Source organism: Arachis hypogaea, chromosome 4 (assembly GCF_003086295.3).
Source record: "Arachis hypogaea cultivar Tifrunner chromosome 4, arahy.Tifrunner.gnm2.J5K5, whole genome shotgun sequence".
Classification (NCBI taxonomy): Eukaryota; Viridiplantae; Streptophyta; class Magnoliopsida; order Fabales; family Fabaceae; genus Arachis; species Arachis hypogaea.
This window is the reverse complement of record NC_092039.1, coordinates 109490316-109612291: the sequence shown is the minus strand read 5'-3', so window position 1 is coordinate 109612291 and position 121976 is coordinate 109490316. Positions and strand designations below refer to the sequence as shown.

The 121976-nt window shown below is 34.2% G+C and overlaps 7 protein-coding genes, 3 long non-coding RNA genes and 1 other non-coding gene across 17 annotated transcripts; 6 read left to right on the top strand and 5 right to left on the bottom strand.

The window, feature by feature from the left end:
* Positions 1–10460: 10460 nt before the first annotated feature.
* LOC112795159 (sugar transport protein 10-like) lies at positions 10461–13532 on the top strand. The gene is made up of 3 exons (XM_025837109.3): positions 10461–10925; positions 11161–11784; positions 12984–13532. Exons 1-3 carry the CDS (start codon positions 10461–10463, stop codon positions 13434–13436), a joined length of 1542 nt encoding a protein of 513 aa, XP_025692894.2. The 3' UTR covers positions 13437–13532.
* Positions 13533–15394: 1862 nt separating this feature from the next.
* LOC112797218 (uncharacterized) lies at positions 15395–19886 on the top strand. Of its 2 annotated transcripts, none has more exons than XM_072235945.1 (4): positions 15395–17739; positions 17831–17949; positions 18067–18204; positions 19692–19886. In XM_072235945.1, exon 1 carries the CDS (start codon positions 17157–17159, stop codon positions 17721–17723), a length of 567 nt encoding a protein of 188 aa, XP_072092046.1. In that variant the 5' UTR covers positions 15395–17156; the 3' UTR covers positions 17724–17739; positions 17831–17949; positions 18067–18204; positions 19692–19886. The 2 variants fall into 2 exon arrangements, with proteins under 2 accessions (XP_072092046.1, XP_072092045.1); XM_072235944.1 differs by having other exon boundaries at positions 16501–17739; positions 17822–17949.
* Positions 19887–22848: 2962 nt separating this feature from the next.
* Positions 22849–35629, top strand: LOC114927579 (uncharacterized). Its single transcript, XR_011881373.1, has 2 exons — positions 22849–23514; positions 34605–35629. It is a non-coding gene; the product is annotated as an uncharacterized lncRNA (long non-coding RNA).
* A 3069-nt stretch (positions 35630–38698) lies between these two features.
* Positions 38699–38772, bottom strand: TRNAV-AAC (transfer RNA valine (anticodon AAC)). Its single transcript has one exon. It is a non-coding gene; the product is annotated as a tRNA-Val (tRNA).
* Positions 38773–46186: 7414 nt separating this feature from the next.
* Positions 46187–53718, top strand: LOC112797215 (uncharacterized). 5 transcript variants are annotated; one of them, XM_025840036.3, is made up of 6 exons: positions 46256–47077; positions 48450–48938; positions 51327–51440; positions 51962–52063; positions 52191–52458; positions 53288–53718. In XM_025840036.3, the coding sequence occupies exons 4-6, from the start codon at positions 51980–51982 to the stop codon at positions 53425–53427; spliced, it is 492 nt and encodes a 163-aa protein (XP_025695821.1). In that variant the 5' UTR covers positions 46256–47077; positions 48450–48938; positions 51327–51440; positions 51962–51979; the 3' UTR covers positions 53428–53718. The 5 variants fall into 5 exon arrangements, with proteins under 5 accessions (XP_025695820.1, XP_072092044.1, XP_025695823.1 ...); XM_025840035.2 differs by lacking the exon at positions 48450–48938 and having other exon boundaries at positions 46187–47077; XM_072235943.1 differs by lacking the exon at positions 48450–48938 and having other exon boundaries at positions 46192–46298.
* Positions 53719–54705: 987 nt separating this feature from the next.
* LOC112797217 (uncharacterized) lies at positions 54706–59472 on the top strand. Its single transcript, XM_029297937.2, has 13 exons — positions 54706–54924; positions 55013–55687; positions 55982–56066; positions 56154–56198; positions 56543–56616; positions 56820–56904; positions 57018–57072; positions 57422–57551; positions 58070–58151; positions 58237–58284; positions 58479–58551; positions 58662–58765; positions 59207–59472. The coding sequence occupies exons 2-13, from the start codon at positions 55566–55568 to the stop codon at positions 59315–59317; spliced, it is 1014 nt and encodes a 337-aa protein (XP_029153770.1). The 5' UTR covers positions 54706–54924; positions 55013–55565; the 3' UTR covers positions 59318–59472.
* A 2388-nt stretch (positions 59473–61860) lies between these two features.
* LOC112794390 (tetraketide alpha-pyrone reductase 1) lies at positions 61861–63418 on the bottom strand. The gene is given in 3 exon segments (XM_029298109.2): positions 61861–62017; positions 62095–62639; positions 63131–63418. Coding segments are annotated over 3 exon segments (990 nt in total).
* Positions 63419–67009: 3591 nt separating this feature from the next.
* Positions 67010–69274, top strand: LOC112797214 (uncharacterized). Its single transcript, XR_003199683.3, has 2 exons — positions 67010–67551; positions 68828–69274. It is a non-coding gene; the product is annotated as an uncharacterized lncRNA (long non-coding RNA).
* A 443-nt stretch (positions 69275–69717) lies between these two features.
* Positions 69718–71107, bottom strand: LOC112797213 (uncharacterized). 2 transcript variants are annotated; one of them, XR_003199679.3, is made up of 2 exons: positions 70707–71107; positions 69718–70300 (listed from the first exon to the last, which is right to left on the bottom strand). It is a non-coding gene; the product is annotated as an uncharacterized lncRNA (long non-coding RNA). The 2 variants fall into 2 exon arrangements; XR_003199680.3 differs by having other exon boundaries at positions 69718–70288.
* Positions 71108–72805: 1698 nt separating this feature from the next.
* Positions 72806–75964, bottom strand: LOC112797212 (pectinesterase/pectinesterase inhibitor PPE8B-like). The gene is made up of 3 exons (XM_025840033.3): positions 75593–75964; positions 74673–75203; positions 72806–73503 (listed from the first exon to the last, which is right to left on the bottom strand). The coding sequence occupies exons 1-3, from the start codon at positions 75924–75926 to the stop codon at positions 72806–72808; spliced, it is 1563 nt and encodes a 520-aa protein (XP_025695818.1). The 5' UTR covers positions 75927–75964.
* A 16343-nt stretch (positions 75965–92307) lies between these two features.
* LOC112794389 (uncharacterized) lies at positions 92308–97393 on the bottom strand. The gene is made up of 3 exons (XM_025836427.3): positions 97206–97393; positions 94038–94690; positions 92308–92771 (listed from the first exon to the last, which is right to left on the bottom strand). Exons 1-3 carry the CDS (start codon positions 97324–97326, stop codon positions 92490–92492), a joined length of 1056 nt encoding a protein of 351 aa, XP_025692212.1. The 5' UTR covers positions 97327–97393; the 3' UTR covers positions 92308–92489.
* Between the last annotated feature and the right edge of the window lie 24583 nt (positions 97394–121976).

The following is a 121976-nucleotide window of genomic DNA, read 5'->3' as shown; positions in this document are numbered from 1 at the left end:
CATAATTCAATTTTACATTCTTCTCTTGCCTTTCTCTAATGTCTTATGAAAAAGAATCATAAGATTCTTAAATTAACTGTGTCCTCTAAAATTTTTAAGATTTTTTTTATTTGCTCTTCTCTGACTTAAATATTCTTAATAAAAAGATAACAATAATATAAATAAGATAATTTAAATGGTAAATAAATAATATTATATCTTTTCTTAAAAAACTTAGTTTCGTAAAGCTTTTATTCTTAAACTCTTATTATCTACGTTTTAAACTTCAAACTTTAAATATTTCATTTTTAACCCAACATTCTTATAAAATTATATTTGAAACCTCACTTATCTCAGTATTTATAAAAGTAACCCTGAACTTTTATAAAATATCCAATTCTATCCCGTACATTATTTATTACCCAAAATACTCCAAAACGTATATAATTACAAAACTAACTTCAATATTTTATTAAATTACTATTTCAATCTCAAATATAAATTTTGTTTTCATGATTATAGCTTTACCAAAGGAATGAACCCCATTTCCCAAATTATTCAAGTTTTCTGCTTGATTTTTAAGTCTGTTTTTTTAGCTTTACAATTACCGTTTTCTCACAGTTTTTCATTCAATCTTCCAATCACCAAATCTCATCAATTTTTCTCAAAATACCACATCAAAACAATCTCAAAATCATTTAAATAACCACATCTTTCTCTTTTATTTTCTTAATTCCTTTCTTTCTCTCTTTTATTCTTCAATCTTTTAATTCTTTATCATAATTCAATTTTACATTCTTCTCTTGCCTTTCTCTAATGTCTTATGAAAAAGAATCATAAGATTCTTAAATTAACTGTGTCCTCTAAAACTTTTAAGAGTTTTTCTATTTGCTCTTCTCTGACTTAAATACTCTTAATAAAAAGATAATAATAATATAAATAAGATAATTTAAATGGTAAATAAATAATATTATATCGGTTTAATTACTCTACAGGTCCCTATAGTTTCACCGAATTTTCAATTAGGTCCCTATACTTTTTTTCTTTTCAATTGGGTTCCTGTATCTTATTTTTTTTCAATTAAGTCCCTGCCGTCAGTGTACCGTTTGAGATAACAGAATATTCTTCATAAAAAAGAAATATTCTTGGCAATTAGCTGTAGAGGCTTGGTGAAGTAATCTAAATTTTTCCCTAATGCCCAAATAACCCATCATATTTCATTCCTAAGAAAAAAAGAAACCCTAAGTTTCTCTTGTCTTCTTCGTCTCCTGCCTCCGTCGACGGCGTGTGTGTCTGCCATCGACTGCAACAGACGGTTGTTGGTGTCCCCTCCGTCGCCTTCTCTCTGTGCTGGGCCCTTGTGCGTTGTTGTTGTCAGAGGTCTTCTCCACGGTTTGTCCGGCCAAGGCGTCTTCGTTCTGTCGCGGTGAAGGCCCTCGCCTGGAGTCACAGTGCCGCACGTTGCCAAGCCTCTGACCATGCCTCTGCTCCACCTCCCTGCAGTCGAAGTTTCTGCAAGTAAGTGACAAAGAAAAAACCCTAATTTTTTCAGTATTAAAAATTGATATTTATGTTACTTTTTTCAAAAAAATATGGCATTGTTTGACTGCTGTTGCTGTGATGGTGGTGCTTTAAATGGATTCTACTTCTATTTTTATTAAATGGATTTTGCTTTCAATGGGAGATTTGTGAAAGTGCAATGTATGCTGATGGTTTCAACTTATGAAAGTCTGAACCTTTTTTTCAAATTATGTGATTGAATGGAGATACTATGGCAATGGATGATGAATTTTATTTATTCTTGAATGTTGATTGTTGTGGCTGTGCTGATGTTGCTTTAAATGGATTATGTTTCTGTTTTTAATACATGTAGGGATGGGGGACTCGGATTTTACCATAGACATACACCATGGTGGCAAGTTTCATGATTTAGGGAACGGGCTAGAATATTTGGGGGGAAAGGTGTTGGAAGATATGCATTATGAACTCGATGAATGGAATTTGCAAGAAATAGTTAGTGAGTTGCAAAAGTTAGGGTACAAAAGGAATACCAGGATCTGGTACTGTGAACCAGGCTATCAATTGAGCTCGAGTCTCAGAGAGTTGATGAGTGATGGAGATGCCATGAGAATGGGTAGGTTATTAGTGTCGCAAACTGTTAAGCATTGCTCGGTGTATGTTGTTGATGGCTGTAGGAAAGGTAACGGTGTTGAGATATGCTCGAATGATAAAGACTATGTGCCAACTGAAGCTAAGTACAATGAGAGTGGTTTCGTAGAAGTAGAGGTTGAATGTGAATCAGAAGCGTCTAGTGAGGAGGATAGATTTGATGACAGTGCAGACGATGGAGACCACGAGGATCATTTTGGGTTTGACGTTGAAGATGGAAATGATGGTGGAGTTGGAAATGCTTTTGGGGGATTTGATGGCCCTTTAAATGAACATGACAATGCTCAAACTGGTGGTGTTGATGCTGCTGTGAATGACGCCGCCGTTAGGGATGATGTTGAGGTTGGAGAGATTTTCGAGGGTTATGAAACTGAAGATATTGATATCTTTGAGGGGGATTCGGATGATATGATTAAGAAGAGAAGATATTCTAAATACAATGAGGCTGAGATGAGTAGGGAATATGTGTTTAAGGTGGGATTGGAGTTCAAGTCACTTGGTCAGTTTAAGGATGCTATCAAGGAGCATGCTCTATTGAATGGAAGGGATATTAGGTATATCAAGAATGATAAGGTTAGATGTAGAGTGGGCTGTAGAGGAAAGAAAGGGAAGTGTAGGTAGATGGCATTTGCATCCAAAGTTGGTAGTTCTGATTGCTTTTGGTTGAAGACCCTTAACGAAAAGCACACTTGTGGACGAGATTACAGCGGTAGGCTTGCATCAAGTAGTTGGGTGTCTCAGAAGATTGTTACCAATATTAGTAGGGGGAGGAGATGAAGATTGCAACAGTAATTCAAACCATTCAAGATAAATACATGGCTAATATTTCAGTCACAAAGGCTTATTAGGCGAGGAGAAAGGTGAGGGAAGAAGTACATGGCTGGGCTATTCTACAATATGGCAAGCTCAGAGATTACTGTGCAGAGATTATGAGGACAAATCTCAGGTCTACTACTCAAATTTTGGTTGACAGGGCTTCAATTACACACCAGCCAAGGTTTATAAAGATGTACATGTGTCTAAATTCTGTCAAGCAAGGCTTTTTGAATGGTTGCAGGCCTATAATAGGAGTAGATGGCTGCCACTTGAAGGGTGATCATGGTCAACAACTGTTGGTGGCTGTTGGAAGAGATCCAAACGATAACTATTTTCCAATTACTATTGCTGCTGTAGAGGCTGAGACTAGAGACAGTTGGGGTTGGTTTATAAACCTGTTATTGGATGATATTGGAGATGTCAGTAGAAGGAAGTGGGTATTCATGTCTGATCAACAAAAGGTTAGCATTTGCTATTTAAATCTGTATGAACCTGCTGCGTAAATGGTTAAGCAATCCATTAGAACTTAAGAAGCTCATAAACCAAGTAATTTAGTGAATATGTAGCACTTATATTGTAAAATTGAACTTTTACTATGGCAATCTCTCTTGTAAAATTGTCTCTTGTTTTATCATCTTAGTGAAAATTGTCTCTTGTTTTAGCTCATAAACCAAGTAAATTGAAGTTTGCTCTTAATTTTTTTTTCTCATTACACACTTTTGCATTTCTCATAATGGTTTTATGTTCTTAAAATCTGTTAATGTTGATCATATCTTGAATCTTTTATCTTATTTGCCTCCTCTCCATGGTTTATATTTTAGCATTGTTGTTCCACTAACTGATTGTGATGAACTAAGAAAGAGTTCTCATTACTTCTTTGTTATGTTCAATCAAATGAGAATTAGTGTTTTAATTGAATCAAATAATTTACTGTCATGAAAACTAAACTATGCAGAATGCTATAGTATATTGCTAGAGAATTGATTTCTTTTCCTATTATTATTTTTAATTACGTGATATATAAGACCTTTTGTCCACATATACTTTCCACAAGTTTAAGGAATTACTAGTCTTATTCTTGTAGGCATTAGGTGTGTGTTCCCGTGCACATTATTTGTTATAGAATGAATGCTAACAAAATTGAATCCTTGCCTCTGCCCTCTGTAACTAGGAAGTATATTGAACCACAAATGAATTGCAGAAGCGAGCTATAACTCAACTTCATTTTACAACTTTGTTAGATATTTTGTTCTGTTTTAAGTATGAATTATATATGATATGTTGCAGCTGCTGAAAAATGAAATATTTATCATATGTTGCAGCCTCTTATAAGTGAATTATATATGATATGATGCAGCTATATGAATCTGAATTATATATGCTGTGCTGCAGGGTTTGATGCAAGTTTTTCAAGACATGATGCCGGCGTTAGAGCATCGACTATACTTGAGACATCTGTATGCCAATTACAAGAAAGCATATGGAGGTGGGACTATTTTGCGGGACCTAATTCTATCAATAGCTAAAGCTACATATGTGGAGGAATGGGAGAGGAGGATGACTCAGCTAATGAACATCAACCGTCAATGCTATGAAAAGTTAGCATTATTGGATCCAAAGCTCTGGTGCAAGAGGCACTTCACATTTCTTGCTAAGAGCGACATGTTGATGAATAACATATCTGAAGCTTTCAATGGTAAGATCTTGGAGGTAAGAGACAAGCCCATACTTACTATGTTCGAGTGGATTCGGTGTTATTGGATGTCTCGGTTTGCTGAAAAAAAGAAGAAGGCCGAAAAATATGAGGGTACAATCATGCCTAAACATAAAAAGAGGCTTGATGTCATTGCTACATGAGCTATGGAGTGGCAAGCAAGATGGGCTGGAGGACTGAAATACGAAGTTTCTCATAAGAGCTGGATGATTGTTGAGAGGTTTGTGGTTGACTTGTTGGCTGAAACGTGTAGCTGCAGATTTTGGGGGTTATGTGGAATGCCCTACCCGCATGCTTGTTATACTATATTCGAGAAAGGGGACAATCCAGAAGATTATTGCAGCAACTTCTATAGCCCAGCAGCCTATGTTGCAACTTATGGTAACTTAGTTTCTCCAATTAATGAAGAAAATATGTGGCCGAAGGTTGAGTGTGACACTATCATACCTCCCATCTTTAGGGTGAAACCAGGAAGACCACGGATGGTGAGGATCAGAGAACCTGATGAGAACCGCTCTCAGACAAAGCTTAGGAGGACGGGTTCATCTGTTACATGTAGCAAGTGCGGCCAATATGAACATAATAGAAGGCATTGTCCCAATCCAATAGTGTCAGGTATCATGCAAATCTGAACCTACAAACTGTTGTTTTACTATTTTAAATTCGAAATTATAGGGTATTTGAGGTGTCTAGTGGATTAGGTTGTGATTAGTATAACGTATGGTGTATGAAAATTTATTATGCTGTGTTGTAAATTGTTGTGAATTGATTTGGATTACAAACAAATTATGCTGCCTTATAAATAGACTATAAGATGATTATCAATTGATTATGCTGTGTTATAAATCTCTCTTGTAAATGGATTATAAATTCATTGAAAAAAGAGCTGAATATTCATGTTGCAATCTGCTGTTTACCTGATTTCAGAACCTGGTCTTGCTGCTGCCGCCAACGGAGAAGATCCGAATGCTGCTGACACTGTGCCTACTGCTGCGCCTGCTCCTGCTGCTGCTGCTGATCCTGCAGCTGCTGTTGACACTGATCCTGCTGCCGACAACAGATCCGGTGTGAATATCCGCATATCTGAGTGAATAAGGCAAACAGGGGTAGGCAGGGGAAGAGGAAGGGGCAGGGGAAGGGGTAGAGGAAAGGGTACAGCTGCATCTTCACAACCACTCCCCACCACACCTGCATCTTCCCAACAGCTACCCACCACACCTGCTGTTGCTGCCTCCACTCAACCATCTCCCATACTTGCAACTTCAACTTCTCAGGCTCCAACCACATCCACCAGTGCAGTGGCTCCAACCATAGCCACCTCACAACAAGCCTTACCTCTTGAAGGGCCAGCCTCCCAGCCTCTCCTAGCTGTGACAAGTGCAAAATCTCACCAAGCACCTAGAGCATCTTCTCAACCTTTACCAAAGACAAAGGTGTTTGGTGTGAGGAGAAGTGGGCGGTTGAAGTTATAGGAGTGATGAAGCAAAAAAGGGCACCTAGTCTACATATAGACCTAAGTGATGACTGAAGTATCTTTATATTTATAGTTAGGGTTGTTGGGGTTGCTGTTAAATAATATATTTTGTGATGAATTATGTCTATGTGGCCACTGTTTATTATGTGGATAGGACCACTATTTTGATATTTTGTAATCAGGTTGGACCACTTTTAATTGTTGCACTTCTTGAATCTTTATTTTGGATTAGCTATATGTGGCATATTATATGACCACTTATGTTATGATATTTTGTGTAAGTATAGTTTACAGGAACACTTAATGAAAATATATGTAGCATATTTTCTGGCCACTTCTTGTTGCAAGTTGTTGTCACTTGTAAAAATTTAAATATTCACATTAATAAAGTTGCTTCCTAACTATCATTTGTTATACACAAAAAATACATCAAAGTGCAAAATTGATTCAAACTAAATATAATTAACTTTAATTGGATTGAAGCCATACAATCTCTTATAATACAACTTCATAGCACAGATAACTCTAAACTCTTGCAAACCACATTCCAATTATTAAGACTAGCAAAAACATAAATAGCATATATTGCATTTTACATTGAATTTTCATATTGTCATCCAACCTCCCAACTTGTTCTTGGAGAATATTCAACTCATCACATAATCTACCCACACAAGCATCTATTTCTTTGGCTTCAACCATTAATCTCTCCATCTCCATGTTTAGCCTCTCTATCTTTCTTTCTTGTGCATCCAATTTCAATATTTCAGCTTCCAACTTAGCAGAATTTTGTGTTCCAACAACTCCAACAGCAGCAGCAGTAGACACGTTACTTCTTGCACCAAATTTATCAACCCACTCAAAAAATTTGAATCTTCTGTTAGGGTAAGAAATAAATCTTCTATTAGGATTCTTTGTTGTTCCTGAAATTTGAAGACTCAGAGTGTCACCACAAAAACAGTGAACCCGCCTTTCCTTTTTCTTTGGCCACCCATTCTTTGCACCGTCATCAACCTCAATCCAATCAAAATCATCAATCCACTCAAAAAAGTTGTATTTTGGTATCTTCCCACAAGTAACATACCTCCTACCATGGTCAGAAATGGCTGAGGAACGGTGGACGGTTACTGCCTCTCCACAGAAACACAGGTGTCTTCTTTCCTTTGAGTACGAGCTCCTAGAAACACAGCTTTTCGAAGAGAGAATGAATGAGGTTCCTTGACTATGAGCCATAAATTTGGAGAATATGAAAACTGAAAATGGAAAAGGGAGAAGAAGAGAAACCTCAAAACTGCAACGAGAGTGTTTATAGGGAGAAGACAAGGGTAAATAAGTCATTCCACAGCTCACTAACATTTTTTTTAACGTCAAACGTTAACAGGGACTTAATTGAAAAAAAATAAGGTACAAGAACCCAATTGAAAAGAAAAAAAGTATAGGGACCTAATTGAAAATTCGGTGAAACTATAGGGACCTGCAAAGTAATTAAACCTTTCTTAAAAAACTTAGTTTCGTAAAGCTTTTATTCTTAAACTCTACGTTTTAAACTTCAAACTTTTAAATATTTCATTTTTAACCCAACATTCTTATAAAATTATATTTGAAACCTCACTTATCTCAGTATTTATAAAAGTAACCCTGAAGTTTTATAAAATACCCAATTTTATCCCATACTTTATTTATTACCCAAAATACTCCAAAACGTATATAATTACAAAACTAACTTCAATATTTTATTAAATTACTATTTCAATCTCAAATATAAATTTTGTTTCCATGATTATAGCTTTACCAAAGGAACGAACCCCATTTTCCAAATTATTCAAGTTTTCTGCTTGATTTTTAAGTCTATTTTTTTAGCTTTACAATTACCGTTTTTTCACAGTTTTTCATTCAATCTTCCAATCACCAATCTCATCAATTTTCTCAAAATACCACATCAAAACAATCTCAAAATCATTAAAATAACCACAGCTGAGCTGTTCCTCATAGCCAAACCAACAAATCACAAACAACAACAGTAATTCAACATAAACTCATTCAAACTCAAACAATAATCAACCAAATCAACATTCACTTATCAAATTTATAAAATTACCAAATCCTACCTCCGTACGAAATTAAAGTACTCGAAACTCCGAAGAAGCTTTCTGACTGAGCAGCCGAAGAAGAAAACGTCAGAAATCGTCTGTCTCTCCTAGAACTCTAATTGACTGAACTCAAGGGAAAGGAGAGCTACATCACCATCAACTTCTACCGAATAAAAGTGCCGCCAACGTGTAGAGAGGGAAGATACAAATACTTTTATCGGATTAGATTTTTTTATTAGAATTACGGAGCTCAAGAAATCGAAGTCGAAAGCTTTCGGGTGCCATGGAAGCTTTCATGTTCTCTCTGTTTCTCGTCTCCAATTCAATTCGGGGATGATGATGATTAATATCCCAGGAAGTGAATTGATGTCATGGCTGTATATATATATATATATATATATATATATATATAAATTCAAGCCACGTTTGGTTTTTCCTTGATTTTTTGTTTCTTTATGGCTTCGGCCATTAATAATAATAATAATAATAATAATAATAATAATAATAATAATAATAATAATAATAATAATAATAATAATGATAATGATGATAATTCTTTTATTTTTTAAAAATATTTTATTATAATAAAAATTATTTAAAAATTTTAATGAATTTAAACTTAAAATATTATAACATTTAATTTAATTAATTTTTAAAAAATAATTTTTTTAAAATAAAATTATGAACAAATATAATAAATCATGAATAAATTATTATTTAATTTTCAAAAATTCGAGTTATTATATCACCTATACTAAACAATTCAGGTTTAGCTTGGATAAGGATGATGCAACTAAAAAACTCTTCTGACAAGCCTTCACAAATAACTTCAATGTAATTATCACATGAGGAGTCAGATTAATTAGCAAGTTAGTTACACACTTTGTAATTTGGAAAAGTTTGTTATACAGCTGTTAATAGTGGTGAACGATTAGTTAGCAGATTTAGCTAAGAAAATATATATAGTAAATAGAGTAATTAGAATTTTGAGTTTTGCTCTTGTAAGTCTCATTTTTTTGTTTAGTCAGAAGTAATTTGTTTTTGACCTAGACCTTTCCTCTGTTCTTGAACCTTCACTCTCTCTGAACTAACATTTCCACAATAATCTCTATTGCTAAGCTAAAAACTAATTGCTATTAATAAATCTGTAATTTTTTTTTTTGACAAATACTCAATTATCGCAAAGTTCTTTTTTTTTTGTCATCTTCAATTGATTCCTCGATTGCTTGGTCTTTACTTTAATTGATTCTGTAGAATAGTTATGAAGTTTTTGCCAAATTTTTCCAAGCTTAAAAAAAATATAATGGATAATTCGATTCTTTTGAAAGAAGAATCTACAGATACTAAAAGTTAAGAATATAGATTATAGTCTTATTGTATTCATTCTGAATATGTTGAAGAAATTTTATTAGTAGCCTTTGTTTCTTTAAATTTAAATTTAGCAGGCATTTTTTTTTCAACTATATATGATCTTTTAGATTCTATTCCTTAATAATTGTAAAGATCAAGTAACAAAATTTGTTTTTTCATGCTTATCCAAGATAGCTAGAAACAAAAAAAAATTTTGAATTCACAAATAAAGCTATGGATCAAACCAGTGCTTTAAATACCATGTGGAGATAGATTACGAAAGATGAAAGAATTAAAAATAATTGGAAGAATGAGAGAGCAGAAAATAATTTTTAAGATGAATAATATTGATCTGAAAATGTTATTGAACTAGTATGTTTGTATATACTAAAATTCTATCGTTATAGTGATAGCATGTACTATATGACTTTATTGGTGTCTATATTCTCTATATTTATGGAATCTAAATCTTATTCCAATTTAATTAGTTTACAAACCTAAATAATAAATATTAAAGGTAACCCTCTATTATTATTATTATTATTATTATTATTATTATTATTATTATTATTATTATTATTATTATTTGTGACTTAGCTTTATCTTTAATTTTATGATTCTAAGATTAGTATATGCATATATTAAAAAGAAAAATAATTTTTTATATATATTTTTTTACTATACTTTTTTTTATGTTTTTTTAATATAAAAAATAAATATTTTATTATTTTATATTATGTGATTTCTTATCAACCACTCTTAATACTAAAAATAAAACAAATCCTAGGCAAAAGTGGTTCACATAAGTTTCCTCCTTGGGAAAGGGACGTTATGCATGGAATGTAAAAAAAGACACAGAGTTCAAAATATGGCAGGAGGTGTTGTCGCAACAGGAGGGGGTGGAACCCACCACGAAGGAAAGATCACATTATTCGTCATAGTCACATGCATTGTTGCCGCCATGGGAGGCTTACTCTTTGACTATGATCTTGGCATTATAGGAGGCATGACTTCCATGGACCAATTTTTACTCAAATTCTTTCCCAATGTTTACATCCAAATGAAAGACCAATCCGGTGTTCATCATCACAGTCAATACTACAAATTCGACAATCCATTGCTCACATTGTTCACCTCTTCTTTATATCTCGCCGCATTGGTTGCTTCTTTCTTTGCTTCCTCCATAACAAGAATCATGGGCCGCAAGATTTCTATGTTTATCGGCGGAATCTTCTTTCTTGTCGGCTCCTTGTTAGACGCTTTCGCCATCAACGTTGCCATGCTTATCATCGGTCGTTTGTTGCTTGGTTTTGGTGTCGGATTTTGCAATCAGGTAAAATCATAGTTACATGAATTCACTAATCAGGTAGCGTATGTATCGCATGCAAATTCGCTTATATTGCATACTAATTCATTTGTGAAATATCATATGTATATTTTTCACATATGATATACTGCATACCTATTTTCGTATCGAAACGTATTACGTTCTATATAACTATGAATAAAATTATTATCATTTATCATCTAATTAATGAATAAAGTTTTTTTTTTGAACAAACAAACAGTCTGTTCCATTGTATTTATCTGAAATGGCGCCTCCGAAGATTCGAGGCGCGCTTAACATTGGATTTCAATTGATGATCACAATCGAAATCTTGATCGCGAATCTCATCAACTACAAGCTTGCCAAGATTAAGAATGGATGGAGATTTTCCTTGGGAATAGGGGCAGTTCCGGCAATTATTTTGTGTTTGGGAGCAATTTTCTTAGATGACACGCCAAACTCCATGATCGAAAGAGGTAAACAAGAGAAAGCTAGAAAAATGTTGCAACGAATTCGCGGCATTGATGATGTGGATGAGGAGTTTCAAAAACTTGTGAATGCAAGTGAGGAAGCGAAAAAAGTGGATAATGCATGGAAGAATATTATAGAAGCAAAATATAGGCCTCAACTTGTTTTTTGTTCGTTGATTCCATTCTTTCAACAATTCACTGGGATCAATGTGATTATGTTCTATGCGCCCGTTCTTTTCCAAACTTTAGGGTTTGGGAGTAATGCTTCTCTTATGTCTGCTGTTATTACCGGTGGAGTCAATGTTGTTGCCACCATTATTTCTATATTTTCTGTTGATAAATTTGGAAGAAGGATTTTGTTTCTTGAAGGTGGCATTCAAATGTTACTTTGCCAGGTAAAAGTTAGTTACAACATGCATGCTTCAATTTATCATCAATTTATCAATTATCATATATAAACTTGCATTTAATTTGTATTGGTGAAAGTTCAGAATATATGTCATCCAATCTATCCAAGAATAAATAGAATTAACTAACTTTAATTTGCACTTATGAACATTCAGTAAATTATTATGTTTACTTATAAAAGTTCTTAATACTGAGAAATCTTTCATTAATAAATTTAGTTGTAGAAAACTATCATTTTTATCACATTATTATCTTTTATAAATATAAAATTAATTCTTTTATTTATGAATAAATTTGATACTATTCTGATTTTTTATGAGTATAAATAAAAGTTTACTCTTTCATTATTACTATATTCTTTCCATGGATAAATTTGGAAGAAGATTTTTGTTTCTTGAAGGTGGAATCCAAATTTTGTTTGTCAGGTAAAAATTAAGAATGGATTCTGTTAATTGTTTCTTTACTTGATCTTATAAAGTGTGGTGTATCATATACAAGACAGACTTTCTCATGTATGTTTTCTTTTGTCACTTAAATCTTGTATCAATTTTGCTATTTGTATATCAAATATTAATCGCTAAATTAGTTATATATATATATATATATATATATATATATATATATATATATATATATATATATATATATATATATATATTTGCATGGGTTGAAATATGAAATATATATTAAAAATGTAGATAATAATATATATATTTATACACAAATATATAATGATTAATTTAGTGGTTAATTTTTAGTTTATACATAATATCTTTTTATCTTGTATAGTATATGTAATTAAATTTTACAAAGTTAATTGAAATAAAAATTGAGATGATTTATTTAAAAAAGCTAGTTATATCATACGAGTTAAGTTTTAAAGTCGATTTTTAAATTAATCACACACATTAAAATAGTCTTGACAGAAATTTTAATTGTACCAATTACTTTTTAAAATTGACAAAAATGTATTACATAAACTTTTAACAATGTGATGAGGCACTTATGAAAGGAAAGGACTAATGTAATGTATTTTTTTCGATGTCAAAAATGTAATTGATATAATTGAGATTTGATGAACTATTATTTTAGGGCAATCTGAGAAATCATTTGGGGATTGAATAACTGAATACATTACTACATAATTAATTTAGAAAATAAGTGAGAATGATTGTTTAATTTGCAGATTGCGGTTGGAGCTATGATCGCTAAGGAGTTTGGGGTGAGTGGTGTAGGTTCATTTAACAAAGGAGAAGTGAACCTTCTTTTGTTCTTTATATGTGCATACGTGGCATCATTTGCATGGTCATGGGGCCCACTTGGATGGTTGGTTCCCAGTGAAATATGCTCTCTTGAAATAAGATCCGCAGGACAAGCCATCAATGTTTCGGTTAACATGCTCTTCACTTTTATCATAGGCCAAGTTTTTCTCATGATGCTTTGTCACTTGAAATTCGGTCTTTTCTTCTTTTTTGGCGGTTTTGTAGTTATCATGACTATTTTTATTGCATTCTTCCTTCCTGAGACAAAGAATGTCCCAATTGAAGAAATGAATAGTGTGTGGCGATCACATTGGTTTTGGGCCAGATTCATTCCTCAAGACATGGTTAATAGCCATGCTCATCTTCAGGATCTTTAGTTTAATTTCTTTCATTTAATTAGATTAGTTTTTATGTATTATCTTATGTTGCTACAAATAATATATATCATTTAGTACAATTCACAATATTTAGTACATGTTTTTGCTACTTCTCTTCTAATCTTAATTATAGTATATAATAGTTTAATAAGACCAAAATTATTTATTGAAAATTACTAATTAATTATAAATGATGTATTAAACTTTAAATATTTATTTTATATCATGTTAATTTATTGAATAATAAAACAAATGGATCTTTGAAAAATTTTGCAATAAACATATAAGTTTATTTGTAAGGATGAAAAGATTACCAAATAAATAAATAAATAAATATATCAGAAATTTAATTTTGCGATAAAGTTCTATATATGTTCACTAAAAAAAGAAGAAAATATCAAATAAATTCAAAAAGAATTTTAACATTGAACCTTTGTCCTTCTCCCACATGGATCTAAAAAATATTAGAATTTTATAATTTTTTCAAAGAATGAAATGAAATTAAAGACCAAAAGAAAGATCAAATAATGTGTTTGCTATTGCGATTTTTTAGAAAGCTTCGCATTATAATTTTTCAAGAATTTATTTGATTTTCTTTTTATTATTTTAGAAACTTATAATAAGTCCATTATACAAAATTTTTAGAAACCTATTTGTTATATTGTTCTCATTTATTATTTTGATTAATGTCTATAAAAATAGTTTTATAATTTTATTTCTAAATTTTTTAATTTTATTAATTTATTGTTTAAGTGTTAGCAAAAAATAATTAATTTTGTTGGTCATCTAATATTGGTCATATCAAAATATTTGGTAATTCCAAATTTAATGTAAGTTATCTCAAAAAAATTTTACAAGAAAGTACTTGTATGGTGTTTTTTTTAAAGAATTTTATTAATGATAATGGTTAATAATTTTGAATTTCCTATGAACTTAGTATTGAGTGTGTTTTTTAATGGAAATATATAGTTTGATCAATCATGATGTAAGGAAATGTGATGTGATGAGGAAAATGGTACAAACTATTTCATTATTATTAATTTTTAATCTTATGTAGCAGATTTCGGTGATTCCAAAGTTTCACAATTTTTTAAAACGTGGTTTAGTTTGCAGCGGTTTTAAACTGTGACAACTTTAATTTTTATATGAAACATTGCCACAATTAATTTTGTCATTTGCAATGGTTACTCCAACGATGAAAATCGCTGCTAATCGTTTGGCCACAAAACATGGGACAGTGGTTGCTACGTGTTATCCAACCATTTTGTAACGGTTAAAATCGTCACTCAACTTTGAAAAAATGGCCACAAATCTCCCGTGCATGTTTATTTAGTGATATATACTAGTGCGATCCGATATCACTTCCAACATTAAGAAATGGCATCATTTTTTTTTTTTATTTAAAAGAAACATAAACCAACCAAGAAGAGACTTTCTTTAGCTCCATAAATATATATCCCTCATGCAATGGATATGTCACCAATATGAATTGTACTCCATTATCTTGGAATCAAAATGAGTCTAATAATTGTGATGTCATATGCATGCCTTATATAAGTAAAAAATAATTACTTTTGTTAACATAATATTTTACTAGATGTTGTATGTACATATTAATAATATATTAAAATTAAATTTATAATAATTCATTAGACCATAGTCTCTATTTTTCTTTTTTCTTTTTTTTTAGCTTATCTTGTTTTTAATCTTTAAATGGGGTTATATATATATATATATATATATATATATATATATATATATATATATATATATATAATATATATATATATATATATATAAGGATAATAATATCCGGATAATAATATCCGGATGATAAGAGTGATAATAACTAGATCACTCAATTCACTTTTTTTACATGGTATCTAGAGCTCAGTAATGATCCATGACAAAGATTATACGACTACCCACAAATACTTCTTCACAGAAAAAAAATTTCTATACCAGTTTTTGATGATGATGAAATCAACAAAAGCAACTTTTGTAGTTGGCAAAAATTAACATTACACACAATTGGAGCAAATAGTTTGAAAGATCATCTCATTCAAACAAAAATTCCTCCACAATTCAGCATTGAGCCAGAAAGAACTGTTGGCACAGAATTAGAAAAGTATAAGGAATGAAAGTCTCAGACTATTAGCTTATAGTTTGGTTACTTACATCCATGGATGAGCCTCTCAAGAATCAGATGCTTAATTGTAATTTTGCCTATCAAGTGTGGGAGAAGATTCAAGATTTTTTTTTTCGAAATCTTCAAAGGCTTAAATCAAACATCTCAAATCTTAGTTCAAGATGATCAAGAAAGAAGGTCTTTCAACAGCAGCAGATTATCTTAGTAAAATTCATACACTAAAAGAAAAAAGGTATGTCGCCATCCACACTTTTTTCTTGCCATGCTTAAAAGCATGGCCAAAAGGGGTCAATAGTTACGCTTTTATGAAGGTGGCGATTGATTAAAGATTTTGCCACACTTTTTCTTGCCACACTTCAAAAGTGTACCCGAAAGGGTCAACAGTCATACTTTTATGAGAGTGACGAATGATTAGTGATTTGAAGCTAGCCATATCAAACAACAAGCACGATTTTAAAGTGTGGCAAAATATTTTTGTTATCGTCACGTTTTTTAAGTGTGCCCGTTTTCCTTAACTCTTTTGGCACCGCAAAAAGCGTGGCCACAATGTTCCAAAAAAAATATAGGTTTTCCACCCCTTTTTTCCTCGAAACACTGAGTTACACAACAATTTCTAACACTCTTTCTTTTCTTTGAAACACACAATGTTCATCAAAAATCTTCGAACACTCTTCTATCGCACAGAGCTCATCGCTGGCGCTCGCACTCTCTCATTTGTCGCAATGCCTCCGTCAACGCTGCCTGTAAACCCCGAGTAATTAGTGAATAATTAGTTAATAAATAATTAGTAATCAAATAAATCATAAAATGGAATTTTATGATTTAGAGAGGTAGAACTAATTAAAATAAGAATTTTGACACTAATTTTAAAGAATTTAGCCCAATATTAGGCTGAACGAACCGAATCGAACGAACCGAGCCCAACTTTACCATTTAATAAAGATGGCTTCAGCCATCTTCTCTCTCCTCATGCATGCTGAAACGCCGGGAAAAAAGGAGAGGGGAAGAACATAAGCTTCCAACCCTTGTTCTTGTTTCTAATTCCAATAACTTTTGATCCGAAGCTCCGATTGCCGTACCATTTGCGGCCACGTGTAAGACCCAGAATTTTCAAATAAATCTTATTATAAATTATTTTGTATCATTTAAATTATAAAGTTGGTAGTTATGAGATAATAAGAATTTTATATAATTCAATTTTAGATGCTTTATATTTATATCATTTAATACTTTAAGTTAAAGATAAAGAAAATTAATTATATTATTATATATTTTCAATTAGAGTAATTTATTGAGAATTAATTAGTATTTTTATACTATAAATACCATTTTAAAGTAATTTTAGAGATTTAATTAGTTTTTCAAATATTAATACTTCATACTCTAATTTTATTAAAATTATTTTACTCATATTAAACCCAAAATTCCCAATTTCATAAGCAAATCCTAATCCTAAATAAACCATTTTTCCTTTACCCAGATGAAACCCAGCTGCCGCCTTACTTCCTTCAGCCACCAAGATTCCTTTTTTCCCAAACCTTCCCAAACCCACGCAGCAAAACAGCAAACTCATGGAAGAAAGAAAAAAAGAGAAAGAGGGAAGGAGAGATGGGGGACTGAAGGAAGAGAAGAAAGAAAGGGAGAATGGAGAAGAGAGGGAGACGACGCCGGTGGGCCTCACTGCCACCATCGCCGTCGTTGTGCCGTCGGGAGGGAGATCCGAGAGAGAGGAAGAGAGCACCGATGAGGGAGAGCGTCGGGGAGGAAGTAGCTTGCTGCCGCCTTGGCGTCCTGCTGCTCGCGTCATCACCGCCAGCTTCGTCGGATCCTTACCGCCGAACCCGTTCTTGCCGCCGCCGTTGGAATCACGAACAGGGGAAGGAGAAGACGCGGGCCAGTGCCGCGAGGAGGAGTGCGACCCGCTACACAACGCTGCGCCGCCGTGTGTTGTTGCCGTCGCCGAGCTCCCATGGTTGCCGCTGGCAAGATTCAAAGGGAGAGAAGCTCGAGGAGAGAGAAAGATCGGCGGAGGAGGTTTTTGTTCGAGCGGCCGTGCCTCCACCGCCTTTCACCGTTGCAGATCCGCCACCGTCCACCGCGCCGCACCACGCCACGTCGCCGCCGGAAACTGCTACTGAGGCCTAAGTCTGTTTGGTAAGCTCTAATCTTGCCTCAGATCTTCTTTTCTGTTAAGTTGGTTCTACTGTGAGTTGTTTACTGAGGTTGTTTGCGTCAGGTTATACAGTCACCACTGTTGCTTGTGTGGCTACGCCGTGGTGATTATAGCTGCCGCCACAGTCACCGCCTGAATGCCCTGGAATTTCTATTGTCTTGCCCAAATTCAAGTCTAGTGTCACTACCCTGGTTTAACCTTTTTCCCTGGTTCTATTTCACTTTTACACGCTAACCTGCCTTGGTTTCATTTATTGTTTGTTCTGGTTTTAATTCCATTTTAATTTTGGTGTTGCCTTGAACTTTCAGTGTTGTTCCTGCATTTAATTTCATCAAATTCGAATCCTGCTGCAACCATTGTCATTACCGTAGGAAAATTAACGCTGCTGCGAATTAGGAAGGAAAGGGGATTGTCGCGTTTAAATTACACGATCTTGGCTAATCAAGGTAGGGGTTTTTCTTAAAATCTAATTCATATTACAGAGTTGTGATAAATAGATATTAATGTGAGAGAACATATGCCTGTGATTATAATTGCCTTCTAAATGTGATTTTTGCTGGACTGAATGACTGATTGCTTGACTGCTTGAGTAGTTTGTGGTTGCTGAAAAGAAATAAGTTTGGAAGGTTATTTAGTTGATTATTATGAAAAATGGCTTTTCTTGGTTTTGAAGCTATTTTTGATGATGTAAAGGAATTGGCTTTGGAAATGGTTTAATTTTGAGTTAGTGACTTTATAAATGATTTAGTATTTGAGCTGGTCTGATTTTAAAAAGAGGTTTACTATGGGCACTGATTCGCTTTGAAAATTATTTGATATTGGAACTAGCCGAATCTTAGAAAATGATTGAGGTTTTGGAAAGGTTTGAGAAATGTTTGGATGGGACCCGATCAGGGTGGCAGAATCCGAGTTTTAGAGGAGATGCTGCCGAAATTTTATAAAACTGAAAGTTTTGTTTGAAGTAATTGTTTAAAAAGATTTAGTTCTTAAACGTTATTTGTTTCGGATTGATTTATTTAAAAAAGAAAGAGTTATGTTTTGAATTGAGATTGTTGATTAACGGAAAGAAGGATAATGAGGATTGATATGAAATATGATTTTAGAATGAATTTGGAAATGGGATATGAATTGATGAATGATGGTGATATTGAAAATGGCTTAGATATTGATGAATGATGAATGAATTGTTTATATGGCTTACGAATTTGAAATATCTGAGATACGAGGTTCCCTGGATTAAGTGCCGTGGCTTGCCACCACGTGTACCAGGTTGAAAACTCGATACTCTGTTGACCCTACGATGTAAGTGTGTGACCGGGCACTATATAAATTCCCGGGAATGTTACCCCCATTGAGTAATATTGATTATTTGAGAAAAAGCTATGCATAGACTCTTGGGGATGCACGTCGGGGGACTGTCTAAGTACAATTCAGACTTGTCGGGTTGGCTGGATAACCGACAGATGAGCCTCATCAGCCATAGGACAGGCATGCATCATATGCATCTGTATGCTTTGCTTGGGTTTGAACTTGTTTTGGTTTGCCTAATTGCTAAACTGTCCTTAACTGCTACTTGAACTATTTGCTGTAACTGCTTCCTACTTGTGTTTTCCTTGTCTGTCTTGCCTGTGTTTGTCCTGGCGTGTTACATTTGAGAATAGATTTAGGTGCTGAATTAATGATTGTGTTGTTTGATTGCGTGGTTAGTTTCTGATTGAGATTTGCTTATGAGAAAAGGAAGACTTTGGATTTCTGAAAATATTAAACATTGTTTCTGTGAAAATGTTTTAAACGATTAGCTGTTGGATTTTAAAAGGATTCATAAGGCAACGATAGTCACTGAATTTGAAACATTTTCTTATTAAATATCTTCTTATGACAACTTTGAAACTCCGTGGTGAGACCATGTGGTTAGGTTCTCACCCCCCTACAGCTTTACCTTTTCAGGAACCTGATGAAGAAGCATTAAGAAGAATTGTACTGCGTTTGGTTTATATGTTGTTATATTAATTAGTTTATTTTCTTCCCTCGTCTTTGTTATTACAAATTTGTAAGAGGGATAGGAATTGTATGTTTTATTTGTATATACTATTATGAGTTAGTATATAAAGAGTCTTGTATATGAATCTATGCTTGTTTGTATTTTTTTTAAGATTAGGTATTAATTTCCGGTTTTCAAAGAAATCAGCGATACAACGTCGAGTCACAGGCTCCTATTTTAGTATTTAGTATGTAAAGTAGTTGTAATACTTCTTGCTATCAGAGTAGCGCAGCCGGAAGCGTGATTTTGATAGTGAGGGTGTTATACCACGCGTTTACCATGTCGAGTTCTACAAAGCCTAGTAGTTAATTTGGTAAGGAATCCACTTTTCAGTTTCGATTTTCTCTTCCCCTAATTTTGAAATTCAATACGTAATTATGTTGAATTTTGTGTAATTTCGGTGTTTAGGATCGAATTAGCTTCGTGGACTTGCTGGGTCTTGTCCCAATTTCGCGTTGGTAAGGTGAGAAACGCTTAATCCTTTTCAAGTTATCTAATTAGTAAACCCTATGGTAGTTTTAGTGTTATTTGGTGAAATTAGTTTGGATTGTGTACTTTGGAAACAAATTGATGGAGTTGGAGACTTGGTATTGGACTCTGGGGGGTCGGAGACCCATTTGGGGAGACTTTGAAAATTTGGATATCGTGGAACGGTAACAAATTCTGACGTTCCGGGTTTTATAGAAAATCGGTCAAGGTATGGTTTAGGTTTCTCGTATTTAATATATAATGTTCTGTGAAAACATAGGCTAGATGACCATAGAATAGGTTGGAACGTATGAGTATGTTTAATGATTAGCACCCTTGATATTGATTGCTATTTATGATGATAGAATGTTAAGTGATAAGTTGATGATTTTGGCGTATAGTACGTTGAGTTTGAGTTAGGTTTTAAAGAAAATTGAGGTTTTGAGGTTTTTTGTAAAGTTAATTTTTGGCCGAATTTTGGTGAGTCATAACTCGGCTTTTAGACCTCCGAATATTTTCAAACTTGTTTTATATGAAAATTGGGTCCGTGAAGTTTACGCTGTTCGAAGTATCAATGAAAAATATTTTAAAACGAAAGAGTTATACACTTCGGAAGTTTAATGCAAAAGTGAACTTCTGCAACTTAAATATTTTTGCTGGTCCTGCATAACTCGCGTACGCAACCACCACACGCGACGTGGCCATTCCATTCGGGTTAGGCGTCTCACGTACACGGGATGGTGCGTGTGTACGCGAGCAAGTAATTTTAAGGGGTTGGGTATGTGACCACTTGCACGCGATGCGACCGACCCATTCGGGTTGGGTATCTCGCATACACAAGCAAGAGGATGCGTACGCGAGTGAGGTTAAAATGAGCCCCTGCGTACGTGACGCCCCTATTTTCAGCAAATGAGATTTTTGTGATTTTAACATGCTTTTGAACCTCTAAACCTCTATTTTACACCCTATGACCCTAGAACTGAGTTGTAAGGATAGTTAAGAGGATTTGAGCTAGGAAGGTGAGGTAACTTAAAAGTGAAGAATGGTCTAGAATAACTGAATTGAGATGTTAATGATGAGATTGGGGATGACTGTGTGTGACCGGAATGGTCGAGATGTGTGTGTGGCCGGAATGGTCGAGCGGGCAAGGTTTGAGTGCGATCCCGCTTGCTTGTTAACTTGAAAATGTATTCGGATGGTAAGTTGAGGAGGGAAGTTCCCTCTCTTGTCATGATGGGAATGTGGGGAAGGTGAAAAGGCATCCTCCTTCGTATTGTTTCCCCCACATTCTTCTCTAGTTGCAAGGTGGAAAGGTACTCTTCTTCGTATATCCTCCAGGAGAAGGTTGAAAGACACACTTCTTCGATGTGGAAAGGCATTCTCCTTCGTTTATGATCCTCCTGGAGATGTGCAACCTAGAGACAAATGTCTGGATTAACTACCAGATATCTCAGGTTCTGGCGATTTAACTGACACATGAACTCACGGCCACTGTTGTCCATTGATGATCATATTGAAGCCATTTCACAAGGAATCAGCGAAGATTATGCTTTGTTTCTTAGTTCGGTTATATCTAAATATGATTCAATAAGCATTCTTAGTCATGAAGACATGTTGGACAAATTTAGAAAAGTGGACACAGGGATATCCAATCTAATTTCACCCAAACATATAATTCTTATGCTAGAGAAAATAGTAGAAGCTTTTCTAGAAGAAGAGGTAGAAGAGCAGAAAAAGGTGGAGATAGATTTTTCAGATTTCAAAGATCATCTCCATCAAGAATTCAATGTCAAGTTTGTAGCAAATTTAGACATAACTATTTCATGTTTTCACATATTTGACCATCAATTCTAATCAAATCAGCCTAGCATAGATTCTCAAAATTCAATTTGAGCTCTTCCACCACCACCATCCTCATACAACAATCCTAGAGCATATACGGTAACTCCCTCCATCTTTTCTGAAATATCTTGGTTGCATCACATAACTCCAGATCAATCAAATTTACTCACTGCTTCTAAATTCATATGTTCTGACCACATCCTTTTAGATAATGGATCCGGTACTAGAATTGCTAATTTGATTTTTTTGGATACTAGTCAAAAGTTTTTGCTTCGAAATCTTATACATGCACCTGAAATGTGTGAAAATCTAATTAGTGTTCAAAAATTCGAAAAGGATAATGATTGTTATTTTCAATTTCATGATGATCGTTGCTTTATAATTTCACAGGCCAATCATCAAATTCTCCTAAGAGGAGTACCTAGAAATGGAGTCTATACTTTTGAACATATTGCTATTTCTTGTCCACATAAAACTGATTGTGCCTATATTCGTTTTTCTACTCTTTCTTGTAATAAAGCACATAGTAGTGATAATATTGTTAAATAAGATCAAGATGCATATATAGTACAAAGTATTCTCAATATCTACAGTGGCATGATCATTTAGGAGATGCTTCATCTAAAGTACTGAATCAGATTCTTTCAAGTTGTAATATACAAGTTTCTTATTCAACAAGTAATGATACTTTGTGGCTAAAATGCATACTCTCCCATTGATAATAATTGAACTGCAAATCTCAAATGGCAATGTTCTTACTAAAAAGGATACAAGTGTCTTACACAACCTGGAAAGATCATTATCACACACCATATTTTATTATTCTAATTTATTTCCATTAAATACTGCATCACCTATTCCTAAAAAATTTACTCATATATACTTCTTTGCCTTTGCTATTTTGTAGCCAATTAATTCTCATCATCCATCCTCTTATCAGAGTCTCAATAATTCCAATGATTCTCTTTTGGTCTCATCACCTTAGCATAACACTTCAGTCCCTTATTCTTATTCTAATCATCCATCCTCAACTACTATATCTCAACCACTTCCACTAATTCTTCAACAAATACTCATCACATAATCACACGGTCAAAATTTGAAAACTCAAAACCAAAAGCATTACTTAGTACAACAACAATATCTACAGAATGTTCCTAAGACAATAAAGACTTTCCTCACTCTTGCTCATTGAAAATCAGCTGAAGACAAATACTTGGGTCTAGTTACTCCACCTCTTAATAGCATCATTATTGGCTCAAAATGGGTGTTTTCCATCAAAAGGCACCCTAATGGCACTATTCTTCAAAACAAAGCAAGGTTGGCAGCTTTGGAAAATCATCACATTGAAGGAGTTGATTTTGATGAGGTGTTTACTCTTGTCATCAAACCACCATCTATTCAAGTAATTCTAACTCTATTTCTTCTAATTGGCAAAAATACTAATCTGATTTTAATAATGCATTTTTGAATGAAAAATTAAATGAAGTTGTTTATCTAAAGCAACCTCTAGGTTTTACAAATGATAAACCTAAACAAGTGTGTAAACTTCATAAAGCCAAGCTTCTCGAGCTTGGTATATTACTTTGTCTACAACTCTTGCCAATTTTGGTTTCAAAAGCACCCGTTCTGACCCATCTTTATTTGTATTCTTGTGTATGTTGATAACAATTTAGTCACAAAATAGATTTCACAGCTTATGCACAATTTGAATAACATATTTTCTTTAAAGAGTCTTGGCACTTTTAACTGTTTTTTAGGCATTGAAGTAGAAAAACTACCTTTAGAAGCTTATCATCTTTGCCAATGTCAAGGGCAGCAATGAGTGATGCTAAACCTGTCCTAACTACCATGATTTTACATCTAAAAAGCTATCACATCATGGATCAAAAGCATATGAAAATCCTACACACTATCGATCTATTGTTGGTGCATTGCAATATTGTACACTAACAAGACCTGAAATTATTTTTTTAGTAACTCAACATAAGTTGAACATTGTTCATATATATGGGCTTGACCAAGTTAGTGACATCTACAGTAAACCATTCTCTTTTTCGATATTCAATAAGTTGAAATCCAAGCTCAAGATCACTTAAAAAGTGTCTTTAAACTTGAAGAGGGCTGATAGGAGTGATAACAAATTAAAACAGAATTAGATGTCAAAACTGATTTTGTTAAGAGTAATGTAAACTAGCAAAAAAAACTTGGTTAATAACTTTCTTTGGTTTAGATTTTGTTATAACAACCTTCTATAAAAAGTATTTATTAGTTGTATGATAGACAAGTGAAATGAATAGTACAATACTCTTTTATAGATCAAAAGAAAAAACTATGTTTTTATTTATTTACAAATAACTTCAATAATAATTCATGGAGTAAATTTTAGTAGGTGTAGTGATGATAGAGAAAGCTTCCAAAAAGTGATGAACCAACTGTGAGCAGTAATTTCATTAGCTCCTTGGAAACAGCAGCAGCAGCGAAGAAAGTCACATTCCATGAATAATTCACACCCTAAACCAAACAAAACAAAAACAGAAATACCCCATATATAATTCCACTTATGAACCACTCTAAAATAATAATGCATAGTATATATATAAAAATGTTTTGAATTGGATTAAAACAGCCACCTCACATACATCATCATGGTTGTAAATAGTAGAAGCAGCATCATGCTTGTCCCCCAGTTTGTTATAGAAATGACTGGTTTCCCCATAAAAGAGTGAGATATGCATGGGTTTGTCCTTTCTTGGGCTTGATCCAGAAACATTTTCCTCGTACAGAGGTGTTTTCTGAAAAATTAAAAAAGTAATAATAAATGAAGATCAGTGGTAAGAAAAGAAGAAATAGAAAAAATAGAAAGGTACTTACACAAAGTAATATATGTAAAACCAATCATGCTAGGTACATGTCAAAATCAATAATCACTAACTATTAAAACAATACACACTAACTATATAATCTATGAATTAATCTATTAATGAGCTTCCTTAATTATTCATGATTTTTTACATACCAGAAGATTAACATGCATGCATGAAAATTAATAATCAACAAACTATAAGTAGAAAAGTAAAGCGTAGAAAATCGCATGACCTAAGCTGTTCAAGCTGATATTGATGATTTGATGAACTAGAAGGGATTAAAAGAGGAAGAAAAATAAGTTCTTCTCATTGTTGAAAAGAATGAAAAAGCCCATTTTTAAAATATTTGTTGAGTTATTACACCTTATATACTATGTCCTCTTTATGTATTCTCATTAAAAAATAATTACAATGGTAAGTCTATTATTGATAAAGAAATAATTTAGGTAACACCCTCCCGTAAGCTAAAATTGTGTAAATCTAACAATTCTAGCTTGGAAACATTAGCAAGAAAAGGACCCGGTGGCAGAGATTTGGTAAGAAAATCAGTAAGTTAATATTTGGAACGAACTGGCATAAGATGAATGAGACCAAACAAATATTTTTCACGAACAATGTGACAGTACACTTCAATGTGTTTCATTCTTACATGAAAGATGAGATTGTTAGCAATGTGAATAGCTGACTGGTTGTCACAGAATAGAGTGATAGACTTTTGAAGTGACAAACCAATGAAATTCATTAAAAAAGATAACCAACTAGCTTCACAAGTGGCAACAACAAGAGACTTATATTCAGCTTCTGCAGAGGACTTGGCAACAGTGGTTTACTTTTTACTCTTCCAGCTAATGAGAGAGTTCCCAAGCATGAAGCAATAACCGGAAATAGAGCGACGAGTATCGGCACAGGTAGCCCAGTCAGCATCGGCAAATCCAGTGAGATACAGATTAGAAGTAGAGAAAAAGAAGAGACCAGTTGCAGGTCGGCCTTTTAAATATCAGAGTACACGAAAAGCAGCCTGTAGATGAGAAGTGGTTGCACAGTCCAAAAATTGGCTCAAATATGCCACAGTATAAGAGATATCGGGTCTAGTGTTTGTGAGGTAAAGGAGTGGGCCGATGAGCTGTTTGTAAATAGTGTTGTCTGTTAAAATAGTACTTGATTCTTTTGAGAGTTTCTGACTATAATCAAATGTAATAAAGAGAGGCTTGCAATCTACATAACCAAAATTCCTGAGAAGGTCCATGGTATACTTCCGCTGATAAATGTGAATTCCAGAGTTAAAGCGTGCTACTTTCATTCCCAAGAAGTATTTGAGATCACCAAGATTCTTTATTTTTCTTGATGGAATTGATTTCGCCAATGTCATTTCCAGTTAAAACCAAGTCATCAACATATACTAGAATGATAGTGAAGCTTTTAGATTATTTCTTGATAAAGAGTGAATGATCATCAAAAAACTACTTATAACCAGCATTCACAAGAGTCTGAGTGAGTTTAATGTTCCATTGCCTGCTTGCTTGCTTAAACCCATATAGAGACTTTTGCAATTTACAAACCAAACCTGGTTGTGACACAGCCAAACACGGAGGTATCTTCATATAAACTTTCTTATTCAAATCTCCATGAAAGAAGGCAGTGTTGATGTCTAGCTATTTCAAATACCATTTTTTTACCGCTGCTAATGCTAACATTACTTGTAAGGTAGTCATTTTGACAACTGGACTAAAAGTATCACCATAATCTACTCCTTGCACTTGAGTGAATCCTTTTGCAACTAGCCTCGCTTTATGCCTCTCTATGGTGCCATCGAAATTGAATTTTATCCGAAAAACCCATTTGCAACCCACAGCCTTCTTGTCTTTTGGAAGTTCAGTGAGACACCAAGTTCTGTTCTGATCTAAAGCTGTCAATTCATCTTGTATTGCCTTTCTCCAACATTCATGTGCAGTCACTTCCTCATAAGTGCTAGGTTCTTGATTTGAGATGATGGCTAGAGAAAGTGACTTATATTTTGGGGTTAGTTTATCACATGACAAGTGTTGCGAGATATGGTATAAAGAGTTAGAGTTGGCAAAGTTGCTAGAGTGAGATGTCTGGGTTGTCATACAATGATAGTCCTTCAAATAAGCAGGCGGTTTCTTGACTTTTTCAGATTTTCTAGTAATGCAGTCATGTGTGATGTCAGAGTGTTATGATGCAGGTGCGTTGTTAGTGTGTGGTGTGGTAATGGGTGCAATGGTGTGAGAGACAATTGGTGAGTGCATTGAACTTGAGAAATGTTCATTTGAATCTGTAAGTGTGGTATGTGTGGGTGATTGCAAATGATGTGTGGATGGTGTATCATATTAAAAAAGATCAATGCATTGTGGAGTTCGAGTAGGTACCACAGAAATGTCAGTGCTAGTGGAATGTAAAAATGGAAAACGAGTTTCATAAAAATTTATATTTCTGGATATGAAAATTTTCTTTGATTTTAAATCAATAAGTCAAAAACCCTCTGTTCCTAATTTAAAACCGAGAAAAACTATTTTTTTGGCTCTTGGGTCTAATTTTGTTCTTGAATTTGTTAATGTGGATGCATATGCAAGAGAACCAAATACTCTTAAAAAATGAAAGGTCAGGTAAGTTACCATACTAAAGCTTGTAAGGACTAGCATTATCTATATTAGTGCTGGACAGCCTATTAATTAGGTGAATGGCGTGAGCAACTGCGTATTGCCAAAAATAATGTGGAATTCCTGATTGAAATAGCAGTGCTCTAGCAACACCTAAAATATGCTGGTGTTTTCTCTCTACAATACCGTTTTGCTTTGGTGTTTCTACACAAGAAGTTTGGTGTAAAATTCCAGTTGATGCAAAAAAGAATTTTAGAGTGAACTCTGACCCATTGTCAGTCCTTATACACTTGACTTGTTTTTCAAATTATACTCTAACAAAATTCACAAAATTAATAACTAATTGTGATGCTTTAGATTTGGTTTTCATAAAAAAATCCAAGTGAATCTGCTCTTGCCATCCACCACAGTAAAAAATACATATGTCCTTCATTTGAAGGGATAGAAATAGGACCCCAGATATCCATATGAACTAAGTCAAAACAATCTTTTATTTCAGTCGTACTAAGATTAAAAGATAATTTCTTTTGTTTTGCAAAATGACATGAATCACAAGGAAGTTTTGAAGCAATACAATCTATAAAAGATAATACTTCTTCAGAAAAATCAATTTATGCATGGGTATGTGTCATAATCTAAGATGCCAAATGTTGTTGTGCTCACTGTGTGAAAGTGTGGTGGGATGAGTAGTAGTCGTAGTTGCCGCCAATGAAGCTTGCTTTGTTGGAAGAGGGGGAAAGTGAGGGAATTCTGGTTCTCTACTCATTGTATATAACCCTTCTATACACTCAGCAATGCCAATCATCTTTGATGTGGATCGATCTTGTATCTCACAACACTTATCATTGATTAACAGTTGACAATGTAAGTTTGAGGTTAACTTTGACACAGAGATCAGTTTAAAATCAAAAGAATGAATGTATAAAATATTTCTGAGAAAAAAATTTTAGAGAATGTGATTGTGCCAATGATGGTGCTAATAGTTTTTGTCCCATTTGACAATATTACATTGATTGGAGCAATATTTTGAAAACTTACAAAATCTTTTAAGTTAAAAGTCACTTTATCTGTTGCACCGGAATCAATGACCCATAGTGAAGATTTTGGAGTGATAATACTCGTAATTCTCGCATTATAATGCAATGGTTTTACCTGGAGTGGAAGTCTGAATCGAATTAGTCAAAATTTGAGTTGCATTATGAAGTTGTTGTTGCACACTTTTGTCTTTGATAAACCCTAACAAGGCAAATCTCTGCTCTGGAGTGAACGATCTTGATATTCCAGTGTTCTCTTGGAGACAATTAAGTTGGGATTGTTTGTCACTGAATATATCATCATGCCCCTCAGTGATCACGTGATTGACGGTGGTGTTATGTTGCTGCCGTTGATAAAAATGGGAGGAATACTCATGCTTCTTATAGCATACATCTTTTGTGTCGCCTTGCTTGTTACAATGAGAACAAGTCAATGTAGCTCCACGACCTCTACAATAACAGGATCTGTTTACCATGTTCGTCATTTTGAGAAATCAATGAATTATAGAGTAATAAGGATTCAGATCTTCTTCCTTCCAACTCGTTGATCGGAACAGCTATGTTCATCAAGAAAGAATCTTACGAAATAGCCTCTCATCAAACTCTATTGGATGAGTTTGAAGAAAGAGGTAAGAATGGGAGAAAGAAAATGTCGAAAGAAAAATTAGGGATAGAAAGAAAATTGTGAAATTGGATTAGATCTCAATTCACAACTTTTTTTTAATTTGATTCACAGTTTGGTTGCTTTCCACGCTCACCGCACCATGAAGAAAATCTCATATCCTAAGCTGTTCAAGGTGTGATGTTGATGGTTTGATGAACCAAAAGGGATTAAGAGAGGGAGAAAAATAAGTTATTCTCATTGTTGAAGAGAATGAAAAATCTCCGTTTTAAAATATTTATTGAGTTATTACATTTTATATACTATGTACTCTTTATGTACTCTCATTCAAAAATAATTACAATAGTAAGTCTATTATTAATAAAGAAATAATTTAGGTAACATAAAGCACAAGGTATATTATTATAAGTGATAAGACGAATGAGTAATAAACATATATCTATATATAATTATATACCTCACATGAAAGAGTTGTTGCTAATGCTACTGGAACTGTTGTACCATACCTCTCAGTAAAGATACAAGGGAAAGTAGCCATAACTGTAAGCAGAAGTAGAAATGGAAGCAAACTAGTAGCCATAGCTCTGAGGCTTTAATTTTGACTAATGGATTATAGATAAATAAACTAGCTAGTAAATTATATGTTGGAGGCTATACATATGAAAGTACAAATTTAATCAAATCCCCCGTAATTGGGTCTTTTTGAAAGCTGAGAATAATGCTACATAATACTAATAATGCTATACTAGTTACTTTTCAACTTTATTATAGTCATTTCCCAATAAATAAATTAATTCTTTTAAGTTGAAATTGTCTAGCTAATTTCTAGAAATAAATTGTTATTTTCATCCTTTACGTACCCTTCAATCTTTTACACCCTTTTTTTGTGTTGAATAGACGGAAAAATTTTTGTTTTGCACTTAGAACGTTTGTACGTCAAATAATAATATGATGCTTTTGAAACAATCTTTATTATGTGTATTTATTTAATTTATTTATAAATTTATTTATCATTATACTATTTTAAAGATATATTTTTTTGGATTTCTCTAAACTAATTTCATTGATATTTTCAAAGTATGAAAATAAATAATTTAAGAATTAATTCATCCTCGATTTGAGTTTTATTTTAGAATTTATTATTGACTAATAAATTTTTACATATATTATTATTTATATTATTCCTTTATCAATAATAGACTTATTATTATAATTACTTTTTAATGAGAGAATAAAAAATTCTTTTTTAAAATATTTATTGAGTTATTACACTTTATATATTATGTATTTTTTATGTACTTTTATTAAAAAATAATTACAATAATAAATTTATTATTAATAAAAAAATAATTTAAGTAACATATATATATAACAAAATTCAAGTCTTATAATTGAGAAAAATAGTTTCATTTCATTTTAATCCTTTGCTGGGTTTATTATTCAACACTTGTCATAAAGGAGAGCATAAAGTTGAGTTTACTTGTCACAAGTATCTAAATGAGCCTGAGCCTGTACTATATTAAAATTTTGATGAAAAGAAATACAGACACTTTAATAATTATATAATAATTAATAAATATTAAATAAGATAAATTTTAATTAATTTTTTTTATTATCAAATATTTTCATTTTGGTATTGTGTTCTTATTTTAGTCCTTCAATGCTTCAGTCTATTATAAATTATTGTTAAGGTTTTCATGCATTTTTTCTTCTCTTTCCTCGTTTCCTAATATAAATAAAATGTAGCTATCAACAATACGGAGATAAACATTACCCTCAAAAATAAAATTCTAAAATATTTGGATTACAATAAAAATCAGCCTGCTCGATCTTAAAAGGATAGAATTATAATAATGGATAAATATAAAAATTATAGCTTCAAAAAGAATTAACGTTACTACTATATATATAGATAATAAATAGTAAATAAGGCTATAATCTCCTGCAGGAAGTTACAATTTGATCATTTGTGTACCAATTTTGTTTCCTTTCAATAATTTCAGGATCATATATATATATATATAGATAGATAGATAGATAACGCGTTTTCATGGTTTTTATTTTTAAATGTTATATTTTTATATATAAAGTAACAGAACCATGGGTAATGTCCTGTCATTTTAAAAAGCTACATAAATTTGCATTTTGATAATGTTATGCAAGGATTTTATTAATTTGGAAGGGAATATTATTATATTGTGCAATTATAAATATTTTTCTATCATTTTATGTGATGGCCTAAGTTATAAATTATTTTCGAGACGGTATCTCCGCGATTACATGGAATAAAACCGATTAATCATCAATTACCTGATTTTCATTATATACAAGTGTAATTATTCGTGTCATGCACGTGATAAAATCGAATAAAATATTAAAATAATAATTAAATAAAAATAGAAAGATAGTATTATAAAATTCATAAAAAATAATAATAAATAAAGCAAACCTCTAATAAAATTTTTATTAAAAATTTAAATTGTAAACAAATTAAAAAATTAGTATTAGAGTCAAATTAATAATTTTAATATAATTCATTTAATCTATGTCACGTGTCAAAAATATAATATATTATAATTTATTTAACGAATGAGATCAAACTCTACGTTTTAAACGTTTTTGTCTGAGTATTTGTCTCTGACAAAAATACCAAAACAAAAAATATTGTGACATTGGACGATTTTAATACAAAAAAAACGTTAACGAAGATTCTAAATAAAAAATTACGTTGGGAACGGTTTTGATTTTGACCCTCAACGTTAGGACTAAAACAATACTTATCCCTATAATTATCATATTATTATTATTATTATTATTATTATTATTATTATTATTATTATTATTATTATTAAAAATATTTTCGATTGATAATTGATAAGTAGTTTAATAATACATTAAATATTGATTTTATATAACTATAATAAAGATATTTTTTTAAATTAGTATAATTATGCATTATTACTTAAATACTAATTATAGTATAAGTATAATAAAGATATTTTTATAAAATAAATTTAAAAGAGAAAATAATGCATTTATTTTGACGGAAAAATGGATTCAAGAGGAATCGACACCTCATTTTTATTAGTGGTGAGAAAACCAGTTTTAGTGTAAATACAAATTACTTTGATATAGTCTACATCTAACCTACTAATCGTATAATAAAGGTGTTATTTAACTTATTATCATCTTATCATACGTAAATTAACTTGGAAATGAACTAGTTCTATTCCACGTTATAGGTGTTAACATCAAAGCAAAATAGCCGAAAATTTCTTAAGCAATGAAGCAGAACCATCGTCTTGGTTGTCATAATTTCCATGAAAAGCATGCTTTAATTTGAAATTGAAGGTTCCAATGGAAACAGGCAATAGCCAATAGTTGAATGACACGTTTACTTGTGATAGTGAAGGATAATATAATATACATACCACAATTTCTTAGACAATAGTGCATAGCCTAAAATAGTCGTGACAGATTTGAATAACATGAAATCCATCCAAAGTCGAAGCAAACTACGTCGTGTGTCAAATCATGGGTTTTATTAGCTGCGTATTTCATTTTGAATTTGATTAATTAGTCTTAAATCGTTTTACTTTGTTTCCATATCGTTGTAAAAATTAGTCCTCTACTCCCCTTATTTAATCGAGTGATAATGATGTGCGGAACGGATTATTATAAATAATATGAAAAAATATTAAAATACAGCACATAATCAACTAATATGTATTTTGAAGTTGTAATTTTTAAATTTTCAGATATATATTTTTTTGCTGATCATTGACTAGGTTTTTGTTGTCTCTTTGATAGCACAGCGTGATTCAATTAAAAAGGAAAATTAGAACATAAAAACTTTACTAAGTAGCAAAGAAAAAGGTAAAACATAATTTTTAAACAATTGTGCAATTCAATTTATGAGTTTAAATAATCTTTTAAGTAATGAATTTCAAAATTAATTAATTAATGATAATATACAATTGAATATTTGTATAAAATTATTTTACAACGTTAATACATGAAAATTAAATTTTTTATTTCTTTTATTTCAACTTTGAAGAGCCAATTTCAACTACTACAATATTAAAGCTATAAATTAAAATGTGATTAGATTATTGTTATTATCTGTATTTTAATTAATTTGTTTGGAAAGTGTATGTCATTGCACTTTGGTATATTATTATTATTTATGGATAAAATTAAACTAATTAACATCATAGTCAATTATCTAGAAATTTTTATGATATAATACTAGTTATATCTACTATACATATCCACATATGGGAAATTTTCATGGAAAATGTACATGAAAAGGATCCTTCAAAAGGAAAGTGTATGTTAATATATATATAAGCTATACTTCTGAGCAATGAGTAGAAATATATTATATTGGATAATATATATATATATATATATATATATATATATATATATATATATATATATATATATATATATATATATATATATATATGTATGGAATGCAACCATTAATTTCCCTGAAATGTACTCATCAAAAGGATCCAGATGTGAAAATAACAACTAGCTTAGTTGAATAATGACACGTTTGTTGTGTGTTGTGAAAAGAGATATATAACTATAAAAACCGACTTTCTAAGAAATTCGGAAAAACATAGCTTAGTTCATTGGCTAATGCCTTAATTTCCAAGTAACTAACAAGCTTTGGTAATTAACATATTAACTATAAATACTGCTAGTTCCTGTTTCCAATTAGAAAATCATCTCAAAAGAACCTACCTTACTCAATTATTCATCTTTTTTAGGTACGTACGTCTTTCAATTTCTTTAGAATAGTAGAATATAATCTTATATCTTGTACATACATGATTTTAATTTCTTCTTATTCCTATTATTATTGTTATCATTTTCTTTCCTTCGCATCATTAAATATGTATCTATTACTTGATATAACATCTTATGCCTATTAATAATATGATTATATAGATTAACCTCTTAATTTATATTTTGATTTATTCTACTCATAGAAAATGCCTTTGTATAAAAATGATAATAGATAACAGTTACATAATTTGATATATTTAAATAAAAAAATATTTTTTATATACTAAAATTAATCACTAATATATTTGTGTATAAATATACATGTGATTTAATTTATTTTCAATATATATTTATATTTTAACATGTATTTTATAGTAAAGACTGACGTTGATATATACCTAGCTAGCATAATCCTTAGATAAATTACTTAATATAATACGTGTATGTTTTAGTTATTATTTTTATATAAAGACATACATCTTCATGTGAATAATTACTTATCATTAGTTACATTATTTTCTTGATGTCTCTATATTCGTTGTTAATTTCAACAGAATTTAATTATGGATCATCCTAATCATTCACACCCTTTACACTTGAACCCTCCTGGAGCTCCATACAAGTGCAATGGTTGTAAAGAACTAGGATTTGGACCAAGTTATGGTTGTGAAATTTGCAACTACATCCTTCACGAAGAGTGCGCGAACGTCGATCGCCTCGCCTTCCATCGATTTTTCCCGAAAAGCCACTTCGAGTTCTTCGAGAAGGCACCCGGATACCGAACTAGGTATTGTGATGCTTGTGGAAAAGATGTGCTAGGGTTTGTGTACCATTGTTCCCAAACAGGATTTGATTTGCACCCATGTTGTTTGAAGCTGAAAGATAGTGTTTGCGACAAAGATGGATGTGTGACATTGAAATTGTCTCAAAAGGTTCCTAGGAAGTGCCTAAAATATAAGAGTAGGAATGTTGTAAACAAAGTTAAGGGTTGGTCTTATGTGTCTTGTAATGAGGATAATAATTCTTGTTACCATGTTTCTTGTGTTAAGGAATTGATTCTTGAGAATTGGAAGAGAGGCTAATTTTCAACTCAGGAACAAAACAATTATTCAGTAATTCATCATGAGATGATTGAATATGAATCTCGTCAACTTGCTTTAACAAGATCATCAAGGAGATTGGGGACAATCAAGAAGTATACAAAGATAGCAGTTGTGATCTTCAAGCTAATATTTTCAGCCATTTTTGGAAACCCTATTTCAGCCATTACTACTCTTGTTGAAGCCCTAGTTCAAGATTATTGATGAAGATTTTTAGCTTTTTTTCCCCCTTAATTTTTTGTTTATGCTTTTGGTTAGTTTTTGGGATGAATAATAAAGCTTTTCCAAGTGTGATGAGTTTGGTGGTAGGTGGAATGCATACGTATTATGTGATATATATAATTATTAATTAAGAAATGTATGTGTATATAAATATATGTAAATAAAGTGTGAGAATATATATTATATTATAAGCAAAGAATAGTAAAAAAAATGTAAGTTCTAGAAATTTAGAGTTTATAATATTTGAATTCTTGATTGATTGGCTTTGTTCATTGTTTGATGATTATAATTGATACCCTCATTCTTGTTTATTCTTAGTTGATTAACTATTTTTGAAAGTGAAATTATGGAAATGATTATAGAAATTTTGTGTTTTTGTTGAAATTTTTGATAAAAAAATGACTTTACTATATTGTTGTTTTTGAATTTCTAGCTCTATTATTTTTAAATTTTTGTTGATGATTTATTGATTTTATGATTTTTGTTGATTATTTATTGTTTTTTTTTAATTTTTATTGATGATTTATTTGATTTTTGGTTTTATTGTACTATTGTGTTAATGAGAGCTGTTGTTTTTACTGTGACGTTGATTTATTGATTTTAGTTATGAACAAATAATAATTCTTTGATTTTTGGCTCTATTGTAGTGCAGCTGTTTTAATTTAATGATAAAATATTTTGTATTATATATACTTTTCGCTCCAGTTTCAGTTGTCATACCTATTTGACAATGAAAAAGTCCAGCTTTATCATCCCTAATTATATCAATGTATTCAGTACACTTGTAACTCGAGTTCTTTAATAAAAGATTTATAGACAAATCAGAAATAAAATAAAAAAATAGTGCCATAATAAAAAGAAACAAAGATGATAAAAAAATTGCATAAATGTTCATGTTTGTATGCATATATTAGAGGATATGAAACTGTATTTATGATTTTTTTTCTTAGCCTCTGATATCATTTTTTAGAATTAAAGTCAACGATCTTCTGGAATACACTTGTGTAAAATTTGATAACAAATTTGGAAATTATTAATTTAAAAGATAATATTTTATGTAGTGTTTTAAACTAGAAAAATATTTTAAGATTTATATTAGACTATAATTATATTTTAGGATATTTATTTATAATTTATTTATTATTTTATTTTAAAATAATTTATCCAATTAAACTACAGTTAGACTGATTGGACCAATAAACTAATAACTAAAGCAGTTTGATGATCAAGTTCAATTCTCATACCTTAATTCATAGTGAAAAGAATAGAACTTTACAAAAATTTTGTCATTACATGAGATTAACCTAAATGCAAAATCTTGATTACTCAAAAAAATAAATAAATAAAAAGCTTGTGAATTTTATAGGCCTTGAAAAATAAAAAATTTAAATTAAGACACTTTTAATTTTGAAACATATTTTTGAGTACATAGAATTTTTTTCGTTTTGTCTTTTACAATAGCACAAGCTTAAAGATAAAAACAAAAGAAAGGTGAGAAAATAACATGGCCATGTATTTTGATTGGATTATTCCATTATGCTATATGTATATCAAAATCAGCTATCAAAATTAATTATTAGTATAAAATATAGAGCAATGCTAGGGGGTCAGCAATTTTTGTGATTGTTAGCCATCAACTAGCCATCAATGATGATTTGATGGTGTGAAATTGGTGTGAGATTTCATCCAATGGTTCACATTTTTCTGCTGGTTACATGCTGGCCAAAATTCAATAAAAATGCTGGCTCCCTAGACTTTTCCTAAAATATATGTTGGAATATAAATACATTATAAAAATAAATTAAATCACACATATATTTATATACAAATATATTGATAGCTGATTTTAATGACTAATTTTAATATACAAATAGTATTTCTCATTTTAATTTAACCTCAAAATGTAACGAAGTTTACAATTATGACAAAATTTTACTACACAATTGAGTGTTACACCAATTTTAAAAAATACTACACAATTCAATAATTGAGTGTTACACCAAAAATTTTTTAATATTAAAAAAAATAGCCTAACTTATGCTCTTAGGGCACATATAATAGATAAACCTTTAAAGATAAAATTTTTTAAACTCATCAAAATTTATTACGAATTGAGATTTATTTATTATACATCCAATTGTTACCATCTCAATCACTTTTATACATGAATTATATTATTATCAAGGAAATTTTAAGTGACTAATTGATAAAAAAAACTAATGATAAATAAAAGAAAATGATTGAAATAAAAAAAATAAAAAAGATATGTTAAAATTGAATAAAAAAAAGAATTACTATATACTTTTTAATTTTTTTTGATACAACAAGAAAAAAATTTATTCAACTTAATTTATTTTATCTAATTTATTACCCAATTTTCTGATGCAATAAAAAAAATTCATTCAATCTTTTTTGTCCTCATGATTTTATCACAAAATCAAAAAGAGATTTTTTGCACTTCTAATTATTCAACAACAGTTACAATAGGAGGTATTTATTATAATCTTTTATTAAATTAAAATAAAAAATTATAAACCCACTAATACAAAAATTAATTTAGTAACTAAATAAATAAAATTAAATTGACCATTTTAATACTTAAAAATATAAATTAATAACTATTAAATAATATTTGAACTCTTTGTATCATTACTATTTAAATCCTGTATCATTTAAAAAAAATCATCTTCAAATTTTATAGTTAAAAAATAATATATAAAAAGAATAAATATAAGAGTAAATGGTCAATTAGTCTTTGAAAGATCAATTGTTCTTCAAATTGATTCTCAAAAGATTTTTTTAATCAAATTCGTCTATTAAAAATTATAAATTAGTCATGTTAGTCATTTCGTTACTTTCTCTATTGATCAATGGTGTCAAAATTTTGTTAATGTGGCATGTTAAATCATAAATGACACCACAACATATATTTAGGCAGTGACAGACCCAGAAAATTTATGTTAGAAGGACAAAAATAATATACATTACTATCAAAAAATATATTAATTTAAATTTAAAAAAATAAAAGTGCACATTAATTATTTAAATATATTAATTAAATTTAATTTACTGAATTTTATTTATGAGAAGTCACATGATTTAATGAATGATTCAATTATTATTGGTTCTTTCATTGTTTTAGTCTTTTAGATTCTTCCAAGATAATAAAATATTATGTATATAGAGTGTTGTCTTTCTAATTGAAGAAGTATTTATACCGTAAGAAAAGAATGTTACGTAAAAGGAGGCGGGTGATCCATGGCTTCACTTGAGATATCTTAAAACTTAAAAGGTAATGATTGCTTAAAGAAAAAAGAAAAATAAGTTGGCGTTGCCCGGATTCGAACCGAAGACCTTCAGTGTGTTAGACTGACGTGATAACCAACTACATCACAACACCATTTGATGATCTTCATAAATACTTATATAATACAAAAAAGTATTATAATGCATCCATGAATATTGAATATACCAATGTGTCTCTGGCCTTTGGAACCCCGAAAAGTGAAAACGGAAAACCCTAAAATCTTAAAACTGTTGTAAAATAAATATAAAATAAAAAAAAAGAAGTAATATAAAATAAGAAATATAATTAAATAAATCTAGTAATAATATTCACTGCGATTTTAATATAAGAATGATTAATATATTATTAATATTATATGCTATATTATATATATATATATATATATATATATAAAAATAAGAAAGAGAGAAGTATTCGTAAAGAAAGAGAGAGTATTGATTTATTTATTGTTTTTAATTATATATATTACTTCATATCAAGATCTTATATTATTTAATATAAAACCTGAGACTTGTGGAAAATGGGCATCCACCTCAGGCAATCTTATCACAACACTCTCCTTTGGATGACCATTTAGGATTATGCCTCGTTAAAACCTTACTAAAAAAAACTCAATAGAAAAAACTTTAGTGAAAAAAAAAGTATAAAATCCTTTGTGATGGAGACTGCCTCATTAAAAACCTTGTTAAGAAAAACCCAAAGGAAAAAAAACCCTGACCAAGAAAAAAAGAGTACAGTCTCCCCCTCTTGTCGACATCATTTTATGTCTCGAAATCGGAACATCACAATCTCATGTACCAATCTTTCAAAGGAGGATTTTGGGAGTGACTTTGTAAATAAATCTGCCAGATTGTCACTTGAGCAGATCTGTTGGATATCAATTGTCCCTTGATTTTGAAGATCATGAGTAAAGAAGAATTTGGGAGAAATATACTTTGTTCTATCACCTTTGATGTACCCGCCTTTAAGTTGAGCAATGCATACTATATTATCTTCAAACAGGACAGTTGGAGCTATCTTATGATCAATCAGTCCACATGATGACAGAATATATTGGATCAAATTCCGGAGCCAAAAACACTCGCGACTTGCTTCATGAATCGCTAGTATTTCGGCATGATTAGAGGATGTTGCAGCAATCGTCTGTTTCGTGGACCTCCATGATATAGCTGTACCACCATATGTAAACAGGTATCATGTTTGAGATCTCCCTTTATGTGGATCAGACAAGTAGCCAGCATCTGCATAGCCAACTAGTTGTGACTTGGATCCATAGGGGTAAAACAATCACATATCAACCGTTCCATGAAGATATCGAAAGATTTGCTTGATTCCACTCCAATGGCTTCTGGTTGGAGAAGAACTATACCTTGCTAGTAAATTCACCGCAAATGATATGTCAAGTCGCGTATTATTAGCAAGATACATTAGCGCTCCAATGACACTAATATATGGTACTTCTGGACCAAGGATATCTTCATTTTCTTCTTTAGGACAGAATTGATCCTTCTCCACATCCAAAGATCTTACGATCATTGGGGTACTCAAGGATTGTGATTTATCCATATAAAATCTCTTCAATATCTTTTCTGTGTATGTTGTTTGATGAATAAAGATCCCATTTTTTGTATGCTCGATCTGCAGGCCGAGACAAAATTTAGTCTTTCCAAGATCTTTCATCTCAAATTCTTCTTTTAGAGTTTTTGTAATTGTTGGAATCTCTTCAGGAGTTCCAATGATATTTAAATCATCAACGTATACAGCAATTATAATGAACCCAGATACAGATTTTCTTATGAAAACACATGGGCAGATATCATCATTCTTAAATCCGTTTTTGGCCAGATGCTCAGTAAGACGATTATACTACATTCGTCCAGATTGCTTTAGACCATATAAAGATCTTTGCAATTTGACTAAGTATAACCCTGGCGAATATTCATTGGATGGTTTAGATATCTTTAGTCCTTCAGGGACTTTCATATAGATATCCCGATCTAATGAGCCGTATAAATAGGCTGTTACCACATCCATTAAATGCATATGTAGTTTATGATATGCAGATAAACTGACCAAATAACGCAATGTTATCGCATCCACTACAGGGGAATATGTTTCTTCATAATCTATACCGGGCCTTTGTGAAAAATCTTGTGCCATAAGTCGGGCTTTGTAGCGCACAACTTCATTTTTCTCATTTCGTTTTCTCACAAATACCCACCGGTATCCAACAGGTTTTACATCTTCTGGTGTACGGACTACAGGTCCAAAGATTTTACGTTTTGCAAGTGAGTCTAACTCAGCCTTCATGGCTTTTTTCCATTTTGGCCAATCATTCCTTTGTCGACATTCTTCGACTGATCTTGGCTCAAGATCCTTACTTTCATGCATGATATTCAATGCCACATTATATGCAAATATTTCATTGACAATTGTCTTATTTCGGTCCCATTTCTCTCCTGAAAAGACATAATTTATCGAGAACTCATCATTTTCACAATTTTCAGGTACCTGAACGTCTTCTGGCATTAAAACTTTATCAGAATTTTGGACAACTGCAGGTGTCTTTACTATGTCTTTTTCAACAGAAATAGTATTTACCTCTTTTCTCTTTCGAGAATTTTTGTCTTTGGAACCAACAGGCCTGCCACGCTTCTGTCGTGAATTTGCTTCAGTGGCTACTTGTCCTACTGGGACATCAATTCGAATTGGGGCATTTTTTGCTGGTATATAAGATTTAGTTATCCTCTTTGTATCAGAAAATGCATCAGGGAATTCATTTGCTATTCTTTGCAAATGTATAATCTTTTGAACTTCTAGTTCACATTGCCCTAATCGAGGATCTAAATGCATCAACGATGATGCATTCCAATTAAGTTCCTTTTCAGGAACTTCTTCTCTCCCCCTAATGTTGGAAATTTTGATTCATCAAAATGACAATCCACAAACCGGGCTTTAAATACATCTCCAGTTTGTATCTCAAGATACCTCACTATAGAGGGAGAATCATATCCAACATATATCCCCAATTTTCTTCGGGGTCCCATTTTGGTGCGATTAGGTGGTGCAATAGGAACATATATCGCACACCCGAATATTCTTAAATGGGAAACATTTGGCTGCTGGCCAAATGCTAATTGAATAGGAGAGAATTGATGGTAACTTGTTGGCCTCAAACGAATAAGTGCTGCGGCATGTAAAATAGCATGCCCCCAAACCGAGGTTGGGAGATTTGTTCTCATAAGTAAGGGTCTAGCAATTAATTGGAGGCGTTTAATAAGTGATTCTGCTAACCCATTTTGTGTGTGAACATAAGCTACTGGATGTTCAACACTTATTCCATTAGTCATACAATAAGCATCAAAAGCTTGGGAAGTAAATTCAGCAGCATTATCAAGACGAATTACTTTGATTGGATTTTCTGGAAATTGTGCTTTTAATCAAATAATTTGAGCCAGTAATCTCGCAAACGCCAGGTTGCGAGAAGATAATAAGCACACATGTGACCATAAAATATCCAAAAGATCCACATGGTGGATGAATAGGTCCACATATATCACCTTGAATCCTTTCTAGCAATTCAGGGACTCAAATCCAATCTTTACTGGTGATAGCCTTAAAATTAACTTTCCCTGAGAACATGTAGCACAACAAAATTCACTAGTTTTAAGAATCTTCTGGTTCTTTAGTGAATGTCCATGGGAGTTTTCAATAATTCTCCTCATCATGGTTGTTTCCGGATGACCCAATCGGTCGTGCCAAGTTATGAATTCATTTGGGCTAGTAAACTTCTGGTTTACAGTGGCATGTGATTCAATTGCACTAATCTTGGTATAATACAACCCAGATGAAAGTGAGGTAATTTTTCTAATATAACTTTCTTATTTGAATCATGAGTTGTGATACATAAGTACTCATGATTTCCCTCATTTATAGTCTCAATATGATATCCATTTTGGCGAATATCGTTAAAGCTCAACAAGTTTCTTCGAGACTTGGTAGACAATAGTGCATTATTTATTATGAATTTTGTTCCTCCAGGAAACAAAATTATAGCTCTTCCGGAGCCTTCTATCACATTGCCTGAGCCAATAATAGTATTAACACATTCTTCTTTTGGCACCAAATGGGTAAAATATATATCACTTTTAAGAATAGTGTGCGAACTTGTACTATCCGCAAGGCATACATCTTTATTATATATCCTTGCCATTCTCTTCAAAGATAAATAATAATAATAAAATGAGTAGTATGCACAGTTAAATTGAGTACTTGATTGGAATTATTTTTCTAAGAAATACTGCACATAAAAATAATGTGTTGAGTTAAGAAATTAACTAAATTAATTAGTGATGACAAACATTATTTTTGGCAAAATAAATAATTAGAGTTGTTAAACTAATAAGTACACATTGCTAATTATTTATGTTATGTTGCAGGCCATAATTCAATTTTGGCAGCCCAAGTTGAATGAATAACAAAACAAAGCTGGTGGGCTAAATGAGAAATGAAAATAAACCAAGCCCAAGTCATCCATCTCAGGTAAAATTCTTCAAGAAGCAAAGGAAAGGAACCAACGGGCCAAAAATTGAAAAAATCCAACCCAAGCCCGGTTTGATAATTCAGCAAGCAAATTCCCTCCATGTTGCTCCAACCAAAGCAACGTTCCCCTCCTCTCAGATCAAGTCAAATCGGCTTCAGAAAAAGTAAGAAAGAGACAGAGAGAAAGAGCTTCTTCACCAAGCAAAACACCAAAGAAGCAAGAGAGAGAAAAGTTAAGCTTGATATACAGAAGCAAAAGCAGAAAATCTAATACAAATCAAGCTTAAGAAAAGTAATCCATCTCATCTTGCATGCATCAGATCTTCATCCTTTCTTCCCTACTCTCTGTTCTATCCGAAAATGGTATTCAAAGAAAAAGTTGATCTCTGTTCTTCACTGCTACAAATCCACGGTCACAAGAGATTCTTGGGGACCAAGTTGCATCTCTATGGTTCAGATTTGGTTGACCATTGGAAAACAATTTCGGTTACTCTTTCATGGCTTTCGGTCAAGTTGGAAAAGTCAGAAGGAAAGGTTCCACTTTGATGATTGAGAAGAAAAAGTGAGCTTGTGGGTTGGTGAAGCTCAAGGCTCAAGATGTTGACCTTGGAAAAAGAACCAAGGAACATGCAAGGAGATAAAAAGAAGCTTGTTGTTCATTCTGAAGCAAGGAGAGAAAACCAGAGTTTGAGAAGTTGAGTTCTGTGAAGTATTCCCTGTGAAGTTCCTCTACTTTGACAATGCTCTCTATCAAAGAAGCATTCTGCCAACACTGAAGAACAAATTCAGAGGTTTGCAAAGCTGGTTTTTCACATAGCTTAGAGGCTGTTGATGAAGTCAATCTCCTTCATGTTTTACTGATTGTAATGTACTTTTCTAAACTTATCTTTCTGTAATTTCTTGAGAAAAAAGGCAAAGTGAGAAAGCTTAAGAAAAAGCCATGAGTGGAAAAAGGCAGAGAGATACACTTGAGAGAAAAGCCTAGAGTTATTTTCATATTTCTTTAGGTTAGCTAAGTGTCTTGTATCTTGTACCTATTTGGTATCCCTTTCTTAGTTGGGTGAGCACTAAGGGTGAATAGTTAGGAGTTAGCATAGCCAATGTCAAGTTAGAATAGAACTTGAGAGTGAAATTGGTGTATGTAATTCTGTTAACTATAGTGAAATTCTTCCATAATTGTGGAGGAGACTGGATGTAGGTTGCATAACACAAGGCAACCGAACCAGGATATATGCTGGTGTTCTCTTTTCTCTTCTCTGCTAAGTTCTGTTTTCTGATATTCATGAGACAAAAATAAATTGTCTCATAAATTTCCGCTGCTGAGTTCAAACAGAATCAGAATTGTAATTTTGTTTAAAACGGTTCATAATAACAACTTAAAAGGAAGGCATAGATTCAACCCCCTCTTCTCTAAGCCTACCACAACCTTCATAATGTCATATACTAATTTTTTTTAAAACATGATACATTTAATGATTTCAAAATTTATAAACATTAATATTTCATCATATTTGAAACTCAAATACATAGAAAATAAAACTTAACAATAAGTTCTTTACATTATTTATTTATATGGATACTTAATAATCTCACACATTAAACTATTCCATCATTGATCAAATGACCAATATTTCCTTCAGGATCCTCAAAGAAATTAGATACATCATAATGAGTGGTGGAATTTTTAGCATCATTTGAAACAAAATTCGACTCTTTTCCCTTGTCGTCCTTTTTCAAAGATACTTGGTAAAGATCGACTAGGTGCCTTGGGGTACGGCAGGTACGTGACCAATGGTCCTTTCCACCACAACGGAAACACTTATCCTCTGTTGATTTATTTTGTCCGATATTTCTTTCTTTATCCCACTTCTGATGAGATCCCCTCTTTTGAACATAATTCTTTTTCCTTCCATAATTTTTCTTGTTATTAAAAACTTGCCTTTTATCTCTTCTGGGGTAATTTGCCACATTTACTTCAGGAAATGGGGCGGCACCAGCTGGGCGCACTTCATGATTTTTCAAGAGCAACTCATTGTTGCATTCAGCAACAAGAAGGTAAGAAATTAACTCAGAATATTTTTTAAACCCTATTTCTCGATACTGCTGCTGTAGGAGCACATTCGAGGCATGGAAGGTTGAGAAAGTTTTCTCCAACATATCATGATCAGTTATCTTTTTCCCACATAATTTCATTCGTGAGGTGATTCGAAACATTGTAGAATTATATTCATTTATAGATTTAAAATCCTGTAGACGCAAGTGCGTCCATTCATATCGAGCTTGAGGAAGTATCACCATTTTTTGATGATTATACCTTTCTTCAAGGTCTTTCCAAAGATCTGCAGGATCTTTTAATGTGAGATATTCATTTTTCAATCTTTCGTCAAGATGAAGACAAAGAAAAATCATGGCTTTGGCTTTATCCTTCTGGGATGCACTATTTTTAGCCTTAATGGTATCTCCAAGATCCATTGAATCAAGATAAATTTCAGCATCTAGTATCCATGATAAATAATTGTTTCCAGATATATCAAGAGCATCGAATTCAAGATGAGAGAACTTCGACATAATAAAAATTTGTTACCTGAGTCTTCCTAAAAATTTGATCAGAGTCTCGTACTGATAACGTGTTGTAAAATAAATATAAAATAAAAAAGGAAGAAGTAATATAAAATAAAAAATATAATTAAATAAATCTAGTAATAATATTCACCATAATTTTAATATAAGAATGATTAATATATTACTAATATTATATATATATATATATATATATATATATATATATATATTAAAAGAAAGAGAGAAGTATTCGTAAAGAAAGAGAGAGAGTATTGATTTGTTTATTGCTTTTAACTGTATGTATTACTTCATATCAAGATATCAAGATTTTATTTATAGGTATACACATGGACATCATTTTCAAACATTATTTAATATAATTTTCCTTAAAAATCTAAGACTTGTGAAAAATAGACATCTACCTCATGCAATCTTATCACAACAAAAACATCTCGTTCTGCCGTCGCACATCGCAGTTGCGCCAACACCCCACGCCACTGCCTCACACAATTAAGGTCTCTCTCTCTCTCGTTGGGCTTTAGTGTATCTGTAATTTTTGAAGCCATGATTTCTAAGCATATTTTATAGAGTATTTACTGGGATTGACTGTTTAGAAATCATGCTTTTGTAATTTGCTCATTCCTCATTACGAACATGTTTATATTGTCATCATAATAAACATATTGACCTTCTTCAATAATTTTAATGTATGAAAGAGAAATAAGCAGACAAAAAATAGAATAGAAATTACCAGGGTTCTGAAACCGGACCGAACCCGTCCAACCGGGAACCTGAAGGCTTTGCGGTTCGGTCCAGCAAGAGAAGCCGCTAGTTTAAAATTAAAAATTGCTTAAAATCGTTGAATCGGTCGGTCGGATCGAACCGGTACCGGCCGGTTTTATGAAACGGCATCGTTTTTGCATTTTGTTTCAAAAAGGAAAGAGCCAGGTTCTCGTCCTCAGTCACCTGAAGGCTGAAACCCTTGCCTCCCTCTCGAGCCCCATTCCTGATTCCTCATTCTCGTACATAATCTCATTATTTCTGTCCAACACAACCCTAGTCTCATTGCGCCGCCGTTGGTCTCACCGTCGCCGCCTGGTTCGTCGTGGTCGTTCGCCAATCCTCCTGTTTCGTCGTGCTCGAAGGCCCTTCCATTCCCCCAACCCCAGCGTCTCCAGGTCCTGCTCCGCCGTCGTCCCTCTGTCGTGTTCGTCGCTAGCTCCCCGTCGTCCGTCGCCAGGTTCCCGTCGTCTGTGGCTCTCCCTCAAATCTCTGGTCACTGCCCTCGCTGAAGGTAATGCCTCGGATGCTCCGTCAGTGCTCGGTGCTTTTCCTTTGTTGATTGGCCTTGCTCACTGCCTGATAATAAATTTTAACTCTGTTTCTGGCTTGTTCTTGTTTGTTATGGGTTGATTAACTGTTACTGGCTTGTTCTTGTTTGTTCTGGATTGATTTACTGGCTTGTTCTTGTTTGTTCTGGATTGATTATTACTGATTGATGATAAATTGATACCGATAAATTGTTACTGGTTTGTTCGTGCTTTTATTTTTTTCTGTTAAATTTTATTAAAGTTTCTTGATGATACATTTTGTGCACATTGCCTAAAGGAATACTTGTAATTTAAGTTGGTGCTTAATACTCTTATTGTATCACATAGCTCACTACTAGTGCATGCTGTTCGTGTTTGTTTTTTAGTTTAGAAATTATCAAATTATATTGATTATTGAATGGCTCTGCTCACTATTGCTATGCTGTGTTGTACTCTGGTTTGTGTTTTCTTCGCTCCTGTGCTGTGTTTCTTTTGGCTCCCTGCTGTTCACTGCTGAGCTTTTTTGTGTTTAATTAAGTCAATTAAAATTATGCTTTGGGCTTAATTGTGCTTAGATTGTTAAGTTAGTTAATTCAGCATACGTTCTGCTGTGCTGTTGTTGTGCTGATGTTTTTTGTTTTGTGATTTCTCTGCGTAGTGATGTGCTGCTGAAAACTGAATTGCTGCTGTTTTGTGTGTGTGTTTGTGTTTGTTTTACTGTTTTGTGATTTAATTATGCTTAGATGGTGACTGTCTTTATGATTAGTTATTTCAGTTATGTAGGATTTTGTGATTTCTTTGCATAGTTATGTGCTGCTGGAGACTGAATTGCTGCTGTTTTGTGTTTGTGTTTTACTGTTTTGCGACTTAATTATGCCTAGATGGTGGCTGTCTTCATGATTTATTGATTTCAGTTATGTAGAATTTTGTGTTTTTTTGCATAGTGATGTGCTGCTGGAGACTGAATTGCTGCTGTTTTGTTTTTGTGTTTGTGTTTTACTGTTTTTGTGACTTAGTTATGCATACATGGTGATTGTCTTCATGATTTATTGATTTAGTTATATAGTGTTTCGTGATTTCTTTGCATAGTGATGTGCTGCTGGAGATTGAATTGCAGCTGTTTTGTTTTTGTGTTTCAATTTTGAGTTTGTACTTAAATAAGTTCATAAGACTTTGGTTGATGACATTTGTGTAGTGTTTAGAAGACATCTTAAGATTTATATACTGTATATATATATATATATATATATATATATATATATATATATATATATGGATAACAATATTATAAAGTAAAATCCATGTATGATGCCTCCTAATGCGATGAATTCTTCTATGGCCATAACGGAGAGGCAGGAATAGAAAGTTGAGTGATTCAAAATCAAGTCCAAATATAATCATGATTGGAACTGAATGAGTTGATTTGGAGGAAAAAACAATCATGATCAGATCACGATATCAATTAAATAGAGAATCTCGAAAAAATAAAAAACAATGAAACCGCCACACCAAGTAGAATCTTTTTTCTTGGTGCTTCAAGCACCAGAAAATACTTTTCCCACCTAACACCCCCCCTTTTGTGAATCACTATCCCTCTGAACTTTCAAAATCACCCGACCAAAGCCCTAGGTTCTCCCTGCAACGGTTCTGCCGCAGTGCCGCCGCCGTCCGTGCTGTCGGCGTCTCCACGTCTTCTCTTGTAGCCCAGGCCCTCTCTTGTAGCTCGGCGTCCTCCTTCCCCCTGTCCCCGTCCTCCCTGGCTTCTCTGTTCGAGGCTTGGAGCAGGTCGCCGCCGTTCGCCGGTCGCCGTCGTCTCGCTGGTCGCCGTCCGTGTCTCCGTCGAAGGTTAGCACTGCTTTCACTTCTCGGTTCTTCTCTTCCTTTTATGCTCTGTTTGCTGATTTTTGAATGTGAAATTGTGAATGGATTAATGGAAATCAAATAATTGATTTTGTGCTGCTGCTCTTTTTTTAATTCCTGAAATTTTTGTTGAAATTTTCTTGCTGCTGCTAAAAATGGATTAGGGATTACTTGTTGCTGTTTTGTAATTAGGGATTATGCTCTATTAGCTTTATTGATTTCAGGTTTAGTGTGATTAGGGATTACTTGCTGCTGTTTTGTAATATTTGTTGCTGAATGCTAAAATGGAAATCAAATCAAATGCTGTTTGTTGCTGGATGATAATTTTTGTTGCTGAATGCTGAATGCTGTTGGTAGTATTAATTTTGTGCTGCTATTAATATTCTGGCTGTGCTGCTGCTGTTTTAATTTTGTGAATGATATATTAATTTCAGTTATGAATGATAGTATTAATCAAGAAGCAATTATCTGATTATCTGATTAATTATTTGAATGTTTTTATTGATTGATTATCTGATTAATGATTATTGATTAGCTTTGGCTGTTCTCTTTGTTGTTTTGTGTTTTGTGATCTTTCTGGGTAGTGATGTGCTGGTTTGTGTTTTACTGTTTTGTGACTTAATCATGCATGGATTGTGGCTATCTTAATAATTAATTGAACTCCAATATTTAGTTCAAAACATTCCCAACCTTGCGGTCCTTGAATGCTGGAAATAGACTGCTTCTTCCTGGGTTGCGGAAATTGGAGCTTTTATTCTAGCACAATAGCATTAATAAATCTGGCCTTTGAATTATTAGGAATCAGCTTATACTAGTGCTAGGAAATATGAATTATGTTCTATAAGCACCCTTTTTATTTGGGTCTTAAGACTGACTTGTGTGTGACATTAAGCTTCACAAATTATGCTGCATTATGACTGGCTTAATTCTCAGATTAATTTATTTGTCTTAGTTTAAGGTGGATATATGAGTTTTTAAATATGGTGATATGGTGAAAAAGTTTTATTTTTGATTTACTATCATATTTTCCCACATACAAGTCCTGAACTATACTTTTGTTGTACACTGCATCCTGCATAGGTTTTTGTTGCATTGAATGGTGCATTTCAATATTTCATACACTTTTGGAGTACTTCGCAAACATGTATAATACAGCAGTTGTTGGTCAATTAGATTTGGACTTGAAACTCAGTATATTTTGTATACTAGCTGGGCTATTTAATCTTAGTCTTAATTAAAATATAAGGTTAAGGATTTTACAACTTTTGTATTTCTAATTTTACATGTTAAAAACTGATTGTATTCAGAAGCTAGTTAAAAGCATATTTTTTAAAGCTTTGGACTAAAACTGTACGCAAATACATGAAAAGTGGTTTATTTTACTGAAATTGTAGAGAGTTTGAAGAGAAAACAATTCATTTCTTGAATGATTGCTGCTTTTGTTATTTCAAACTTCAAAGATATAACTACAAAATGTTTTTTCCAGTTGAACCAGTAAATCAGTGAACCAATGATGAAAGCGATTGACCGGTCTGGTTCTCAAAACCTTGTTGAGCAGTCAATCGATTTTACGGAATTTTTCACGTAAAATTTCAATTTTTTCTGCCTTGTCCTTGAGTGAGTGCTCTCCGTTCGTGTTTTCCTTGGCGTGCACATGTTATGCTTGTCACAAGCCTTGTAAAGGCTTTTATCTTCCCCTTTAGATTCGATGTGAAGTATTGAAGCATTATGAAACTAAATGAAGGAATAACTTTGTGATGTTAAATTGCAAAATATGAAAACGATGGGTTATACCCTCTTAGCTTTGCTACTAGACCATGCTATTTCTTGGAATTTACTATGTTAATTAATGTATATATTTACATAACATATTCAAGTAAATTATTTTTTATTTATTTAATTTAATTTTAATTTTATACTCACTCTTCTTTAGATTAACTATATTTTTAATTATACACTTGTTAAAATAAATACTAAATTTTATTAAATATTTAAAAATAAAAAAATAAAAAAAATTTATTAATCATAACATGTTTTTTATTGAAATAGAAATAATAGTTAATTAACAAAAAGATAAAAAACATATTATAAAAAAAATAAAATAAAATTTTATATAATTATTTAATTAAATTAGATCTATAGATTCAATCAGTGATTCAACAATTGAATTAATAACCCAATGATCTAATATTTTGAGCGGATCAATCATGGATTTGGATATTAATATACATTACTGGAATTCGCCTCCTCTCTTTTTTTAGTCAAACCCGCCTCTCTCTTAAGCAGTTAGTTTTTGATGATGTAATTGGGGCTTATTGGCCTCGCAGTGGTTTTTTTTTTTGCTAAACTATATGTAATTTGCCAAACTCATAGTAAATTACAAAGTCTAGCTTGCTCTCTGAGTCTCAATATCTCACATCGGCTTCACTCTCCACCGTCGCTGCTGCCTCCGTGCTCGTCACTGTCGTCGTATCCGCATTCCTGCAGGTAAACCATGGATCCGAAGTTCGGTTTTGTTAATTTATGTCCTCAATTCGTTGCCAGTCCCTATTTTAGTGCTTTTTGATTAGTATAGGTGACCTTGCTCTCCAATTTGCTCTCACTTCTTGCCAAAGTACCCAATATCGAACACTTATTTTTTCGCTTCTTGTATCGATTTATGTTTTGTTTACTCGCAATTTGTTTTGGATGCAATTGTTGTAATTGGCAACTGTTTTAATGCTGAAATTGCTGCAATAGTTTGTTCATGAATGTTCCATTTTTAACTGCAATTTATTTGTTTTTCAGAAATTCTATTATTTGTGTTTTTTATATGAATGAGTTAATAAAATTCTGATTTCCATAAAAATTGTGTTTATATATCAGCTATCAGTTTTTTTTTTTTTAAGATTATCAAAAATTGTTAGTGTAACTTCTTGATTTTCAACCGAATCTCATAACTCTTCTGAAATTGGTGTCCATCATTATTTCATTAGCTTGAAAATATGTTTTTTATTTGCAACTCGCAGGAGTTTCTTTCTTGGAATATGGATCCTACCATGAAACAATTCCAACAAAAATTAACAGAAGTGGAACTGGAAGCCGAGCTTCTTCTTTTGGCCCGGCATCAGGTAACAACTTCATTGAGGAATCTCAATCATCAATTCATTACCATACCCTCATCAGACCCTTTAAATGGCTTTTCTGTGGAATTAAGTCGGTACTTAACTGTCTGTCCTATTTGGGTAAAAAATGCAGATGGTTGAGAATGATAAATTGAGAAATGGGAATAGAGAAGCACTGACTGCATTAAGGAAGAGGGCTCGGACAACCAAGACTAGTGTTCCGACTCCTTTTGAATCGATGATGAAGGGAGTCGAAGGGTCGAGGTCAAGACCCTTGGTGCAAGAAGTGTGTAACACCTGTGGTAACCATGATTCATTCGAGAAGACGTGGATGATGTTTCCAGGAACTGATATGTTTGCCAGCATCCCATTCCATGCTGCCCACACTATCTTGGAAACAGGTTAATTGGTCATTCCATCCCACCCTACCCTCTAAAGAAGTAAAATATAGGGACAATGAATCAAAATACCATAAATGCATGCCTCTGTTAGTAGTGCCACAAAATAAAAAACCTTTCCATTTTTCTTTTCTCCCAATGTGCTTGTGCAAAAGTCTTGCTTAGTTATCATTTGTATGTCGTGGTTATTTGACAGTAAAGTTCGGTAACAAATCTTAGATTGAGTGCATTTTAGGAAAATAAATATTTATGACAGATGATTGATTTCCTTGTTATATGCTTTAATATATTAATGCTGGATGGAAATACAAGCCATATTTCATGCATTTGTTTGGAGTCTAGACTGAATTATCAATTTGATATTTGAATTATCAAGCATGTGTCTTTGTTGTATTTATCTGTTTGTTTTAGTTGCATGCGAAAATTCATCTTTATTGAAATTACCTATGTTACAGTCTAATGGTTTGAATTCATTATGGCAACAATTTTTTCATGTTATTGCAAATCCTGCAATGCTGAAGACAAATGTAACTGTACCCTTTTTACCTGAAACTAGTTTGGAATTTTTGACATACGTTCCTTGTTTTTTCATTTTGGCACGCATAATCCTACACATGATTAGAACATATTAAAGATTTATGGCCTTTACGCATCAACTTGTAATTCTGAATTTCTGATGAGACTGATTATATCTATTCCTGTTCATTAATGATCACTGTTATTCCTGAGTTCAGAATTTAAATCGTATCTATGACTCAGTTCCCTCAAGCATAGAACTGATACATATTAACTGTAAATTGGTGTATCCCTCATATTGAGCTTGTAATTACAGATCAACCTCGACTTGACTTTGAGGCAAAGAAGCTACAGAGCATAGTGAAGGAAAAATCATTACTTATTTCAGAGACAGGTGCCCTTGCTGATAAGATAGGACCAGGCGTGGTTAGATCTCTTGTAACCTTAAACGACTAGTCAAAGTAAAGATGCCTGAGCTTACGACTGTGTGGCGACCAAGTTTTTCTTATATCAATTAGTTACAAAATGGCTATGTGTTCTAGAAGAAATCTTCTTAGGGTATCTGGGTAGCTTATCTAATCTTATCTCTTGTAATTATAAACCAAATGCTTATTTTAAATCCTCAAGTTTACCTCTTGGTTACTTCATTCAATGTAATGGAGATTTTGCCACAGATTTCTGGTATTTAAAACCTGGGTTGTCAAAGGTTCCCGTAATTAAATGGATATTAGTGAAGTTCTAGTCAAAGATTCAATGGATTAATATTGATTTTTGGTTGAAATTGAATGGCAGTGTAATTAAAGGTTTTGCAATTTAATTAGTTTTTCTTTCTGGGATTCTTCTAAGGGTATTCTTTTTGAAGGCGCAGTGTACTTATGTCATTACTCAGTGAATGGATAAGCCTTAGTTTGATAGATAAACTCTGTATGATTGTTGATTAATAACTACAAATCTGTAGTTACTAAATTCCCTATAATTGTCAGTGATACGACAGAGAATAATATAAGCTATTAATTATTTATATATCACCATAGTCCATAATTGTCAGGAATTATTATTATTATTATTATAACTATATATTGCGTTAATTAATTATAATATGTATGTTGTTAACCTGGCCGGATAATTGCTATTTCTTGGTGTCTACTTCTGAATGAGAACGAGATGAAAGTAAAAGAATAACATTTTGTTGAGAATCATCAAATTTTAGAATAAGGTTAAAGTGAGTTCCCAAATGTGAAAATAAGGGGTTACATATTATGCTTAAGATGTATCCCAAATATATATTTTATAGGCCATGCACTTCATTTTCTTTAGGAATATTTTGAACTTTTTTTATCAATTACAGATAAATTTATAAACGTGATTACTTTCATATGACATGATCATGTCCTTATAACATAACCTTAATCGCCAGCATTGTTTGTTTCTCAAAGCAAAGAGGTATCTTGGAAAACCTTCAACATTTTCATGAAAAACCTTAAGCAAAAACAAATTACTTATGTATTAGGAACCATACAACAAAATTATAAACATGAATTTGAATATGATGCCTCCTAATGCGATGAATTCTTCTATGGCCATAACGGAGAGGCAGGAATAGAAAGTTGAGTGATTCAAAATCAAGTCCAAATATAATCATGATTGGAACTGAATGAGTTGATTTGGAGGAAAAAACAATCATGATCAGATCACGATATCAATTAAATAGAGAATCTCGAAAAAATAAAAAACAATGAAACCGCCACACCAACAGCTTGCAGAGCGGTTACTAAAATATCTAAAACCCACTCCTTTGAAACTGAAACTGAAACTGAACTCAACTCAACTCAAAAACCCCCTGAAGAAGAAACAAGAAGATCATGGAGTTGGACCCCAAAACCATGCGAACCACCAAACCCGGCCTCAAGCCTGTCATCCTCACCCTCATTGTCCCCTTCTCATTCATCCTAGGTAACCGAATATGCAGTTGGTCAACTACTTTGACCCAATCCAGTGTTGGTCAACTATTTGACTTTCTTTCTGTCCCGTTTATTTGCAGGTTTCCCGCTGCTATGGAAATCCGTCGAAATCTACCGTTCTCCGCTCCCCTTCCGTGGAATAGAAGCATTCTCTTCGCAATTGGACTCCGAACCCGTACACTTCCGTTGCCAATTCCAAGCCATGTTCCTTGGTTTCAACTTCACCGCCTCAAACGACGTCGCAGAAGCAATTATCAACAAGATGTCCCTACTGAACCCTAACTCCTCGCAATGCGGTAATTGCGGTGCCTATGAGGTCTCTGTGGTGATTGATTCGGGCTCAAGTTGCATGCGGACGGAGAATTCGAAAGCTCAGTGTCCGTTTAAGTGTGGTGAAGAAGTTGCTTTTTTGGCGGGAAGTTGAGTGATGAAGATGTTGATGAGTTGCTGAGGGGTTGTTTGGGGAATGTGGATGGTGGAGGGAACGTGTATAGTGTGGTGGTGGTGAATGGGGGCGACAAGGAGGCAGAGGTGAGGGCTGTGGTGGGGAAGTATCGGCACGCGTGGATACTCGGCCGTGTTTTGGAGGAGGAGGCGCTTTCGAGGGTGGCTGAAATCTTTGCCAAGGTGTTCATGAATGGTAGGAGTGAAGGGGATTCGATTCGCGCCGAGTTCATGCCGGTTGGTGCTGATGGCAGGATTGTTCTTTCCTTCAGTTTGCTCAATGCAGAGCCGCGGGATTGGATATATGATTGGTATGGATTGTGAAAACTGTAATTCCGATGGAGTGTTCTTGTTGTGTTTTATAGATAACATGCTTTTGTTTTGCTATACTGGGAATTTTTCTAGATATGCTATAAAAAGTTTGGCATAGAGAGAACTTGCTTTGAAATGAAATGTGGAGTTCACAGAGATTAATGGCAATGAGGCTTTAAATGTTACATTGTAGATTGTTGTTGAAATTTATTTATTTGATGTCCTGTCATTAAAAGTATTTCCTTAGTCTTCTTTGTAATCATTTTGAAGTTTCTGTTGTGATCTTAATGTAGGAATTTTCGTGAAATTGATGAGATTCTGTTGCAACCTGTAATCCAATCTTTGCAACCTATAGCAAACATAACAGTTGAAAGCCAGGTAAATTCTTGTTTTCATGTAATGTAACAATTAAAAAACATTGTATGGTTTAGATTTGATTGATTTTATAATTATTCATATTGTCAGGTTTTATATCATACGCAAAAGTCTCCATTTTCTTACTGGGATGAGGTGCTTGGAAGCCACATTTCTAGTACCAAGGATCTTCCTTTCTTTGTGCACATTATCTGTGCCTCTGACTTATGATTTAGAATTTAAGTGTACTTACTATTTAGTTCTAATGCAGCCTATCAGATAAATCCCAAATTGATGCTTTGATTATTTAGAAGTTTATTCATCTTTTGAATTATGCAAGTCTTGTTTAAATCTGGTCGTATCAAGTGAATTCATTATCATTGCTAATGCATTAAAACATATCTGCTGAGTGTTCATATTTGTCCTTTTTCATATTTCATTTAATGTCTACCTGAGAGATGATAGTAATATAGTTGTGGTCAATTGACTGTGTTGAACAGGTTAATTCTAATGAGTGGCACTTGGATACTTCAGTTGCAGCCGGTGGGAGATCTAAAATGTTGCAACTTGTGGTGTATATGTTTTAGCTCAACCCTAGATTTATTTACTTACACTTTCCAGAACCTAGTAATTTCTTTTCTTAGTTGACTTTTGAATTACTTCTTTTTCTCATTCTCTCTACCAGTATACATATTCTCTAGTGTGATTTCAATGTAGTAGTTGTGTTCTGCATATAGACAGAGCTTACATTGCAAGTTTTCTTGTTCATAATTCCAGGTATATACCATCAGCAAAGGAATGTCCTCTCCGGTTGGAGCTTCCAAATGGAGACCTGTCTAATACTAATGGATTTATATCCCCAGTTATTTATCTCATCTTCAAAATCTCATTATTTAATGTTTCTGTATTGTTACATGTATTATAAAATTGTCAAATTTATTGTTGTTATGAAGAGGCTATTTTGGAATATTGTAGATGTGGGGAGGTGTTGTTGTCTGGAATCCCCAAAGCTGTAAAAAAGATTTGGAAAGTAAGGATTCAGTCAAACATATGATTTCAACCCAGGTTTTCCTTTCACTCATGAATTGCCGCTGTTTAGTAGTTTGTTAACACTCATATAGGAAAAACTTCTCACTATATACAATGAAAGTAAAGCAATATTTGGAGTATTTTATTTTATGTGTAATATGTTTATAACTTTTAAACAAATACTTGATAGATTCTTGTTCCAAACCATTTAATTTCAGTAAGTTTTATTTTATTTTGGTGTAGATAATGAATATTATGCAACTGATTTATGCTGGTATTCATGTATCCCACTGTTGTTAATTTTCATAAATTCATTTGCTGAACATGGAATCATGCAAGTCATGAAACAGGATACCAGAAGTTTTCTGGAATTCTAATGGGGCAGTTGCGGCAACTCCTTGGTCTTAAGTCTGATAACCTCTATGTTGGTCAATCAGGCACATACGTTCTCCAAGGGAGTGAAAAAGGATTCACACAATGGTAAGAGTGATATGTTAAAATATTAATTGCATGGTTTACAAAGTAATTTTCTTTGTTATGTTAAAATAATTTTGAAAGCTTGTTAGCTTGATCATGACTACATGTTTCAACATGATTTTGGGAGGGCTGAATGACAGAACGAGCATTATATTTCACATCAATTTCCTTTTACAAGTTCCTGTGTACATCTTCATGGGGGAAATAATTTTTTTATTAAAAAGTTTTATAATCCATTCTGTATGCTTTTGGTCTTCTACAAATGGTTCCTAAATGAAATAACAAGACAAATATTCCTGCTTTAGAATAGACTTGGGTAATAATCATATTTCACAACGCTTGAGGGGGATGCTACAACTCTCCGAGGCATAACAAATTGCAGTGCCTTTGTTTCACTTAAATATTTATCTCTGTAAAGTAATATTTGTTATTTTAATATTTTTTCCATTTTTTCAAAGAAAATAGTCCTTAATAGATAAAATGTTGTCAAATTAGTTCTCATTGATGTTGATTATATGTAGGGAGTTGGATGTTTTGTCACGGAATCATGTTTGCTTTAATCTCTATTCTTGTGCGGCAACACTTGGATCTCTTTCCAGATTGGTACGAATACTCTTATCTACTGAGTCTGTTAACTTCAAGCTGGCTAGTATCTAGCGTAAGCTTCTTAAACTTCAATTCCATGCAGGTTCAATCATTGCCAAGGATGATTATCACTGATGAAATTGGAAAAAAGGTGATTGTAAATGCTTATTGGATGATATTTTGGTTGGAAACTGTAGTTTATCTTCCAGTGTATTAAGAATGATAAAGGTTGCTTGTGTTAATTCACCTTTGACTGATTAACTGATAATGAAAATTTCATACTCTTGTTAACTTTAAATCCCTCCCCTCCTTAACATTATGTGTTGCCTACTTGGCTTTGACCAGGTGATGATTTCTTTGGAAGCTGCAAAATTTGCTCAAAGTAATGCATCTGCTGGAATTTATGATGCATCTGCTTGTATGCTTTCTTTAAGCCTATGTTTGATTTCAAAATCTTGTTAGCGACTTTGATGAAGATTTATATACTGTTGCCTAATGCTAAACATGATCAATCTCTTTTCTTGTCAGCATCATCAAGGCAAGCAAGATCTCTGGCAGAGGATTCCTTTTTTCATCCTTCAATTATGTCTATCAGTTATTATTCATATTGGCATTCTTTTATCATCTATACGGTTGGTTCTTTAACTCTTCATCTTTGTCCTAAATACTATAAGTTAACAGGCATATGAGGGTTGAGACACTCGATAATTGAATGATTCGACCATATTAGGGCTCATTTTTTTTCCTATTGGCTTCATAATTAGGATGCACATTACGAGTCAACATAAGATGTAAACATAACTCTGGTTTAGTTTGATGACATTTTATCATGAAGTGTGCACATAAAAGTTGTAAGAGATATGTATAGCTCATTGTCATTTCCTTTTTGTTCATGTAACTCTCAATTCTTCTGCTTCTGTCACTGGATTATGAAAATGAGCACGATTATAATTTCGAAAGCTTGATCAAGCACGACAAGCATTTCACAAAAAAGAACTCAGATGCACTCATAATTTTATATTACAAGTTGAAATATACTGATTTTTTATTTCTACTTTTCTTCTAAATTGCAGCCATATTTTCTGCTTGTTATGAAGCCAGTCATCTTCCCTGTTTTGAGTGAATGGAAAAGATACAAGCAAGAGAATATGAAGTTTGTCGCATGGAAGGCCAAAGCAAAGTAACATAAAGCAGGTTTCCATGTACTTTAAGCCTAATGAATTACTAAGTACTTCAACACAAGTAAACCCCTCTGTCCCCCAAAAATATATAATCAGTACATCGTAATGTTATGAACCCTCAAATCCTTAATATAAAACACTGTCCACGGGTTTATATATATATTTTTTCAAAATGTGTAGGTTCGTAATAAATATAAAACAATTCAATATAGGTTAGCTAATTAAACTAATATCTACACAAACACTAAAACAATTCAATATATTTTTTTTTGTCATTGGAGAGAATAAAGTGTAATCTCCCATCTTTAATTCTACAAGTGGGACCAGAAATAAATGAGAGAGAATGCAATGAAGGGTGAGATCTTCCACCGGATACTATCCAATTTTTTTTCCATTGGAGAGGATCTACTCCCATATTAACCTTGGTAGTTTTTTTAAGTAGACCATGATTTCTTTTAATTTTTTTATTGGTTTATTTTTAATATTTAATATTTGTATATTTATTCTTCATAAATTAGTTTGATTATAGTTAAATATATGTCAAATTATTGGGGTCATAATTTATAGTTTTAATTTAATATATTATATTTTGTAAATTATATATAATAAGTGTATTTAGGGATAACAGTTTTATCCGAACCCATAGGTACTCGACCCACCCCTCCTCAGTCCAGCCAGATTCCGATTTAGTTTTAAGGTGAAGATTGTTGTATGTATTTGTATACTAACTTTTGAATCACGATGAACCATCTCATTATGCTTGAATCTTACTTCTATTACTTTTGACAGAAATTGCTCATAGCCAGAATCCAAACTTGATGCTCCAATCAATCTGAAAAACCGTTCTAGCATGGGAAAAAAGATTCCACCATTCTAAAAAAAAACACTCTACCATTTTAAATTAAGACATTTAAAATTTGAAATTTGCTTCTTATTTTACTTTTTGATTTTTTATATTTTATTTTTTTGAATTTGATTTTGAGAAGCCCTATTTCCCCTTTCCTACTTCACGTCCCACCCTCTTCCTCTATAGAGCTGCCTACATATATTCTAGTGTCATGCACTAAGAAGCTCATTATATATGAGAAATTTGATAATTGAGTATGAGTGAAATTATAGCTAGTGAAGAGTTGCTTTGGTCGATACCGGTGAAAAATTGATACGGAAATAGGAAAAACAAAAAGCTGAAATAAAAATGGTGATGTTCATATAAATTTCGCACCCTCGTTCTGTTCTTTTGGACTCATTTTCCAATTACCCTCTCTCGGTTTATTGGAAAAAATCCAGATTCAAATAAGAACTTCTCTAACAGCAAAAGTACTAAAATTATTTTCTTACAACTTGTGTAGTTAAATAGACAAATTCCAAAAATATTTTAATTAGTAAATATAATGATAAAAATTAAATAATTAAATACTAAAATTTTTATCGTAACAAAATCTCTAAATAACTCTTTTTTAGACAAAAATAATTTACGAAACTTAGTTCAATAAAAATTTTTATTATTAAAATAATAGACACACAATCAGTTTTTTTAGAAATATTAGCAATAATTAATAAAATACATCATCAAAATAGATAAAAACAACATAAATTCTCTACAAAATCAATATTTTAAATTAGACAAAAAAAGACAATACAACTAGCAAATTATATTTTAATGTTCATCTTTTCACTAAAATAACATACTAGGTGAAGGAACCAGGAGAAGAGGATTCCGACGGTGGAGCTTGACACTGGCTGAGGAGAAGAGTTTGTCGAAGATGGTGGCGCTAGCCACTGGCTGGGAGAGAGAGGCTGCTAGAATTCCGTCTGTGGAGCTCAGAGAGAGAGGCTGGGTAGTGTGTGAGAGAGAGAAGGGAAGGGTTTATGTATTTTTTTATCTTATTTTTAATTGAAAATCGAAAAAAAAAATTGTCTTGTTCAAACGGTTTTCTGGTTAATTGCTGGTTTGAACAATTTGTTACTATTTTTGGTCAGATAATTTTTATTTCAATTAAATCGATTAAAAGATTGATTTTTATTTAATTTGGTTGAACCAATCAATTCGGTTCGATTTTTAAAATTTTGGTTATAAATAAAATAATTTTTATTTCAATTGAATCGATTAAAAGATTGATTTTCATTTAATTTGGTTGAACCAATCAATTCGGTTCGATTTTTAAAATTTTGGTTATAAATAAAAAATATAAGATGGGTACTCCAAAAAAATTTTATATTTGTCTTCATGTGAAAATTCTTTTTTTTTGACCCTTGAATAGTGAATTATAGGATTAGATTTTGATATGTTATAAAATTGTTGTTTTTATTTAAGGTGTGACCAAATAAGCAAATTATACTTTTATACAAGATATTTTTGACATCTTCATTTGAGTAGCTCCCAAAAAATAATTCATATGCAATTACACTGAAGATTGATGTTATATAATCCATCCATGAAAATCAGTCCCATGAACTTGACAACTTTATTAAGTGATGGATAACTTGGTGTTAGATTACAACAATAATCATTCTGAAGCAACAATGTATAGATCCAAGGTTGATGATTAAATTGGAGCTGCAGGTTGAAGTGTGAGATGGCCTTGCTGAACAAACGATGCAATGCAGTCATCAAACATTTCTTCAATTGACTTAAACTTGAATCCCAGACTCCTCAGCCTTGATGTGTTCAGATCGTAATGCGGCCTATCTAGTTTCTGGAACCTGAAAATCCAACTAATGCTGTTTAATAATTCACTTTAAACCCAAATTAAACTTAATAAACATAATTAGCTACGAACCATTTAGGAATAGGGAGAGTAGGATAACGAGTTGCAAGCAAAGCAACCAAATCATCATTATCCATGACAACAGAGCTGCAAAGGTATCTGCCATGGGAGGCTTCATTCTCATACACAAGGATATGGCAGAGCGCCACGTCATCAATGTGAACGTATCCCATCCTTCCATGCCATTGAAATCTCTCGGTTTCACCTTTGAGCAACCCTAGCACATCAGATGCCGTAGAACACAGATCTGGCGGCAAGCTTGGTCCAATGACGAACGAGGGTAGAATGGTCACTAAGTCGATCCCATTCTCTCTGCAGTACTCCCATGCCGCTCTCTCCGCCATTGTCTTGGACATCACGTACCATGCCTGCAGTTTCTCGCAGAGCTCCAAGGAGCTCCATGAAGACTCGTCTAGAGGTACTTTTGGATCAAGATCGTCTCGGACCCTAAGAGTTGAAGAAGATGAGGTTAATACCACTCGACGCAGCGTCGGATTCTTCTTACACGAACGCAGCACGTTTAGAGTACCTTGGAGAGCCGGCTCCAACATCTCCGCCTGTTACAATATAACTTTAAAATGTTTTAGCTTTTGTTTTAATTTAAAATTTCTACTCACATGAGTTTTAGTGTCTATCAGACTTTGTTTGTTTTTGAAAATAGAATAAAACAAAACATTGAGAACAAGATACAATACACAAATTTTTTAAAATAAGATACAAAAGATAGAGACACAAATTTGTGTTTTTATATTTTGTTTAGTGTAAATTAAAACAAATTATAAAAATTTAATTTATTCTTATTTTTTTATTAAAAATTTTTAAAACAATATAATAATAAAAAATATAATGATAAAAAAATAAAAAATAAATTATGTTTTTTATTAGTATTTCTATATTTTTTTTGTTAAAATGAATACAAAATATATTAATTCAATATATCTGAACACAATATTTTTATTCATATTTCATCTATCAAACACTATTTTGTGTTTCTATATTTCTATCTCAGCCGTGCAAACAAAGGCAGCCGCCTGAATGAATGATGTACCTTGACATTTGATGAGGGCTTGAGGACAGGAGAGGCTATGTGGAAGACACCTTTGCATCCGAAGATGTCATTGTCGAAGCTTCCTTCTTCCATTAGATCAGCTTGGACAAGGTGTAGTCTCTCTCTTGCACCTTCTAGACTCTATAAGTGTTCAAATTTCTTCCGCTTACGTAAATCTCTCACAGTTCCAGTGACATGATAACCACACAAAAGAAGTCGCTTGATAAGCCAAGAAGCTAGAAAGCCTGAAGCTCCAGTCACACACACTCTCTCTTTCTCTTTTTCCATCTTCATATCTCTCTCATTCTTATAACATACATATATATACTGCAACTCGTTACACAAGGATAGAATGACAAAGCTAATTGGCAATTTATTATGTTCAACTCCTTGCACCAACAATGCATGACCTTTCTACCTTCGCTCTAACCATGCTACTAACCTCCAAAGTAATTTTTACTGCAGAAATACTAGGGAAACAAAAAAATAGTCAGAATTTGTCTTATTTAGCATTCATTAATTGTTCAATAATTAATTAATGTTAAATAAGACAAGTTATAGCTGTTTTTGACTAATTTTATTTAGTTACCAAAATTTTAACGGAATCACCACGTTTTTTCTTGTAATTACCAATGCCTCTTTAAATAATGCGCTATCAGTATAAGATCACTCCAAACATTGTGTTTGTTTGATTGACATTAAAAAGTGAATGCAGATTTTCAAACTACAAAAAGATTCACAGTTGCCATCCACAGCTAATGGCTTTAATTTCAATAAAACACGTGCAAATATTTTTGTTTTCTAGCTATATGACAAATGCTTTTCCAAGATGATGGTTGATATGTGACATAACAATGTATACATGTTCTGAGTATCAAATGTTTGTTACAACATTCACTAGGCTTGCCTAAATTTTTCTTCACATACAAACTCTATTAATTTAGTTATTTCTCCCTTCTAGATTTTCCTTTTTTGGTCTGCACGTATATCCATCTTGAATATTAATTAACTCAATCATATACTTAATTAGTTAACTACTGTCCTATTAAAACAGAGTTTGGAGAACATGAAAACGGAATAAAGAGCAATAAAATTAAATATTGTAGGCAAAACAAAGTAGTAGTACAATGACTTGACAATGATTATGTTGACAGTTGAGTTTACGAAACAATAACTTAATTTTTAGTAATGACAACCATATATGTATTTTGTTGGATTAAAAGTTTTTTTTTTTTGGTCGGTGGGTTAAAAGTTTAAAAATTGATTTGATGTGCATTTTATTTTTGTAGGTCCATATGAGAGTTGAAATCCACAAAAATGGGCTAAGCTATATTGGGCTTATCTTTGGAGAGGAAATTGGAATATGAAACTGCAAACTTGATCCAACAAAGTCACTAGCGCCAATGAGCCTTAACTCATATGGCATATCTCTTCCTTCCTAACTCAAAGGTGTAGAGTTCAAACCCTAAAGATTGTAATTGAGAAAAAAATGTGATAGAAGTGTGAGAAGTGTGTGAGTGCATTATTTACTTAAGATTGGAGGTTGTCCAATCTACTGACAAAAATAAAAAAAAAACAAAGTCACTAACAAAGAATCACAGATGCTGCACTTTGCCTAAAGTGATTTCTGCAAACAAATCTCAACATCTAAGTCCAATACATTGGTTTAGCATATGGGCAAAGCTTTGAAAAGCTTTTTGGTGATGCTGCTAAAACTTTACCCAAAAATAGTAAAGTTAAAATCAAAGAGAGAGTGGTAAAAATGGTAAAGTTAAAATCAAAGAGAGTGGTTTACTTTTCAATTAGCATAAAGTACGAAAAAGTTAAATATTAGAAATAAAATCAAATCAAAATCTGAAGTGACTTAAAAATAAAGACCAACAGCTATGTTATCATTTTTGTTCAAGTAGAATGGCTTGTTGAAGCTATAATATCCTAATCATTATCATTCAGAAAAAAAAAATGAAGTTTACTTTTTTCTACTGCAAATTAAGGATTAGAAATTAAATTTGGAGCCAAAGCTTAATATTAAGGCTGTTGATTTCGCAAAAACACTTCTATGATTTTGACCCTACCATTGCTGCCCTTTTCTTCAGCACCATTGCGCCGCTCTATTCTGATTTTTTGCTTCAATTTCTTAGAAGAAGAAGAACTCAGCTATCCCAATGCTCAAGAGTTGATTTAGAGCATAAGGGTGTAATCAACCAAAAATTAAGGTAAGAGAAAGAGAATGAAAATTTTGGAGCATTATTTCATACTTGTTGCAGAATTATTATTATTATTATTATTATTATTATTATTATTATTATTATTTTGAGTTTCATTTAAAATTTTATTGTTATGATTTTTCTAATGAATACCTTTTTGTAAATAAAAAAAAAAGACAAATTATGATGAGATGAAAAAGAAAAAAGTCATGAGTGAAAAAGACAAAAAAAAATTCAAAAAATTAAATTAATTTTTTGTATATTTAGTTTGATTGAATTAGGATTAGTTCTCTTTGTCAATACAAATTGGGATATGATTTGGTAGTTGTTGAATCAGATTGGGTTTCTCATTGTTAAGTATGGATAATACTTGATAATTACTAGGTTTCGGTTTAAAATTTAGTTGTTGATACTAGATAAATTAGATAAAAACTGATAAAAACTGAATGTAAATTTAGTTATAATTAAAAACCCATCATAATTATGATAAAAACTGAATGTAAATTTCATTGCACATAAAATTCGTACCAAAATATATACTTATATAATTCTCTCTTTTATTTTGTTTTATTCTAATTTTAGAGACAAAACACAAATAATTTTTTATAACTTCAATTTCTACAAAAAACTACTTAAAGAACTTAATTTTTAAAACTAACTTAATTCAACTCCCTTCTTAAATTCTAACATTATCATCATATTATAAGAACCCACCGCTGACAAAACCACCATTACTTTCAAGATCACAATTCCTGTAGAATATTTCCTTTATTTGCACTATGCAATTTTCATGCAATTGAAGTGAAGTGACTTCTAACTCCAATTCATTCATATTCAGACACGGCCAATGGTATAATACTATACTAAATTAGCCATAGCTAGCGTGATATTTCTACTGCAAAAATATAATCATAATCAGAAGGGTATATTAATTAGTTACTATGATCCAAATTTTTGTTTTCGTGAGGCATCCAACTTCCCTTACCTTGCTTATTAATTACTATTTATGCTTTGACAACTGTATTCAAATTTTCTTAACTATGTATTAGTATTTAGTAATTGAGATTGAAATGTGTATGCATGTGAATTATCTATGGACAAAACATAACAGGAACAAAGATGCGGGTCAAATATATAAAGAATGAAACAAAATTATGACTTATATATATGACGGTTCATTAGAGCAAAATAGACGCGCGAGTGTATGCATATAATCATTAGCTAGTAAAATCCATAATTTGTTTCACGTTTTTCTTGGAAGAAGGACATGAATCCAAGTTGGCAAGTCACGTTGCGTTGAAATATTTGGCACTTATTTCAGTGTAGCAAGCGTTAAGGGACACACATCTTGTCCCACCAAATTAACTTAATTATATTATATTGTTGTTTAGCTTAGCTTGGCCATTGTTTTACCTTCGGCTTTTATTTTCAAGAAGATAGTAGAGTTTTATCCATACAGGCTACAGCTTTCAATTTAAATCTCACGGCTTTCACTTATTCGGGAAACTTGCGTCAATTGTCAAACTCATTATTATTATTACTGCGCATTTTAGTGTGTTTATATTTTTAATATATTTTAAAAATAGCTTTATGTTAAGGGGATACTCCCATAAAGATGTTTAAAACATCTTTTTTTAAAGTTGCTAATGTGTCACATTGTGATTGGTGTATTTAAATAATCGGTTTAGTATTTATTATTTAAATTCGGTTCGATCTGGTTGGTTTAAATAAACCGGGCCGGATCATGCTTAATTAATTTTTTTATTAAATTTCTGATACGACGTCGCTCAGCGTTCTTAAGCGACCTTCTCCTCCCTCACCGTCTCTCTCTCTCTCTCTCTCTCTCAAGCTCGAGTCATCTCTCACTGTGGCTCATTGCTCTCGCACCAAGCTCGCTCCCTCTCTCGGCTCCAGTCTCTCACTGTCTGGTGTCGCACTCAAATCGTCGTCGCTCTCTTGGCTCCGGTCTCTATCACGGTCTCTGGTCTCGCACTCAGTCGCGCTCGCGCGCCTTCCCTACCCTCGTTGTCGCCGGAGGCAGAAGCAGTAGGTCCTGGGACTGGTCATCTTCGTCGTACCCTGTCTCGTTACCGTCTCACAGTCAGTCCCGCACCTTCGTTGTGCTCGTCGTTGCCGGAGGTAGAAGCAACAGGTCCCGGGGATTCCTCCTTGCCGCCAGCTTCCTTCGCACAACCAGAAGCTGGTCCCAATTTGGTGAGTTCCTACAAATTCCCCAATTCTTTCCTTTTCTGTTTTGTTGCTGCCTTTGATTTTGGTGCTGAAACTATCACTGAACTAGTCACCCTTTTGTTGCTGAAAATAATCACCGACTGTCAATTCGTCACTGATTATCACTGAACCCTGAATAATTTGTTGTTGAAACTATCACTAAGCTAATTTTTTGTTGCTGAAAATCATCATTGAGATGAATATGGTACTGATTATAGAATTTTTATGGAATAATTTTTTCACTTTTACGTATATAGAATTAAAAAGAGAAAGAAAACGAGTCTGGTTGTGAATGCATTATTGATATTGAAACTTATTAGCCAAAGCTCCATCCTATGTAAACAAATGAGAAGACAAATGACATTACATTGGGGGGTTTTCTCTTGTGTGGAACAACTAATTTGTCTTTATGCACATTGATGATCATGCTAGGCGCTTCAATTGAACTTTTTGGTTGGTGGAGTTAACTCAGATTTGATAATATGATATGTTATGGCACTGCAATGCAAGGCTTCTGGGACGGATTACCAATGATGCTGTACTTTTAGCCATTCTGATTTTATTAGTTCCACACCCTGCTCCCTTCTTTTATCACTTTGTGTCCTTTTTTTGTGTGTAGCATTTTGATTTGGCAGTGTTATTACTTACTAGGTTGAACAATTGATTGCACAATTAGTGTGATCAAGGGAATGGGAAGGAAGGAAGAAAGAAAGAAACAAAACAAACATTTCTTTCCCATTGCTTGCCTTGTGACAATGTAAATTTGATTTTGTTGTTATGGATTTAATTTCGTCTAAATAGAAAAAGGTTTTTCTTTTTTTCATAGGAGTTATAACTTTAGTGTTTTTTATTAGTTTTTGTCTGCTAGTTGCAAAGGTGCAAAACTTGGGTCTCATTTTACCTTTGTGTATGCGAAATTGGTTCATTCTTCATTCAATGTATAATGTATTCTTGACTTCAATTTCCTGTATAGCAGTTAATGATCTATATGAGCCAACGTCTTCCCCTGTGATTTTGATTATTGATGAAATGCTGTGTTTGCTGATGTTGCATGAAAATTGTGTGCTGTCAATAAACTTAGTTTGTGCTGTCTTTTAGAGAAGAAACTCTTTGTACTTATTTTCCTTCCAACCCTAAACAAACAACCCTTCTTCACCATTGGATTGGATGAAGGATCTATCCAATGGTAAAGGGTGTGTGTGTGGACACATATCTTCCAATTATTAACACATACAGTGACTAAATTATTTTTCTATTTCAGCTATCTTACAGGGATGAGGAGTTGGATGCTATTATACTCTCTGCTTGTACGGCAATCTTACATCTGAAGCACTTAAATGACTTGAACATTCTTGAAAATCAAGCTGTTGTTGATAATTTGAGGATTGCTTCGTAGCTTGCACTTTTCATGTCAGATCATTTTAGAAGCAGTAGTACAAGTGCTATTGCAAAAAGGTCACGAAAGTATGTGCCTGCTTCAAACTACAGGAAGCTTTATTTATGTGCTCAAATGAGAGCAACATTTATAGAAGTGAAAACAGTGATTTGTTGTGTATTTTGTTGCGTTCAGTTTTCTCAGAGAATGCTGAGGCGGTTGGTGGTATTATTAGCTATGGTGCACTTCAACTTGACACTGCACCTGGATGCATACGCCTTTTGTATTCACTTTGGAGGAATGAAATACAAATGCCATTTTATGATTTTTGTATTTTTTTTAGTCCCGCTATATTTCCAAATCTTTTTGGCAACTAAGTTCAACTAAATTAGTTTAAACTTAACAAAAACCAGTTTCATTAGTGAAAAGATGTAGACTCACTCTAATTCCTAGCGGCATCGCACGCTTTTTCTTTGCATTTTTTTTTTGTCATTGGGGTGCTTTATGCACTTGTGATGAAACAATAAAACGTTAAATATTATATGCAATTTTGTATAAGTATTATTTAATACATACTAACACAAAATATAAATTAAAATTATATAAAGTTAAACATATAAATATACATTAAAATATAATAGTTGATTTTTGGTGTGTAAAATATTTTCATATTTGTAGAATGAAAATTTAAAAATTACCTTAATAATAAGAGATAGTATGATATTTATAAAAGCAAAATATTTTTGACAACTAAACGTGGAAAAATACGCATATCATTTCTGTTATAAAAGTTATTCTATTTATGTATCTTGGGTCTCTACTTTCTAACAATTGATACGTTACTATAATACATCATACATCATCCAAAATAAGGTGTTTGAAAGACAAGAGGGAGAGGAGAGGGAGGGAGAGAGCAAAGGAAAAAAAATATGACTTCATGTTCCAACTTGTGGACTAACTTCAATTCTATTTGTGCATCTAATTGACTACAAAATAGGGTCAGGGATAATCAAGAAAGTGTTGCATAATTATTTTTGTTTGGCTAATGCAGTAGATAAGCAAGCACACCATTATTTTCCACTTTAGTTTTTTTCCCACTAACTACTAATGTTTGCTGTGGTTCCATTTCCGCTATTCTTATCAGTTATCACCACTAGTGCCTGCTCTGTTTCCGTTTCCACAGATTCTGCCAACACAGTAGCCGGTGGTTCCTTTTTCTCTCGTGGTGCCACCACCGTTGCCTGCTGTTGTTCCTCCTCAATTACTTGTGCTTCACTTTTTTCTAGTTGTTGCACAACATGTTGCTTTAAATATCTAAACAATATCAGTTATTTTTTGATGATTTATCTGCTATAATAACTGAAAGTAGTTAAAATCAGAACTCAATAACAAGAATTCAAGATTCAACAACAACAAAATTCAAGTAAAACAAGATGCAGCTTAGCAAAATTCAACTGAAAAATTTAATAAATAAATGAATTCAGTTCAATGCAACAGAAAAGATTCAATCATACAGATTAGTAACTCAGAATTAAAATTCGATACAGCACAAGCACAACAGATTGGATTTATAAATCAATCTCAACAGCATTAATTCAATATCAATAAACTGAATTCAAATAAAAATTCAGTAAATTAATAACTCAAAACTTAACAGAATCATCAATAATACACCATAAGCATATTCGGAATAAACCACAGAAGAAAACAATATAGCACAAATACAACAGATTGAACTTTGAAGAGGATAAAGGGGAGGTCTTACCTGAACTGGCGGCGAAGGCGAGAAGAAGAGCAACAGCGAACCAGAGACCAGAGAGGAAGAGATGCAGTTACACTGTCGCAGATAGTTACAGGTAGAGAAACATGTAGTTGCAGAGCCAAAGAGCCAGAGCGGCAGAGAGGGGAGCAGGATGGCGGATGATTCTGCCTCCGGGGACGACGGTTCCCCTCGGGTGAGTGTCATGCGCGCGACGACGGCGCGGTGACCTTGAGAGTTAGACGTGGAAGAGTGAGAGGGGGAGGGTGGCGGACGGCGATGAGAGTGGAGGAGGTTGGCGGAGAAAAGGAGAGCGATAGCACAGCGAATAGAGGGTTAGGAGTTAGGATTTTTTTGGTAACTAACATTATATCAAAAATAATAGAGATATTTTAATCATTTTGTATAATAAAAATATGATAATTATTTTATATATATATAAAATAAAAAATTAATTTAGATCGGTTTAAAATTTGGTTTATCTGATTTTTTATTTAAATTAATTTATTTGGTTTAATTTTAACAAAAATATATGGTTTAACCGGTTTTATATGCTATAATTTGATTGGTTGAAAATAAAAATCCATAAAAAAAGATGTTTTGAACATCTTTATGTAAGTGGTCTCCTTATGTTAAAATCCTTAATTTTCTTTATTATTTTTTAACGTTAAAAAAATTAATTTATAGTATTGATAACATTTTATTTAAAATGCTTTTAAGTTTTATTGTAAAAACTTGAAACTTTTTTAAATATAGTTTAAATAGATCTTTTTTATTACTTGTTTTTAATTAAGAGATAAAAAGGAGTGATTAATGACAAAAAATGAAAAATATTTAACATAAAAATTTTATAATTTTGTGAATATAAAATATAAGGGTTATATATAATGGAATGATATTATAATTGTAAGATTTTTCGAATCACAATAGTGTTTTTATATGGTAACAGCTCTGATGTTTATTTCATTTTAAAGAAAATTAAACTTGTTTAATTTTTTTATTTTTTAGAAGATGTATATTTCGACAAGAAAAAAAATATGGAGAGTGAGTATTTAAGAAGACATTTTGAACTCTCAAGTTAGTATAAGAAGTATACCAGAATAATAAAATAATTTAGATTTTATTAGAACTTATCATATGTGTATGTATGATACGTGTTTCAAATGTTCGTGATATGAAGAGTTCAATTGTTATTTAAAAGATATTAGTTTACATTTTTAAAATATTTTAATTTAATTTGATATATTTTGATTTTGTTTATTTAATTACTAGATTGGGCCTTATGTTTATAGGCTTAGGGTTTTCAATATTTTAACTTAATAGGAAGTTATAAATACTTCATAAATTAGGATAGTCGTGATAAAGAATTATTTAGAGATTTGAAAATCTAGAATGATTTAGAGGTTTGAAATTTTTTTTTTGGTTTTATGATAAAATTATAGTGTAGATAATTGAGATTGAAGAATTCCTCTCTTGTTGCATCGAGAAATTGAGTAGAAGATTAAAGAGTTATTTCGATTCAATTTCTAAATTATAGTGTTAACAAATTAAGTTGAAGAGTCCGTTTTTTATTGTGTCAAAAAATTGGATAAAAAAGAGAATAATTCTATTGTATATAATTTCAATATATATTTTTGTTTTTATTTCAATTTCAATGTATTTTTTTTAATTTAGTTGGAATCATTTATATTACATACGTGTCTAAAATGGCCATCGGTAATGGACCTTATTGTAGTGGCACATACACGTTTAATAATAACCAAGTACTAATTTCCTAGAGTGATCAAAACAGTTCACTTTTTCAATATATTTTCTGACCCACCTTTCAGGTAATTTTGGTTCATACTCAAATAATATAGATTGAAATCATACATAGCATTCGAAGTAAGCACAAGAAATAAAAAGAAAATAAAAAAAGAGAATGAACCCGCAAAACATAACATTTATTCTTTCTCTCTATATCTCTGCAGATTCTCATCAATATGCATCAGAGTAAGCACCCTATATTTTTCCATTATTGTAAAGAACAAGTACAAGATCAATAATAATTAATAGTTTATATTTATTGTATACAAGATTGGCAAGTTTAAATAACTTGTTCTTAATTAAACAGATAATCCAGCTGAAAATGCGACACCAGTTGAAGGCAACCATGAGTTCCCTTGAATGAAGTTTGCCACAGTAAAATTACTAGCTTCACGGGAGGTTTTCAAAACACGGTATCCAGGCCATTTCACTCTGTTAGCTACACCGGCACCGGGACCAGTGTTCATATACTCAGCATAATACAGAGTGTCCAACCCAATGCTCCCATTCCATGGTGTCCAACCTAGCGGGCTTATAACGTCGCTTATATAATTTTGCATAAAAACTGTTCTTGAATACTTTTTCCATGGCCTCCCCAAGAAATATTCCGTCGTCTTAACAAACGGAACAAGGTCAGAGTCAGCGATTATGTTGCAGAATTGCAACGAGAACCCTGTTGGTTCGTTAGGATCTTCTCTGCCGTGTGCAGTGATTGCGTTCTTTTGGTCCGGTGACCCTTTTTTGATAAGTATGTTGCATTTTTGGAAGACGGCAGTTCCATAGCCGAAGATGAAATCGACTGTACCGGAAATGGTGCACTCTCTGAAGAATTGACGCATTGAGTGAACGTAAAGGGTGTCTTGGTAGCCGAAGATTCCACAACGGAAAAAGACGGAGAAGTCAGAATCGGTTCTTAGTGCCACGGCTTGCTTCTTCGCTGGCCCTGCTGTGTTTTGAAAAGTAATGTCTCGTGCTATGAACCCTTCTCCAACTACAACTGCATATGCCAAATGCGTACATAAGAAAAAAAAAATTCAAATTAAATGTTAGAAAAAGTGCATCTTTTTCTTTTTTTTTTTTCGTGAGAATGGTATAATAGCACAACTTGCGCATTTAATTACTCATTGAATTCTAGAGAAAATAATACAAATAATTATAAAAAAATCAAGAATGTTATTTGTATATTAGAATTAATTATTATATATTTGTGTATAAATATTTGTATAATTTAATTTATTTTAATATATTTTATATTTTAATAATTTTTTATATTAATAGTTAATTTTTTATATAAACTTAAAAAAATTATAAAAAAATAAAACAGAAATCATATATGGCCATATATATAGTTAAATTCTATTGTGACTGTCATTATGGTAGATATGGTAGCAAAAGTATGATAACATTTAAAAAGTATAATTTAAATTAAATTTATATTTTTATTAATTGAAAGTATTTTTAAATTTGATTATATGTTTTACTAATTGAGTTGTTATTGTTAGAAGAGTTCAAAAGAGAAGTGTAACGAAAAAAATGTTAGTTAATTATTATTTAGAAAATAATGATCCGTTTTTAATTTTTGTTTCATATAATAATTTTAAATTTGTAAATTGAAAAAAATTGGAGTCAATGGCCATTAAAAAGTTAGACGATGTTATAGATTTTATTTTATAAATATATACATATAAAAGACATATTATTCTTTTTATTTTAACAATATCACTCTTTTTTTATAAATTTATGCAATCACACACATTATGGTCTTTTTTATTACGTCACTAATGATTACTTCTTCTAGCATTAGTTTTTGTTTTCATTTACACAACTCATTATGAAAGATGTTAAAAAGTAATAGAATTTACTATTTTTAACTAATTATTAAAAATTAATATTTAAAAATATAAATTAAAAATATATTGTTAAACTGCTAGACTACAAAAAATACCAACAAACTACAATGAATTACGTTGGCCTTGAACTTTTCTCATTACTTATATCAATCAATCGATTTGGTTATATATTTCTAATATATCCATGAGCAAATATGATAAATTAATATATATACATATATAAAAATTGATCAAAAGTAAAATTTAAGCAAAGTTTATATGAAAGAATGTAAAAGATTAATGCTAGTGTATGTTGTTACGAAGTTAAAATTCTTACCAAAGGTGGCCGATCGAAAAGTTGTCCAGCCGTCGACATAATTCCGGTTGCCGGTGATAATAGTGGCACCGATACCATCTCCGATCATCATGATATTCCTGTTATTCTTATTAATCTCTACGTACTCATTGTAAACACCTCTCTTCACGTAGATCACAAACCTCGTATTACTATTATTCGGCGCTGCCATAACCGCATCCATGATTCTTCTAAAGTTTCCACTCCCATCTGCAGCTACCACGGCGTTCGGAACCACCCTATTTGCTTGCAGAAGCTTTCTCTCCCTCGGCTTCACCCACGAAGGAAATCGGCCCTCGCCGGCGCCGGCCTCAGCATCTTCGAAGAAATCATTCTGGGACACATCAACCTTTGCGAGAAGATTCGTTACTGGCGATGTCACTAGTCTAAGGCCAGGGGAGATTAACCCTTTGATGATACTATTTGTGCCTTTGAATCCATCGAGGCATGTGTCTAAATTTGCTAGGACAGCACTTAGCCATGTCGCTAAATCCAATTCTAAGTTGTTTCTCCCTGCAACATTAATTATAATAATGTCACATTTTACATTAGGTTAGTGATTAGTATTGTTAAGTATCATGGTATCATGATCTGACTTTATCATGAGTGAAAAAATATGTATGCAATTTTAGTTTTTAGTATTGTTAAATTAGGTTAGTGATTAGTATTGTTAATTTTTAAATCATGAATTACATTAGTTTTTCCGCACCAGTGGACAAGCTGACATGACAGATGAAAAGTTTGATCATGGAATAAAAATTGAAGAAACAATTTAATCGTTATCTATATTAACAACAATACCTCATCTAATGGCCTATATATCACATTGCAATTAAACTTTTCTATACTCATGCTTGAATCCACCTAAAGAATACAAATAACTAGATTGTATGTAAAGGTACCTTTGGGATTTTGAATGACGGAGAGAAACAAATTAAGTTCATCGGAGGACATGTCCAACAAATTAAGACCGTCAAGAATGGCGTTTGTGAGATGGAAATTACCAAAACCACCGGTAAACATGGACAGGATGGAACCAACATTTCCCAAAAGCCCAATAACTTCCTTAACAACACCGACGAACTCAGAAGGCACGAGGCATGTTGAGCCTTCCGAACCGCAATTGCCAGAAGCAGAGGCCATAGAAGTAAAGTTTCCAAGGAGAAGAATCAACAAGAAGGTGAGTGCCACGGCGGTTAGTGGCACTTTCTCTTTTCTTGCTGAACAAGGAGCCATATTTTGCCGCTATGTGCTTTTGGTACAATATTAGTGAGGTGATGTATGTTGAATGTGCTATTGATGTTTTGCATTAGTGAAGAAGTAGTCTTTTATAGGATTATAGTTATATAACGGATATAGAATGTGTAATGAAAGAATGTGGTAATTGCTTAAATAACTCTTCAACCGATAATCACAAGTGTTTTATGAAACTGAGAGTTATTAAACTCTGAAGTATAAAAGTAATAAATAATATTGTCTATTGTGAATGGTTAAGTGAAATTAAATTAATGACGAATTGTTGTTATCTTCTTATTAATTAAGCGTTGATGAAAGGTTTAATCCAATTCGTTAAACCTTTTGTTTCAATAAAACTTGAAACAAGATAAGATATCTTGTAACTCACGGATTTTTTCCATGTGTTGCAAAGTTTATTTATATTTTTTTTAAATTTTTTTAATTACAATGTTTTAGATTTTTTTTTCCAAAAAGTAATTTTTGTTGTGCAAGTTTAAATTTAACAACAAAAAGTTTATCTTTTTGTCTAAATAGTTATTCACATTAAGTTGTTTTCATATGAAAATATTAACATGTATTATATTAATTAAATAATTAATTAAAATTTTTAATTAATATATACTCAAAGAGCACTTGATAAAATTATTATTAAAAAAAATTTTGAACTTTTTATTTCAATAAATGTATAATAAATGTTTTGAAATTTAAATTTCATTAAGAACACAGATTAACTAAATTCTTAATTAAATATATTAAATTATCAAATTATTTTTAACAATCATCACAATTTTTAGGGTAAATCACCCATCTGAATAATTAATATAGTTTCAATAGTAATTTGTCCTATTTTAATTTTCATTCCAAAATATTTTTATACAAATTTAACTGACTTAAAATAATATAGTATAAGTGCTCAATAAATCATTTTAAACAAAAATGATTTACTGGGATTACACAATGTACATAATCCAATTTATGCTAAACGATTAACCAGGTAAAGAAAATTGTGATAAATTGATTTCTGTTTGTTGCCACAAATTTTGACCTGTAATTCAACTATGGTGTCGAACTGATTTATATATATGAATTGAGTAGAAAAGATTTGGGACGAAATTAGTTGATTATGTGTGGGAAAATTTTTGACAGAGTAGGAACTCGACTATTGGATACAATAAGACACGCAGAAAATAGCGATAGAAAATTGCCTATCGCTTCTCTAACCGCTGTAAATTGCCAAGATAGCTACGATTGACATTTGAGTTCTTCAATGTGACGCAAAATCGGATAGATTAGCGGCGATTTCATGAAGAACCTCCGCTAACCCAAACACTTTATCATAATTGGTGGTTGTGTTAATAACATCATAGCAGAGAACTCAAAATCAAGGAAAATAGAAACCCGCGAAAGGAGAGTGGAAGCACGCGAACCCCTATTCTCTGTTCTACCATCACTATAAAAAAGCATTGAATATCATCGAATTTACCGTCGAAGAAAAGAATAAAATCCGACAGTAATTTAAATACCGTTGGATTTACCGTCGAAAACAATCAGACGATATAAACCTTACCGATAAATATTTACCGTTGAATTTTTTCATCCGACGGTAATTACCGTCGGAAGTTGCGACGGATTATAGAATTGAAAAACTAATTGGTTACCGATGGATTCTTCCGATGATAATGTTGGCATAAAAAATGTTATTTTGCTCACTGTTATTGTCAGATTATTCCTACGATAATCTCAATTTTTTTATTTTTAATTTGAAATAAATGTCCATTTTAATTTTAAATTTAAATTTTTCACACAATTAGTGGAACATTCATAAATAATAAAATACTGCTATTTAATTAAAATAAATAATACAATGTTCAAATATATTAAAAGTCAACTACATCAAATATGTACAATGAAACAATAAAACGGAAAAGAAATAACTATAGATTTAGGTAGACGTCGTCATTGTTGGTCCCGGGGCCCTGAGTCGGCGGCGCAGAAGGCGGTGATGTCTATATGCCATCAGCAGGACCGCTGCCACCAGCAAGGTTGATGCCAGCAGCGCGCATTTGGGCCTAGTACACCTCCATCTGAGTCTCCATACGCTGCATCTGCTCAACTGACTCCCGGAACTCCAGCCTGAGCTCATCAATATATAGACATCACGCGGTTGAGGATCTCCTGATACCTCTCTCGATAATCATTAAACTCTTGAGCTATTGCTGCTGAAGGCCGCGTTGGAGCTCCTGCACCTGAAGCCTCAAATCCACGCCATCCTCGGGCTCGACTGCTCGACTGGTGTTAGAGCCTGACGACGCTCTGAACGTGGATGTGCGGAGGCTGCTGGCGAAGCACGACCCAATCCCCTATACGCGGTTCTTATACGACCTTGAGGCGGTCTCGTGCCAAACTGCATCAAGATCGACGACTGCAGCTGCAGATCCATCAGTGGCATCCTCCCTACCTTGCTGAGTTTGCTAACTCGCCGCCTCCAGTCTCTGTTTATAGGACTCCTGTGTAATTAACACAAGTTTTTGTGATTAGTACGTCGACAGATATACAGTTAATTTCTAATAATTTTATAGCAAAAGAAAATCAGATGTATATTTACTTACATAATGGTCCTGAGACCGCTGATCAGTAAATATCTATTTGTTCTCCTTCAGCGTGTGGGTGTACTTGAACGTTTCCATCAACGTCGCCTCACGATCCAATGACTTTGACTACATATGTTTCATTGAAACAATATAATTAGGATGCCTAGTTTTGATATGCAGAAGAATATAAGTAAGTTGTTAACAAATTTGAAGTCACTTTACATACCAGCCTGGCCTTCGTCTTCATGAAAGTCGCTAAGCCGCCAGTATAACTAACCGGCAAGTGCACTGGGTCACCAAGTAATAACTCAGGTGAGTGAGTACTGATCCCACGAGAATTAATGGACTGAGCAACAATAGTTAAGTGATTAGACTAGTTAAACAAGCTAAAATGAGTGGTTTCAAGTTCAAGTAGCATAAAACAGTAATTCAAAACGTGCAAGAAAGCAAACAGTGAATGGTTAGTAAAAATAATATGAGAGAACAGTTAAGGTTTTGGAGGTGTTTAAATTTTCGGATTAACAATTCTTATCAACTACTTTAATCATGCAAAGATTCAATTTATGGCAAATCTTAAGTGATTAAACCTTAATTCCTTAGTAATTTAATCTCATCTAACTTAATCAACCGCCAATTCTTTGGTCACTTAATTTAAATTAGAAGATTAAGTCCAATTCTAGTTTATGAGCCACACAAACCCTAAGTACCTAAAAATAAGGAGATTATACGTCCCATATCCCGTTAAATCCAGATAATTAGAGAGTTGTGAGGAATTGATTTTCAAGCTTTAATTCTAGTGATATAACTTTTTCAAGTTTCAACAAGAATTCAAATAAAAAAGAGTTATCTTCCAATATACTCTAATTCCTAGAATGAAGAACGAAGTCAATCCTTGAATTTAAAACAGTGCATCGATTAAAAAGAGATCTCGATAAGATCGGATAAAAAACAAGCAGTAAAAGTAACTTACTAAAGGCCGACTGCTCAAGGTCGGACCTATGAAAGGAAATTCGGCGACTTAACAAACAAAAGAAAAACCTAGCTTTATCTCAAAAGGCAAAAGGGTTTGAATCAAGCACTATTTATAAAAGACGCAAAAGATAACCAATAACAAAAAGTTCAAAGCAAATACCAACTATTACAAAATTAAAGTGTCAAAGACCCACAAGTCGGGCCATCTCAAAAAGATAAACTGAAGGAAAATCAAAGGGGGTTAAGGTTCCCCCTATCACAGCATCCTTGGTAGGGGGATATGGGGAAAGAACAATGACTGGAACAGCCTCAATGATCTCGAGGGATGAACGAGAAGCCTTCACATTGACAACCTCGGGCTGAGTCTCAGCTTGAACCTCGGAACCTGTCTTAGGGTCGGACACGGGCACCTCCTCCTCATCTTCCGAGGCAGGTGGTGCGGTATTTTACAACCCACAAACTAACCGGCAAGTGCACCGGGTCGTACTAAGTAATACCTTACGTGAGTAAATGTCGATCCCACAAGGATTGATGGATCAAGCAACAATGATTGATTGATTGGCTTAGTTAGGCAAGCAGAAAATGGTTTTGAGATATTCAAAGAGCATTAAACAGTACTTTAAGAATTTCAGAAAGCAAGAAGCAATGAATTGGGAATAAAATATTTGAGGAAGTTGTTAAGGTTTCAGAGTTATCTAATTTTCGGATTAACTTTTATTACTAATTAATTTAATCATGAAAGATTTAATTTCATGGCAAACTATATGTGACTAGACCCTAATTCCTAAGACCTTCCTAGTCTCCTCTAAAATTCATTAATTGCCAATTCTTTGGTCAATCAATTCTAATTAGAGGGTGATGATCAATTTCTAGTTTATATGCCAAAAGAATCCTAATTATCCACAAATAAGGGGATTATATGTCACGTATCCCGTTAAATACAAATAATTAGAAATTCAGTATAATATGTTTTCAAGCTGTTGTTCAAGTAAAGAGTTTTTCCAAGTTTTACAAGAACTCAATTAGAACATGGGTCATACTTCCGTTCCATCCATATTCATAAAATAAAGAACAAAAACACTTATTGAAATATAAATCAAGACATGAATTAAATTAAAAAGAATAAACGAATCAATCCATGAAAATAGACAGAGCTCCTAACCTTAACAATGGAAGATTAGTTGCTCATGGTTAAGAGAAGAAAAAATAAGGGTTCTGGTAACAATTGGGTACTTGTCTAAATGTACAGAGTTCCTATTTATAACTTCCTAATAAATTGTAAAATCTAATTCTCTAAAATTAAGAATAATATCTTTTCCTAAAAGATAAGATTTGAATTTAAGTTCGAATTAATTAACAGGTCTTCAGCTGATGGGTGGGGACCACTTGATTGTCCATTCTGCAGCTTCCAATCTGTATTTTCTGGGCCAGAAATTGAGTCAAAACGCGGCCCAAAATCCATGCCAGCGATTTCTGTAAATTCTACAGATCGCGCCCGTCATGCGTACGCGTCAGTCATGCGTACGCGTCGCTGGTCTTCTTCGCAAACCACGCGGACGCGTCGCTGAGCAAATCTTCAAATCACGCGTATGCGTCAGTTACGCGTACGCGTCGCCATGGATACTTCTAGATCACGCGTACGCGTCAGGCACGTGTGCGCGTCGCTCCTCGCAGCCATCTCATTTGATTCTTGTTCTGCAGAAACTCTATCAAATTCCGCCGAATGCTACCTGAAATAAACAGTATTGCACAAAACTCAAAATAGCATCCATAGTGGCTAAAATATAATTAATTCTTAATTAAACACAACAAATTAGATGCAAATTCACTAGGAAAAGATAGACAAGATGCTCACGCATCAGCAGGGACAATCTTCCCGTCAACAACAATATTATCGGCACTAAACAATGAAAGATCTAGGTCGGGTGCCAGAACCCGGACTTAGGCCTTTAGGTTCTCATACATCTCATTCATACCCCCAACCACATGCCCCTGAAGCTCGGCAAAGTCTTCTCGGGCAATTGTCAGATCCTCCCGCATATTAATCAACTCCCCATAAGTTCGAGAATAACTCTCCTCGGCCCTTTTCTTCATCTCCTCTGTCAATAGTGACGCCGCCTCAGCTTTAACTGCTCGGGCGCAGGCTTTCTCCAAGTCCAACTCCAACTTAACATTTTTCTCCTCCAACTACGCCTTCAAACCACTTAGCCTCTCTACATCAACCCGAGCAAAGTTCAGGAGTACCTAGAAAGACAGGAGCTTTTCTCAGCTCCTTAGCCAAAGCAGTGTTCACCCTAGCCATCCCAATGTAGTTGCGAGTCATGTGCTGTAGATGGTTCAGAATGGACACATCATCCATTGATATATGGCTATTAGGAAGGATATGCTTCTTGCTCCAAACAAAGCCGTCAAAATTTTTGTCATTAATACCTAACTCCCTAGTGGTCTTCTGCCTCTTGGGGGATGGCTCAGAAGGAGATGGGGATGAAGGGGACCCGAACTCACTAACGATGGGTTGGGAGAGACAAAGTGTACAGCGGGAGTAGAAATGACCTTCCTCTAAGCGATCGAACCGGAACTCGACTTCTTTGGCGGAGGTTGGGAAGAAGAGTAGTCTGGCGATTACGAGCAGCAACCGACTTCTTCGTGTTACAGAGAAATCTCATTGAGGAAGATTTGGAAGCCATATCTTCAAAAAGAGCATGGAGACGCAAGATTACCATAAATAAGAAATATATAAGTACTAGGATAACAAGAAAAGCTAGAGGTGAGAGAACTACCTAACTTGGACTGTAAAAGACTGGGATCCCCTAAGAATCTCTTCGTGTCCAAGTGAGGAGCTTGACCCCAACACTCTTCCAACACACCGACAAAAGCCTGCTCGATCTCATCTAAACTATCTATGGTATGCTTTGTTACTACGACATTCTCTTGCAAAAAAAGGGAAGGAAGGTTCATGACTCTCATCAAGGAAGAAACGTTGGACATCCTCCACTGCCTGGATTTTGAAGTAATGGTTCTTGAAGTCATGAAATAACTCGTCAAAAATGGAAAAGACCTTCTTACCCTGAACAATACGAAAAGAGATCTAAGAAGCCTTCTCCTTCTGCGACCCAGGCTTGGTCAAGACAAACAAATAAAGAAAAAGGCTAACAGAAGGTCGGACGTCTAACTCCTGACAAAGAAGCTGGAAAATCTTCAAAAATACCCAAGAATTAGGGTGAAGCTGAGAGAGAGCTACGTTACAAGACTAGAGGATCTCTGTCTCAAAGTCAGTAAAAGGAAGAGTAATACCTAGTTTGGTGAAAAAACAATCATAAGCATAGAAAAAAGGACGCTCCGAGCTATCTAAAGGAGGGAAGCAAACCCTCTCTTTAGGATCAGGAACGACTAGCTCATAATTTTTCTCATCTTCCCTATTGACACATATCCTATGATGCCTACAAAACTCGTCACAGTACTCCCTATCTACTACAATTACACAAGAAAGGACTATAATATCTACCCATTTACGGAGGCCAGGAGGGACCTTAGTGGACATTTTCGTTAGAACAGAATGCGACATATAGCTACTCCTACAAATACAACAATAAAAGAGATCATTACTACAAACAACTCGGACATGGGCAAAGAAATCGGGTAAACCCCGAAAAACCAAAGACAGCCTTTTTTAAAATATTTTTAACCAAAAGGTGCCCCTCCCACGCAACATCGTCGCATCACAGTGACACTTTTGGGGGCAACACAGACGCAAACAACGAAAGCAAACCAACCACAATCTCTCAAGTTCAAAGAAAGCCAAAACAAAGTAAAAGGAACCTTTTTGCAAAGTAGAAATCAAGCGAAAATAAAATTTTCAAGAAACAGCAAGTCAAGCAAGAAACTTTTCAAAGAAGATGCAGTGAATCATCATCAAAAACAGGATCAGACAACAAAACCTCTACCAACATTCACCAAAATCATTTAAAGGACAATAAGTAAAGCAAAAACACGAAGCCATTAAAACACCAACTTGGGTGAAAGACAAAAAAGGAGGGCACAACAACGACGCGAACGATCCCTTTCAAGAAAGAAACCTCGAAAAACTCAAGATAGAGGAGATCTAGGAAACTAATGCGAGCGAAACAATAGAGGAAGAAAGAAGTTCTTCTCACACAATAGAGAAAGAAAGAAGTTCTTTTCACAAGGAAGGGAAGACGGAGAGAGTTGCAGAAATGGAGAAAAAGAAGAAAGAGAAGATCCATGAAGCTTTTATAAGGGAACACAAAGTAACAGCCCAATAACTTCGCCGTAAAAACATGCGCGAAGATTAAGAAAACTGTCGCGCCAATTCAGCCCCTCATTTAAAGCAGGGCAACGTTCAAATTTTTAAAATCTGTAAACCAGAGACCCGACCTGCACAAAGAAAAGCGCTCGACGTCTAGACAGAAGCCATAGAATGCTTGAGCCCGACTTATAGAAAAAATCGAGACTCAAGCAGGGGCACTATTCATATCCTGAGCCAAACATAAGGCAGGCCCAGTAAGGATGAAAAGAACCAACCTTGGAAGGTGGCCTCTCATCCCCTATTCGACCTCTCTTAAGAGGTTAGACACTGACCAAAGAGCCCACTTCCACTTATCTAACACAGGAGGTCACTACTTTCCCCAAATTCTATCTTCCACCAAAAGATAGACTCTAACAAACTCCCAAGATATAAGATAAGATAAAATGGAATCCCCCAACGAGGTCATCAAACCTTACTATAAATATACTGGCACCCCCAGGTATAACTCACTCTTCAATCTACTAAAAACCTACTTAAAACCTTTGCTAACTTAAGCATCAGACTCTCTTACAGGTACCACCCCCCACCTCCTAACGAGGAACTCAGACAGGCGGCACCTCAGCATTACAAATCGGACACTGCCACTCAAAGAGACTTGGACCTCACGTTCAGGCCCAAATCAACGTTTCAGGTAACCCTTGGAATACTAACCATTAATTAACCAAGAAATCAGCAGTTTAACTGACATGTCAAATACTTATCAGAATATTAAAACTAACCAGAAAAACTAAAAGCTCATATAATTTGATTATTAATACTAATATACTAAAACACATTTCGCATTGGTAATATTAAGCTAAATATAATTTTACTTTTTGTTGGTCCGAAATAAAATTTCATCCATGGATATATTGATCGCCAAGATCTTCTTGCAACAACATGAGGAACCATTTCCAACTTTCTTTAGTTTCACTATCAACAATAGCAATCGCAATCACATATAAGTGATTGTTCGCATCCTAACCTACAGTCGATAAGAGTTGTCCCCCAAAGTAGTCCTTCAAGAAGCAACCATCAAGTCTGATTAGTTTTCTACACCCAGCTTTGAACCCCCTTTTACAAGCGTCTAGAGAAATGTATAACTTATTGAACAATGGAGGGGATTGAGGCATCGGTGTCACATCTAGTATGGTGGATCTTCTTGGGTTAGTCCAAAGAATCTCACTCAAATAATCCCTCAACTTACTATAATGTGCTCTCTCATTTCTAATCACACACTCTCTTGCTTCTTTAAGGGCTCTATACACCATCTTTCCTTTAATGACAACATTGGAATCGATTCTGATGTTCTCATAAGCCTCACTTAGAGTAATATAAGGCTGAGTTCGGAGCCTCTTCTCCAACTTATTGGCTACCCATTTCTGATCTGTCAAATTGCTGCCAAATTCTTTGGCACAGGTGTGTTGAGGTATATAATTCTTGATTTGGTAACTCTTCAGCTGATTATTCCACGGACAATAAATTAGTCATGGACAAGGATTAAGTTTGATAACACCACCACCCACAGTAATCACGTCAGTAGTACCAACATCCACTTATGCGTCCGCAGCAGTAATAGTTTCAATAGAATCAGTTTAAAAAGTCACATTTGCAACCTTTACATTTGCAGCCTCTACATTCTCGTTAGTAGATCCCTCCTTGGCCCTCTTTGGCTTTCTAGGCTATTTTATCTTCTCCACCCTATGCTCACAATCACATCTAACTTTCCTTTGATCATTTTTTATATATTTAATTTCCTTCCCTCATTAATAACATGATCCTTCAGAGTAGTCTTGAAAGATTTAATTATGGCAAATTCCATTCTCAATTCAAAATGCACCTTTCTCAATCCAGCAGCATCATTAAATTGTGGAAATTCATACCTTTCTCTTTCATCTTCAGAATTTTTCGATGTCAACAATGACTTTGATTCATACTTAAAGATTGGATCTTCTTCTTCCACATTTTCTACACTTTGTTCATCATCTTCACCAGAATTTGCGTCTTCCAGTCTTGGAACAGCAGCTCATCTTCCACCAAAATTTGTCCCAAATGAAGTTGAGCTAGCACCCCCTTTATGTAGTATTTTTTGGGTTATTGGAATTGGTCTTAGCACCAATAGGCCCACAAAATTTTGGGACTCCAGCACCAGTAAGCCTAGAAGATTTTGGGCCTTCAGCACCAATTGCTCTATCAGACTTTGCCTTGGCATATTTTTTCTCACCTTCAATTGGCCTAGAATTTGGCCTAGCAGTACATTTATTATTAATTGTTGAAGTCTTCTTCTTCAAATTAACCATCTTTGAGCTCTTCTTTCCCATCCCATCATCACTGGACTCTTCCTCAATATCTGTATCAATGTCAAAGTCCATGTCGAGATCCTCAAGAGGAGTAATCATTATTAGGTGATCAAAATATAAATAAAACTCCTTCGAGTCCTTGTTCTTTAGTTTATTCTCACGCAGTTGATTAATCTTCATGTCTCCTTTTATAGGATGCAGCTCACTCTCTAAGTCAGGTGCGTAGGATCAAACCAGTATATAACCTTGTAATCCAAATAACCCAAATCTTTGAACAGAGTTTGCAAGTCAAATAAGCATATTAGGTCAATATCCATCTTAGAGAATTTGTCAGTTCTTCCATTAATGTACAGAATAACTCCATTGTTATCCCTCACAAGATGTCCACCATAGTAAAAAACAGGAATCCTAAATTTCTCCATCTACCTGTATGAAAAATACTTATAATTAATAAACACAGTCATATAAACCTAGCTCTACTATGACAATTTTCCTAAAAGAAACAAACCAAAAAATGTTTATTCAGCACATTTAGTAACTGTTAAGGAACATGCATACAAAATCAAAGAGATTCTAAAGTCATAGCATTGTGCTTTGTAATGCAACATACATCGCAAAACAATATATCGATTCTAACAACTATAAATATATTTGAACACGGTCTCACCTTCTTCAATGTGCGTCTTCAATGGTGATCAAATCCACTTTAGTGCCTCTTCCTTTCAAATTGGTGCTGACACATCCAAGAGACACACTTGGGTAACGGAATGCTAATGTCAATGGATAAAATTGACAACATCCGTCACGATCGTGATGTTGGAAATGAGGTGGGTGGTGATGAGACAATAACGAGATAGGTTTCTCTGTAAAAACTGAAGAATTTTTGGGCTTTGGGATCTTTTTACAGTGAAAAAGATTGAAAGGGAGGAGAAGAATTGTGACTTTTACTCTCCGCTTGCAATGCTACATTTCTATATTCTTAAAATGGCATCGTTTTGCTTATTAGGATGGGGACCAATTTGTCCGTGACGGACACCTGTACATGTTATTGGCCACGTTGGATACTAAACATGCTAACTCAGCAATCTCTATTGATCAGTTATGCCAAAAATTGGACTAGGGACTGATTTGGCTAACGAAAACAAACGTTGGAATTAATGTGTGTATTAATTTTTCTTAAAAATTAAAATATCCACTTTTAAAATCTTCGGAGATTGATTTGGGTAATTATTCATTAAATTTTATTCAAAAATATTAATTTAAATTTATTTTAAATTTGGTCTAATTTAAATTTTACGTGAAATTGTGTCCCTCCACAAATTTAAAACCAATGATTTATAATCACATACTTATTAATAATAATAATAAAATATATTATTTTTTATTTTTTAACTCGATCCAAATAAAATTATTATTTTAAAAAAATTATAGTTTATACTTACAAATTATATTTTTAAATCAAATATTTAATTAATCATACGATACAAATACGTAATATTGCTCGTTAAATAATATATGTATCCCGAATATACTAGCATTAAACGTATTGTAGCTAAATTTTGAGTATATACAACTTTGCAGTTGTATCACATCTCAGGTGCACCCAGATGTATTCAATTTTTATTAAATTAGAGCACGATGACTAAGTACTCAAATTAAGTATTTAATGTGCATTGGGTCCTTGTATTTGAGATACGCAAAATTATATATATATCAATAAATATTCTGCATTTTACGAATTTTGATAAATAATATATTTAATTCATTTAAATAAAAAAATCCAAGAAAACAGTGGCAAAACATTCTATTTTACAATATAAACAAAAAATCAAATAATGTACACATGTTAATTCAAATAATATAAGTAAATAATTAAATTAATTTTCGAAAAAACACTCATTTTTTAAATTAGTTTTCGAAATTTTTTTTTAATCAAATTCGTCTTTTATAAATTTTAAGTTGGTCATTTAGTCCTTCCGTCACTTTCGTTACTAATGACATCAAAATTTGTTGACGTGACAGGTTAAGTGACACCATAATACATACCTAGTAATTCTAATAGGCGGTTAATATGATAAGTTTATGAAATTAGATCAAATTAACTCCAAACTGAGGAATTTCAATACCTCAAGTTCTGATCTTATTAATTAGATTTTGATTTGATCTAATTTCATAAATTTATTATGCTAATAATTAATTAAGACTCCTATTTGTATTTTAGTATCACTTAATATGCTATATTAATAAACGAAAATGTTTGGTAACCTAAGAAAATTAGGCAAAAATATTCATAATTTATTTTATTTAGCATTCATTAATTGTTGTAACAAGTAATGAATGCTAAATAAGACAAATTTTGACTGTTTTTTGTCTCCCTAAAATTACCGATTAATAAATTTTGGGGAAAGTATGAGGAGACAATATTTTTATTGTACAATATATACAATAGGGTTTAATTGAAATTAAAATTAAATTATGGGTAATTAATTAATTTTGATTTCTTTTTAATTTGAAATTTGAAACAAATTAGGATTACCATCAGTTATAGAATTAGAACAACAAACTCTCTCCCAATCCGAGAATCTCGTCGCTTCAGCCCTCCGTCCGGCACCACCGCCATCACCACCAGCAACCACCGTTGCCTACCCTCTCTCTCTTCCCTCTCTTTTCTTTTTCTTCCCTCTTTCTTCATTTCTCCTCAATCCCCTGTACGTTACCCCTGGTCTCTGTGCAAAGCCCAATCCCAGCAAAAAACCTCAATGCAACCCAGAGTGGCTGAGTTCTGTGCCGCTGCAACACCGCCTCTGCTACCCCTCTTTTTTCATACTTCCCTTTTTACCAACGCAGGTTCCATGCTTCCTTTTGTCCGTGTTCTTTCGTTTATTTATTTTAACTAATTTTTAATTCTGCTTTTAGTGTTTAGATTAGGCTTAGATTAATAGATTGATACTTTTTGAATTCCAAAATATTTGATGGCCGATTTTTCTGGATTGATTGCTGCTTAAATTGAGTTTAAAATTTCTGTTTACATATTGTGCACACCATATGCTCGATGAAATGCTTGAATGAAACTTTTTGTTTAATTCTTATGTTTGGCCAGCATTTGTCTTAAATTTTGTTATCTTTAGGCATTATAATTCAGAATTGTGTAATGTTAGGCTATTTTTAATGATGTTTATTTGAGTTTTGACATGGCACTTGATTATTAGTTTTGTTTAAACACCAAATTGGTTTAAAATTTTAAATTTGGTCATTTGATTAGTGTAATTTAAGAAGTGCATATCATGTTTAGTCAAGTGAATTGAATAAAACTACCTATTCATGTATGTTTTAAACATTTCACATAGTTGCCATTAGATTATTTTAAATTCCTATCCTTATGCCTCCATGCCATGCAAAAAACAAATAAATTTGTTCACAACTCACTTCACAATTGAAAATATATGCTCTAAGTGACTAGTTGATAAGTAATCACCCATGATATGCTTAATGCTTAGAGACCTGGATGAATCTTATTAGTGTAGTATATTTTTAAATAATATAAAATAGAACTTACTGCATTATTATTGTTAAGAGTTTTGCTGAAAATGTAAATTAAATAGAATAAAAAGAAGCATGCATATTTAGATTATGAATATATGTATGAGTATACATGATAGATAGCCTATGCATTAACAATGCAACTGAGTAATGAAATAAGTGCATGTGTTGCCTTTTGATATTGGTGGTAAACAGTGTGATGTAGCACAGAGAATATGGGTAGTTAAAATGCTTATATAATAGGTAAAATAAAATAAGTAATTTAGTTACTATCAATAGGTGATGTTGATGCATTTTTTTCCAAGTTAATATGGATAGAATGACGTGGTTCAGTTATATTTGTGTATCTTTCTCTATAGAGTTTAGAGAGGATTTTTTTGCATCTCATTTATTAATTGTTTATCTAAATAGTTTCCATTATTTGATTTGAGTGTTTATTTCGTGATTATAGGTCATGCTACTATTGAATGTTACTGAGGTTGAAAGTGGAGAGATGAATTTTGGCTACATGGTTATCTTCAAACAGACACGTGAGATGTTCATTTCTGTAGGCGATCAGATGTTCAATTTACTTGTGAATGCGGATGGTTATTATTGGCTCCCTATTTCTATGTGAAGAATGTTATTTATGACTTAACTGACTATCATGGTTTGCAAAAGCTTTTTCATTAACACGTTAATTTAGTGAATATCTGGTCGTAATAGGGAAAAAAATAACGCTACAGTATTTTCAGTCAATCTAGATGTTCATTTCTGCTTGATTTTGGATGTTCATTTTCTTCATATAATTGGATGTTCATTATCATAGAACAAGAAATTGTCAGGTTTCAAATTCATCCATTAGCTCACTGTTGCATCTGTTCAAAATGAATCAAATTAACTAGTCCCAAGATCAAATATCATGAGGGCAATGCTTTACCAATTCAATTCATTCAAAATAGAAAAATGAAAAACATATATCCTTGAATACATTCATAATTAAAAAATGTCATAATAGCAACTCTCTAGATGGTAACTTTCACTTTCAATCATTATGCTTAAGAGAATCCAAAAAAATACAATCACAACAACTTAACAATAGTTATATAGGATCCACGGTTATGTCCCTCTAATTGCACAGGAAAAAAAATAAAAACTAATCTAATGTCATGCCGCTGATACCTGCAATATGTTTTCAAATTAATAACCAATAAATAAGATAGATAACACGACAATGTAACATTTAAAGAATCAAGTCAATATTTGACTAATCCAGTCAATATTTTGTTGTGTTGTTTTATAGGCATTTAGACTTCGACTAATATAGGATAGCAAAAAGGCTTGGTATTTTATGGCTTAGATTTTGGCTTGCGTTGTGACATAACTAAGGGTAGAAAACTGAGTTAAGTGGAGTTATTGTTATATTTGTGCAAGTATGGTCTGAACTAAAATTATAAAGTGGGCTCGAAGCTTTACATGTTTAAATAAAGCCAAAATATAATGACATATATACTACCATAACTGGATTAAGAGTAGCTGAGTACAGAATTAAAACTGAATCTATCAACATCTGATTTTTCTAACCCCATACGGTTAAACACTTAAACCTGTTATTATATAGTAAACCTGAAAATGACAAAAACTTGCTTAGCCAAACATATTAAAATTCTTAAAAAAATATTGCTCACGTAATCATCTATTAGACACTTCCTTCAGCAATATTTATTCATTTTTGGAGATTGGTGCATTAATATTGGCCTCACTACCTTGTACTATTTAATATTGAATGCTGTCTATGGTAATTAGTAAGTAGTATCTATATCACTTAAAATTGGTATTTGATATCTCATATTAGAAGCCAGTATTCATATCATACATGCATTATTTTACAAAAAAATACAAACCATGAAAGAATTAACAAAAAAGAAAAACATCTAAATAAAATAAAAACTATAATAAGCATGGATACATGTGAATGTGAAAATCAACAATCTGATTACTTACTACAGTTTTCATCTAATTAAAGGGACAAAAAAAATCTATCATGAACACCAAACATCCAATATCCTGGCGGCAGTTCTGATCGGTGGCGTCTCGCCCGGCAACTAGGTTGCAGTGTAGGCCAGATGTTCAGCGATGGCGCCGAGCTTGAGGGCAACGCACAGGTCGCTTGCGTTCACCTGTGACCTTCCTCGGTTGCAGGTTGCGGGGCTCAGGGTTCTAGTGCCGTCAAGAGGCTCTGCAGCGAATTGGGAGGGTTTGAGTGGGGGGAAGGAGAAACAGCGTAACAAAAGGGATTGGGGATTTGGGAAAAAAGTGGAAATAGCAAAAACTTGGTGGTGTGTTTTAGTAAGCAGCCATAATAGGATTAGAATTAATTTTCAGCTTTAATTTCAATTTGGGCCTAATAAAGAACCCATTGTAGATATTGTATGCATGTTTGATTGTCTCCCTAGCAGAATCCTAAATTTTGGCACCGATAACAAAAAAAAATGACAGAATGACTAATATGATTAATTTAAAATTTTGAAAGATGAATTTAATTAAAAAAAATTTAAAAAAATAATTTAAAAAATGAGTAACCTTTTTAAAAGACAAATTTTTACCATTTACTCCGAATAATATCTTTGCTCAGATCATCCACTCCCATCTAACCTCTTCCTTCATGATGATATATGTATTCAACTACAGTAGAAAGTAGAAAGCTCTGCATCACATACATAAGAATAATCTCTGTAATATCATCATTATTCAACAGAATATACAAGCTCGAAGTTGTATATCTCTTTAGTCACTCATTGTAGCTGTGACATTTATATATTAGTTGTTCCCCTTATTAGCTGGTTGTTCGTATACACATATCTAGGATTGCATTTTATTGTTTTGAATTTGTATAATACGATGATTTATTGCAGTTTCGCTCCGATATTACACCACAATTACATTGTAATTTTAAGCCATGCTTTGTACACCTGATGAGGTGTAAGAAAGATTTGGATGCCTCGTAAGTGGACCAACAAATTGCAGCTGCAGGGGCATGAAACAGCATCCTAGGGACATAACCTCTCATGAGACCTCTATATCCATCTTTTCTTATCACTGTTTGAATTACATGCCCAATTGCATTACTAGAGAATCTGTCACATCCACAAACACCCTGAGCCAAGAAAATATAACAAAATTACGTTGTAAAATATAACATTTCTTATCTTAATTAAAATGCACTTATACATTCAATCAGTTGTAAAAAATGTATTAACACAATATATACAAAATTGACTATTTTTTTTCTATTTGGTAGGATTATGGAGTCCAAATCACATCCGTCCAAATTTTATTTAATGAAAAAAAATTAATTGTTGTACAGAAAAGTTCAAATATTTCTCCTATTAAAATAATAGTAAATTTTAGTATGCGTATGTTTATACAAGTGTTAAAAAAATAATTGCCAAATAATTAAAAAAACAGTAATTTAATTTTAATAACACTTTTTGAAACATTATATTAGAATTACTAATATAAACTTTGGCTCCTATGAAATTAATAAATTAGTATGAAAATATTTAGGCGAAAACTCACCTGTAATCGATTTTATATGAAGTTGTTTTTAAATGGCTGATACGTGTTATCATTTGATTTGAAAAAAATTGATTTGTTTTAGATAAATGATTTTTTTTTGAAAAAAAGTAGATCAAATAACTACTTTAAAAAAAAATTAATTCTTTCTGCTTGTTATTCTAAATGATAAATTTAGTAAATTCTTCTTCATCCTGTTTTATCAATCTCTCTTGAAATTTATCTTTAAATTTTATTTACTTAATTTTCGTCAAATATACGTATACAAATAGTTTGAAAAAGTAAAATTTAGTATTCTAGAAAAAACAAAATTCATATTTTTTTGTCTGTATAAAAATAACAAAAAAAATTAGGAATAAAAAAGAAAAAAATTAAAATTCACATGGAAGGAAGAAATCAAATTTGTGATACAAACAAAAAATTATAAATGGTACTATCTATCTCTAATTCTTTTGTCTCTGTTTTAATATTCTTGAAGAGCCTTGTTTTTTTTAATGTCTCAAATTTTTTGTCGCTAAATTTTAAATTAAGCTGTAAAAATATGTTTAATTATAAATTTACAGTTAAATTAAATTTTATGATAATAAACCAATTAACTTTTATATTAGTTATTAAAAATTGGAAGAGAATAAATTTTAAGAGCATAATAAAAAAATGAAAATAATTATTTAGTCTAATTTAAATTAGTTTTTTTAATTAAATTATTTGTATAAAAGAAACCAATTTTTTTAAACCAAATGATAGCAACTTCATGTGAATACACAGGTGAATACATAGGTGAGTTTCTGCCAAATTTCTATACCATCAATGATTTTCTGATGAACTCAATATTGAAATTTGAATGTACCTGGCACTGAAGTTGAGTTTTGACAACATCAAGCGGGGTTGTGACAACAGTAGCCAGGGCTCCGGCAGCACCACCAGCGGTAGCATGAACCACCCACCTCCTGTCATCCGCACTCTCCGGAGGCACCTCCACCAACCCCTTCTTTGTCGCCTCATACGTCGCAAAATGCACCGCCGTAAACGGAGCGTTCATCACAACCGTAGTCCGATACGACTTAAAAAACGCGCCAACCCCTTCTTCGAGGGCCACTCTCCTCACGCAATCCACCGCACCCTTGTACGGACTGCTCTTCAGCTGAAGCCTCTGCTTCACGACGTCCATGGGAGTGAAAACGGCGTCGCTGGTGACTGTAGCGCAGACACCAGAAGCGGCATGCACCAGTGAGGAGTAATTGTTGGTGGTGAAAGAGGAGGAGAAGGCTTGTTTGCAGAACTCGTAGACGGAGAAGTAAACGGCGTGGGCGGGGCCTGCACCGAGGGCCATGGCGGAGATGCCGCGGTAGAGGGAGGAAGGACCTTCGAGTTTGAGGATGGAAGAGAGGGATTGGCGGAGGCATGAAGTGGTGGTGGTGGTTGTTGTAAGAGCTTGCATGCGGGTCTTGAGAGTGTCAACTGGGAACATAGCCATGTGCTCCACTGATCCTGCTATTGAACCTGTGCAATATGCCGCCATTACATTATATATATTACGCCAGCGAATTGTTTCTGCTAGTAAAGTAGTAAATGTGCAAAAGTTGAGGGGAAGAAAGAAATCATTTAAAGAAAAATAGTTTGTATAAAATGTTTAACAAAAATGTTATTTGTACACTAAAATTAGTCATCAATATATCTATGAATAAATACATGTGTGGTTTAATTTATTTTTAATATATATTTATATTTTAACATATATTTTATACTATAGTGACTAATTTTAGTGACTGATTTTGATATACGCATAATATAGTCCAATATTGGATATGGATATCGTTTCTCTTTTATCAGATACTATTATTTAGATTTAGTTAGAGACAATGTCCTGTTAGTTGTAATCTTCTATTTCTTACTTTTGGCTCTAGATAGTTTTTTATTTTATTGCTGGCTTTGGTGTTCTGGTGCATTCTGGTGGTTTTGGACTCTCGGTGGTGGTGGTGGTTATGGGTACAGCTGGTGGTCGTTTTATGGGCTTGGCGGTTGTGGCGGCTTTGTGACTGTAGTGTCCGCGGCAATATATTGACTAGTTAGGTGGTGATAATAAACTGATAATAAGATTATTAAATGTTTGTTTGAATTAAGTGAGAAAAAGCTCTTTTTAATTTAAAAAAAATATTCTTTATAAAATGTTAGTGTTTTTAGCTAATTTTTTAAGTAAAAGGAAAAATATTAAAAAAATAAAAACCTATTTTTTAAAGAAGATATAATTTTTTTAAAAAAATATTTTTTATTTTAAAAAAAATTATTTTAACATAAAAAATAAATAAATAATATTTTTTTATTGTTATACCTAAGTATAATTAATAGATACAAAATATTTGAATAATTACCTAAATCAGTTTTTAAAATTTTTAATATCGAATACTTTAACTCTTTATATATTTTAAAATATACAAAAAAATTCGTAATATTTATCTCTGTTAATAATATATTCTTTTTTTAATTTGATCCGTTTAATCGAAATGACTGTTTTATAATTTTAAAATTTTATAGAAATTTTTTATTTTATTTTTTAAATCAAATTAGAGGAGAACTGTATTATAAATGTTGGGACTGTTTTGTGTATTTTAAAATTTATAAAAGTAAAGTAGTATCTAATTTTAAAACTTCAAAAATTGATTTGGCTAATTATTCTTAATAATTTTACAATGAGATATCTAAATATCAAATTATTTTTATTTTTTAAACAATTTTTCAAAAAATATCACATTAAAAAAATTTATAATTTTACCCAAGTAAGACCTAATTAGAGAATTGTAATTTTGGAAGAAGGATAATATTGAACAAAAAAGTTTAGGAATTATTTTTTACTTTCAGATGAAATTTTAAGGACCAAACAATTTATCCTTTTTTTTTTCTAATCTTAAAATATATAGGACCTATGTTTTTTAATGTTGTTCATTAAGAAATAGCTAAAGAGGACATTTCTCTCAACAAACATTAAGCTTCTTTGGAATATTAATCACTTGTTTGATAAAGTTTCGTTAAATGGTTAGAATGTTATATTGTAATCGAATTTCGGGAATTTAACTAGTTAAGCTTTTTGTAATTTGTTTTCTCAAAAAGGAAAAGCCAAATGTTGAATATTATTCTTTCTTTTTGTCTTCTTTTTTTTCACAACGTATATATGCATTAATAATGAAGTGTGTTTATTATATATGGGTCATAACTATCAAATATTTAGTAATATAAATAATTTGTTTTATTGTTTTTGGTAATTGGGTTATATAAAATAAAAGTAATATGGTTTTTTGTAAAATTAAAATTAAAAATTAAAAAATTAATATTATATATCTATCGATCATCACATAATAAGTGGTTATAGAAAAATCAACGGTATAAATTAATAAGTAGGTTGATCAGCAACAATTAAAAAATTAAAATTAATATTTAATTGTAAAATATAAAAAAATAATAATATCACTTCTATTTTAATAATATAATTTTTTCTAGAAATTCATACGAAGATATAATGTAAAAAAATTGTATGAAGAGTGACACTATTAGAAATACGAGTGACGACATTATATTTTTTTAGAATAAATTAAATTAAATTTTGATAGTGAACGGATTGACCGGACAAATTTTAGTTCCCTCAGCTTATTTATTTTTAGGTGAAGACTGTTTTTAGATAAAGATTCATGTCAAGTTATTTTTATGTAAAGTTATTAGTTAAGAATTATTAAATAATTTAATATGTTTAATAAAATTATTATTTTTTTAATAAAAAATAGAGAAACTCAAATCGGCAATTATAAAAAAATTATGTCATTTAAGATATAATTTATTGGTCGATAAAATTGTTGTCTAACGATTCTAAACTAGCAATTTCACATATAAATTTTTACCTTATTTTTAATTTAAATTTATTGAACTACAAAAACGTTCACTGAAAAGTTAAATTTTAATTAAGTGGAGAAAGCAAATAAAATGAAGTAATTAATAAAAATAATGTAAATAGAAATATTATTTTCACCTGCAACCATGTACTGCCAGAACTCCAAGCCATCGTGATCTGGTGTTGGTAGTGAAAGTTTTATGTGGAATTCAGTAGTGGGAATGACCGCCTGAAAGTTCGGAGAAGTGTCTGTGGCCATTGTTGTTAAGGTTTAGCACAAGACTAGTGCAAGTGAATGGAGGTGTTATATGTATAGAGTGGGTTGATTTTGAATAATTGAGCTTCTGCAAAATGGAAATCGTTTTCGGATTTGAATTAAATGTCTTTTTGCCATGCACGAATAATCTTTCTTTTATTCCTTTTTTTTTTTAAAAATTCCTTAATCTATCTTCTTGTCAATTATTCAGATAATTTGTAGTGGGAAGCGAGAGATCGAATAAAGAGGGCAACAAATGTCACATATATAGATAAAATTATAACAAAGGATAAGAGAATCACAAAAAGAGAGGTGAAGAAATAATATCTAGTGTTATATATCCTGCAAGACTTGATTACTTCTAAATTTCTAATTTTTGATATGACATAAACTTAATTAAATTTTCACACACACTTCGAAATGCTTTTTAATTTAATTACAGATTCTTTTATTTTTTTAAATTAAAAAAATGTTATTAAATAATAAAACAGAAAAATTTTAACTTTTGTTACACATTTTAAATACTGTCAAAATGTTACGGTCAAAATATATATATATATATATATATATATATGATTATTTTAAAATAGTAAAATACAAAAAAGTTAATTATTATAGCTAGTTAATTATTTTTTTTCATTATTCACAATCCTCATATTTGTGAGTGTTATCATTGGTAGGCTTAAAGAAATTTGTATTTCATTATTACTATTACTGAATAGCTATCAAGTATCAAGATCCAATAGTAATGAGTTACTGCATCATCCTATTTTATATATGGTTACCGAAAAATCTAAGATCAGCAAGCCTAATATCTAAGATACTTGTGTTATGGAAAATGAAGTCTTTAGTAGATAAAGGTTAAAAGCAGATTGTGTTAAGATTGGTTATTTTTTTTAGGTTGGTTAGGACGGTTAGTTAGTTTCTATTCTCTCTAATTCAGTGATTATATTAAATTTGTTTAATACTGTGTGTATTGGCTTGTTATTTTGTGGCATGAGTCAACAATGTTGACTTTGAAAATAAAAAGAAAAGACGCAAAGTTGGCATTGTATGGAATATGCAAAAGAAAATAGGACAAGACACTATAGTTTAGTTATGCTAAAGGAGTGCAAAGATACATGTATGAGTTCAGCGTGTGTGAGTTTAGTGAAGAAGGTTGTTAGAGGTAGTTGTTTCTCTCTCCCTGAGTTAATTACTTTCTCCTTTTTTGTTATGCTGAGCTGGTATAAGTGGTTAGTGCTTAACCAACTCAACTCACTTATATAATCTGTATTTATAATTGCTATCAGAACTTAATAGAATTATTTATTTTTTTTATACTTTAACTTTTCTCTTCTTCTCTTGATCTCTCACAATTTCATTTTTTCTATTTTTCTGCTATAATTCTGCAAACTTATGATATTAGTTCATTATATCAGAGTTTGATTCAATGACAGCAAACAACAATTCTACTCTTGCTGCACACTCAGCTCAAACGGCAAGTATTCCAGGATTCACGGCAACTCCAATCTACATAAAACTTGACAATGACAACTTTCTCTCAGTGGAAAGATCAAGTTGAGGCTATCATTGAAGGCAACGATCTCCTTGATCACATTACATGAGCAAGGATCCCACAACAGTTGCTTGACAATGGAGAAGTCAATTCAAAATACCAGAGGTGAAAGAAACAAGATGCGTTATTGAAATCTTGGTTGCTAGCTTCAATGACCAAACCATACACCATTCGAATGGCTGGGTGTGTGTATACTTTTCAGATTTGGAACAAGTTAAAAAGTCATTTTGCATCACAAATCAAAACTAGAGTAATTCAATTGAGAAATCAGCTTAGTAGTACAAAAATAGGCGTATCAGTGAATGAATATATCTTGAAGATCAAAAACACAATTGATGCATTGACCTCAGTAGGAGAAGTAGTAAGTGAAAGTGAACATGTAAATACAATTCTTCATGGCTTAACTGAAGACTATGCACCTGTCCTAACTTCAACTTTAACAAGATCTCAAGGAATTACAGTCAGTGAATTAGAAGCAGTACTCTTTGCACATGAAAGCATGCTAGAAAGATTTAGAAAGTCAGAATTAGGCCATCTGTTAAAGACAAATGTTGCTCAGTCCAGTCACATAAGTCAATTTGATCAAGAAATGTATCAAGCCAATTTTGCACAAAGAGAAGGCTTCAGAAAGGGTTCTCGCAATAGAGGCAGGTTTAACAACACTTCAGAAATGCTAGACACTCACAAGGTTATGGCAGAACTCAATCTTTATATACAGAACATGAAAGTGGACAGCAATTTCATCCAAAAGGTCAGGAAGCCAGAACAGTGAACGGCCATCAACCACTGAAGGCTTTGGCAAAACACAATACTAAAGCTATGAAAGAATGCAAGAAAGGCCCCAATGCTAACTATGCAACAAATATGGACACACAGCAATATTTTGTTGGTACAGGTATGATGATGACAATGAGCAATATACATAAACTCAATACACAGGAGGCTATGCAAGCACAGGAGACTATGTAGGAAGACAGCAGCAAACTGAGCAACCAAAGGCAAACTTCAGTAATGTGTTGGCCAATCCTGCATCCATTCAGGATTCAATTTGGTATCCGGACTCTGAAACCACACATCACATGACTTCAAACCCAGAGGTTATGGTTGAAAAAGAAAACTCAGTAGGCACAGACCAAGTAGTAGTTGGAAATGGTATAGGTTTGGCTATTAATTGTGTTGGAAAAGCATACTTCAAAACTGATTTGAGCTCTAAAAGTCTAATAATGCAGAAACTGTTATTGGTTCCAGATATAACCAAAAATATACTTAGTGTCTACCAATTTTGTTGTGTCAATAAGGTATTTTTTGAATTCCACTCTCATGGTTGTTTTGTTAAATCGCAGGCCACCAATAAAGTCATTCTTCAAGGAAATGTTGTCAAAGGGATGTATAGGCTGCTCAATTTCTACCCAGTTCACACACCTTTTGCCTTCACCAATTCCTTGGAGGCAACAACAAATAAATACACTCTTTGGCAAGCCAGACTTGGGCATGCTTCAACAGCAGTAGTTTTTAGAGTCTTAAAGCTGTGTAATCTCCCCTCCTTACCAAATAATTCAATATGTAGTTCCTGCTGTATTAGCAAATCCCATACTTTACCTTTTTCTGAGTCTAAAACGATTTACAATGCTCCATTAGAACTTGTATATTCTGATATTTGGGGGCCAGCTCCCCTTCATGATTCAAATGGAAACTATTATTTTATCAACTTTATTGATGCCTTTTCCAGATTTACATGGCTATATCTAATAAGGAGTAGAGCTCAATTAAAATCAGTTTTCTTACATTTTCAACATATGGCTGAGTTACAATTAAATGCCAAACTTAAATGCTTTTAAAGTGATAATGCTGCAGAATATGTAAGCCTATCCAAGTCACTGCAAGAATAAGGAATTAATCACAGATTTTTCTGTCTTCACATGCATCAGCAGAATGGCACAGCTGAATGAAAACATAGACATATTGTAGAGATGGGTCTAACAATGCTTGCTATACCTATCAAATTTTGGGGTGAAGCCTTCATAACAGCAGTTCAAATCATCAATGTTCTTCCCACACCACTGTTAAATGGAGCCTCACCAACTGAGAAGTTATTTGCTAAGCAACCAAACTACGAGAATCTAAAGGTGTTTGGATGCCTATGCTTTCCACACCTGAGACCCTACAATAAGAACAAGCTGTAGTTCAGGTCTTCACCATGTGTTTTCATTGGATATGCTACCTCTCATAAGGGGTACAAGTGCTTGACAAGTTCAAGAAAAATAGTCATCAGCCAAAATGTAGTTTTTAATGAAGAGCAGTTCCCTTTCAAAGAGCCACACTTAGAGTTCAACACACACACCTCACAAGCTCAAACCCCAGCTTTCTACCCTTTACCATCACTTCAAAATTCTACTGAAGTCATTTATCTCTCCACAGTCCCAAACCTCCACTGCCCCCATCCATCACCAATAATACACTCTTCCCCTATCCCTACACAAGTCCCTTGACAATCATATTTTCTATTGGTAAAGAATTCACAAATAAGTTTGCGTTGTAAGTATAGTTTCTAAGCCAATAGAGAATCTGTTCGTACAAAAATTTTAGTTGTCACAAGTAACAAAACCCAATAAAATTTATAACCAAAGTATTTAAACCTCGGGTCGTCTTCTCAAGGAATTGCAGGGAGGTGTGTTTATTATTGGTTATGAAAAATAGGATTTTTGGATTTTTGAAATAGAGAACAAGTAATTTAATGCAAGAAAAATAAATTAATAATTACGAAAATCTCTTGGCAAGGTATGTGTTCCGAGGGTTACCTAAAACTGTAGGTCGATCTCGGATGAGATCTTCTGTATTGGTCGGAGCTGTTGTGTCCGACTTTTTGGACTTGATGGTGATGCTGATTCTTCGTCCCCGGAGGGTGGGGGTACCTGCAAAGGACTCCGATGCTTAAGTTAGCAAGGGTATTAAGCAGGTATTTAGTAGAATCAGAGTATGAGTTATACCTGGGTGCTCCAGTGTATTTATAATAGTGTGGAGTGACCTTCTTTAGATAAGATAAGTTAGTTATCTTATCTTATCTTTATCTTTGAGCGATGTCATCTTATCTTTAAGGGAACTGCCTTTATCCCCATAGGCTTGGGCTGCCCTTGGATTCGGGTCATGTTTCTCTGTTTGGGCCCTTTAATGGGCTTTCCTGGTAGTTGGGCCGAGCTCTTTGAGGAGAGGTCGGATTGTCCTGACCTGAAGAGGTCGGTCGCTTTGTCGGTAGAACATCCCGAGTCGGACAGCTTGACCCGGGGTATGAACAGTGCCCCTGCTCGAGCTCGACCTTTATTTGGACGTCGAATCTTAGTTTTAGGATTTCGAACCTTCTCGGGTGAAGCCGAACTCGATCATTTTGTCGATCTTATCTTTGTAGAGTTCCTTTTAGAATGCGGAATGTTTCTGTTTCATTTCCTCTGAAAGCGCGCGCTTTTGCATTAGTGTCCTGGCCTTGGGAATGCGCGAGGGTTTTTAATGCCCTCATTAATTGGTTTTCAATGCCCCGTTTCTCTTGCTTCTTTTATTTTGAACTTTACACACAGAAACAGTTTTTTCTCCTCTCTGTAACTTCCCCTTTTCTTTCTCACTTTTGTTGTTTTCGTCTGTCGTCTGCCCCTTTCGTGTTTCTCTTTGTGACATTGCTTGGCGATCGTAGGTGCTCTCTTTGCTTTCGATGGCAACTCCTGATCTCTTTATCTTCGATCTCCGCACGCTTCTCTTTTTTCAGGTTAGTTCATCTTCTCTTTTTTGCTTGCATTGTTCTATTTTCTGGTACAGTAGGGTTTTTGTTTGAGTGTATATTTAGAAAGTTTGAACCTTTTCGCCTTTCTGTATTTTTTGTTGCTGTGATTTTTGGCTTTTTCTTCTCTGATGTTCCCTTGGCAGTTGAAGCTCCTTAAGGCTTTTGCAGGTTGTTGCCTGTTTCGATATGAGTGATTTGTTTAATTTTGAAGAAAAGATTGTGCATTTGTCTATTTTTCCGTTTGGCATGTCCTTACTATTGGTAGACTGAGGTTGTAATTTCTATCAACCCTTATTTTGATGACTTTATTTGGTTTGTGGCCTTTCCGAGTGTCATTCTTGTTGAAATAGAGGCTTTTATCTTTTTGTTGGGACATGTAAAGATGTAGGCTTGTAGGCTTTCCTGAGTCTTTATTTTGCCTCCAAAGGATGCCCCTGGAACCTTTTGGATTGGGTCCTAGGGTTTTCTTTTGTTGTTTTACCTGGCTTCTTTGACACCTATATGCTTTAGTTTTTTGAGTTGTCTCCGTTTATGCCCGAGTTGTTTAATTAGTGTTCTGAGGTGTTTTTTTGAGTAATCCAATCTTCTTTTCTTCTTGTAGGACTAGTTAATCATGTCTTCTCGCAAAAATATTGTTGAGACGTCTTTCCAGGTCCCTGAGGGCATGGCTGATTGGGTGGATTCTATGGTCCTCTTATGCGTCTCGTTGGTTGACTCCGAGTTTTGTCAGCAACTTAGGCAGTTTCATAGGATTTGTAGCAACAGTAGTGATGAGAAGAATTATGAGCTCGTATCTCCAACTTCTGACGAAAGGGTTTGCTTTTCTACCCGGATTGCTGGAGAGCGCCCCTTTTTCTATGCATATGACTTCTTTTTCAGTCAAATGAATATTACTCTTCCTTTTACCTTTTTTGAAACCAACCTGTTATGGTCCTGTAATATAGCTCCATCCCAACTTCACCCCAATTACTAGGATTTTTTAAAAATATTTCAGCTGCTGTGTCGTGAGTTTGGCATCCCTGCTTCGCAATCTCTCTTCTTTTATCTTTTTGTTTTGACAAAGCCTGGTGTAGTGAAGAAGAAAGTCGCTTGGGTTTCTTTCCGAGCTTCACAAGGGAAAAAGGTTTTCTCCATGTTTGATGAGTCTTTTTGCGATTTCAAAAATTATTTTTTTAGGGTCTGAGCTGTTGAAGGAGCTCGGCCCCTTTTTTCTGGATGAGAATGATGAGCCCACCTTTCCTTTAGTGTGGCAAACGAATGTAGTGGTATCGAGATACTCGTGGGAGATGTTAGATGAGGCTGAACAAGCTTTTGTGACTGTGCTGGAAGAAAACTGGGGGGAGCCTCCTCTTCTTGACACAAAGAAATTTTTAGCTAACCCCTCTCTCCTCTGAGTTGAGCTGGGTAGTGGTCAATTTTTTCTATTGGTTTGCTTGTCATGTTTGTCTCTTGTGAGATCTTTTTCTGACTCGTAGTTTAGTTTCCTGTTTGTGATGTTTGTTTGCAGAGATGATTAAGAACAATGAATCCATGAAGGCCTTTAAGAGGGCAAGGAAGGCTACTGCGGCTCAAAATGCTTCGGCCAAGGTGGCCGGGGAGGGAACTTCTCAGGTTTCGTCTAAGCCTTTGGTTATAAGTTCTCTTTGGCCGAGGAAGGTTATCCCCACTCCTCGAGTTTGTTTGATTGATCCTTCACAATCTTCTGCTGGTACTTCCTCTCCTTCTGCCGTTCCTCCTCCAAAAAGATCTTGGACTGTCGAGCCTTTTAATCTTGGTGCTCTCGACTTTGATGCAGTTTGGTTTGTAGATCAACAGATTGCTCCCTATGGTGTCATGCCTACCGACAATGTATCCATTCTTCGTCATTTAGACTTTATTACTCGGAGTGGTATTACACTGGCACACATGGGAGCGGCTTTATACCGGACTGCTCAAGATCTTCCTATCCATGCTACCAAGGCCTTTATGGAGGAGGAAAAATCAGAGTTTGACCGAATTAAGGGTTTGAAGGAGGAGCTCGAGGTGAAAGTGGCCGAGCAGGAAAAGGAGCTGAAGGGGGAAAAGGCTCGGGCTGTTGGTCTGGCGGCTGCTGCGCAACTGGCCGAGGATACAGCGCTAAAACATAAGGATAGCAATGTTACTAATTATAGAGAGATGATGGAGCTCTGGAGTAGCTTGAAATCTGTTCAGGCCGATTACACCGAACTTCAAAGTCATCTTGTAGGTAGTGTTACTGCTGCTTATAAGAAGCTGAAGGAGCAATTCCGAGTTCTTGCACCAGATCTCGACCTTTCCCTTATTAGCCTGGACAATATTGTTAAGGATGGTAAGATTGTCCCTGACGATCCTGATGATGATGATGATAGTCCTTCACTGCCTGCTACCAAGACTTCTGCTATGCCGACTTCTCCGACTTCTATTGCTGGATCGGGGAACCGGATTGCCAAATCTTAAACCGGGATGACGGGACGGTGGATGCGGTGCCTCTTTAGACTCGTCTTCCTTCACCCCGAGTTGATGCTGCTGAGAAGCCTTCGGATGTTAGTTGAATTTCCTTCTTGCTTTATTGTAGATTGCCCGGCTTGTGGGCTTTGTTTTTAAAACTTTTTATGATGTTTTGACGCTTTTCTAGTTGCTTGTTTAGCAACTTTATTTTGATAAACAAAATAGTTTCCAGGCTTTGCGGGCTGAACCTGGTGGCCTCTGAAGCTGGCTATCATTATAACTTTGTTTTCATATCATATTTGTCTGCATTTGTCTTGGTATCTTCGTAGTCTTTTGACATGATCGGCTTGATTCCCTTGCCTGATGCTGCTTTCAACAGTTCTGACTTTGTTCAAGTCTTCATTAGGAATTATAATACTGAGATTGCCGATTTCTTCAACTCGGGTTGAGTTGTTTGTCTGTGACCCTCTTTTTTGGACTTTATTTAGGTCTCTTTCAGGGGTTACCTTTGTAACTTTTATATTTGTGAGCCGACTTCATCATGTCGATCTTTGTCGAGTTACTTGGTGATCCTCTTTCTTGGACCTTGTGCATGTCTCTTTCAGGGATTACCTTTGTAACTTTTATGTTTTGGGCCGACTTCATCATGTCGGGCCCTTCTAAGTTATTTTTGTAATCCTCTTTCTTGGACCTTGTGCAGGTCTCTTGCAGGGATTACTTTTATAACTTTACGTTTTGGGCCGACTTCATCATGTCGGGCCCTTCTAAGTTATTTTTGTAATCCTCTTTCTTGGACCTTGTGTAGGTCTTTTTCAGGGATTACTTTTATAACTTTATGTTTTGGGCCGACTTTATTATGTCGGGCCCTTCTAAGTTAAAGTAATCCTCTTTTATAGGGTTGGCCAGACCTCTTTCCAGGGTTTACTTGTAACTTTGGTTGACTTGGTCCGACGTTTTAGCGTCGGCCAGTCTTTTAAGTTATTATTTAGCAATTCATTAGAACCTCGCCAGGTCCTTTCTCTGGATCACTTTCGATAACTTCTTGCATTATCTTGTTTTCATCTTTGCCAATTTGTAGAAGGTGGGTTAAATCCTCGTTTAGTCGACCTTTAGATGAATTTGGTTTTCATCTCCGTTGGTCTTTATCGTGATTGTGTAGTGAATTTGTTTTTCACTTTCTGCCAATCGGTAGCTTTATAATCGGACGATGAATGTTTCAGATTAATGCGTCTTGAAAACTTGTAGAATCGTCTAATATATTTTACTTTAAAGACAATGAAAAATATATACACGGTAATTTTTTATCCTTTTGAGTCGGATAATTTTTGGATCTCAGCATGGTGCCTCATTAAAAAACCTTTTCAGGAAAAAGAGTGCATCTCATGCTGATATCCTTTATCATTTCTAGCTATAGTACCTTCTTAGGTTGCAGGCGTGCCATGATCTAGGAAGCTCTCGCCCGTCGAGTTCGGATAGTTTGTAGTAGCCCTTCCCAAGTACTTCTATGACTCGGTAGGGTCCTTTCCAATTTGCTGCCAGCTTTCCTTCTCTGGGTTGAGTTGTTTCGATGTCATTTCGGATTAGGATGAGATCATTCTCAGCGAAATCTCTCGGTACTACTTTTTGATTATATCTGGAAGCCATTCGACGTTTTAGTGCTTCTTCCCTGATCCGAGCTCTTTCTTGGATCTCAGGAAGTAGGTCGAGTTCTTCTCTTTGAAGTTGGGAGTTGGCTTCTTCATTGTAATAGACCGCTCTAAGCGACCCTTCCTCGATCTCTACTGGGATTATTGCCTCTGTTTCGTATGCTAATCGGAAGGGTGATTCGTTTGTGCTGGAATGTGGTGTTGTTTGATATGCCCATAGGACTTGTAAAAGTTCTTCGGCCCAAGCTCTCTTTGCGTCTTGTAATCTCCGTTTTAGCCCGACTAATATGACTTTGTTGGCCGCTTCGGTTGTCCATTGGCTTGGGGATGTTCGACGGAGGTGAACCGATGTTTTATGTTCAAGTCGGCTACTAATTTTCGGAAGCCTGCGTCTGTGAATTGGGTGCCATTGTCTGTGGTGATGGAGTATGGAACCCCGAATCTTGTGACAATATTCCTATATAGGAATTTTTGACTTCTTTGAGCAGTGGCATTAGCTAAGAGTTCTGCCTCGATCCATTTTGTGAAATAGTCTACCCCTACTATGAGAAATTTAACTTGTCCCGATCCCTGGGGAAAAGGTCCGAGAAGATCAAGTCCCCATTTTGCAAATGGCCAAGGTGAGGTTATGCTGATGAGCTCCTCCGGTGGGACGATGTGAAAATTGGCATGTTTTTGGCATGGTGGACATGTCTTTACGAACTCTGTGGCCTCCTTTTGTAGAGTTATCCAATAAAATCCTGCCCGAAGTACTTTTTTGGTGAGTGCTTGTGCTCCGAGATACTTACCACAGATGCCACTGTGTATTTCTTCTAGAACTTCCTTCGTGTTTGAAGTCGGTACACATTCTAGCAATGGCATTGAAATTCCTCTTTTGTATAGAGTATTGTTTATAATATTGTAGTATTGTGCCTCCCGTTTTAACCTTTTTGCCTCCTTCTCATCTGTAGGAAGTGTTTCTGTTTTGAGGTAGTTAATTATGGGAGCCATCCATCCTTGAGCTAGACCTGTTATGGCTAGGATTTTTTCCTCTTCCGAGATTGATGGGTTCTGCAGTATTTCCTGGATGAGGCTTCTATTGTTGCCCCCTAGTTTGGTGCTGGCTAGCTTTGAGAGTGCGTCAGCTCAGGCAATTTGTTCGTGGGGTATGTGGTGGATCTCATAATCCCTGAGTTGTCCGAGTTATTCCTTGGTTTTATCTAAATACTTTTTCATGGTAGGATCCTTGGCTTGATAACTCCCTGTTATTTGTGAGGTGACCACCTGTGAGTCGCTGAAGACGATGAGTTTTTGAGCTCCAACCTCTTTAGCCAGCTTTAAACCAGCTAGTAATGCCTCATATTCCGCCTGGTTGTTTGAAGCAGAAAACCCGAATTTGAGGGAAAGTTCGATTTAGGTTCCTTGGTTGCTTTCGATTATCACACCTGCGCCGCTTTCGATTTTATTCGAGGGACCGTCCACGTAAATATTCCATTCTGTGGGGATTTCCGGGGTGTCTGTAAATTTTGCAATGAAGTTGGCTAAGTATTGTCATTTGATGGCTGTCCAAACTTCGTATTGAAGGTCGAATAAGGACAACTCGACTACCCATTGTAGGATTCTACCTGCCAAATCTGTTTTCTGCAATATCCCCTTTATGGATTGGTTGGTCCGAACCTTAATGGTGTGAGCTTGAAAGTACGGGCGAAGTCGTCGAGACGTTAGTATGAGCGCATAGGCAAATTTTTCTATTCTTTGGTAGTTCAGCTCGGACCCCTGTAGTGCTTTACTAATGAAGTATACAGGTTGTTACCCCTTGTCGTCCTCTCGAACTAGTGCTGAGGCTATTGCCCGACTTCCTACTGCGAGGTATAATATGAGTGGTTCTTCCTCTCGTGGTCGAGTTAGGATAGGTGGTTGTCCCAGGAAACTTTTGAAATCTTGGAAGGCTTGTTCGCACTCTATTGTCCATTCAAACTTTTTTCCTTTCTTTAGAGTGGCGTAGAAAGGGAGAGACTTTATTACTGATCCCGCTAGAAATCTGGATAGGGCTGCCAACCTCCCGTTGAGTTGTTGTACCTCTTTGACACAAGTTGGGCTCTTCTTGTCGAGTATGGCCTGGCATTTATTCGGGTTTGCCTCGATTCCTCTTTGTGTGAGCATAAAACCCAAGAATTTTCTGGCCTCTACTGCAAAGGTGCATTTTGCAGGGTTAAGTCGCATGCCATGCCTTCTTATAGTGTCAAATACTTGGGTCAGGTCGGACAATAATGTCTCTTCACTTTGTGTTTTTATCAACATGTCATCCACATAGACTTCCATGATTTCTCCGATATGCTCTGAAAAGACTTTATTCATTAGCCTTTGATAAGTAGCTCCCACGTTTTTAAGATCGAAAGGTATTACGACGTAGCAGTAGTTTGCCCTTGGTGTTAAAAATGAGGTTTTTTCCTGATCAGGTGGATACATTGGGATTTGGTTGTATCCAGAATATGCATCCATAAACGAGAGGTATTTATATCTGGATGAGGCATCCACCAAAGCGTCGATACTTGGGAGTGGATAAGGATCTTTTGGGTAGGCTTTGTTGAGATCGGTGTAATCAGTGCACATTCACCACTTCCCGTTTGATTTTTTCACCAGAACGATGTTAGCTAGCCATAGTGGGTACTTGACTTCTCTTATGAATCCTGCCTCTAGTAGTACTTGTACTTGCTCTTCTACAGCTTGGGATCGTTCTGTCCTGAGTTTTCTTCATCTCTGTTGTACTGACCGAGATCCTGGATAGACCGCCAGCTTGTGGCACATTAGTTTGGGGTCTATCCCTGGCATGTCTGCAGCTTTCCATGCGAAGAGATCGACGTTATTTCGTAAGAACTATACTAGTGATTCTCTTGCATCTCCTTTTAGGATCGTGCCAATATTGGTTGTTTTGTCCGAGGTGTCTCTGATATGAACTTTCTCTATTTCGCCTTCAGGTTGTGGACGGAGTTCCTCTCATTTCTGAACTCCACCAAACTCAATTGTATGGAATTCTTCTCTTCTGCCTCTGAGGTTTAGACTTTCGTTATAACAGCGGCGCGCCATCTTTTGATTTGCTTTTATTGTAACTATCCCTTCTGCAGTTGGGAATTTCATGCATAGATGTGGAGTTGAGACTATTACGCCAAGTTGATTCAATGTTGTTCGACCTATTAAAGCATTGTAGGCTGAACTCACGTCGACCATGATGTAGTCTATTTTAAGAGTTCTGGATTGTTTTCCTCTTCCAAACGTTGTGTGTAGTGAGATGTATCCAAGTGGTTGTACTGGGGGATCCCCCAGTCTGAACAGGCTGTTTGGGTATTGTTCATACCCGGGGTCGAGCTGTCCGACCCGGGATGTTCTGCAGACAAAGTGACCGACCTGTTCAGGTCAGGACAAACCGACCTCTTCTCAAAGAGCTCAGCCAAATCACGGGAAAGCCCAAAAAAGGGCCCAAATAGAGGAACACGCCCTAAATCCTAAGGCAGCCCAAGCCTACAGAGAGAAGGGAGGTTCCCTTGAAGATAAGATAAGATAAGATAAGATAACTAACTTATCTTATCTAAGAAGGTCACTCTACGCCATTATAAATACACTGGAGCACCCAAGTATAACTCATACTCTGATTCTACTCAATACCTGCTTAATACCCTTGCTAACTTAAGCATCGGAGTCCCTTGCAGGTACCCCCACCCTCCGGAGACGAAGGAATCAGCTCCTCAATCAAGTCCTACAAATCGGATACCTCCATTTCGACCAGTATAGAAGATCTCGTCTGAGATCGACCTACAGTTTCAGGTAACCCCCGGAACATTGGCGCCGTTGCCGGAGACCCGAAAGTCATCCCATTACCATGGCGGACGATCATAACAACGATCACACCTCAGATCTAGAAGAAAGAACTCCCCAAACGAGGTAGCACTGGATGCATTTCAAGATCGGTTAAAACAACTTGAGGAAGACGCTCTACATCAACGAGAGGCCGAGAAGGATCTACAAAGAGAAATAAGGCGACGCCGAGAACTGGAAACCAAACTCCTAAAACTTGAAGCTGATGTCAAGACCAAAGCCAGCCGATCCACTCCCGAAGATAACACACGAAAGGAGCAAGACCCATTCACCAAAGAAATCATGAAGATGAAAATCCTAAAGGACTTTAAACTCCCAGACATGACCTTATACAACGGCACTACAGATCCCAGCCATCATCTCAGCAACTTCAGAAGCAGAATGTATCTCATCGATGCCTCAGATGCAGTTCATTGCAAAGCCTTTCCAACTACTTTAACAAAAACAGCAATTAGATGGTACGACAATCTCCCTCCTAGGTCCATCTCAAGTTTTGGCGACATGGCTAAAAAATTCCTGGCCAGATTCTCCATCCAAAAGGACAAAGCTAAACATGCTCCGAGCTTATTGGGAATCAGGCAAGGAGAATGGAATCCCTGCGTAACTACATGGAAAGATTCAACAAGACATGTATGGATATATAGAACTTGCCAACAAAAGCCGCTATTATGGGCCTCATTAACGGCTTGCGAGAAGGGCCCTTTAGTCAATCTATATAAAAAAAGTACCCCACATCTCTGAACGAGGTGCAGGAACGAGCGGAAAAATACATCAACATGGAGGAAAACTCCCGATTAGGAGAAACCTCGAAAGCTGGGTTCACCCCCCGGGATAAAGACAAAGATTCCAGAAAGAAGGAAGATCGACATGGAGAGAAAATCAAAAAATACCACAATTATACCCCTCTTCGGGTGTCTCTTGTGGATGTATACAGAGAGGTTTGCAACACGGAAAAAATACCACCAGCTTGACCACTCAAAGGTACAAAAGGAGGAGGAAACCGGGCTGAATATTGTGAATACCATCGAATCCTCGGGCACTCCACTAATGAGTGTTTTGACCTAAAAAATGTCATAGAAAAGCTCGTATGAAAAGGAAAGCTAGATCGATACCTGGTCACCCATGATGATGAACAAAGGAAAAGAAGAAGAGCAGATGTCGGATCAACCGCGCGATCATCCTGGACGCCAGAAAGATATGTCCACATGATACACGGCGGATTCGCCGGGGGAGAAATCTCCAAATCATCCCGCAAAAGATATCTCAAAGACGTATATCACGTCGCAGAAAAGGAGGAAGCACCCGACATTCCGGCGATCACTTTTACCAAGGAAGACGCATCCGGTGTCGCATCAGAGCATTACGATCCCATGGTAATCACTATTATACTGGCAAACACAAATCTTCACCGCACATTGATAGACCAGAGGAGCTCTGCCGATATCTTATTCAAAACCGCTTTCGACAAACTCGGCTTGGAAGAAAAAGAACTCAGAGCATATCCAGACAGCCTGTTTGGGCTAGGAGATACCCCAGTTCAACCGATGGGATACATCTCACTCCACACAACTTTTGGAAAATGAAGTCAGTCAAGAACACTCAAAATAGATTACATCGTCGTCGATGTAAGCTCAGCCTACAATGCCCTAATAGGTGGGACAACGTTAAATCAACTCGGTGCAATAGTCTCGACTCCGCATCTATGCATGAAGTTCCCAACTGCAGGAGGAATAGCCACGATAAAGGCAGATCAAAAGATGGCGCGCCGTTGTTACAACGAAAGTATAAACCTCAGAGGAAGAGGAGAAGAATTCCACACAATTGAGCTCAGTGGAGTTCGGAGGCGGGAGGAGCTCCGCCCACAACCAGAAGGAGAAATAGAGAAAATCCAGATCGGGAACACCCCGGACCAAACAACTAACATCGGCACACTCCTAAAAGGGGACATAAAAGAATCACTCATACAGTTCCTACGCGACAACGCCGACCTCTTTGCGTGGAAGGCCGCAAACATGCCAGGCATAGATCCCAAACTAATGTGCCACAAGCTAGCAGTCTACCCAGGATCTCGGCCGGTACAACAAAGGCACATAAAGCTAGGACCAAAATGCTCTCAAGCGGTAGAAGAACAGGTACGAGCTCTACTGGAGGCAGGCTTCATAAGAGAAGTCAAATACCTGCTATGGCTTGCTAATGTCATTTTGGTAATGTGCACCGACTATACCGATCTCAACAAAGCTTGCCCGAAAGATCCTTATCCGCTCCCAAATATCGACGCACTGGTAGATGCCTCCTCTGGATACAAATACCTCTCCTTTATGGACGCATACTCGGAATATAACCAAATCCCAATGTACCCACCCGACTAAGAAAAAACCTCTTTCTTAACTCCAAAGGCAAGTTACTGCTACATTGTTATGCCCTTCGGTCTCAAAAACGTGGGAGCCACTTACCAAAGATTAATAAACAAAGTTTTTTCGGATCACATCGGAAAGATCATGGAGGTCTACGTAGACGACATGCTAGTGAAGACGCAAAACGAAGAGATGTTATTATCCGACCTGACACAAGTACTCAACACCATAAGACGACACGGCATGCGACTCAATCCCGTGAAATGTACCTTCGCAGTAGAAGCTGGTAAATTCTTGGGTTTTATGATCACACAGAGAAGAATCGAGGCAAACTCAGACAAGTGTAGGGCCGTACTCGACATGAAAAGTCCGACTTGTATCAAAGAGGTACAACAACTCAACGGGCGGTTGGCAGCCTTGTCCAGATTCTTGGCTGAATCAACAATAAGATCTCTCCCCTTCTACGCCACTCTAAGGAAGGGAAAGGAGTTTGAATGGACAGCTGAATGCGAGCAAGTCTTCCAAGATTTCAAAAAATTTCTGGGACGGCCACCTATATTACGTTGGCCACGGAAAGAAGAACCACTCATCTTGTACCTCGCAGTGGGAAATCGGACAATAGCCTCAGCACTGGTCCGAGAAGACAACAGTAGACAACAACCCATATACTTTATCAGTAAAGCGTTACAAGGATCCGAGTAGAACTACCAGAAAATAGAAAAGTTCGCTTACGCTCTCAAAATAACATCTTGACGTCTTCGCCCATATTTCCAGTCTCACACCATTAAAGTTCGGACCAACCAGAATCTTGCAATGGGCATTTGAGTTGTCTGAATTCAACCTTCAATACGAAGCTCGGACGGCCATCAAATCTCAATATCTGGCCGACTTCATCGCAGAATTTACGAACACACCGGAAATCCCCGCAGAATGGAATCTATATGTGGATGGCTCCTCAAATAAAACGGGAAGTGGCGCAGGCATAATAATTGAAGGCGACCAAGGGACCCAAATCGAACTCTCCCTCAAATTCGGGTTTCTTGCCTCAAACAATCAAGCGGAATATGAAGCACTAATAACTGGTTTGAAGCTAGCTAGGTGGAGCTCAAAAACGTATCATCTTCAGCGATTCACAGGTAGTTACTTCACAAATAACAGGAAGCTACACAGCCAAAGATCCCACTATGAAAAAGTACTTGGACAAAACCAAGGAACAGCTCGAACAACTCAGAGAGTACGAGGTTCGTCACATACCCCGAGAACAAAACACTCGGGCCGATGCACTCTTAAAACTAGCCAGCACCAAACCAGGAGGCAACAATAGAAGCCTCATACAAGAAATTCTACAGAATCCATCAATCTCAGAAGAAGAAAAAGTCCTAGCCATAACAGGTCACGATCAGGGATGGATGACTCCCATAATTAACTACCTCAGAATAGAAGTTCTCTCCACAGATGAGAAAGAGGCAAAGAGGTTAAAACGAGAAGCACAGTACTACACCCTCATAAATAATACTCTATACAAAAGAGGGATTTTGATACCACTGCTAAAATGCGTGCCGACTTCCAATATAAAAGACGTCCTAGAAGAAGTACACAGTGGCATCTGTGATAATCACCTCGGAGCGCAGGCACTCGCCAAAAAAGTACTTCGAGCAGGATTTTATTGGCCAACTCTATAAAAGGAAGCCACATAATTTGTAAGAACATGCTCACCATGCCAGAAGCATGCCAACTTTCACACCGCTCCGCCAGAGGAACTCATCAGCATAACCTCACCTTGGCCATTGGCAAAATGGAGACTCGATCTCCTCGGACCTTTTCTTCAAGGATCAGGACAAGTCAAATTCCTCATAGTAGGAATGGACTACTTCACAAAATGGATCGAGGCAGAACCCCTGGCCAATGCCACAGCTCAAAGAAGTCGGAAGTTCCTATATTGAAATATCGTCACAAGGTTTGGAGTTCCATACTCCATCACTACAGACAATGGTACCTAGTTCACAGACGCATGATTCAGAAAACTAGCGGCCGACCTAAATATAAAAGAACAATTCACATCCGTTGAGCACCCCCAAGCCAATGGGCAAGCTGAAGCTGCTAACAAAGTTATATTAGCAGGGTTAAAATGGAGATTACAAGATGCAAAGGGAGCCTGGGCTGAGGAACTCCCACAGGTTCTATGGGCATATCGAATGACGCCACATTCCACCACAAAGGAATCACCCTTCCGATTAGCATATGGAGTGGAGGAGATGATCCCAGTGGAGGTCGAAGAAGGGTCACCCAGAGTGATCCACTTTAGCGAGGAAGCCAATCACCAACTTCAAAGGGAAGAGCTCGACTTACTTCCAGAAATTCGAGAAAGAGCCCGGAAAAGGGAAGAAGCGCTAAAACAACGAATGGCCTCCAAGTATAACCAAAAGGTAATACGACGGACCTTCACTGAGGATGACCTCATCCTAATACGAAACAACATCGAAACAACTCGACCGGGAGAAGGAAAGCTGGCAGCAAACTGGAAAGGACCCTAACGAGTCGTAGAAGTGCTGAGAAAAGGCTATTACGGGCTTTCCGAACTCGACGGGCGAGAGCTTCCCAGGTCATGGCACGCCTGCAACCTAAGAAGGTACTATAGCTAGGGGTGATAAAAGATCTTGGACAAGGCACACTCTTTTTCCTGAAAAATGGTTTTTTAACGAGGTGCCCCGCCAAGACTTACAAATCACCCGATTTAGGAAATTAACTCCTCATGTATATTTGCATTCTTTCTTAATAAAATTTGTTCAGATTCTCTACAAATGCTCAAGTCGTATTATTCTGAAAACATTCATCACCCGATTATAAAGCTACAAATCGACAAAAAGTGAAAACCGAATTCACAACGCGATCACGATAAAAATGAGGTTTAAAACCCAAAATCTACAAAATCGGCAAAGATAAAAACAGAATAATGCAAGAAGTTATAGAAAGTGATCCATAGAAAGGACCTGACGAGGTCCTAATAAGATGGATTTCTATAAAATAACTTAAAGACTGGCCGGCATAAAAGTCGGACCAGCCACAACAACTCAAGTTATAAGTAAAGCCCTGGAAAGAGGTCTGGCCAACCCTATAAAAGAGGATTACTATAACTTCGAAGAGCCCGACATGAGGAAGTTGGAATCCTACAAAAAGTTACAAAAGATAATCCCTAAAAGAGATATGAAACAAGGTCCAAGAAAGAGGATTATCAAGTAACATGATAGGGCCCGTGATAAGCGGATAATTTATATGCTTTTTGGCATTGTTTTTAGTATATTTTTAGTATGTTTTAGTTAGTTTTTATTATATTTTTATTAGTTTTTAGTTAAAATTCACTTTTCTAGAATTTACTATGAGTTTGTGTATTTTTATGTGATTTCAGGTATTTTCTGGCTGAAATTGAGGGACCTGAGCAAAAATCTGATTCAGAGGCTGAAAAGGACTGCATATGCTGTTGGATTTTGACCTCCTTGCGCTCAAAGTGGAGTTTCTGGAGCTACAGAAGCCCAATTGGCGCGTTCTCAATTGCGTTGGAAAGTAGACATCCTGGGCTTTCCAGCAATGTATAATAGTTCATACTTTGCTTGAGATTTGATGGCCCAAACCGGCGTTCCAAATCAGCTCAAAACTGCCCGGCGTTAAACGCCGGAACTGGCACAAGAATGGGAGTTAAACGCTCAAATTGGCACAAAAGCTGGCGTTTAACTCCAAGAAAAGTCTCTACACATGAAAGCTTCAATGCTCAGCCCAAGCACACACCAAGTGGGCCCGGAAGTGGATTTTTATGTCATTTACTCATTTCTGTAAACCCTAGGCTACTAGTTCTCTACAAATAGGACCTTTTGCTATTGTATTTTCATCTTTAGATCTTTGAATCTTTTGATCATGTTTTGGGGGCTGGCCTCACGGCCATGCCTAGACCTTGTTCTTATGTATTTTCAACGGTGGAGTTTCTACACACCATAGATTAAGGTGTGGAGCTCTGTTGTACCTCGAGTATGAATACAATTACTATTGTTCTTCTATTCAATTCAGCTTATTCTTGTTCTAAGATATCACTTGTTCCTCAACTTGATGAATGTGATGATCCGTGACACTCATCATCATTCTCACCTATGAACGTGTGCCTGACAACCACCTCCGTTCTACCTTAGATTGAGTGGATATCTCTTGGATCCCATAATCGGAATCTTCGTGGTATAAGCTAGAATTGATGGCAGCATTCAAGAGAATCCAGAAGGTCTAAACCTTGTCTGTGGTATTCTGAGTAGGATTCAATGATTGAATGACTGTGACGAGCTTCAAACTCGTGATTGTAGGGCGTTAGTGACAGACGCAAAAGAGTTGAACATTTTCACTGAGAAGACGGGACTGTAGCCATTGACAACGGTGATGCCCAACATATAGCTTGCCATGGAAAGGAGTAAGAAGGATTGGATGAAGACAGTAAGAAAGCAGAGAGACGGAAGGGACAAAGCATCTCCATACGCTTATCTGAAATTATCACCAATGAATTACATAAGTATCTCTATCTTTATTTTATGCTTTATTCATAAATTATCTATAACCATTTGAATCTGCCTGACTGAGATTTACAAGATGACCATAGCTTGCTTCATACCAACAATCTCCGTGGGATCGACCCTTACTCGCGTAAGGTTTATTACTTGGACGACCCAGTGCACTTGCTGGTTAGTTGTGCGAAGTTGTGATAAAGAGTTGAGATTGCAATTGAGCGTACCATGTTGATGGCGCCATTGATGATCACATCGTGCACCAACTTTTCGGCGCCGTTGTCGGGGATTGTTTGAGTTTGGACAACTGACGGTTCATCTTGTTGCTTAGATTAGGTATTTTTCTTCAGAATTTTTATGAATGAATTCTAGAGTTTCAAGGTGATGTTTTCATCATCACCAAAGCTGATTGATTCTCATCAATTTAGCTCTTGAATGTAATGTCCTGCTGAAGCTTGGCTAGCCATGTCTAATTTCTTTAGACTAAAGCTTTAGACTAACATTGCATGATTCCTGGAATTCTTATTAAAAATTTTGAATCTCTTTATTTTTTTTCCATATAATTTTCGAAAAATAAAAAAAATTACAAAATCATAAAATCAAAAATATTTTATGTTTCTTACTTGAGTCTAGTGTCTAATTTTAAGTTTGGTGTCAATTGCATGTCTTTATTTTCAAAAATTATATGCATTATGTTCTTCATTGATCTTCAAGTTGTTCTTGATGATTTCCTTGCTCTGATCTTTAAATTCTCTTCTCTTGAGTGTTTTGTTGTTTCTCATATGCATTCTCAATTTGTTAGTGTCAATAGTATACAAACTTCTAAGTTTGGTGTCCTACATGCATTGTTTATTTGATTTTAGTTGCATTTTGATTATTCCTCATCATTAAAAATTCAAAAAAATTTTATTTGTGTCTTTTCAAGTCAATAATATAGAGAATTGAAGATTCAAAACATACAGCAGAGGAATTACACAGAAAAAGCTGGGCGTTCGAAAACGCCCAGTGAAGAAGGAAAACTGGCGTTTAAATGCCAGCCAGGGTACCTGGTTGGGCATTTAACGCCCAAAAGGGTAGCATTTTGGACGTTAAACGCCAGAATGGATACCATTCTGGGCGTTTAACGCCAGGATGGCACAAGAGGGAAGATTTTGTTTTTAATTCAGATTTTTTTCAAGTTTCCATAATTTTTCAAAATCAAATCTTTTTCAAATCATATCTTTTCAATCATATATTTTCAAAATCAATTTCTTTCCATTTTCGAAAATACTTGCTAACAATTAATGATTTGATTCAAACATTTTAAGTATGTTGCCTTTTCTGTTGAGAAAGGTTTAACGTCTGAATCATATCTTTTAAATTTCTTGATAGCCAAGTCATTAATTTTAAAAATCAAATCTTTTTAAATTGTTTTTCAATCATATCTTTTCAATCATATCTCTTTAAAACCATAACTTTTCAATCATATCTTTTCAATCACATCTTTTTCAAAATTAATTTTCAATCATATCTTTTTTATTTCTAATTTTAAAATCTTTTTCAAAAATCACTTAATTTCTTTCCCACTCTTAGTTTTCGAAAAATCATCAATCAATTTTCAAAATTCTTTTAAAATCTTTTACTTTAATTTCAAAAATTCTTCCCCTCTTCTCACATCCTTCTATTTATGGACTAACACTCCTTCTCAATGAACAATTCAAACTCTATCCCTCTTGATAAGTTCGAATTCTTCTACCTCCTCCTTCTATTTTTCTTTTCCTCTGACACCTCAAGAAATCTCTATACTGTGATATAGAGGATTCCATATTTTCTTGTTCTCTTCTCTTTCATATGAGCAGGAGCAAAGACAAAAGCATTCTTGTTGAGGCTGACCCTAAACCTGAAAGGACCTTGAAGCGAAAGCTAAGAGAAGCTAAAGCACAACTCTCTGTAGAGGACCTAACAGAAATCTTCAAACAAGAAGAAGACATGGCAGCCGAAAACAACAACAATGCCAACAATGCAAGGAAGGTACTGGATGACTTTACTGCACCTACTCCCGACTTCTATGGAAGAAGTATCTCTATCCCTGCCATTGGAGCAAACAACTTTGAGCTTAAGCCTCAATTAGTTTCTCTAATGCAATAGAATTGCAAGATCCATGGACTTCCATTGGAAGATCCTCATCAGTTTTTAGCTGAGTTCTTGCAAATCTGTGACATTGTCAAGACCAATGGGGTTGACCCTGAGGTCTATAGACTTATACTATTCCCTTTTGCTGTAAGAGACAGAGCTAGGATATGGTTGGACTCACAACTTAAAGAAAGCCTGAACTCTTGGGAAAAGCTAGTCAATGCCTTCTTGACAAAGTTCTTTCCACCTCAAAAATTGAGTAAGCTTAGAGTGGAAGTTCAAACCTTCAGATAGAAGGAAGGTGAATCCCTCTATGAAGCTTGGAAAAGATACAAACAATTGATCAGAAAGTGTCCCTCTGACATGCTTTCTGAATGGAGCATCATAGGTATCTTCTATGATGGTCTGTCTGAACTGTCCAAGATGTCATTGGACAGCTCTGCTGGAGGATCTCTTCATCAGAAGAAGACGCCTGCAGAAGCTCAAGAGCTCATTGAAATGGTTGCAAATAACCAATTCATGTACACTTCTGAAAGGAATCCTGTGAACAATGGGACGAATCAGAAGAAAGGAGTTCTTGAGATTGATACTCTGAATGCCATACTGGGTCAGAATAAAATATTGACTCAGCAAGTCAATATGATTTCTCAAAGTCTGTCTGGAATGCAAGCTGCACCAGGCAGTACTAAGGACGCTTCATCTGAAGAAGAAGCTTATGATCCTGAGAACCCTTCAATGGAAGATGTGAATTACATGGGAGAACTCTATGGAAACACCTATAATCCTTCATGGAGAAATCATCCAAATCTCTCATGGAAAGATCAACAGAGACCTCAACAAGGTTTCAACAACAATAATGGTGGAAGAAACAGGTATAGCAATGGTGGTGGACGAAATTGTGATCACAGCAATGTAGTATTCTTTGTTGTTGTATGAAATCATTATTATGGCACGTGTGGACACAACTCCGTTCAACTAACCAGCAAGTGTACTGGGTCGTCCAAGTAATAAACCTTACGTGAGTAAGGGTCGATCCCACAGAGATTGTTGGTATGAAGCAAGCTATGGTCACCTTGTAAATCTCAATTAGGCAGATTAAATTGGTTTATGGATTTCGAAAATTAATAATAAATGGAAAATAAAAAGGGATAGAGATACTTATGTAAATCAATAGTGAGAATTTCAGATAGGTGTATGGAGATGCTGTACTCCTCTTGAAACTCTACTTCACTACTCACTCTTCCTTCAATCCTTCTTACTCCTTTCCATGGCAAGCTGTATGTAGGGCATCACCATCATCGGTGGCAACTTTCAATCCTCTCGGGAAAATGATCCTATGCACTGTCACTGCACAGCTAATCGTCTGGAGGCATCACCCTTGGTTGATGGCTACATCCCGTCCTCTCAGTGAAAACGTTCCTATGCTCTGTCACAGCACGGCTAATCATCTGTCGGTTCTCAATCAGGTTGGAATAGAATCCATTGATTCTTTTGCGTTTGTCACTAACGCCCAGCCTTCAGGAGTTTGAAGCTCGTCACAGTCATTCAATACCGGAATCCTACTCGGAATACCACAGACAAGGTTAGACTTTCCGGATTCCCAGGATCCTACTCGGAATACCACAGACAAGGTTAGACTTTCCGGATCCTCATGAATGCCACCATCTATCTAGCTTATACCACAAAGATTCTTTTGGGGAATCTAAGAGATATGCGCCCGACCTAAGGTAGAATGGAAGTGGTTGTCAGTCACGTGCGTTCATAGGTGAGAATGATGATGAGTGTCACGGATCATCACATTCATCAAAGTTAAGTGTAACATATATCTTGGAATAAGAATAGAAGAGAATTGAATAAAAAATAATAGTGATTGTATTGAAACTTGAGGTACAGCAGAGCTCCACACCCTTAATCTATGGTGTGCAGAAACTCCACTGTTGAAAATACATAAGTAAAAGGTTCAGGCATGGCCGAATGGCCAACCCCCTTGAGTGATCAAGAGACCGAATAATCAAAGGCTAAACAGTCAAGAGATTAAACTGTCAAAAGATGTCTAATACAATAGTAACTTATTCTATTTATACTAGACTAGCTACTAGGGTTTACATGAGTAAGTAATTGATGCATAAATCCACTTCCGGGGCCCACTTGGTGTATGCTTGGGCTGAGCTTGATCTATCCACGAGCTAAGGCTTTTCTTTAAGTTGAACTCCAAGTTATGACGTGTTTTGGGCGTTCAACTCCGGATCATGACGTTTTTCTGGCGTTTAACTCCAGACAGCAGCATGTACTTGGAGTTCAACGCCAAGTTACGTCGTCATTTTCCGAATAAAGTATGGATCATTATATATTTCTGGAAGTCTCTGGATGTTTACTTTC

Bases quoted from the DNA above. Each gene is read 5' to 3' on its own strand.
- LOC112795159 (XM_025837109.3), top strand. From the start codon at position 10,461: ATGGCAGGAGGTGTTGTCGCAACAGGAGGGGGTGGAACCCACCACGAA. The intron at 10,926-11,160 runs GTAAAATCATAG...ACAAACAAACAG, and splicing joins GTGTCGGATTTTGCAATCAG to TCTGTTCCATTGTATTTATC. The intron at 11,785-12,983 runs GTAAAAGTTAGT...TTTAATTTGCAG, and splicing joins TTCAAATGTTACTTTGCCAG to ATTGCGGTTGGAGCTATGAT.
- LOC112794389 (XM_025836427.3), bottom strand. From the start codon at position 97,326: ATGGCCACAGACACTTCTCCGAACTTTCAGGCGGTCATTCCCACTACT. The intron at 94,691-97,205 runs GTGAAAATAATA...CATATTGCACAG, and splicing joins CTGGCAGTACATGGTTGCAG to GTTCAATAGCAGGATCAGTG. The intron at 92,772-94,037 runs GTACATTCAAAT...TTCTTGGCTCAG, and splicing joins AAACTCAACTTCAGTGCCAG to GGTGTTTGTGGATGTGACAG.
- LOC112797215 (XM_025840035.2), top strand. From the start codon at position 51,980: ATGGATCCTACCATGAAACAATTCCAACAAAAATTAACAGAAGTGGAA. The intron at 52,064-52,190 runs GTAACAACTTCA...TAAAAAATGCAG, and splicing joins TTCTTTTGGCCCGGCATCAG to ATGGTTGAGAATGATAAATT. The intron at 52,459-53,287 runs GTTAATTGGTCA...TTGTAATTACAG, and splicing joins CCACACTATCTTGGAAACAG to ATCAACCTCGACTTGACTTT.
- LOC112797218 (XM_072235945.1), top strand. From the start codon at position 17,157: ATGGAAGAAAGAAAAAAAGAGAAAGAGGGAAGGAGAGATGGGGGACTG.
- LOC112797212 (XM_025840033.3), bottom strand. From the start codon at position 75,926: ATGGCTCCTTGTTCAGCAAGAAAAGAGAAAGTGCCACTAACCGCCGTG. The intron at 75,204-75,592 runs GTACCTTTACAT...TTAATGTTGCAG, and splicing joins CGTCATTCAAAATCCCAAAG to GGAGAAACAACTTAGAATTG. The intron at 73,504-74,672 runs GTAAGAATTTTA...TGGCATATGCAG, and splicing joins TTTTCGATCGGCCACCTTTG to TTGTAGTTGGAGAAGGGTTC.
- LOC112797217 (XM_029297937.2), top strand. From the start codon at position 55,566: ATGAATGGTAGGAGTGAAGGGGATTCGATTCGCGCCGAGTTCATGCCG. The intron at 56,905-57,017 runs GTTATTTATCTC...GGAATATTGTAG, and splicing joins CTAATGGATTTATATCCCCA to ATGTGGGGAGGTGTTGTTGT. The intron at 57,552-58,069 runs GTAAGAGTGATA...GATTATATGTAG, and splicing joins GAAAAAGGATTCACACAATG to GGAGTTGGATGTTTTGTCAC.